At 37.3% G+C, this 114,195-nt stretch overlaps 8 protein-coding genes, 2 long non-coding RNA genes and 1 pseudogene across 17 annotated transcripts; 3 read left to right on the forward strand and 8 right to left on the reverse strand.

Moving 5' to 3' along the window:
- Window positions 1-9,604: 9,604 nt before the first annotated feature.
- On the reverse strand, window positions 9,605-10,573 carry LOC123875571 (annotated as a pseudogene).
- Window positions 10,574-15,594: 5,021 nt separating this feature from the next.
- Window positions 15,595-16,820, reverse strand: LOC123875868. The gene is made up of 2 exons (XM_045921925.1): window positions 15,689-16,820; window positions 15,595-15,647 (listed from the first exon to the last, which is right to left on the reverse strand). The coding sequence occupies exons 1-2, from the start codon at window positions 16,572-16,574 to the stop codon at window positions 15,595-15,597; spliced, it is 939 nt and encodes a 312-aa protein (XP_045777881.1). The 5' UTR covers window positions 16,575-16,820.
- A 2,506-nt stretch (window positions 16,821-19,326) lies between these two features.
- On the reverse strand, window positions 19,327-20,081 carry LOC123875869. The gene is made up of 2 exons (XM_045921927.1): window positions 19,479-20,081; window positions 19,327-19,389 (listed from the first exon to the last, which is right to left on the reverse strand). The coding sequence occupies exons 1-2, from the start codon at window positions 20,079-20,081 to the stop codon at window positions 19,327-19,329; spliced, it is 666 nt and encodes a 221-aa protein (XP_045777883.1).
- A 1,716-nt stretch (window positions 20,082-21,797) lies between these two features.
- On the forward strand, window positions 21,798-25,638 carry LOC123875568. Its single transcript, XM_045921470.1, has 2 exons — window positions 21,798-22,109; window positions 24,001-25,638. The coding sequence occupies exon 2, from the start codon at window positions 24,023-24,025 to the stop codon at window positions 25,388-25,390; it is 1,368 nt and encodes a 455-aa protein (XP_045777426.1). The 5' UTR covers window positions 21,798-22,109; window positions 24,001-24,022; the 3' UTR covers window positions 25,391-25,638.
- A 568-nt stretch (window positions 25,639-26,206) lies between these two features.
- On the reverse strand, window positions 26,207-41,412 carry LOC123875579. Its single transcript, XR_006798172.1, has 3 exons — window positions 41,306-41,412; window positions 31,355-31,360; window positions 26,207-26,224 (listed from the first exon to the last, which is right to left on the reverse strand). It is a non-coding gene; the product is annotated as an uncharacterized LOC123875579 (long non-coding RNA).
- A 6,570-nt stretch (window positions 41,413-47,982) lies between these two features.
- LOC123875561 (protein artichoke-like) lies at window positions 47,983-70,485 on the reverse strand. 4 transcript variants are annotated; one of them, XM_045921449.1, is made up of 5 exons: window positions 70,296-70,367; window positions 66,702-66,708; window positions 60,056-63,318; window positions 49,928-49,934; window positions 47,983-47,994 (listed from the first exon to the last, which is right to left on the reverse strand). In XM_045921449.1, the coding sequence occupies exon 3, from the start codon at window positions 63,311-63,313 to the stop codon at window positions 60,065-60,067; it is 3,249 nt and encodes a 1,082-aa protein (XP_045777405.1). In that variant the 5' UTR covers window positions 63,314-63,318; window positions 66,702-66,708; window positions 70,296-70,367; the 3' UTR covers window positions 47,983-47,994; window positions 49,928-49,934; window positions 60,056-60,064. The 4 variants fall into 4 exon arrangements, with proteins under 4 accessions (XP_045777405.1, XP_045777404.1, XP_045777407.1 ...); XM_045921448.1 differs by lacking the exons at window positions 47,983-47,994; window positions 49,928-49,934 and having other exon boundaries at window positions 59,647-63,318; XM_045921451.1 differs by lacking the exons at window positions 47,983-47,994; window positions 49,928-49,934; window positions 66,702-66,708 and having other exon boundaries at window positions 59,647-63,318; window positions 70,322-70,485.
- Window positions 65,688-70,432, reverse strand: LOC123875560 (probable leucine-rich repeat receptor-like protein kinase At1g35710). Of its 2 annotated transcripts, none has more exons than XM_045921447.1 (2): window positions 70,294-70,432; window positions 65,688-69,032 (listed from the first exon to the last, which is right to left on the reverse strand). In XM_045921447.1, exon 2 carries the CDS (start codon window positions 68,926-68,928, stop codon window positions 65,806-65,808), a length of 3,123 nt encoding a protein of 1,040 aa, XP_045777403.1. In that variant the 5' UTR covers window positions 68,929-69,032; window positions 70,294-70,432; the 3' UTR covers window positions 65,688-65,805. The 2 variants fall into 2 exon arrangements, with proteins under 2 accessions (XP_045777403.1, XP_045777402.1); XM_045921446.1 differs by having other exon boundaries at window positions 65,688-69,059; window positions 70,294-70,406.
- Window positions 70,486-72,647: 2,162 nt separating the features above from the next.
- On the forward strand, window positions 72,648-77,217 carry LOC123875563 (insulin-like growth factor-binding protein complex acid labile subunit). Its single transcript, XM_045921453.1, has 4 exons — window positions 72,648-72,850; window positions 73,686-73,719; window positions 74,457-74,626; window positions 75,100-77,217. The coding sequence occupies exons 2-4, from the start codon at window positions 73,710-73,712 to the stop codon at window positions 77,071-77,073; spliced, it is 2,154 nt and encodes a 717-aa protein (XP_045777409.1). The 5' UTR covers window positions 72,648-72,850; window positions 73,686-73,709; the 3' UTR covers window positions 77,074-77,217.
- Window positions 77,218-77,637: 420 nt separating this feature from the next.
- LOC123875566 lies at window positions 77,638-89,457 on the reverse strand. 4 transcript variants are annotated; one of them, XM_045921464.1, is made up of 13 exons: window positions 89,301-89,457; window positions 88,752-88,855; window positions 88,513-88,584; window positions 87,723-87,875; window positions 86,896-87,094; window positions 86,247-86,414; window positions 84,978-85,141; window positions 84,208-84,339; window positions 83,425-83,493; window positions 82,419-82,565; window positions 79,321-79,446; window positions 78,561-78,658; window positions 77,639-77,916 (listed from the first exon to the last, which is right to left on the reverse strand). In XM_045921464.1, the coding sequence occupies exons 1-13, from the start codon at window positions 89,398-89,400 to the stop codon at window positions 77,736-77,738; spliced, it is 1,713 nt and encodes a 570-aa protein (XP_045777420.1). In that variant the 5' UTR covers window positions 89,401-89,457; the 3' UTR covers window positions 77,639-77,735. The 4 variants fall into 4 exon arrangements, with proteins under 4 accessions (XP_045777422.1, XP_045777421.1, XP_045777420.1 ...); XM_045921466.1 differs by lacking the exon at window positions 82,419-82,565 and having other exon boundaries at window positions 77,638-77,916; XM_045921465.1 differs by lacking the exon at window positions 79,321-79,446 and having other exon boundaries at window positions 77,638-77,916.
- An 854-nt stretch (window positions 89,458-90,311) lies between these two features.
- Window positions 90,312-98,880, forward strand: LOC123875573 (eukaryotic translation initiation factor 3 subunit J). The gene is made up of 8 exons (XM_045921477.1): window positions 90,312-90,649; window positions 90,724-90,809; window positions 90,943-91,059; window positions 91,915-92,050; window positions 92,467-92,634; window positions 93,376-93,515; window positions 94,535-97,052; window positions 97,799-98,880. The coding sequence occupies exons 1-7, from the start codon at window positions 90,634-90,636 to the stop codon at window positions 94,595-94,597; spliced, it is 726 nt and encodes a 241-aa protein (XP_045777433.1). The 5' UTR covers window positions 90,312-90,633; the 3' UTR covers window positions 94,598-97,052; window positions 97,799-98,880.
- Window positions 94,334-110,335, reverse strand: LOC123875580. The gene is made up of 3 exons (XR_006798173.1): window positions 110,324-110,335; window positions 102,516-102,520; window positions 94,334-94,418 (listed from the first exon to the last, which is right to left on the reverse strand). It is a non-coding gene; the product is annotated as an uncharacterized LOC123875580 (long non-coding RNA).
- Between the last annotated feature and the right edge of the window lie 3,860 nt (window positions 110,336-114,195).

Consider the following 114,195-nt stretch of genomic DNA (forward strand, 5'->3'; position numbering starts at 1 on the left):
TTGATACGGAGGCTATAAAATTCCTACTTGCAAATAAGGTTTGGGCTGCTTACATTCTTGTACGTTGAATTCTTTTAGGTTTCTCAGGTAAAAGTGAGGTTTAGGGTACCGTACCTCAAAAGGAAAAACGGAACCCTTATAGGATCACTTTCTTGTCTGTCTGTCAAGAAACCTATAGGGTACTTCCCGTTGACCTAGAAATTTGGCAAGTACGTAGGACTTATAGCACTTTGTGGCTAATCACAGAAAAAAAACATGAAAATGTGTTCATGAACAAATAATTAGTATTTTCAATTTTCAAAGTAATATAACTATACCAAGAGGGTAAAGAAAGGGCTTGACCTGTTCATTCTGAAACAGATTTTTTAAAATTCAATTACTAGTTTTTGATTAATTGTGTGAAATGTCGGAAAAAATACCCGAGTACGGAACCCTCGGTGCGCGAGTCTGACCCGCGCTTGGCTGGCTTTTGTAAATAAAGAAAAAATAATAATCTATTTTTAATAACATAATAATGTGAATTTTCAACGGAAACTTTCGGTCGCTCTTCGTTCTATGTAGTTGACATCCGATCAACTTGTATGAAACGTTTTGGTTGTACGTTTCTGATACGAGCCGCCGAGGTAGACCCCCTTCCGGCGGCGGCGTCTGTTTCCTGCCACGTATAACTTAAGTACCATCAAAGCCAGGGTCGGCTCGTTCATAGGCGACTAGGCAAAGAGCGGCATGGCGAGGTTAAGGATAGAATTACATCCATGAATAGACCGCATTATCGCAGGAGTAGACTGTCCCAATAAAATGCTTAATTTTTTTTTAAATATAAAATTTAGTGTACACTGCACAGATATCGTCCAGTTACAGTTTTATATCTAACTAGTTGATGCCCGCAGCTTCACCCCCGTGAATTTAGATTATAACATAGATCCCGTGGGAACGGTTTTATTTTCCGGGATAAAAAGTAGCCTATGTCCGTCCCTGGGATATAAGCTGAACCAACTTTCGTCAGAATCGGTTATACTGTTGGGCCGTGAAAAGGTAGCAGATAGACAGACAGGCAGATAGACAGACACACTTTCGCATTTATAATATTAGTATGGATTCTGTTCGATTTCAATAAAACTTGACTTATTATTTAAATACCTGTTATAGGTAAGTGTTTTTTTTGTTGCGAAATTTTTGTTTTGAGACTATCGTCCAGTGACAAAACGCGACGCAAGTATTTTCAAATATGCTGTTATATAGTTTTTTAAAGCTTTAGACAATTTTGGTTATGAAAATTGGATTACATTTACAGGGAGAAAAACGTTATCGCTTTTCGTATGAAAATTTACACTAGACGATCCTCTTAAGGGGCGTGACCCATTAAAGCCAGCCTATGGTGCCGAGTATATTTGGGTTGGTAGTGATCAAAGTAGAGTGTACCTAGGCTATGTAAATTTAGTAAAAACTTAGTTCACTATTTATATTAATAAAACAAGAATCATTTGTCTACTCAAAGACAGTTATTATTTCAGCAGACTAAAAGCTCGCCAAGGTCTGTTGTTAAAAATTATTATAATATAAAATTATCCACGGTTTCGTCGTTTATTTTAAGCCTGCTATAATTTCCAGCCACCGCATGGATATTATCATTGCAGCTCCATTCTACGTAGTTTTGTTACGCTTTATGATAATTAACTTTAGTGTGTGGAATTTCGGTGCGTTTATTTTTGCTGTGGACCGTTTTGAATGCCATTTTCGACCAATTTTAGAGACAAACGTTTCATAAAAGGTTAAGTAGTATTTTAAATTACCTACTTTCTTGTTATATATTTTTTGAATAGCAGACTTTCACTAAACACTAAATATAATTCGTAATCCCTGATGAGTAAGACGGAAGAAACGAAACGAACGCGAGTAAAATAAATGGCGCTTTACAATGTACAAAATGGGAACCAAGTGTTTTCGTTTAAGTCTTCACTTTACTGGCAGTTCTTGGCAGAAAATATCATCGAACTTTAGAAAGAGATAACGGTATCGTAGAGTGTTGTCTCTGTCGTTGAGACCGACGAAATATGACATAGGTATGTATGACTGGTGGAGAGCTCTACGAAGCAGAAATCTCTTTCTAAAGTTTGATGTGTCATATCTCCTACCGGTTAACTGTAGGTACTTACCTACTTACCTTTGCAACGTATCTACTTCTTTTAGAGCTCGGTCACACAGGCTGCGTAAGCGTAGACATAGCGCATACCATTCCGTTGTAATGTATGGAACTGTATGAAACATGGCATACCGCTTGCGTGGCAGTTACGTCTACGGGTTCTCGCGCGTCACTACGCACGTGTCATGTGTACGTGCTGCATACGCAATTGGTGTGAATCGGCCATAATATCAATAAGGTTAGCCCGTTTCGATCTTACTGCAACATCCCTCAACAAGTGAAATCACTGACAAGGACTTGATACCTACGTGACCTTTAAAAAAAATTATCTGCAAAGTTTGATAAAGCTGATGAAACATCGGTCAAACTTTTAACATTCAAAGTATGAATTTTTGAAGAGCGATTAGTGTACAAAATGGATTCATAAAATTTTAAAGGTTTTAAAAACAGAAGGGGATTGTAAGGGATGAATAATTTTATATATTATCATAAATGAATGATAAAACTCGGGAATCTGAATATATAAATCTTACGATCCATCATTTTGAGAAAGTATAAATTTTAATAACTAAGAACGAGTAACTTGATTATAGGTAAAATAAAATGTTAAGTATTGTTATGATTGGGTTTCTAAAGGCTGCTTTTAAGAATTTTAGCGCAATGGAATATGATTTTGCTCCCATGAGGGTGACATGAACAAACCCTCTATACAATTTTACTTGTACGCGACTTCGTCCGCGTGGATTTAGGTTTTTGAAATCCCGTGGGAACTCTTTGGTTTTCCGGGATAAAAAGTAGGCTATGTGCTAATCCAGGATATTATCTATCTCCATTCCGAATTTCAGCCAAATCCATCCAGTAGTTTTTGCGTGAAGGAGTAACAAACATACACGCGCACACACACACACACACACACACACACACACACACACACACACACACACACACACACACAAATTTTCACCTTTATAATATTAGTGATTATATTGATATAGAGTATACGTAGGTATGTCATTTTTAACTAAAATTGTATAGAGGGTCTATACAATTTTAGTTAACAAAAGACAATTTAGACAGACGGACAATTTACAAAGCCAAAAGTAAGGGTTATGATTTTAGTCTATGTATGTATATATGTGTGTATGTGTGTTTGTTCGCATCCAGATTCTGTGTGTTCCACCGTAGCGCCTAAACTACTGTGCCAATTTTGATGAATGAGGTATCAATCGATTCGTCGTAAAGGTCCGGGTGACATAGGTTACATTTTATTCCAAAAAAATGACCTAACGGATGTTACATGACAAAAAGTTGACTCCAAAATGTTTTTTTGCAATTGTATCGAGTGGATGTCAAATGGAAGTGGAGAAAATTCTGAGTTCATAAATATAAATGTACTACAACATTAAAATATACCAAGCGACAGAAAAACAATTTTACTATAATATTTAGCGTCTATTAAGACGATCGCAGTCGGGTTTTAGTTTTCAACTTTATCTTGTACTAGCCGATGCCCGCGACTTCGCCCGCGTGGATTTAGGGTTTTTGAAATCCCGTGGGAACTCTTTGATTTTCCGGGATAAAAAGTAGCCTATGTGCTAATCCAGGATATTATCTATCTACCTTGATACCTTGGAACGCGTTTACCTTCTAGGTAAACGCGTCCTATCTTAGACCACATCATCGCTTTCCATCAGGTGTGATTGTGGTCAAGCGCTTACCTATAGTGAATAAAAAAAAAACTCTATTCGAATTTCAGCCAAATCCAGTTTTTGCGTGAAGGAGTAACAAACATACACACACACACATACAAATTTTCGCCTTTATAATATTAGTGTGATTATATTGATATAGAGTATACGTAGGTATGTCCGTGGTTCCAGCGTCCCACACCTGCGCCTAGAAATTCCTCGGTAACTCCACCGCAACCTCAAATTACTCCATGTAGCCGGTAAATAATGCCTAGTGCGGGCGACATGACATATTCGGCGATGGCGATTGCCCCTACCAATAGTAAAACAATTCTCACATTGAAAACAAAATGGCACTATTCAAAAATTGGCAGGGGGTTATAGGCATTACGAACATTATAGAAATTCTAACATAATTATCATCTATACTATTGTTGTGTCACTTATTACTGATTCAATTAAACTCAGACTTCACCGTAGATCATGTATTTAATTTACATAGCAACAACAGAGCTTATCTACTTATAAACTATGTACATGACCAACCGAGTTGGTAGGCGCCAACCAACTGCCCGACTCTGCCGCGCGCCGGCGGCTCATTCCATTTTACTTACATCAGCCCTTTTAGTCCCCCACAATATTCCCCCCTTTTAAAAAAAAAAAAAAAAAATTTTTGTTTCTACAACACACAAAAAATTTTTATATAGTGATTTCAAACATTACTACTGAGCTCACAGGTCGCTTTGTTGCTGACTACGCGCCACTTGGAATGTAGATCGCTATAATTGTAAACAAAGCTGCCCTCCTCAAGCTAAAACGTCGTTAACCAACATTTGGTCAAATTTGACTTTTTAACACTATCTTACTCAGAATTTTTTTTTCTATCGACCAATCTAACCGGTATTTTCCTAGCTGCAGTAGTTTTTGATATAGCAATATGAAGAACGTCGTTAAGTAACTACCTGTTTATATAATAACAATACTTAAACGTATTTAACTGACATTGCCAGTCTAAAATGTCTCTAAGCGGCGTTAATTTTTATTGCTACAAGGTTTTTTTTCTTAAATTCCATAGCTTAAATGTCTTTAAACGAAAATGCTAGACTAAAATGTCTTTAATCACACATAAACGCGTTACAGTTTAGTTATATTTTGCAAAAAAATATTGTTTCCTAGACTGAAATGACTCTATCCCGCAATACATAACTTAAATGTCTCTAACTATTCCCGCATCTCACCAGGTTGTAACTTTATTGTGAATTAATTTAGTCATTAGTGCACCTGAGTGCGCCTGCAAGAGCTTTCTGGAGTAGATGTGGCGCACGGGCTCAGTGTTTTCCCGCCAATTTCGTAACGATGGCGGACAAAATATTTGTTTGTAAGCAAATATTTGTTTTTATAAGAGCGCGAAACATGCATTTGAAATTATTTATAGTTGCAGCCATTTAGTGTTCCGTTTTGCGACAGTCATTATTTATATTTATATTAATAGTTATTATTAAAATAAATGAATAATGAACTAGCTACTAGTGGCAGGAACAACAAAAAGACTCGCCGGCCGTAAGAGGCGTGTCTTTTTGTTGTTTCAAATATTTATTGTAATACTGCAAAAACATTTCATGTTTTAAAATTGTTTTTTCTATGTGTATAAAATGAAGTAGCTTTTCAGCAAGCAAACAAACTACGATTTCATAATGCTAAACTACACTCGGCGTCACAAAAATCGCACCTATCTGAAAATGAGGCTTTAACCTGTAATATTACCAAGTCCGTACATCTAACCCAAATAGTATTGATATCAATGCAAAGAACGTTCAACGACCTTTTATCAAACAATAGTTACATTTCATAAACGATATAAACCTTCTGAATACGGTACGTCAAAGAAAATGTTGCAAAAATCCTCATTATAGGGACCACGACTTGTTTGAACTTCATGGGCTATAAAATGGCCAGTAAGTATAAAATAAGGTCATTCACCATCCAAACGTTGAAGAGGACACACGTTAACTCTAACTGCAAGAAAACTAACCCTCAAGGTGGACACTACTGCTGAAGAAGCCGCTCAAGTGGTTGTACTACTGCGATCAGGGATGCGACAATGTGATGTGGCACGGCAACTTAATTTGAGTCGTTTTTCCGTGCAGCGGGTATTCCAACGGTTTCAAGAGACTGGGGGCTACATCCGGAGGCATGGATCAGGTCAACGATGCTGCACATCCGAAAGAGACAACCGCTTTATTGTGATATCTTCTTCGCGCAATCGATTCCTTAATGTCGTTAAGCTGCAACGGCAGCTCCGAGAAGTTCGCAGAGCTACAGTGAGCACGTCTACGATTAGAAGAAGGTTGCGAGAGAAGAAAATTGCGGCCCGCGTACCTGCTAGGGGTCGGAAATTAACTGCACAGCATCGCAGGGAAAGGTTGCAATTTGCCCGTGAACATGTCAACTGAACCCTCGACCAATGGAGGGCTGGACTCTTCTCGGATGTGACAAGAGTATCTTTATTTTGTTATGACGGGCGAAAGAGAGTGTACAGAAGACAAGGCGAACGATTTGCTCAGGCTTGCATAGAAGAAAGAGTAGAATATGGCGGAAGATCAAGCATGTTCTGGGGTGGCATGTCAATCGACGGAAATACGAACTTGTGTGTGTTTCCCGGACTGGAGGAGCTCGTGAACAGGGATCACTGACTGCTCATCGGTACATAACGGAGATTCTAGACGAGCATGGGCACTTTCGGACTGACGCTCTTTCAATTGTTGTAGTTACCGTTATTTTCATTGGAAAACCTCAAATATTTATAAACAATGCTAACCTAAAACGTCGCTACGGTGCGATCTTTTGTAGTAAGCCACATTTTAGTTTAGCAAGTCTCCCCAAAAAACGCTACTGTAAACAAATCATTTCTATTCTTCTAAACTAAAATGTGTTTAAATTACAAGAGCCGCATTTAAGTGTTTTGTTATTGATAGTTTTTAGGATCATAACCTAACATATAATGTCGCTAAAGTCTTTTAGAGTCATTTTACTTTAGGAATTATATAATTTTTTTAAGTTCCGTAAAAAGATAAAAAAAGTAAATGCAATCCAAGCCATAAACGTCTTAAAGGGTAATCTAACGACATTTAAGTTATGTAAACATAAGCCGTTGTTAGAAAAAATGCTAGACTAAAAAGCCAAAACTCTCCTGCTATAATTATTATTTACTCTAGAAACTTAAAAATACAGCTATTCGAAAGTGCTCTGTTTGCTCTACATTTCTATAGTTTCAAGTTTTGTATACGTTTATTAGTTAGCAAATGGCATCATTTCTTTATAAATTTGCGCTTTTTTGATCATATCTCGAAACTTGGTTTTGGTAGTTAACGACACTTTAGCTTTAGGACGGCAGAAAGGCTTCACATTACGGTCACTTGATGTGGGACTAAAAGTTACACGCGCCTAACCGACTTGGCACAATAAGTGGTACTCAACACTATTAACACATAACCATAAATTTTCTTCAAAACTTGTAACGTTCTTTTATTTCCTAGATACCTGTAAGGGCCATGCTAGGGTTTTATATTTTACGACACATTCCTACATCTACAACACATTACGAAATACGAGCTCCGCTTATTACACATATTCCACTAATACGTTTGGTTCTGCGTGACACCCGGTAGGGTGGATTGGATCCTTACTGTCGGGACCTCCAATCCGACACTAGCAGCCTCTTTACGTAGCCACTTCCCAATCTTTTTCCTGATTTGGTTCCTTACACCATAGCAGTAGATTATACATAAAAATATCGTTACAGTGCCCAGCAATGCAAACAGCAAGTTAATTTTTGATTCTAAGTTTCCGTTATTCGACACGGTCTGTTCAATAGCCACATTATTCTGGTTCCTTTCCTCTTTACTCTGACCGTAACCCATTGTTGCTCTCGCTAATAGATACGTATATGTACTGTTACTACTTAACAAATGATTTCTATATTATTTAATTAATTAATATATACTACTTGTTACATATTCTGCTCACGTTCGACCTAATTACTGTGTTGCATCTGCTTTACGTTACTGCGTAATATAAAAATATACAATAAAAATACACCATTATTTTTCTGTATTGCCTAACTCATTACTCAGCAAACCGCACTGGTCTAATTATTCTACGGCCGCTACGTGAGGTCTTTGGCGGCATGCAGTTTTCTACCTTATCACTTGGCGTTATAATCGGTTCCTTATACTCACAACGCTCGTCAACCTCGTCGTTTAATATGAATGCAGGCTTCAGTCTGTCTATTGATATATATAACTCCCTATTAGGTAGCTGAATTAAAAAACATTTTTTGTTCCTCTTGATTACCTGGTACGGACCTTGGTACGTGGGTGTTAATGGCTTCCGTACCGCATCATTCCTTACAAACACATGCGTACACTTGTGTAACTCGGGGTGGCAAAACGTCTCTTTAGGATCGGTGCCTTTCCGAGTTACGGGGTTAAAACTATGCAACGTCTTGCGTAATCTGTCCACGAATGTGTACGGGTCATTACCTTTGTACGACGAACTTTCCGCGAAAAAATCGCCAGGTAACCTGATATCATGCCCGTACACCATTTGCGCCGCACTTACCCCTGAATCACTCCTGCATGCTGCTCGGAGACCTAGTAAAACTGTTGGCAACTCCTGTACCCAACACTCGCTACGAATCATTCTTGCTGTAATTGCTGTTTTGAGAGACCTATGCCACCTCTCAACCAACCCATTACTTTGTGGGTGATACGGGGTTGTCCTGATACGTTGCACCCCCATTAATTTCATGAGATTCTGGAACACTTCCGCTTCAAACTGCCTGCCCTGGTCCGAAGTCAGCCATTTTGTTCCCCCGAACCTGCTGCACCACCCTGTATATATTACCTCGGCTACCGTCTCCGCTGTAATGTCCTTGATGGGCAACGCTTCCGGCCATCGTGTGTACCTGTCGACGATGGTAAGTAGGTATCTGTATCCATCTTGTGATGTCGGTAGGGGCCCAACTATATCGACATGTATATGATCGAACCTCTGGCATGGTGGAAAAGACTCTAATTTTGAAAGTGTGTGCCGACTCACCTTGACCTTCTGGCATTCAATGCACGCTTTTGCCCAAGACCTGACATCCCTATTCATATCTTTCCACACGAACCGTTGTGCTACCATCTTGAGGGTTGCCTTAACTCCGGGGTGACTTATATTATGAACCGCTTCAAAAACATGCCTCCTGAACTTCCCTGTTATGTATGGCCTAATACGGTTCCCTGTTACATCACAATAAATGCCTTTACTAACGTTAGGTATGCTTGTTACGTAACGCGGCAATTAATAAGCTTTTTAAAAATTAATAGATTTAATTCACACTTAATAAAATTATATTAAAAATAATAGAACAATAATAACGTTAAGAAACTAATACTAAAGAAACAGAGTAACGATGTAGAATAGAAATGGAAATAGAATGTAAGGATTTTGGGATATCTGGGGTATTTATGCTATTTGGAACTGGAGGGGATAACGAGTGTTCTAAAGGGCGAGGGTGAGATTTGGTTTGTTTGTATAAGCATTTGTTTACAGTATAATTGATTACAAAAATAGACTTATTTACTAATGTGAGTATATGATTAAGGGCTAAAGGTTAGTAACAGTTTAGTACTTATCTCTAATACTAGGTAGTAACAAAAATAGGTAGAATATAGTAGGTATGGTATCTAACAATAGTAGGTATGGAGGTTATCTAACACCTCCCCTCTTAGAATAAAGATCGGGCCTTTGGTGTGCGCGATCTTGGGTTTGTTGTTGGTAGGTCTTCTTCTTCTTCTTCTTCTTCGTCTTCTGAAATTGCATTCGTGTTGATCGTAGCCATTGGAATGGTTTGATGCCGACGAGAGTTGTCGAAACAATTGTTGAAAATTTGAATGCATCCGCTGGGTTGAAGATTTCGATTTGGTTGGTTTCGGTTTTGTAAGCAGAAGCGACGCCAGGGACAGCATTTATATATTAGGAAAATGAGCATTGATGTGCCCAGTGCCATAGCGGCAAAAGAGTATTTGGGATTGGAATAATTGTGATTGAAAGAGTTTTGATGCTCTTTCAGAAGTTGTTTTTGTATTTTGATCTGATCCTTGATGACGTGCAGCGAGTCTAGTGGTATGTTTTTTACTGAGATTGGTTGTAATTCTGGAGGAATTGATTGTTCTAGTATTTCAGGAGTGCAGGCATCTTCAATGTTCACCATTACGATTGGATGAGTGAAGTTGGTGATGGTGTCTTCTTCTGCATTTAATGTTACAAAGGCTGTGTAGAATCTGCATCCTGGGTTTAACGAGATGATCCCAGAGCCAAAGATCTCATGATGTTCGATTTCCTCTCCACATTCAACTACATAAGGGGTTTTAAACCTTAATAGAAATATCCATTGGTTATTCCCATGTGATTAAAAGGTGTCGATATGCGCTGAAAATGTAGTGAGTTCGCAATTCTCTGGAAGTTCTTTGCTTGATGATTGTAAGATCGTTATTTCGCATATAGGTTTGGAGTTGTAGTTATAAACTGGAAGATCTTTGCAGACTCTTGTTTTAGTTGCGAATGTCTTGCATTTCTCCAAGAAGCTCGTAGTGATGTAGCGTTGCCGCGTAGTGGAAGTGGCAAGGTATGTATGCTCAGGGAATAGGGTAGAGTAATATGAGGAATTGGGATGTTTGATGGGAATAGAATACATATGATATAAATTGAATTTTTTTTGTTTTTTACTAAAGGGAATTCTAATACATATACAAGTTTGTTGAGGTAAATGTAAGAGGTAAGTGTCGTGGATTCTAGAATGTTGTGAATGTTTTGTAGTGTTATAGGGAGGACTAAATTATTATTAATTCTTAGGTGGTTTGTTGCTGAAAGTTCTTTATAGATTCGCAAAGTTGAGATGATAGAAGGGTGGATTGCTGCCGATTTTATAAACAATATACTCATGATAATTTCATCTAATTCTTTCTCCAAAGAAAAGACGGATTCGAGAATTTGAATGGAGACAGTTGAAATTTGTTCGGAAACCTTTAAATCAAAAATGAGTTTATTATAAAGATGTAAAGTTTGTATAAGAATATGTAAAATATAAATTTAAGTAAAGATAGAATTGTAAAACTAAAGTATGGGTTATTCATGATTTCAGCGAGTTTGGTATTGAATTGTTGTGTTTCATTATTTGGTTGATTTTGTTGGATAGGATTGGCCACACCAAATGATGCGACCTGAAAAATATTATTTTAATTGTATAACTATTTTATGTAAAAATCTATCTAAAACTATCTAATATATAAATTAAAATTAGGCATCAAGTTGATTATTACAATCTTGTAACGGTCTTAAGCGATTGCCGTGAACTAATTGGTTTTTACCAGATTTCCTTATAATGTAATTTTCGTTAAATCCTTTTCTTGCAATTTCGTATGGTCCTTCCCATTTGCTATCTAGGTTATTAGGATTTGGGACGCGGAGCATTACTTTATCGCCTAATTGAAAATCGGCTATGTTTTTGATGTTGTTGTCGTAACGTGTTTTAGCTCTATCTTTCATGCTGTTAAGGTTTCTTTGAGCAATGTCACGAGAGATTTTAAGACGTTCGTTAAGGTCGTTGAGGTAGTCACTTGTTGTGTACTCACGTGAGTCTTTAAGGGTATAAAGCAAACGAGGTTTATATCCAAATAGGAGTTCATGAGGTGTGAAGCCTGTGGACTGATTCAGTGAGGTATTATGGCACATTATTGCAAGTGGTACTATTTGATCCCAATTGTGGGACTTCTTCGTTGAGTACATACGTATGTGATCTCTAAGTACTGCATGGAATCGTTCTAATGCGCCGTTGGTCTGTGGATGATACGCTGTGCTGAACGTGTGTTGTGAGCCTAGAAGTTTCATTAGCTGTTTCAGGATATTATTGACAAATTCACCACCCTGGTCTGAATGAAAACGTTTTGGGATGCCATAATGTTGGCAGAAGGTTAGAAGGGATTTAGCGATAGTGATTGCTTGTTTATCGGGAATGGGATAAGCTTGAACGAATCTAGTTAGGTCGTCTTGTAAAGTCAGTATGTATTTGTTAGAGTCACCTGTAATGTCAGAGTAAGAAACTAAATCAATTGTAACTCGTTCGAATGGTTCTGTAGAAGAGGTTGTTATAACCATGGGAGCTTTGTATGTTTTTCTTTGTATTTTACCACGTTGACATGTCATACAGTTATTAACATAGTCTTTTATAGTGTCAGTCATACCATTCCAAAAATATTCGGATCTGATTTTACGTGTCGTTTCTACTATTCCTCTGTGTCCTGATAAAGGGTCATCGTGAAATGATTTTAAAATTTCAGGGATTTCTTCTGGGGTTGGATGTTTGACTTTATTTTCACAAATCGTTATTTCACAGTCATAGGAGTCAGCTAAGTATGCGGTGATGTGTAGTTGTTCGTTACCTTGTAATTTACATGTCGGGTCATTTTTGAGATCTGGGACGAAAAGTGATTTGGAATTATGGTGATGTAAACAACTTAGAAGAGTTTTGAAGTAACTTTCAGAATCCCAAGAGTCGAAATGTGTTGGCCTTGTACAACCGAAAAACATATTTTGTTTGTTATTTGAAACTACTAAATCGACGTCGTAAAGTGTTTTGGGTTTTTCTAAATATGGGTCTACTTGAGAACATGTTGAGATTGCAGTGTTAAAAAGGTCGTTCTTATCTGAGAGTTCACATGAAATGGGAATAAATATGTCTTTATGTCTGTCATCTAAGAGATTGTCTGGAGAGATATGGAGGTTTGGAGTGTCGAAGCTATAAGTGGAGTTTTCAAAAAAATGTGAGTAATTGATTTGGAGATAATCTTCTGAGAATACTTCAGTAGGTTTTGGATTTTGAGTAGAATTTGAAATATCGTCATCGTCGAGTGTTAGGTCTACAACATTAGTGTTCATGACAGGGGGTCGTGAAAGTGCATCGGCGTTTGTGTTACTTTTACCTGCTTTATAAATGACTTCGTAGTCAAATTCTTCTAGTTTTAGTCTCCATCTAACGAGACGACTACCTGGGTCTTTTATAGAAAATAACCATGTAAGTGGTTTATGGTCAGTCACAATTTTGAATTTTCTACCGAATAGATAAGGGCGGAAATGTTTGACGGCCCAAACGATTGCCAATAATTCGCGCTCTATAGTGGAATAATTTGATTCAGCTTTATTAAGTGTACGAGATGCATAGGCTATAGGTAGATCTTTGCCTATTGGCCCTTGAGAGAGAACTGCGCCGATGGCGTGTATTGAAGCATCAGTGGTTAAAACAAATTCTTTTGTAAAGTCAGGATATTGCAGTATAGGTGGGTTAATTAGCAGGTTTTTACATTCTTCAAATGCTTTTTGTTGCGTTTCGCCCCAAATGAAAGGTGTGTCTTTTTTGAGAAGACTAGTAAGTGGTTTAGTTATTTTGCTAAAGTTTGAGATGAATCGTCGGTAATAGCCTGTAAGACCTAGAAATGCTTTTATATCTTTGCAACATTTTGGAACTGGAAAATCTTTGACTGCTTGGATTTTGTCTGGATTGGGTTTTACGCCTTCGCTAGAAATAATGTGACCTAGGTACGCTACTTCACGTCTTAAGAATTCGCATTTGTCAGGTTGGACTTTGAGTTCGTATTTTTGGAGCCTAGAAAATACTTCACGAAGTTTTTGTTCGTGTTCTTGTAGGCTTGATGCGAAAACAACAATATCATCTAGGTATACGAAGCATCTTTCACCTTGTAATCCGCAGAGTACGGAATCCATTACACGTTGAAAGGTGGCAGGAGCATTTTTAAGACCAAAAGGCATTCTTTTGTATTCATAATGACCATAGGGTGTGTTAAATGCTGTTTTAGGAATGTCTTCGGGTTCGACTTCGAGTTGATGGAATCCTGAGGCAAGATCTAAGGTAGTAAAGTATTGAGAGTGTCCTAGTTTATCTAGAATGTCAGTGATGTTAGGAAGTGGATAGCTGTCACCTACAGTTATGTCGTTTAGTTTGCGGTAATCTATGACTAAACGCCATTTTTGTTTCCCAGAGGCGTCAAGTTTTTTAGGAACAACCCAGATTGGGCTACTCCAAGGGGATGAACTAGGTTGAATTATATCTTGGTCTAACATTTTCTGGACTTGAGTCTTAACTTCATTTTCGTGAACTTGTGGGAATCTATAAGTCTTAGTATGAACGGGTTTGTCAGAGGTTGTAGGTATTCGATGTTTCGTGTGGTTGCTGAATGTGAGAGAATCGCCTTCAATAAAGAATATGTCTGAAAATTCGGAAACTATTTTGTCTAAAGATTCTGATTCTTCGGGATTTAGATGTTCTTTTCTTATTAACTGCATAACTTTTCTTTGACGGTCTAAAGAGTTCATGTTGTTAATCGTTATAGGTTCTTGGGATGTGTTGTTGTTTGTAACACTATAATCATTAGCATTAAATGGAACCGCATTAATAATAGGCGTAGTGATTATCTCGTCGTTTTTGTTAGCATTTACACAAGTGATATAGAATGAGTTGTTTGTGACATTTACTAATGCGTTAGGAATAACGATGCCATTAGCTAATATTTGTTTATCAATAATAGCTGTGCCCGAGTCAATGTTATTTGTTTTGCATCTAATTATGGTTTCCGTTCGGCTTGCAAGAAATTGTTTATTTGGACCGTAATTAGCGGCGGGTTCGTTTAAATAATGAAGCTTATAGGTTTTATCACGTATGCGCATTGTTTTCGATTTTATGTAAAGATTGGCGTTAAACTGAGTCATGAAGTCGTTACCTAAAATGCCATCTGCTTTTAGGTTCAAATTGGCTATATGAAACTTAAACTTTGGGAAGTTGTCTAGAGAAACTTCCGCTGAGCCGAAACTGGTGGTTGATGCGTTCGAGCTAGAAATGCCTATTATTGAGACTTTGTCTAGGTTATTCAGTTGAGCTGTGCCTATTTTGTCTCGTCTCAATATAGATATTCCTGCGCCAGTGTCAATTAATAGAGTTACGGGTCGATTTTCTATTTGGAATGTGCAATGTAATAAGTTCTCGGGAGGTACGTCATTTAGAGGTGATACGGAGTAGGATTGAATAGGGTTTGGATTAGTAGAAATAGTATTTTGATGTTTTCGATTAGGTTTAGGTTTAGGTTTTGAATGGTATCGTGATTTGGTAGACTTTCGAGGAGATTTCGTAGGAATAGTTGGATCGACATGTTTTTTTGAGAGATTGGTGGAATCAGTGGAAATGGTAGGCTTGGTTAAGTTGGTGGAAATAGTAGATTTGTTAGAGGTAGTAGGTTTTGCAGAAATGGTAGATTTAGTATTGTTGAAAGATTCGGAGTTTGTAATTTCATCAGTACTGCGGGTTTGGGGCTGGTTACCCTGTTCGTGAGTTACCGATTTTGATTGAAATTCAGATACAGTGTTCGAGGATATTGAATTTTGATTGGTTTGCGTAGATGCATCTTTGTATTGTCTCCGATAGACTGGCGATGCGTCGTTGATTTCTTTAGAGGCAGTTATATTGTGTCCCCGATGGACTGGATTTTGGGAACTGCGACTAAGGCTTTGTTTGTGCAGAGTAGGTCTGCTTACCATTCGAGTTGGAGATTTTCTAGGTTCAAACTCGATGTCGGGGTTTGGATCATTGAGCAGGAGGCTGAAGCGATTTCCGACGAGCTGCTCATCTCGTTGGTCGCTTCCTCGTTTAAATTATTTGCATAAGCTGGAGGAGCTGGTAGAGCACGTTGCATTAGTGGACGTGTCTGTGCCGAAGGGGCTGGTAAGGCTCGTTGTGTTGACGGGCGTGTTTGTGCCAGGGAGGCTGGTAGCGAGTTTTGTATGAGGGGGTTCGGCTGAATATTGTTGCGCAAGTTATTGTTATATGCTCTTTTACGACATTCAGATATTAGATGACCTGGATTTTTGCAATAGTTACAGATTTTCGGACTTGATGGGTATGAATTATAAGTTGCACGGGGATTAGGAACGATTTGAGTTCGTTGTGAGCTGGGTTTATGTTGATTTGTGTTATTTTTAAATAAAGATTGCCTAGCTGTGTTCATAGCTCGTATTTTTTCTTCTTCTATGGCAAAACGCCCAGCTAAAGTTAGGTTTTGGAAACCTCGCGTTCTTAACATTGTACCTATTTCGGAGCTAAGGCCGTTCACGAAGACGCTTAAGGCTGTCTCTTCGGTTGTTGCCATCCGACCTAATAACGTACTGTCTTTGATTTCGGTGTTCAATTTTTCAATTATTTTGCTTCGGCATAAGTCGACTCTGTGGAAGAAGTCGGTTATGCTTTCAGCTGGTTTTTGGAACATTGACTGCAGTTCTAAATTGAGATGTGAAATCGTCTTGACGTTGGAGAATTTCTCAATAAGATAGGACTTAAGGTCTTCCCATGAAGTATATTGTCTAGAGTGGACATCGGAAGCACATGTACCCGTTATATTATTGAGTGCATAGACGAGTAGGATTTGTTCCTTCTCGGCGTCAGCTAGAAGGAATGCAGAATCACAAGACCGGACAAATCTGTAAACTTGTTGTGTTTCTGCGGTGTCGAATGTTGGGATGAGTTTTAATAACGTGTTAATTTCTAGTGACATTGTGTTTGTGTCGTGTATTGGTGATTGAGATAAGCTGGGATATAGAGACTTGGTGTATGGTTCGTTTTTGATGGATTTAGGCATATAGAAATAGAATAAAATAGATATAAAATAGTACACAAGGAAAAATAGGAATTGAGCAGACAAATTAAGCCACTTACCACAGTAACATCAAAATGAGGAGCATTGCGTTCGGCGACTCTTGTCAAAAGCTTGCGGCTACCGTACGTTTTGAGCTATTTTCTCTCGACGCACGTTCTGGTCGTCTTATAATTTGCACAATTAATGTAATTATTACGCAATTATCCTACCGACTGCGCCAAAATTGTTACGTAACGCGGCAATTAATAAGCTTTTTAAAAATTAATAGATTTAATTCACACTTAATAAAATTATATTAAAAATAATAGAACAATAATAACGTTAAGAAACTAATACTAAAGAAACAGAGTAACGATGTAGAATAGAAATGGAAATAGAATGTAAGGATTTTGGGATATCTGGGGTATTTATGCTATTTGGAACTGGAGGGGATAACGAGTGTTCTAAAGGGCGAGGGTGAGATTTGGTTTGTTTGTATAAGCATTTGTTTACAGTATAATTGATTACAAAAATAGACTTATTTACTAATGTGAGTATATGATTAAGGGCTAAAGGTTAGTAACAGTTTAGTACTTATCTCTAATACTAGGTAGTAACAAAAATAGGTAGAATATAGTAGGTATGGTATCTAACAATAGTAGGTATGGAGGTTATCTAACATGCTAACACGTTCCAACTTAAGACTGCTTACATTGCAATCGTTTCGTAACCGCATGACCTCATCGCTTACCTCCTGGTCCCTAGCTAATTCCTCGTAATCGATTACCGTTGGGAAAACAATGGTCTCTATTCTCGATAATGCGTCCGCGACCGGGTTCTGATTTCCGGTGATATGTTGTATATCGCTGGTAAATTCGCTAATATACAACAATTGCCTGACTCTCCTTGGGGTCTCTTTTTCTGAACTTACTTTAGTTAGTGCAAAAGTTAACGGTTTATGATCCGTAAATACTGTCAGTTGCCGTCCCTCGATCATATTCTTAAAATGTGTGATAGCCATGTAGATCGCTAGTAACTCTCGATCGTACGTGCTATACTTGCGTTGCGCATCGGATAGTCGCTTGGAAAAATAGCCTAAGGGCTTCCACACACTGTTGACTTTCTGTTGCAACACCGCGCCTACACACGTATCTGACGCGTCTGTCATGAGCGCTAAAGGAACGTTAGAAATTGGGTGCGACAATGTAACGGCGCTTTTGAGGCTTACCTTACATTGTTCGAATGCTTTCTCTGCCTCGCTGTTCCAATTGATTTTTGTCTTATCGTGCTTTTTCGCGTTATGCAGAAAACTATTAAGATGCGCATGGTGTTGAGCTGCATTTGGTAAATGAGACCTGTAGAAATTTACCATTCCTAAAAATCGTCGGAGCTGTTCAATATTTTCGGGCTTAGGGTAGTCTGCGATCGCCTTAATTTTATCGGGCAACGGACTGATGCCCTCTCGGGTTACCGCGTATCCTAAGAATTCTATTTCGTTGCGACCAAACGAACACTTGCTCGCGTTTATTGTAATGCCTACTCTATCGAAACGCTCACAAATTAACCTAACATGCTCTCTATGAATTTCTTCCGTTTCACTCGCTATAATGACGTCATCGATGTAACAAAACAACGCCGATTTTTCGCCGGCTGTTCCCTTGATGTATTCGATCCCTTGCAAAACTGTATGGTCCATGAATCTCTGAAACGTCTGTGCCGCATTTCTTAAGCCAAAGGTCATGCGAGGGAATTCGAATAAACCAAATGGGGTAATGATCGCCGTTTTCTCTATATCTTCCGGGTTAACTAAAATATTGTGGAAGGCTCTATTAACATCAATTTTAGAAAAAAAATTCTTACCTGTTAAACAGTACGTGAAGTCCTGTAGTCTCGGTACTGGGTAGCGGTCTGGTTTCGTTATCGCGTTGAGGCGTCTGTAGTCACCGCAAGGACGGATTTGCCCGTCTTTCTTCGGGACCACGTGTAGCGGACTGGCCCACTCGCTCTTTGATGGGCGGCATATACCTATTTCCTGCATTTTTCTAAACTCTTCTTTAACTAACCTATATCTATCTGGGGGCAACGGTCTCGCTTTAGCATAAACAGGCGGGCCGGAGGTCTCTATATAATGGTACACATTATGCTCAGCCTGGTCTAAGTTCTCCTTAAAATTAAGTGGTTTAGTAATGTTGGGGAAAGTGGACAGAATATCATGATATTGCATTTTACTATCGAATGTACTAATCGACGCATCGTTACACTTAACTAGCGGTCCTGCTACCGTTAACCCTGTGACTTTGTCAATTATTTTCTTTGAGCTAAGGTCTACTATAAGCTGGAAATGGCTCAAGAAATCTGCACCCAATATTGGTTGACTTACGTTCGCAATTACAAAACTCCACTTAAATGCTCTTCTTAAACACAAATTTAACTCTAAAGTTATTGTCCCAAATGTTTTTATCTCTGAGCCGTTCGCAGCGAACAACTTATATGACTCACTGTTTTTAATATATTGTTTACTCACTTTTGAGGCTGGAATCACACTAATATTAGCCCCTGTGTCCACCAAAAAACGTAAAGCATTTTTCACATCAAATACACTGAGACGGTGATTGTCCAAAACAGCGACAGAACTCTGCGTCTCACCTGAGCCTGCCGCGCCTAGTTTTCCGACCTGCCCTTCCAACTGCACGGCTGCTCGCACCTTTTCGCTCTGGATCCGAACTTGTAGTGGAAGTGACATAACCAATCCGGACTAGCTGGGCTCCGCCTTGGCGAGCCTGCCCTGGTCGGTCTGCCTCTTGAGCTGGATCGACCTCTGGGAAATCCTCGATTACCCCTGCTCCTACCGACTTCCTCACGTAGCGCCGCTATCTCTGTCATCATTTTGTTTATCTGTTGCATCACCTCACTGCCCGTCCTTTCCGGTGTCTCGCTGCTTACCGCTGCCGTCTCTCCCGTGATTGGCTGCATATTCTCCATCACTTTGTCTGCGATGGCGGCTAGGTTGTCTACTTGTTGGTCTTGACTAGCTGCGAGCACTGTCTTCACGGGTACCGGCAGTCTTGTTATCCATAGATTCTTCACCGTCTCATCGCTAGCCTTGCTGTTTCTTGCCAGCTCCTTCATCCTGCGCAGGAGCTGTGATGGTTTTTGAGTGCCCAAATCTAACTCTCCAACCAGCCTCTGGAATTGTCGCTCCGGTGACTCCTCATAAACTTGTAACAGCCGTTCTTTTAACACTTGGTATTTATTTGTTTCAGGTGGGCTGTAAATGATATCAGCTACCTGCTGAAGCGCCTCGCGATTTAATTTCGATACAACCAACTGGAAACGGCACTCGTCTCCCTGCTTCTGAGGGGCTATGGTCGCCTCAAATTGGGCGAACCAAAGTCTAGGCATCTCTCTCCAAAACTCGGGTATTCTTGCCGACACAGAGATACTTGCCATACCTTCTTCCACTTTCATAACCTGCGGCGCACCCTTCTGAGGCGAGCCTATCGGGTTCATTGTGCTTGAATTACCGTACGACGACCAGGTTGCGCTTTGTTCAGCTGCGGGGTCACCACTGTTGTGTCACTTATTACTGATTCAATTAAACTCAGACTTCACCGTAGATCATGTATTTAATTTACATAGCAACAACAGAGCTTATCTACTTGTTCGCGCCGCTAGGATGTGTGCGTACCTATATATATGTGTCGAGTGACGTGCCGCGTATAAAGTGCTCAAATGAGAACCCCGACATTCGAAATGCGGTCAGATAGACAGCTACGCGCGGCCTGTGTGTCCACCATGTTACCTATTCTCAATTCTGTACAGTAGTAATATAATGCTTTAAACATCATTAGTTGTTATTCGAGCTTGTTCGACACCTATCCTGAACAAGAAATGGCGACCGTGACAGGACCTGCAATTTCGGACAACGAAGTTTTGGCGAAGAAATCCACTTGCATCTAAAGTGCCACGCCACGCTTCATAACGAGACAACGATCCGCAAGCCGACTTCGATCGAAGACTTGGATCTTGTGTTGTGTCTACCTATTCAGCCGACGAGGTCTACAGCAGTTTGGAAGATCGAGAACCGGCAAGGAGCATCAAGCAATGGACGTGGCCTGTTAAATCGAGTGAGCCAGTTCCTTTTCTTTGTCCCTAATTTGTCCCCTTCAGTCTGTGCAGGCAATGAATTTAGACTCTAAAGGCATAAAATATTTTCTATTATGTGCATAAATCAATGTAATAGTGAATATTAAGCCTACATCTAGTCTAATTGCATATAGAATCTTTAAAATCATTAAGATTACCTACCCATCTATTTTATGGCTGTGCATAACAACCTAGTGCTTTCGTAAGTGCCTTTACCTAAATAAACATTTATTTTAGGACTTCTTTGCTTACGAAGCTAATAAGCACTGTCTTTCAAGCTTAATTGCCTTAAAATAACAATTAAGTTAATCCAAACTGTGGGTGATCTATACTTACCAACCTAGTGCTTTCGTAAGTGCCTTTACCTAAATAAACATTTATTTTAGGACTTCTTTGCTTACGAAGCTAATAAGCACTGCCTTTAAAACTTATTTACCTAATGTAAATAATCTATAGGTACCTAATTACCTACCTAGTGCTTTTCGTGAGTGCCTATACCTAAATAAACATTTATTTTAGGACTTCTTTGCTTACGAAGCTAATAAGCACTGCCTTTGAAATTTATTTTCCTAATAATAACAATTAAGTTCCAACTGTGAACACTGAACATCTATAATTACCTACCTAGTGCCTTTCGTAAGCGCCTTCATACCTAAATAAGAATTTATTTGTGGACTTCTTTGCTTACGAACCCAATAAGCACCTATCTTTAAATTTTATTTGGTTTAAAACAACAGTTAAATGCCAAACTTGTTAAAATATACCTAAGTAACTACTTACTTATTTTGTTTTACGCCTCATTTGCAAGGCTTAGATCCATTTTACTCATTCTTTATTTAAATTGCTATTTACATGCAAACATTAACGCAATTATAAGTAAATTAAACCTAAAACTCAATTCTATCTACCTACTTATTTTTATTGTTTACGAGTTACGACTACAGTGTTGCGTAATATCAATTTCAGCGACTCAGCGCTTCCTTTCGAACAACGTCTACGCGTACGGTGCATCTACAAGCGCGCTTGCAGCGGCTGAATTTGCATCGTGCGACCTTGATCGTAGTCGCGAGCCTGCCTCTCACCGGCCGGCTCGAGTCAACACATCGAAGTATAGGAGCGTATCGTACCTACCATTTTATATTTTATTAATAACACAGTAACACTACTTAATTAAAATGTCGCTAAGCGAACAGAGTCTTGATACTAACCTTAGAGAATTAACAGCAAAACGTAGCTCATTTAAAGGCCGACTCACTAAGTTTAAAAATAACTTAGACATTTTGTCTAGTGGCAAGTCGATTTCGCCAGTCGAAGTCAGCAAATTATCAATTAAATTAAGCCGATTTGAAACATTGTTTACGGATTTCGATGAGCTACAAACGCAAATAGAGGTTCTTAATGTAGAAAACTTAGACGCGGAATTAAATATTCGCGAAACTATTGAGCAAGACTTTTGCTATTGCATCGCGACTGCCCAGCAATTAATTGATACGAATTCTACTCCAAAGAAACAAAATAATTCATCGCATTCTTGTCATGATCACGACGAATGCGACGGGTTGTTGGGTTTTAAGTTACCAACTATTAAAATTTCAAACTTTGATGGTTCTTATTACAAATGGCTGGAATTTAAGGACACCTTTGTGTCTCTAGTCCATGATAATACTAGAATAAAAGATATACACAAGTTTTATTATTTGAATTCATACCTAGAAGGAGAGGCCGCCCGCGTGATAAGTAATTTGGAAGTAAGTGATAAAAATTATAGTAAGGCATGGCAGCTTCTCTGCGAGCGTTATGATAATAAGCGCCAATTGATAAATAATCACTTAAAGGCTTTGCTCAGTGTAGATACGGTTCGCGAAACCGAGAAATCTTTTCGTTTTATTATAGACCATGTCACTAAAAACTTACGTGCCCTTCACACATTAGGGTTGCCTACTGAAAGTTGGGACATGCTTATAATTTTTCTTATTTCCCAAAAGCTAGACCCCACCACAAGTTTGAAGTGGGAAGAAAGCAGAAGCTCATTGAAGGACATCCCTACACTAGATGATTTCTTCCAATTTATAAAAAATAGGGCAGATGTATTTGAAACAATTAAAAGTAAACGTCGCAGTTCCATAGAACCCTCACCAAAGGGTAAAAGGGAGTTTACTAAATCATTCTCAGCGACCAGTTCACCTTCTAAATCTAAAGTTAATTTTGTCTGTCCAGTTTGTAAAGGTAAACATCGTATTTACGAGTGCTTGACCTTCAAGAATAAATCTCCAGAAGATAGATCTGCACTCGTATCTTCTCTAAATCTTTGCCGGAATTGCCTCCGCAAGGACCACAGCGTGGACCAGTGCCGCCTGCCTGGTGGTGGCTGTAAGACTTGTAACCAACGGCACAATTCCCTGATCCACGTCAACGTCTCCGAAAGTGAAGAAGAACCAGCACTAGAGACTGTTACCATGTCATCCACGTCGGTGACTGAAGTTCTACTATGCACCGCACTAGTTGATTTGTTTAATCCGACCACTAATGAAAGGGTCACAGTGCGTGCTCTTCTTGACAGCGGAAGCCAGTCCTCATTCTTGACCACAGCTGTCAAACAAAGTCTTGGCTTACCTTCTCAAAAAATCGATACCAAGATCATTGGTATCGGTGACACCAAACTAAATGTTTTATCAGAACGATGTTTAGTCCACATTAAATCAAAACATTCCTCTTTCAATACGACTATATCTTGTCTAGTTTTGCCTAAGCTCACCGGTCAGCTGCCTAAGATTTCCTTTGATATTACAAGATTGAACATTTCAAATTTTCAGCTGGCGGATCCAACATTTAACATTCCCTCTGATATTGATGTTATTCTGGGCGCAGAGCTGTTCTGGTGTATCATTGGCACTGAACAGCATTCTCTTGGTGAGCATTACCCTATTTTGCGTAGCTCCAAGTTAGGATGGCTAATAGCCGGTCCTATAGGCCCTAGTAAAAAGGCACATAAATCGAAGCCTGCTCAAGAAACTTTTTGCAACTTAGTTAGTTGCGACTCAGATTTATCTAACGAAATTACCAAATTTTGGGAACTTGAGAAAGTGCCTATAAAGACCATCTATACAGAAGAGGAACGTCTTTGCGAACAGCATTTTCTCCAAAACACTTTCCTCTGTGATGATGGCTATTTTTGCGTAAAAATCCCGCTTCGTTGTGACAAGGATTGTTTAGGGAATTCTTATGCATTGGCAGGAAGAAGTATTTTTAACCTTGAAGGGCGCGTCAATAAACAGCCTTTACTCAAGCAATCATATGTAGAATTCATGAGGGAGTATGCAGACCTTAAGCATTTATCTGTATACGACAAACCCCTATCAGAATCTTCATTTTATCTGCCTCATCATCCAGTTCTTCTAAAACTAACCAGTAAATCGACTATCACTGAAATTTCTGAACTCAATTCCCATGCCCCTACATCGCAGAACCCAGCTTATTTAGTTACACGTGGTGTGCAGCCCTCTTGCGTGAATCGATGTAGGTTATGGTGGCATGGACCAACTTACCTTTTAGAGCCAGAAGCGTCTTGGCCCTCACAAGAACATAGAATTAAAAACCTACCTGAAATCAAAGCACTCGCAGTGGAGGCCCAGGAACCTTCCTTTGATTTAACAAGAATTTCAAGATTGCCTATTTTACAACGCATTTATGCCTGGGTGCTTCGATGTATCAATAACGTAAGAAAGTCCAAAAATAAGTTGGCTGGTCTATTGCAAGCTTCCGAACTTGATAATTCCATGTGTGCTCCAGTGAAGGTTTCACAAGGTCAGTCTTTTGCAAACGAATTGACACTTTTGTCTAGCAATAAGCAGTTTAAAGCAAATTCACTTCTATCTTCATTGGACACCGTTATTGATGCAAAGGGTATACTCCGCGTAGGTGGCCGTCTTTCTATGTTCGATTTTAATTACGACAAAAAATGTCCAATTTTATTATATGCTGACAGTCATCTAACTAGGATTTTATTTCATAACGAGCGTGATCGTCTAAAATCTGGGGAGTTTCAAGACTCTGTACAAGACTTTGTATTCAAACAGAATATTGAGTTTGAGTTCTCCCTCGTATACGCTCTTAACTTCAGTGTTTTGTGGGAGGCCGGCATAAAGGCAACCAAATTTCATCCAAAAGGAGTAATGGGCACAACCAACTTAACTTTCGAGGAATTATCTTCATTGTTTGCACAGGTTGAGGCGATCCTCAACAGCCGGCCCCTCTGTCCTCTCAGTCCTTCCCCCAATGATCTCCAGTGTCTCACACCCGGGCACTTTCTGATTGGCAGGCCACTCATGTCCTTGCCGAGTCCACCTCTACAAGAAATCAACACCAACCGACTCGACCGATTTCAACGGCTGGAGCAGGCGCACCAGCACTTTTGGAAACGATGGACTAACGTTTATGTGGCCGAACTACAAAAGCGCACGAAGTGGCGCACAAGGTGTACAACATTGAAGGTACACGACCTAGTTTTGCTGAAGGAACCAAGCGCGCCACCACTCTGCTGGCGCCTTAGCAGAGTGACACAACTGCATCCCAGCGCTGATGACGTGCCCCGCGTTGCAGACATCTCCACCGCTCAGGGCATTGTGCGACGGGCCCTTAATCGGATCTGCCTGTTGCCAACTTCTTGCTCTTGAAAGAATCTTTCAAGGGCCGGGAGGATGTTCGCGCCGCTAGGATGTGTGCGTACCTATATATATGTGTCGAGTGACGTGCCGCGTATAAAGTGCTCAAATGAGAACCCCGACATTCGAAATGCGGTCAGACAGACAGCTACGCGCCGCCTGTGCGTCCACCATGTTACTTATTCTCAATTCTGTACAGTAGTAATAAAATGCTTTTTAAACAACATTAGTTGTTATTCGAGCTTGTTCGACACCTATCCTGAACACTACTTATAAACTATGTACATGACCAACCGAGTTGGTAGGCGCCAACCAACTGCCCGACTCTGCCGCGCGCCGGCGGCTCATTCCATTTTACTTACATCAGCCCTTTTAGTCCCCCACACTATTATCTATCTATATCTATACTGATAAATAAAATTGTAGTGTCTGTCTGTTATTTCGAAATAACTACCTCATAAATATGGTTATTTGAACGGTACCATAACTGAATCACACGTTTTCAAATTTTTTGTCTGTTTGAATGTCTGTCTGTTTGAACGGGCTAATCTTCGGAACAACTAAACCAATTTTGACGGGATTTTCACAGACAGACATTTTGGAAGATTGACCAGGGAGTAATATAGGCTAATTTTTCACCGACTTTCAAAAAGGGAGTTGTGTTTTTCTATATAATATGTACACCGAAATCTCCGAGATTTCTGAACCGATTTGCGTTTTTTTTAATCGATAGAGGAACTTTACGAGATCGTTCCATAAAAAATTTGGATTCCAACTCCTTAATCCTGATGCTGCAGGGGATCTGATCAATTTACGCGGGTGAAGCTGCGGGCATCATCTAGTACTCTATATAATTTAACATTAGAAAAAAAACTCAATTTCGAAAAAACTAGTAGTAGTGGTTATCCCACGTCACTAACAATGAGAAGGGTGCCCGACACACGTCTGTTCCACGTCTATGGGCGAGCAATAAAACATAACCTTAATTAAAGGTCGCTCCAGCCAGCATTCCGCCTAGATTGATGGCAGGTCAAATTAACATGAATATGTACCGATTCCAAAGGATTTCAACGATATTCAATATTATATAGATGTCAAAGACTACCCAAGATATGTAACTTTCAGGATACATGACGTTTGAATTACAAGCGTAAATTAAAAATTTAGAACACCCCCGACAAGTGAAGGTTACAGTAACTAGAAAAGAGCTGATAACTTTCAAAAGGCTGAACCAATTTTCTTGGATTATAGCTATGAACACTCTCGATCAAGCCACCTTTCAAACAAATAAAACTAAATTAAAATCGGTTCATTAGTTTAGGAGCTACGATGCCACAGACAGATACACAGATACACACGTCAAACTTATAACACCCCTCTTTTTGGGTTGGGGGTTAAAATTTAAAATAATTAGAAATTAAATTTAATAATAGTAGGTATACCATAAAAGCTGTGATAACCTAGTGGCTAAAACGGTAAAATCACTTAACATCAGGTGACCCGCTTACTCATTTTCTTGCTATTTTTATTTTTTTTAAATTAATTGAGTAGGTAGCGCACTAAGTAATAAGAACAACAATTCCCAAAACATACTTATATCCTGTCTTTACTCTTAGCGGTACTTATCTACCACAGTCGGGTAGTAAATTATATAAAGTGCTTCAACAGCTGAGTCGAAAGAATCCCGGACTAAGCACCCCCACGAGACTGACTCCTTGCTCAACCAATACTGATCTCCGCTGAGTTCGAAGTTGATTTTACTTCTTTTCTGAAGCTTTCAATTAAAGTTACACTGCACACGCGCCTCCCTATACAAACGTATTACACATATTATACTTAACGGGGCTCTCTCCGTCACTTACTCCATACAATCGTAGTACCGATTTCATTTGAATATTAAGCAACCAAAGTCCATGAAATTTTGCAGACATATTCTAGAAACTAATATCTGTGCCTGTGGTGTTTTAGATTTTACTAAAAATATGTAGTTTTAAAATTACAGGGGCTCAAAGATTTGTATGTGAATATTTAAGACCGCGTAACTTTGAAACCGAATATTTTAACGGAAATCTGGAAAACCACAGGCATAGATATTAGTTCCCGGAACGTTTCTACAAAATTCCATTGAGTATGATTGGTTAGTATTCCAATGAGAGACGAACTACGTTTGTATGGAGCGAGTGACAGAGAGACCCTCAATTGTGTACCTATTTATTATTTCCAAAACTAAGCCAGGTATCGATTTATCTTTTTTTTTATTCCGGAAAATCAATGAGTTCCCGCGGAATTTTGAAAACGAAGTCACTGGCAAATTTTTGTTTAATCATAAATTGAAACAACTCTCTTTAGGGATAACTAGGATTCAAGTTAACTAATTACTATGGAGCATGAGTTAAAGTTAACTTAAATTACAGTTAAGTACCTAACTGCGATTTACAAACTACGATTTGTAACTAGGTTTAAGTGTAAAGTTATATTCTTACGACTAAACTTTTTATCTGTCCTCCAAAGTATCAAACCATACAAATATTTATTAAAATTTCATACACCTCCGTGCAGAATGTCAAATCTAAAACCAGATGTCAAAGTTTGCGGCGGAAACTTTATACCGGAGTCAGGAACACGTAAGTCAAGTCTCTAGAATGAAAACATCTTCCAACTTTGCCATGGCGCTCCATCTGTCGGTTGAAAGTTTTATTACCTATATCTTCTGCGATTATTAATCCCTGATGTTTGAATAGAACTGTATTTTATAGGTAGGATCCTATGATAATGCACCTTCACTATTAAAAGCAAGATTTTATATAACAGCGACCTTGTGCACTCTGTTCTCACTCTCATCTTATTCTCATCGTCCAAAGGACTGAAATCCGACACGATGGCAGATATATCAATTACTAGCCGATGCCCGCGACTTCGCCTGTAGAGGCATGCAGCCTCTTTTAAGACCGGCAGCTGCGAAGAAAGCAACACACTTTGCAGCTGTCACTTAGAGAACACAATTTGAATTCGGAACGATTCAAAATATCTTGCTGGCCTGGACGAACCCCGGGCAGCGCATTCAACCAATTCACTTCAGATCATCAAGACTGAAACGCCTCGGTCTAGCATCAAGCTCCGGCCCTCGTTTTTCTACCACAGTTTTTATTATAACTACAGCCATATTGTAAATATTTGTTCATATAATACAAAGTGTAAATATGTAAGCAGCATTTCATTACGCGTGGATTTAGGTTTTACGAAATCCCGTGGGAACTCTTTGATTTTCCGGGATAAAAAGTAGCCTATGTGCTAATCCAGGATATTATCTATCTCCATTCTAAATTTCAGCCAAATCCGTCCCGTTGAATTTTTGCGTGAAGGAGTAACAAACATACACACACACACACACACACACACACACACACACACACACACACACACACACACACACACACACACACACACACACACACACACACACACACACACACACACACACACACACATACACATACAAACTTTCGCCTTTATAATATTAGTGTGATCAATCGCACGAACGACGACTTTACGTGCTCTAAATTAAGTGGATAGCTAGGACTTCGTCCGCGTAACTTTACATACCTATTCAAAAATTTCGTGGGAACTGTTTGATTTTCCGGGATAAAAAGTAGTCTATATCTGATTACAGGACCTGTCCCATCCATGGAACTCAGTCCATGTAGATTTAGATTTTTAAATATTCCGAGGTAATTCTTTCATTTTCCTTGACCAAACGTAGCCCATGTCCTTCCCCGGCATGCAAACTATCTATTATCTATCTATATCATATTAAACAGATGGGGCGCGAGAATCTAGTAGACAGACAGACAGTCACACTTTCGCATTTATAATGTAAAGTAGGTATCTAGATTACTAGTGCCTCTAACCTCTTAATTCTAAAGCAAATAACAATTATTGTGCCACCGAAGCTTTCAGGTGGCTAGAGATGGAGCATTTCACAGTTAGCGTAATGAAAAGTCACGTAAAAAGCCTTCCCATACATATTATATAACACAAGGTAGCATACTGTACTTAACAGGGCTCTCTCCGTCACTCGCTTCATACAATCGTAGTTCCAATTTCATTTGAATATTAAGCAACCAAAGTCCATGAAATTTTGCAGACATATTCTAGAAACTAATATCTGTGTCTGTAGTGGTTTAGATTTTTCTAAAAATATGTAGTTTTAAAATTACAGGGGCTCAAAGATTTGTATGTAAATTTTTAAGACCGCGTAACTTTGAAACCGAATATTTTAACAGAAATCTGGAAAACCACAGACATAGATATTAGTTTCTAGAATATGTCTGCAAAATTTCATGGACTTTAGTTGCTTAATATTCAAATGAAATTGGAACTACGTTTGTATGAAGCGAGTGACGGAGAGACCCCTCTTAACATACATATTATGTAACACAAAGTAGCATACTATACTTAAGCAGCCAGTGAAAAAATCCAAAAATCACGAAGCACACTCTCGCATAATCCCGCTTTATTAAATCTACATCTATTACATAAAGAGGTAAAGTTTGTAAGTTTGTTTGTAGGGGTAATCTCTGGAACTACTGAACCGATTATGAAAATTCTTTCACCTGTGCATAATATATTTTATTTTGAAAAAATAGATATCCTTACGATAATGTAATAAGCTACCCGAGCGACGCCGGGGCGGATCGCTAGTAGTGTAAAAGTGCGAAATTCATTTTCTGTGAAAATCACCTTTGAAATCACCTTTTTTCGTATCAGTGCTATTGACATTGATAATGAACTAGCTGATACCCGCGACTTCGTTCGCGTGGATGTAGGTTTTTTAAATTCCCGTGGGAACTCTTTAATTTTCCGGGATAAAACGTAGCCTATGTGCTAATCCAGGGTATAATCTATCTCCATTCTAAATTTCAGCCCAATCCGTCCAGTAGTTTTTGCGTGAAGGAGTAACAAACACACACACATACAAACTTTCTCCTTTATAATATTAGTGTGATTAGTGTGAATAAAATAATGTTACAAACGACTGTGAGAGAGAAAATTGAAAAATCACTTTTATTTCCGTAAAAGTTGCTTGGGATGAAAAATAGTAATTCACCAGATGAAAATGATTTCAAAGTAGCAATAATGCCCATCTTTGGTAGGCAGCTGTCTCGTTACATTTGAATAAGCTGCTCTCGACACCAGCTGCGCAAACCTGAGCTTCTAAATAATTTCTACTGGAACCGCTAGGATATGTAGATACCTACTTCCACCTTTCATCTACCCTACACACAATCAGGAGATATTCTTGCTAACAGACAGACTTTTGATGAAACTTCTAAATCTCTCAACGGTTGAGGAGCGAACTGAATTCCGAAAGGTCGGCAGTTCAAACCCCGTCCCGTTTCACTATTGTCGTACCCCCTCCTGACACAAGCTTTACGCTTAATTGGAGGGGAAAGGGGAGTATTAATCATGATTAGCATGGCTAATATTCTGTTGTAAAACTTAGCCAAAGTATGTTTCCACTAAGACAGAGAACTCATGTCCACTATTATGCGAATGAAGCTCGATTTCTTTGGACATTTACAAAGAGGAGCCCATAATTCGCTTGCTCAGTGTCTAACACTGAATGATAGGTAGATAGATTTTTTAATCCATCGAAGGTTTTCGACAAAAATATATTTTATCATAGCCCAGTGAAGTAGCAATATAGAACTAACCAACCTCGAAAGAACCAAAGACGCAAATGGTTGGACGATATAAGGTGGTAGATAGAGCTTAGTTACCCAAACTTAAAAGAGTATAGAGAAGCTTTTCGTATGATTACCGCCAAACTTACGTTTCGAAAGAGACACGCGATGATGATAAAATTATGTTTAAGAGGGCTCTCTCCGTCACTCGTTTCATACAATCGTAGTTCCAATTTCATTTGAATATTAAGCAACCAAAGTCCATGAAATTTTGCAGACATATTCTAGAAACTAATATCTATGTCTGTGGTGTTTTAGATTTTTCTAAAAATATGTAGTTACGGGTACGTTGTGAAGCTGTAATAAAAATACAACGCGCTTTGCTAGACGAGCCATTTATGGCACTGGGAAGGTTCACGTTGAACTTTGAACAGCGATTTGATTCGTTTCAATACTTTCGTTTCCGATAACGTCTTATACTTTAAAATCATTATATATACATCATACACTATGTGTACTTACTTTATTAATTTAGTACACCCCTTCCCCTTTTCTTTAATTTTTATTATATCCTCTACCCTAAGGTTGCCTGGAAGAGATCGCTATTTTAGCGATAAGGCCGCCTATTGCACAAACACACATCTATTTTGCTTTAATTATATTTCTTTATGTAAATTTGGTGTACAATAAAAAATATTTTACTTTCTTTTTAGTTTTCCTTAGTATATATTAAAAGGTGAACCAGTGAGGCGCACTATACATGGCTCATACGACTTTGTTACCCACAGACTGACAATGAATTAATCATGATACGGGTTAAAAGGTCTAAAGCGCTGGGCAAATCAGACGTGTCAGACGACAAGAGATAAATCAATCATCATTATCATCAGTCTATCACTGGCACTACTGAGCACTGGTCTGCTCAGAATTAGAAGGGTGTAAACTAGGCCAAAACAAGGCAACTGTCAATCAGTGCAGTCTCAACGGCGACGCGCAGCGAGCTGAGTCTCTATTAAAAAAGACCCCGGGTGGGTTCGATTCGAAACTAATCAGGCTTACATCGACTAAATACGTGAGTATAGCCGTAACAATCTATACTTATAATGGAAATCACTCACGTGTAGTTACTCACTCACGATAGTTTAAACGTTTTCGTAATAGTTAAATCAAAATATTTTATTCGGATTTTCAAACCGCTCTGCTTATGTCTATAGCCACAATTTTCAACTAAAGCAGTTGCAAGTTGTAAGAGTATGTGCAACGCAGTCTGAACTATTTTATACTCTGCATTGCTCCGAACTAAGTATTGTGTAGATGATTGTACATACGAGAGCTCTTAGGAAATGTACAACGGAATCCGTTTTGCTTGAATTTGTAAACGGCGAAAATCGTACGTTATACAAGTAGGTAACGTCACACATAGGTATAGTGACAATAATGGGAAAAAATAAATGTTGAAATGCAAAAAAAAAACACTAAACACATTAGTTTAGTGTTTTTTTTTAAACACATTAGTTTAGTGTTTTTTTAGATCATTTTCTTTTATTGGTACCGAACCAGTGGTAAATTATTTTGACGATTCAAAAGCACTTGTAAAAGTTTACTTGAATAAAAACATATTCATTTCTATTCTATTCAAAGCTAGGCTTGGCACTGGTGCAATGTGTCTGTCTATCTGTCTATCGGTCTGTCTGTCTGTCTGTCCGTCTGTCCGTCCGTCCATCCGTCGGAAAGACTACCCGAGTACGGAACCCTCAGTGCGCGAGTCTGACTCGCACTTGGCCAATTTTTTTTTTAATTTCAAAAGAATAAGACAGCATTTTCGCTAAAACTGCCGGTCGGCTTAATCCATGCTTAATCTCTTCAGACATCTTGAACAATTGAACAAGTAACTTCAAAATTAACACAAAACAACGGAGGAGTCCGGAGTTCGATCCAGGGCACCTCTCTTTTCATAGTTAAGTGTATACCTCGTAAGAAAACCTGCATGCCTGAGAGTGCTCGACAATTTCCTAAAAGGTGTGTGAAGTCTGCCAACCTGCACTTGGCCAGTGTGGTAGTTTATGGCCTAAGCCTTTCTCATTCTGACGGAAGACCCGTTCTCAGTAGTGGGCTGGTGATGCTGATCACGATGACTTCATATTAACTTTCAGCTTGTTATGTACGTGCAGTACATGTCGCGGGTAAGATATTGGCACAGTTGTGTGGTTTTTCCTCAGATCCATGCGTGACTGCAATATATACGCATCCGTATTCATAACTTCCACACTCAAAATTTTCTATTGAACAAAGTTCAAAAACTATCCATCATTGTTCTAGAATTCTGTAATCCAAATGCTTTTAGGTTCCTAATCTAAGGACAGCGCATTATCAATTGACTAACTGACCTGTCCCGCTTTGTTCGAATGGAGTTTTTGAAAATCGGTGAAGGGGAAGAGATTACTTTTTCATTTTTAACAGAAAGCCCAAATACTAAGTCTCATACTAACGATAATTATTAGGGTTCCGTACCTCAAAAGGAAAATAGGAACCCTTGTACCCTAGTACGGAACCCTCGGTGCGCGAGTCTGACTCGTACTTGGCCGCTTTTTTTTCAGTAGTATAGTGAGTTCCTCTGTCGTGAACATTGACGCCGCGCTGAGCCGCTGAGTTGTAGAATCTTAATATATATACCTAAAACACAAGAAAATGTCCTATGTCCGAAAACTTAGAAACTATCCTACCAATGTGCCCCAAACCGGTTTCATTAGAAAGGCAATAATGCGAAGATGTTTTAGTGTAGTAGCGTACGCCGGAAATCCGCTAGTAGGTATATAATATAGGTACTTATAAATAAATCCCCTTAAAAGTCTAGGTCTCTTGCACTTAATGAACGTAAATTTCCATGCTAGAATAATGCTCGTTTCGTGCAACAAAGGGTAAAACAATGGCGCCTCCTAATTAAAAGCTCTAAATTGTTACGAGAAATATTACCACCGGTCCACTAATCATGATAATTACTGCCAACTCCGGTTTTATTTGAGAGCGTATGAGAAAAACACTTTTAGTTTATAGGTATAGATTGTTTCGGCTATACTCACCCTATGAAAGCAGAGACCCTATGAAAAACGATCCCGGATGTGTTTGAAACTAGACGAGCTTACATCGACTAAAAACGTCGTAACAATCTTCTATACATATAATGGAAATCACTCACGGTAGTATAAACACTTTTAGTTTTTACGGTAAACTTACACTATTTATTTATATTTTACTAGATGGTACCCGGGGCTTCGTCCACGTGGAAATAGGTACTTATTTCAATCCCGCGGCAACTTTTTCATTTTCCGGGATAAAATATAGCTTAAGTTATCTCTATTCTAAATTTCAGGGAAATCCGGTCGGAAACCTTTCCGTAAAAGGGTAACAGACATACGCACTCACATACAAACTTTCTTATTCAAAAATACAATGATAGCCTAGTGGTTAGACGTCAGCCTCCTAATCGGAGGTCGGGGGTTAGAACCCGGGCATACACCAACCACAAATATATTTTCAAAAAAACATTCGAAATTCAATCAGAAAACATAGTTTCGTTTGTCATTCAAACTCAACTCTATCTAACAGAGAGAGCGATATATAAACTTTTTTCCACGGATAGGGTATAAGGCCCTACGTTGTGTCACTAGGTAATAGCAGATAATAGTACCTAATTATTACATTGTTGACTGCAATGGTAGTTACAAATTAAATTTATATTAAAAGCTTAAACTATTTAAGCCTAACCTGAGCCTTTATAGCAACAAAGAGCTTTAATTTAACCCTTTTAGCGTCCCGGCAAGCTGGTAGCTACACAATAAATTTATACTAACATTCCACCTTTGCCGCGTGCCGGTCTAAAGAAAACAGATTATTGTTGGGGTTCAAGAGAAGCCAGCTCTCCATACAAACGTAGTTCGGTTTTCATTTGTATACTACACTCAACAAAATTTAGTAGATACATTCTAAGAACTGAAAATTGGGCGATTCTTAGGTGATCCAGTACAACCGACATAGCTCAGTATAGCAAGAAACAGTTAAAAATTATTTTGCTATAATCCGCCAACAGGATAAATCTGTATGGTCAAACATGCAGTTACAAGCTAAGCACCGCTTACCTCCCCAACCAAGCAATAAAGCCAAGTTCCCAAGCAAGCACTGCCACCACCATTCACATGCAACACCACACAAGACTTTTCCACTACTCTCGACGCACGTTTCGCCCCGACACCGACTGGGAGCCATAGGAGCCATAGGATTCTGGCGGCGCAGGACCGTGGCGTATGGAAGTCCCTACGACTCGACCCTATGGGTCTGAATAATCAAAATCTGGAAAATATTTAGTGGCAAAATACTTTCACGGTTGTCATAATATAAAACAGGTAACTGATTGCACTGCTGAGTGACCTCGCAAGTCTCTGCGCAAATTACAGGTGACGTCATCATTACCCCCTGCCGCTTTCATTTACCCCTCTGAACTCCTCGCGAGCTTTTGAAGGGAAAATGTAATTTATCACTGAAATTAAAAGCCGACTTGTTCGAGTCGAAACGTTATGAATGTAAAAAAATATATCAATTTTTGTGATGTCTTTTGACCAACTTTAAAATTCTCCTGGACTGGTGCCTAGCATATTTATCAAAATTCATCAAATCAAAAAAATATCCGCCGTAATTGTCGTGCTATCAGTTTCTTGGACGCAAAACTGAGGTATATCAGATCAACAATGATGATAAGTCAAAGTTAAACGGGGCCCATCATAGTCTATCATTTTAAACCTTTTTCCATCAAACATTAAATACGTTTAAAAATATTATACTTACCATTTACCTACTAACAAAATAATAGCCAAAAAAATGTTCATACCCCAATGAAAAAGTTACCCAACCAGTCTTTTATCACTTACAAACAACTGATTGCAAGACACGGTGACTCTGCACTACACCCGGTGCAAGTCACCGCGTAAATTACATCGGATGACGTCATTATTACCCCGCCTCGTCCCTTTACCCCGCTAGATAGGGAAACTGTAATTTATCACTGAAATTAAAGGCATTTTCTGAGGCGGAAACGTGGTAAAAAATAAAAGAATTTTATCTCAGACATTATGATTGGGTACAGTACCTACAATTTTTCATCTTCACGTCACGTTCACTAATAAGTATCACAAAATAATAATTAGGTATCCTAAATCGTACTAGTTTTTCAATTAAATTAATAAAATGGAAGATTAGCAAGGTTCATGAATTGGGAAATAAAGTCCTAAAATTCTAAGAGATTATTAGAGTGACCATTAATTGTAGAGTTCTGCACCCGAAGGATGCCAACGCACCCCTATTACTAAGCCTCCGCTGTCCGTTCGTCCATCTTTCTGTCTGTCTGTCAGTAAGCTGTATCTCATGAATCGTAACAAAATGACCGCCTTAAAAATTAAAAAAAAGTGTTATTTTTGTACGATCGTACAGAACCTTTCGTGTGCGAGTACGACTCGCACTTGGCCGATTTTTAGGGTCTGTTGTCTGTTTTTTGCATCTAATTATGTAGGTATATTATAATATGTCACGGACCTCTAGCTCGTAGAAAGAATGATCTAAAAACCTGAAAGAGCTCCAATTTATGTGAGAATTGATTGGTAGAATGCAAATGTTCATGTGCTTTCGATTTAGATGCGATCGAAAATCGGTCTTCAGTAAATAACTGCATAATATTAAGCTGCATGCGATTAAAATAAAATCATTTCAGTATAAAAATGGCTATTCAACCCTTTTCTGCACCCTTAAGTAACAAAATTACAGTTACAAGAGCTTACAGTCGTTCGCAGTAGCTACAGTGAAATAGGTCAATATTTAGGTCACAAGGAATTGCACTGAAAAATCTGAGCGCTATTTTAACGAGCGATTTCAAAAATTGAGACTGTTCATTGTTATTTCAAGTCATTGGTTAAGTCGCTTTCCTATCGCAGCTATTGTATACGTATCTATATACATTATACATACATACTTATGTGTATATATTTTTATTGAGTACCTATTTTAAGTCTGCGATATATTACGTACGTTCATCCATCACTGTCCATATTACAACGCGAAAGTGTGTCTGTTTGCTAGTTTGTCCTTCAATCCCATCGCAACGGGGCGTGGTTTTGTGTGGTTATAGTTAAAGGACTGGAGAGTGACATAGACTACTTTTTATCCCAGAAAATCAAAGATTTCCATGTGAAATTCACGAGGTATCCATGTAAAATAAATCCACATGAACAAAGTCGTGGGCATCAGGTAGTTTTAAATAAGTCTCTTGCAATGTAGTTGATTAGGTCGCTTATTTTTATATTATTCTTTGTTTATATTTTTATTTTGGTATAGGAACAAGCATTTTTCACTTATGAATTTTATTGTGGTTTGAATGTATCATACCACAATAATTCAATAACGCTTATTATGTATTAAAATATGCGGAAAATTTCAAACTCGGGAACAATATTTTGTTTGTTGTGATCAATTTTAATTACAATCACTGATAAAGTATGCCTGCAATTTTGAAATAATATTAGGTAGGTATATCACAACGGTATGGTTAAAATTATACATAAGTAATGACTGTAAAAACGAATTTTTATTTTTATTACAATAAAATAGTAACAAATAAAACGGAACAATTTGTAGTTACTTCGGTTAGGTAAATTATGCCTAAGGGAACAATTACAACTATGCGTACTAAAACTCTATGTTCCGTGAAATAGTTATTGTACCAAAATATATCCCTGAGTATTTTACTGACACAAATTCAAATACTTAATAATAATATATCCAAAATAATTAAATGACGAATGGACCAAAGAGAGGGGTCTCTCCGTCACTCGCTCCATACAAACGTAGTTCCAATTTAATTTGAATATTAAGCAACCAAAGTGCATGAAATTTTGCAAACATATTTTAGAAACTACTATGCCTGTGGTTTTCCAGATTTCTGTTAAAATAATCGGTTTCAAAGTTACGCGGTCTTAAAAATTCACATACAAATCCTGTGAATCGCCGTGAATCGTCTATACATCGCCTGTTCCATAGTTCTTTAGACCTTTCTAAACAACTATGGAACAGGCGATGTACAGCTCTCTGTTTCAAAAGTAGCTAAGTAGCTCTGATTACAAGTTACGACCCTCAGCAATGACGAGTACAGCGCGGAGAGAGAAAGGTTAATTAATGTCCTGTTTATCTAGTGAAATACGTTCGTTAAACTTCCATTGTTAATTTAGAGGTTTTGTTTTGTACGGATTTATAACCCGGCTTTTGTGCAAGTTCATCCGTTGATCGGGGCCTTTGTTTTCATGTAATAGCCTGTGTTGATAGCGAAATCATTTCGTTAACGAGAATTAATACTGGCCCACTTTATGGGGATCAAATTGGAGTGTTTGACCCGTTTTCAGTGAGAGATAACCTTTAGTCGTCGTAGCTTGTCCTCAGGTTACCGGTATTTAAACTTTCAGTTCAATTCGACTTAATATTGATAATTTGGGTTAGTCTTTGGTCTGCTTAATTTACAACTGTATATTAAAAATTTATAACACCCCAGACAAGTGAAGGTTACAGTAACTAAAAAACAGCTGATAACTTTCAAACGGCTGAACCGATTTTCTTGGATTATAGCTAAGAACACTCTCGATCAAGCCACCTTTTAAACCAAAAAATTAGATCAAAATCGGTTCATTAGTTTAGGAGCTACGATGACACAGACAGATACACAAATACAAAGATACACACATCAAACTTATAACACCCCTCTTTTTGGGTCGGGGGTTAAAAATCAATGGTTTTAACCTATGTTTATTTGATTCCGGAGCCGGAAGGTCCTTGAGTGAAAACCGCGTATAAGTAAGCGTAGTGTGGGACGCCCTCCAGCACGATGGATCGACGATCTAAAGAGGCAGGCGAGAAGTGACTGGATAAGGAAGGCAGTGTGCTGGCGTTCTTTAGGGAAGGCAAATGTACAACAGTGGATCTCCACAGGCTGATGATGATGATGAAAAACTTTACACTCTTACTAAGGCGAGGTCAATTAATATGGCCAACGTGCTTAGTGCTCACCGAGGCACAGAGGCATCAACTTAAAGACCCCAAATCCGGACCTCCAATGCAAAGTCGGTGTCCAATCCAGCTATTAAATGAATGCAATCAATACAATTAACAAACAACTGGACGACACGTCTCTCGTCTTAAATATTCCAGCATCATCAATATGAAAAAAGTGGAGATAAATATGTAAGTGATTCTATCCGCTTAGCCTATTACGGAATGCTACCTTAAATCGTACGTCTTTTCAATTCAAATACCCTACATCTGAGCTGTAGGATCATGTCCTTAAGCCATCAGAATTTAAATATGAACGTTATATCTAAGAACTTATGACTGATTTTAGAATGCACGTAGTATTTTGTTGAAATAACATACAAGAACAGTTCTATAAAGAAAATCAGCTTTAAGCATGAGTAAATAGAGTCTCAAATTGAATGCTGGTTGATTACTAAAAGGGTAGAAGACCCAGCTCTTCAAATAAGCACTGCATCCATAGGAGTACAATGCATGAATATTTTCAAGTTTTCTCGACAAATATGAATACAATAGGATGAATAAACACGCCGTCGAGTCTTTGGATAGCGATAATAGGGGCATACGTAAGATTTACTTTATAAAGATGGGCTTATTTATTCAATCATCATCATCATCAACCGATAAAGGTTTGACATAGGTCTCTTGTAGGGATTTCCAAACGCCACAGTCTTGCGCCGCCTGAATCCAGCGGCGCCTTGCGACTCGCCAGGTGTCGTCCGTCCGCCTAGTGGGGGTCTTACAACGCTACGATTTCCGGTACGAGGTTGCTAATCCAGCACTTTAGGACCCCAACATCTAGCAGTACACCAACTCCAACACTAGCTTCTCCTTTCAGCAAAGGTTACCTGGTCGAGATTGCTATACGCAATTAGGCCGCCTTTGCACACAATTGTTTTTTTCTGTTTCTTCCTTTTGTGTTGTGTCCCTTTTCATGTTTTTGTGTGTATTAAAGATTTCATCTATCTATCATCTATCTATCGCTTTTTCAAAATACGTGTCCTGCCCATTGCCACTTCAGCTTCGCTATCCACTGAGCTATGTCGATTACTCTGGTTCTCCCCCTCATTTTATCCCCCCCCTACTGATCCCCTCATTTTTGATATGATCACGTAGAAGCGTAGCTCTCCATCGCTCGCTGTGACTCTGAGCTTTCTTATAAGGCCCATAGTAAGCGACCATGTCTCTGATCCATATACCTATCATTACTGACAACATGCACTGTCTCAAGACTTTTGTCTTCAAGCACTGAGGAATTTCGGACGAGAAGACATCATTAATTTTAAAGGACGCTACTAGCCATTTAATATCCGTGGTCAGTTCATGTTTTGCTCACTCAGAATACGTTTTTTTTTCACATTTTTACCATTTTCTAACAACTTTTCAGATTTTCCCAAAACTATCACAAACAAAAAATTGGGGCAAGACAACGTCTGTAGAGTCAGCTAGTTCACTGAAATTACATACCTGAGTATAATTTAGTTTTGTTGTTAGTGGATGCGGCATGTTATATCAAAAATAATAATCACGAAGCATTAACATACCAACGTATCCGTAGTGTTTGTTATTTGCCGGAAAATTTCGTTTAATTACGCGAAACGCGAAAATGTTCCGCTAATGAGCGAAATGTTCGTACTTTACTCTGTATAATATGGTACACCATGAGCCTTAAAGTTCAAAACAACCCTTGAAAACTGGCTCACGTGTGTGCCAAGAGCGGAAATTTTATGAAAAGTGGCTTGTTTTAGACATGTATTTCGAAGGTGAAAACTTCTTTAGGCGCGTTGGGTGAAATTTCAAGGTCGCGTCACCGACATGCTAATGTGAATAGTGCTCAGAGTTGCGCTAGATGTGAAAAATAAACTTATGTTAATGGTTTTAATTTACAAACTATGAAAGGTCAAAGGTGCGTACCTACCTGGGATTAAAACCCAATCCACCCGAATCAAATGCCGACGTTTCATCCTTCTTGTTGGCACCATTCAAAAACCTTATTATATTTAAGGTATTATAACAAAAAAAAAAAAAGAAAGAAAATTAGCTTATTCATCTTGTGTGTGCATCAACAAGTATAGACAAACTTAGGTTAGTAATGGGTTAGTAGTAGATTTTAATAAGTAGATACTTAATAATAACTAATTCTTGCACCCACATGGCACAAGATGAAAAGGCCCCGGCTCAGCATAAATGCTGCAGGTTTTAAAACAAAACCTGAGCGCCGGTATTCTGCCGGGACCAGGAGGAGTGACGCGCAGGAGTTCAAAAATTAAGAGTTAAAATAAGATAAATAGTTTATGTACATAGTGTGTAAATAGAAATCTTGAAAACTTGTCGTTGATCATGGTTAGAAAGACAGTGAAATAAATAAAAATAAAAGCATAATTAACATGTAGGTATGATAAGGTATAATTACTAAGATACGAGACACCGATGAGATACGAGCGAAATCTAAATGAAAATATGTAAGTAAATATAGCAAATAGCAGCTTCAAACCACCTAACTAAATAACCTAGAACTAATTAGAGTTTTTTGATCGTTTAGGAGTTTCTTTTTTAGGTTGTTCTTAAACGCAGAAACTGAAGTTAGATTTCTCAGAGGAGGTGGAATATTATTCCAGCATTTCGTAGCCAGATATCGAAAACTTCCACGAAAAGCTTGCTGATCTATGACGTGTCCAGGTTAGCCTGTTTAGTGGTCCTCGAGTGTTGAAAGCTGGGGAATGCCAAGATAACTTAATAAAAAGATAGTCTGGCGTTTTGTTCTTGATAACACCAAACAGTAGAGTGCTGTAATGCAGTTCAATGCGCGACCTCATATTAAGTATATTAGGATCGTTTAAATAGGGAGTCACATGGGTCCGAGGAGGTATATATAGAGTAACAAAAAGTAGTTATAAATTCAGAGATACGAGAATGATTTACAGCAGAACCCTAAACAGTACGATTTCGTGAAAAAAACGGTCAAGTGCGAGTCGGACTCACGAAGGGTTCCACATCATCGTACAAGAAGTAAACTTCTTTTTTCATGGCAGCCATTTTGAAATTTTTATTATTTGTTGTTAAAGCCGCAATAGTAGTAACATTCTGTGTTCTAACATAGGTAGATTAGGGTCTCGTGGATGGGTACGGAACACTAAAAAAGACATTAGGTACGAAATGTACAGAAAATTTACTCAAATATATTCTCGCTTGTATTCAGGAATGGTTAGGCGAGTGGAGAGCAAACTGAAAACTCCGACAAACTTCCAACTCCCGGGAGCTCGAGTCACGTATGGACAGACGTCAGTGCCGAATTTAGAATTTATAGCTGGAACACTCCAGGAGCCAGCATAGCTTTCTTTGCAATAATCATCTCTTCTTCCTCTATAATATCTATCTATCATAATCATCATGATCAACTCACCACCAGCCCACTAAGTCCTGAGGACGGGTCTCCTCTCAGAGTGAGAAGGGCTTTGGCCATAGTTCACCAGGCAAGCCAAGTGCAGATTGGAAGACTTCATACTGCAACTTTGAGAATATTATGGAGCATTCTCAGGTATGTAGGTTTCCTGACCATGTTTCTTTTCACCGTTTAATCTTAAAACATACAATACCTGACCCGGCCTGCTTTCGCTCCAGAAGAATTTTTGAAAATCGGTGAAGAGGTAGAGTTTCCAAAAATTCTGAAACACTTACCTACCTTCTCATTTTTGACCGAAAGCCAAGCAAAGAAAATAACTTGAAAAATTACGGGCATTCATAATGTAAACTTTCATCCCCTCTTTTGATTCCCATAAATCGTGAAACCCGTATTTCTTCATTTAAATTGACAGCCCAAATAACAATTAATTTGGACTTTCATACAAACTGCCCGGACTATTTAATCCCCGTAGGAGTGGAATTTTAAAAAATCTTTTATTTGTGAATGTCTTTCTTCTGGCAATATTTCGTTTTGCTTTGATAAATAAGTCAGTCAGTAATGACCGTCAAAGTTTTTAGCAAATAACATGACTATGTAACTCTATCTTATACGTATTCTAGACACGCATTTAACCAGTTTTTTTTTTAATTATTTAAAAGTTTCATGTTTATCAAAGACATCAAGTAAATAATTTTAATGTATGCGCTCCACTGAATTATATTATGGTCTACTCTTAGACTGTAAGATCTTAACTGTACTCTTATGTAAAGTTTTCTTTTGTAACGCTCTATCCTTCAAGCTTCTTTGATATATTATAACGCAGTGGAGAGAAGTTTTTGAAGTACTTTATACTCTTTAAATGCTGTAAAAATGTGGATAAATTCTATGTTAAAAAGTTACATGTTTCAGAAAACTTACCTGGTGCAGTGGCGAATGCTGTGGTCTTATAAGTGGGAAATTCCGGGTTCCATTCCTGAGACAGGCAGTTTATAGTTTGTTCGCGTTAAGAATGCAGTGAGTCATCACTGTCCGCCGGCCTAGCCCCGCCCCCTAACCAATCAAATCTTTTCAAATTACAAGGTCAAGTTCACAGTGACCAGTTGAAGGCATAGCTTCGAACATGTCGGTTGCGTCCTGTAATTGTGTTTACTGGTTTATATTTAAAAAAATGAATACCTCACCAATTCATTTAACTTTTAAGTGTATTTTTTAAATTCACTAAACTGAATCTTTAAAAATATAATATGTTTGAATTTTAACACCACTGTGAATACATCTTTACCCTGCAGTTGTGCTGATGATTCACTGCATTCTTAACGCGAACGAACTATAGACCTCTCACTTCAGTCAGTTATTATCATAAAACCACTAAAGTCAAAGTCAAAGTCATTTTCTTCAAATTGGGTACTATTGTACACTTTCTGCTTGTCAAACAATGATGTAGTGGTGATAATTAATTAAGTTAACTTAAAACTAAAGCTACGTACTAAACTACTAAGTTCCAAATCTGAGAAGAGCCCATAACAAACTCAGCCGGGTATTTTTTTTTATCATCACCAATCAAAATCACTTATACTTACTAGAATAATTATCAAAGCTGTTGGGCAACTCATTCCCAAGCTTTCTTATCATTTAAATAATAGGCCAGTCATAATATAATCCTTTACATTGTAAAAGGATCTTTCAATCAGTTTGCGTTTTACTTTAAGATCTGGTAACATAATATGTTATCTTAAAAATCTTATGTAATCTTACGCAAATCGTAATACTATAACCCAGAGAGAGACTTTTCTATGTTAGCACGATGACACGGTCACCGGAATTTCCGGTCAGAATATTTCCGGACGGCGCTAATTTTGTATGAAGTTTGACACACTCAAAATGAAACACTTGTGGTGTCACATAAACGTATTTTTAGCGCCATCCGGAATATTCCTTCTAGAAATTAAAAAAATACGGACTCTGTTCTACTTTTAGCAGTGTTCATTATCAACAACTCATCGCTGGCTCACTACTGAGCACAGGTCCCCCTTCGTCTCGAGTCTAAGCCATAGACCACATTGCTGGCCAAGTGCGGATTGACAGATTTTACACACCTTTGAGAACATTATGGAGAACTCTCAAGCATGCAGGTTTCCTCAGGAGGTTTTACTCCACAGATATAGCAAGTGATATAATTGGTTAAAACACAGATACTTGGAAACCCGGACCCACCGAATAAGAGGTGATGTTTTAACCACTAAGCTATCGTCGCTTATTTTTGTATACTACATACGAAATGTCAATTACTTCGCACCCGTGTTAATGACAAAATTTCCACTAACTTCACTTTCCACTATTACAGAGACGGTAAACCCAAATCAAGTAAAACCATTTAATTAAATACTTGAAATGGCTTACAGATCCGCCGTAGCCGTTAGTTGCAGAATATTATTGCAGAACACCGTTTACACAGCGTAGAATCGGTATTCAAAGATCAGAATGATATATGTAAATAAGTTAAAAGTGAAAAAAAGCGCGCATGTCTGCAAAATTTCAATTTAATCTACCCTGTAATTAAATTAATTAAAGGATAATTGGATGTAGTCGAAAAATCAGTTACCAATTGGAATGTCAACTCTTATCACCAGTTGACTTAAAGGACGGGATTACGACCCACAGCAATAAAAAATACGACACGTCGTCGTCAACCTACAGATGTTCACCGTTGGAACAGGTCTCTTGTAGAGATTTTCAGGTACCGCCGGTCTTCCAACGCGTCAGTGCTTCTCGATACAAGTCGTATCATACATTAGGATCCCCACATAAACCATCCGTTAAAATGACATAGAGAGAGATATTTTCATTTTTTGCACGGCTGTCTAAAAAAAAGAAGTATAATGTGTTTTAAGGCCCATGATGTCTGTAAGTTTGTTTACTCCACCATAACCTCTAAACGCCTGTACAAAGTATGTATAATATAAGGTTCGTTATAATCCTTACATCATCCATAGTAAGACTGGTTATAATTTTATGAAAAAAAAAATCGATTACCTAATTATTATACCTTGTTCTTTATAATTATAATTTACACAAGAGACGGAAACGTTTAAGTCCGGAAATCAGCCCAAGGAGATGTAGATATAATATGCGATATCGTTACCGTTGGTAGAAGATCGCATATAGGTCGTACAAACGCGGTCCCAGCTTCATAATCTCGTTAGAGCCTTCATCAGTAGTTTGAGCTCCGTGCGGGATAATTGCCTTTGTTACAGGCCGGGTGCTTGTTTTTTCTCTTTCCTCATTAAAATGTCCTTTATGTTATAAGCATAACCTACTCCTAACAAGGGTATACATTTATATTGAACTATACATAATATTATCTTATTCCTCTTGATGCAGTTCCCTGGCGCATTGCTGGTCTTATTAGGTCCCAGGTTCGATTCCCGGTAGGGGATTGGAATTTTATAATTTCTGAATCTCTGGTCTGGTCTAGTGGGTGGCATCGGCCGGGGCTAGTTACCATCCTATCGGCAAAGCCGTGCCGTAATTAAAACTGTCATATGCCTTCCCAGCTAGCCAGCTTCCATCTTAGACAGCATCGTCATTTACCACCAGGTGAGATTGCAGTCAAGAGCTGTAATCGAACAAAAAAGCTTATACATACACATTTTATCTGTTGTGGTGCAAAGAAAAGTCGAAGTTAGCTATATTAGGTACTCGTACCTACAGCTTTGAGGTAAAATTTCACTAAACAAACTCAAAGTCCTGAACATTTTTAAATCAAGGGTCCACCCACACTGAAGTGGATTTGCAAAGTTCAGAAGTCTCATGAGAGCTTGAAGTTCGAACAGGAAACTACGTTATTAATAATATCAAGGAGGTCACAAATTGGCGAGCTTTGAGGCCAACCCCGAAGCTTGATTTTGAAATCCATACTAATATTATCAATTAAGGGGACGGTATATTCCAGGTATAATTTCAAATCTAGAGATGGCGATACACATTGTATCGGCATCTCTCTTAGACGCCCCTGAACCGGTTGCGCATCGCCACAGTGTAGATTATTATTTTCACATCGCTCCTGCATTTAATCATTACGTCACCCCACTTCAGTGTTTACGATGGAGTAAAAAGTCAAGTTATGTATAAGTTTAAAATTCAAAGTTATAGTGATAAAAAATATTTATTATGAAATAATTAAAAATTTATTTAAAAAAATTAATCTGTAGGTATCATAAGAATCGATTACATTCGACTTCGCTGGGTTACTTTATTGTAATATATAACATTGCGTATCTATAAAAAATATGTGTACAAGTTAAATATTGTTTTATATACTACTAGAGGATCCCTGCGGCTTCGCCTGCGTTGATTTCGGTTTTTTTGAATCCCGTAGGAACTCTTCATTTTTCCGGGATAAAAAGTAGCCTATGTCCTTCTCCGGGATGTATCCCAAGTCTGTACCAAATTTCATTAAAATCGGTTCAGTGGTTGGGCCGTGAAAACGTAGCAGACAGACAGACACACTTTCGCATTTATAATAATATTAGTATGGATTTTAATGCACACTGTTGCCAAGTTACTATCATTAGTTAGTAAACAGTCACTGATAAAAAAAAACAACAATATTATAATGTACTTTTATTGTTTTGTCAACAACGAGAAATAATGAATGAGATCTAATTACAATCATGCTAATAGGTGTCTTTTTCAACCTGTATGCTTATTATAGTAGGAGATTTAACATTTCACCAACTTTCATAGAATGAGATCACACACACACAGTAACATTAAATTAAAATGGGCCTAAATAACCTTGACTTAAGGTCCTAAATTCAATTACACCGATTTTAATTTCTGGTTCTGTCTGACTGGCTATACATGAATGGATTAATTTGAGCTATAAAACAAGGCGGTTAAGGTCTATTTTACGTTAACGTTCTCATTATAAACCCCTATCTGCCAGTTTTGGTCATTACTGTGGTGACCATTACATTTGGCCTTGAAAGAAGATACTTCACATGGATAAAAGATTATAGCATGGACAAGTCCAAGTTTCTGAAATTTTCACTTATTGATAATGATAATACTGTCATTCCTAATTACTTACATTTATAGGTAAATCTTATATTTTCTATATCTTATTGCTATTATAGATGCTGAGATTATAGAAATTACACTCAACTGAAATTCAATGAAAATATAGTTAGCACGGACATTACACAAGTAACTATTTATTGCATTTCACTAATTACCGAGATCGTAAAATCCTATTTTTTCATATTATCAAAACGTTTACAGTAAAAAAATATCACACGCGCTAGGCGTGCAAAAACACCTGAAAGAGATTATATGCACCTGCAGCCATAACAGGATAACATTATAATATATTTCGTGTTGTATAAAAAGCTGTTTTGTTTATAATCCTTGTTTTTGTTTATTCAATATGGTTACAGTCAAACCGGCTCGCTCGGAGCTAATAGCCATAAAAGTTAACTAATTAGGTGAAATATTCCAAAAGAGCATAAGTAGGTATGTACACATTCAATACGCTAACTTAACTGTTTACGTTAAGGTTCAAAGTCAAAGCGCTGGAGAAATGTTTTTATATGATACTGAACAAAGTCAAGACAGAGATTAAAATATTTTATAGCTTTTTTGTTATATTCAGATTCGGGCCATTGATTCAAATTTTAAATTTGTAGTAATTATTTTCTCTAATTCAGAAGCTGAGCTCTTTTTCTGACCTTTTCGCTAAAAGACAATTTTACGTTGACTGACATGAAAGCAAAGTGCCTAGTAAGCCAATAGACAATTCAGCTAGATGACATCAAAGCAGATTACCCAGTCAGCAGAGAGTCAACTTAGCTGTACGCCATAAAAACAGAATGCACAAGTAGCAAAACGTCTGGAATTGTGAATAGTCTGTATGATTAGAACACCTCATTAGCCAGACGTCAAATTACATAGTTGGATGACATAAACGCTGAATGAGATAGTATCTAAAACGTCTGGAAAAGTAAATAGTCTAAATGGTCTGTTGCTTGCTCCTTTTTTAAATTTTAACCAACTTCCAAAAAGAAGGTGGTTCTCAATTCAGCCTGTTTTTTTACCCCATTGCGGCAAAGCCTAAAGGAAGAGTTATGATTTTAGCAGTCTGTATATGTATGTGTGTGTGTTTGTATCCAGATTCTGTGTGTTCCACCGTAGCGCCGAAACTACTGGGCTGATTTTGATGAATGAGGTGTAAATCCGGGTAACATAGGCTACATTTTATACGAAAAAATTGACCTAACGGATGTAATATGAAAAAAAGTGGGGGTGAAAAGGTACTACCACTAACTAACAATTGTGCCAGGACTGGTCCTGATGGGATTTTGAAGTTTGAAAAGGTGCAGTTGGTTCTCTATATAACGTAGACCCGCACTAAGACAGGATTTTGAGAAATTTGATCTGTAAATTGACCAAATTATCATACAACAATACTACTTCTCACGAACCTATAAAAGCTACGAACAAACGATTTCAGTAGTTACATTTTATTACTGTTCTTACCTTTCGATTCAAAACAAGAAAAATTGATACACTGATTTGGCATTCCAAAACGAAGCAACTCTCGTCCTAATAACAATTTAATGTATACTTTAAGAATAACTGCATAAGGTAAGTTTTACAACGAATATTTTAACATCAATATTTTAATGTTAGTATACGTGAGTGAGAACACAAAAGCCACAAAGATCCTTTGTATTGACAAAGGCAAACACAATAGGATCTTTCATTTCTTGTAAATTGAACTAGTTTTATGAGAAAAAGTATTAAGTACGTATGAAATTTTGTTTTGCACATTTTCAACTTTTAAGCTGTGACAATAAGGTCTAAGTTGAAGGAATATATAATAGTATGATTATTTTTTTGATCTATAAAACATTTATGACACTGCAATTTTTAGTCAAACTTATTATTGACTACTTAGTGACGTATATACATAAAAAAACCAGCCAAGTGCGAGTCAGACTCGCGCACCAAGTTTCCGTATCCGTACTCAGGTATTTTTCCGACATTTTGCAAGATAAATCAAAAACTATTATGCTTAAAAATAAATTAAAATCAGTTTTAGAATGTTCAGGTAAAACCCTTTTATATGATACCCCACTTGGTATAGTTATCTTACTTTGAAAATTGAAACACATTGTTTTTTAATGAACCCATAAATTCATGGTTTTTGCCAAATTTCATGATTCTAGGTCAACGGGAAGTACCCTATAGGTTTTCCTGACAGACACAACACACACGGACAAAACAGATTAACAGGCGGACAGATAGACAGACATACAGTTAGATAGACAGACAAACAGACAGCAAATTGATCCTATAAGCGTTCCGCTTTTCTTTTTGAGGTACGGAACCCTAATAAATGATATCATTGCATAGCAAGTGAAGAAACTAAAAATTATAACACCTTGGATAAACATCTCGGACTTGAAAGTGGATGTCATTTTCATAATAATCATGATCATCATCATCATCATTATGAGCCCGTGGATGTCCACTGTTGGACATGGGCCTTCCCTAAAGATTCCGCCGCTTTATATCATCAGTCCATCGTGCTGGAGGACGTCCTACACTACGCTTGCTTATACGCGGTCTCCTCTCATCCTATTTTCATAATAATTAGTACTTTCCCCTAAAAACCTTTAAATTGATATCAATAAAGTTTTTTTTCCATCTTATCTTCTAATACTTATGCATTTTACAAGTTTGGTTTTTGATCTTTGAACTACCGGGATAGAGCACTCAGATTAATTAATTTTTATTTTCAAATTATAAGTCCTGGTCTATAATGACCTAATATTAGCTTCACTACACTGCAATGTACTGTTTACTGCATTCTTTTTAAAATAATTACTTTTTTAATGTAATAAATGCACAATATAAACTTATCTTAAAATCTAGAAAAATCCTAAATAAAAATACTTTATAACATAGTACTGAATTTACTACTCTATGGCATTCTGTACAATTACAGTATGACAAAATGCTTATGAAACCCGAAACAGGTCCTGCCGCGCTGAGGCGACGGGTATGACTGACAAGATAACGTAATTACGGCCCATAAGACTCAACAATAGGGTCGAAAATTCTTTGTACTCGCTCTGTACGCGATTTGAAGAGAATAAGCGAGGAAGCGTGAAATCAAGTAATTTAGAATATAATTTGAAATATAGCACTTACTGTGAAATGATCGGACCGAATTATTTATTTGATTGTTTTACACCTATGGTGAAAGTTACGTCTTTAAGAGCTTTGTCATTAAAGAGAAAAACCCAAAAGTCTAAGGTTTTAGACCAAACTTCTGATTTTTTTTCTATCGAGGAAAGTTTGTCCAATCATGTTTTAATCGGACCAAATCCAAGGGGATATAATGAAAAATATTATATATTAATTTCAAATTTTTCGATCCATGCGTTCCTAACTTAATTCCATTTTAGTAAACTTTAGTATCGACGAAAACGGAGACCGCCGCGTTAATCACGAATAGTAAACTCCATGCTATCTCTCCCCATCGCCCGCTGAGTGAAATTCGGAATGGAGATAGATAATATCCTGGATTAGCACATAGGCTACTTTTTATTCCGGAAAATCAAAGAGTTCCCACGGGATGTCGAAAAACCTAAATCAACGCGGGCGAAGTCGCGGGTATCTTCTAGTCGGTTAATAATGGTGATGATGATAGGTATTAGTGAAAAAAGAGTTAACTTCCGCCATTTTGTTTTTCCTTAGCAATTCGATATTCCCTAACTGGACGGGTTACAAACAAGTAAATAAGGAATTCTACATTTAAAAGACATTTAAAACTGGACGTCCGCCAAATATTTGCTTTGGTGTTAGCGAAGTGTCGCTTATCCTAATAGCTCGTTCACACAGGCTGCGTAAGCGTAGACGTAGCGCATACCATTGCGTTGTAATGTATGAAACATGGCACACCGCTTGCATAAAACGTGGACGTATGCGTAACCCGGTGTGCTTACACGTGTCACTACACACGTGTCACGTGTACGCAATTGGTGTGAAACGGCCTTAAATTAAAAATTCCTATCTATACGAAAAACTTCGTTAGGTAAGAAAACGGTAGTAATGATTGATGCAGGTTTTACGAAATCGAGCTACTGGTGTCATCTGGTGCAGAAGAACTGGCTCAGTTTTTACGCAAAGATCGGCTGTCCAACACGGAGATACAGTATTTTTGTTACTATTCTACGCGGGCATGATTTGTTGCACTTACAGTAATTAGATAAAGGCTAGCTTTAACAGGGCTCTCTCCGTCACTTACTCCATACAATCGTAGTTCCAATTTCATTTGAATATTAAGCAACTGAAGTCAATGAAATTTTGCAGACATATTCTAAAAACTAATGCTTAAACTTAGGCTGCATCATTACTTGCTAGAAGGTCTGATTTCAGCCAAGCGCTAGTCTGTAAAAAATGTATACACGAATATAGTGAATAAATGAAGGTAGTTAAATAAATAAAAATATTTTGCACTTCGATATACCTATCTATTTTTAACCCCCGACCCAAAAAGAGGAGTGTTATAAGTTTGACGTGTGTATCTGTGTATCTGTGTGTCTGTGTATCTGTGTATCTGTGTATCTGTGTATCTGTCTGTGGCATCGTAGCGCCTAAACGAATGAACCGATTTTAATTTACTTTTTTTTGTTTGAAAGGTGGCTTGATCGAGAGTGTTCTTAGCTATAATCCAAAAAAATTGGTTCAGCCGTTTAAGAGTTATCAGCTCTTTTCTAGTTTTCTTGTAGAAAAGAAGGTTAGATAACCGTTAGGTTCATAATATTATGTCAACTGACAAATGTCAAGCTGTCAAGATGGATGTTGCCTAAATACATAATTATTTATTTGAAAATGATGTTTTGGAAAACTCAGATACACTTACTTATAGTAGGCACGGAATAGTCCAAGAAAATCAGTTCAGCCGTTTGAAAGTTATCAGGTCTTTTCGGTCTTTTCTAGGTAACCTTCACTTGTCGGGGGTGTTATAAATTTTTAATTTACACTTGTCTCTCTTGCAATGACTTTTAAAAACATTACCTTTTCACGTAAATTGAAATTAAAAGCGTCCAAAGCTTTCTCTAAATTAACACCGAGTGAAAATTAACGTTTTTTTAACGCCTAGAGTTTCCCTAAACAACATTTAATTGGGCAGTTTTTTCTTAGCGTAGAAAATTGAACGTTAATGTACCCCTTGAGATTTCTGAGCGCAACAGTTAATTTGAGTGAAAAAATGTTTATTTATTTACTCTGTGGCCTTTACACCTAGAAAATAACATTTTCATGCGTAAAATTTACCGCAATCGAAGCTACGAAGAAATATATTCTTAAAATATGTAGGTAGTTGCTTAAAAAATATGAAAATTATCATTTTAAACAATCTAAAGCATCCGGATTTCTTGCTTTGTTAATCATTTTGAATACTGAAAAGTAGTGGCCATCTGCAAATTTGTAATTGACATTCACAACGTTCATAATTCCTGTAAAGTTTCATAATTAATGTAGAGTTGCCTACCAATAGTCCAATATCAATAGTCTATCGATAGTCTAAAGATAGAAAAGGCAAAACCGATAGTAACTCAAACTTGGGCGCGTTTGGAACCCTCGTAGCTTTAGTTTTAAGTAACGTAATTAATTATCACCACTATATCGTACAAGTTTAACAATTTCGACCATCAAAAGGAGTACAATTGTACCTACTTTGAATAAATGATTTTGACTTTTGACTTTTTTTAACTGCAATCTATCGAAAGTATCGAAGCTATTATATTGATGAAAGTAAATTTTGTCGATAGTTCTACCTGTATTGCCTTCATCAATAGTATTGCTTGTTTTGCCCTATTCATACTATCGATTTCCTTGAAGGAAGGAAGAAGGAGTTTCCTTGAGGGATAAGATCCGAAATGAGGAGATCCGCAGGAGAACCAAGGTCACTGACATAGCCCAAACTATTAGCAAGCTGAAGTGGCAGTGGGCAGGCCATGCGTGTCGTAGAGGCGATGGCCGTTGGAGCCGGAAAGTCCTTGAGTGGAGACCGTGTTTAAGCAAACGTAGTGTGGGACGCCCTCCAGCACGATGGACCGATGATATCAAGCGGCTGGCGGGAAGTGGCTGGATGAGGAAGGCTGAGGAGGTGGCGCTCTTTAGGGAAGGCCTATGTCCAGCAGTGGACGTCCACAGGCTGATGATGATGATTATGATACTATCGATAGGTAACATTAGATTAACACATTTCAGTATCAACATAAATTATTATCTGCCTGATACACATACCCACACAAATACCTAAGTATAGTTATAATACACAAAAGACACATAAAACGCCTGCTTGCAAATAGCTTGGTAATCCTCTCGTCCCCAGTACAGATACATATAGCTCGTAGCATAAAGCAGACGCAGCTTATCCCTCAAACAACCTCAGTGAATGTCACCAATTAGCGACCACTCTATGCAACGTTTTACCTTTACGACAGTATTTATATTATAAACGCTCTTTGAACTGTATATACGAGTATTAGTATTATATAGGATAGATCGCTCTTTAGTTTGCTATATAAACTATTAATTTAATAAGATAAAAGGTGGCAATTGAACAATCACACTAAAATTATAAAGGAGAAAGTTTGTATGTGTGTGTGTGTGTGTGTGTGTATGTTTGTTACTCCTTCACGCAAAAACTACTTGACGGATTGGGCTGAAATTTAGAATGGAGATAGATTATACCCTGGATTAGCACATAGGCTATTTTTTATCCCGGAAAATTAAAGAGTTCCCACGGGAATTTTAAAAAACCTACATTCACGCGAACGAAGTCGCGGATATCAGCTAGTTATTTAATAATGCGAAAGTGTGTCTGTCTGCCTTTCTGTCTATCTGCTAGCTTTCATGGCCCATTCATTCAACCGATTCTGACGAAATTCGGTATAGTGATAGCTTGCCCGTTTAACAATGTCGGTTACTCTGGTTCTCCTACGGAACTCCTCATTTCTGATTTGTTCACGTAGAGAAACTCCAAGCATAGCGCTCTACATCACCCACTAAATGACTCTGAACTGTCTTATTAGGTCCATAGTTGGTGACCAATTTTTTTTTTATTTAAACATCTTTAATGCTTAATAATATGACAAAGAATAAAATACAGGATAGACTTAAAAACAAAGGGCGACCTTATCACTATACCATGTCTTGGATCCACCAGTGTAAATTAAAAATTTATAACACCCACGACAAGTGAAGGTTACAGTAACTAGAAAAGAGCTGATAACTTTCAAACGGCTGAACCGATTTTCTTGGATCATAGCTAAGAACACTCTCAATCAAGCCACCTTTGAAACAAAAAAACTATATTAAAATCGGTTCATTAGTTTAGGAGCTACGATGCCACAGACAGATACACAGATACACACGTCAAACTTATAACACCTCTCTTTTTGGGTCGGGGGTTAAAAATACAGGATAGACTTAAAAACAAAGGGTGACCTTATCACTATACCATGTTTCAGATCCATAAATGTCATAACTGGCAACACAATCTTTTGGAAGACTTTGTTTTTCAAGCACTGAAGAATTTTGGGAAGTTAAATATACTGGGTAATAAAACAAAATTATGAGAAAAGCAAAAATATAAGAGCCACTTTAAAATTTAAAGGATCGCTCTCTCCATTCTTATAATGAAATAGCGAGATAACGTGTAGAATATAAATTAATTTCTCATGTAATAGCCGGGTCCGGCGAGATTAATATTGTATCAGAGAAGCCTTTTACATTGCTGCTCGGACCGTGCTTCGTTTGGACGCTGCTGTTAAAACTGGCTAGGAATAGAATAGAGTAGAATCGATTTTTATTCAAATAAACTTTTGACAAGTGTTTCTGAATCGACAAAATAATCTACCACTGGTTCGGAATGCCGTTCCGACCGAGAAGAACTAGCAAGAAACTCGGCGGTTGTTCTTTTCAACTGTTCAATTTACAATAATATGGCATATTAACTGTTCAATTTACAATAATATGGCATATTAACTGTTCAATTTACAATAATATGGCATATTATTGTAAATTGAACTATACAAGCAATTGCAGCCCCGCACATTGCTGGAGCGAGTCAATGCTTTTTTGACATTTACATAATCTTCGATTGTGTAATATGCTTTTTTCAGGAGCATACTTTTAATAGATTTTTTTTTCTAAGATACTGGAAACAACAATATTTGCGTCGATTCTTTTCTTTTTCTCTTAACTAAATTTAGAGTATCTCCATCTCTTTCTCTTTAACATTGCTGACAAAGGACGGAACATGAATTCGAATTTTAAATATACTAAATTTTAGTGCACGCTACTTTAAAAAATTCGGTCGTGCCGAAAGTCACGTGGTTTGACAGTTCTGAATTAAATTAAAAACTGTCAATTTGCGTCTGTTCTTGTCGAAGATGTGACTAATCTACGAATCTACCGCAAACGAAGACAAACTTTAAACTGTACAGAAAAATCAAGTTTAAAATTTATTACAGGACGCTGTTCAAGGCGGCAAGGTATGTCAGCTAAAACTCCTAATCTAGAGATGGTTGATTGATGACTGGTCGTATTTTGATATATCACTTGTTCCAGCTATTGCTGCTTTTATTTGCTATTATTATTTCTACTTAAAAAAACAATTTCATTTAGGTACGCCAATAAACTTGTTGACATTTTATGTTTTCATCCCTACTTTGAAATAAATCTTGAGTAAAATATACACTTTCGCTTCAAGTACCTAAGCACGTTTTTTGCTAAGAGAAATGCTAACAAATTCAAGACAATAGTGAATACGCATTTTCTAGGCAAGTGCAGTTCAACCTAGCCCTCATAAATAGTAGCGATGTAAACGAGGCATAGCCGTTGTGCAAAGCAATCTTTCTCACTTAGCTCGGAGTCTAACCCCATAGGGAGTTTAAGAAGCACTGGTAAAGAGCGAAATACTTTATTACATTACTATGTATCATGTTGAGAAACGGAATTTTTCGTATATTTATTTATCTCTTTGCCATGACCCTCCCAAAGAAAATTTATTTTCAGGAGCGTCCATCTTGGTAAGCAAGCTCTTCTTTCCGCACCCAAAGGTTACCAACGGGACCCTATCACTAATCCTGGGATGTCCATCCGTCTGTCTGTCAGCGGGCTATACCTCGTGAACAGTAATAGGTGGAGAGCCATCACAGAATGTGTATTCATTGCTGCGCGGAGGCAGAGTAACTGTGTAAATCCATATAATTTCGATCGATGAACGATGCACGGCCGCAGCGTGGGTGTAGTTCTGCAGTAGGTATGGATTTAAAAAACCTACATCCACGCGAACGAAGTCGTGGACATCAAGCTAGTAGTTTATTTATTATGATTTGTATGGAGCAAAGCACTGCCGCGTCCCCAAATGCGTTTGGACCTTTATCCAGCAAAAAACCTGTCGTATTAATGCCATGTTAACGGGGTCTTAGGATGACGTTGATTAACCAACAAAATTGATGATACGTGCAGTCTTAACCACATAGTAAACTTTCTTTTAAGCTTTCTTTGTTTTAACTAAACGGTGGGAACTTGGCTTATGTAATAGCTTATTTGTATTAGCTTTTTTGAATATAACTGAGCTTTTTTTTTTATTCACTATAGGTACGCGCATGACCACAATCACACCTGATGGAAAGTGATAATGTGGTCTAAGGATGGGAAGCTGTACATTTTCCTAATAAATAAAAACACTGTCTGCTTGTATCCAACAGATATACCATTTATTTGACGGTCACCATAAAAATGAATTTAACGACACCGTTGCTTTTCGATATCCCTTTCTTCTTGTGTTTTTATTATGTCTCAGGACGACCATCTAACAGCCCATCAGCTTTGAGGGAATAAAAATTTATTGGAAATATGTTTATATCTAGATTTTGCCCGCGAAATGTTCTTGTCATCGATTGGTTCTTTAAGATCGTATCCAGCATGCGTGCTCTCTGAATATATTTTTTTGTGTGTGTTTTTTAACCCCCGACCCAAAAAGAGGGGTATTATAAGTTTGACGTGTGTATCTGTCTGTGGCATCGTAGCTCCTAAACGAATGAACCGATTTTTTAGTTTGTTTTTGTTTGAAAGGTGGCTTGATCGATAGTGTTCTTAGCTATAATCCAAGAAAATCGGGTCAGCCGTTTGAAAGTTATCAGCTCTTTTCTAGCCACTGTAACCTTCACTTGTCGGGGGGTGTTATAAATTTTTAATTTACACTTGTTAAGATAATACAAGACACCCTTAAACTTTTAAACTGCAAATGTGTCTGGTAGGGTGTTCCCACGACTCTAAGTGACTGGCAATGCAGGACGTGATTTCTAATATTATATTATAAAGTAAGTATATAGATGTACTCACACGAATAGTAGGTAGGTAAGTACTCCTTCTTTGTTCTTTATATTCCCTATATTTGACCAGGGTCCAGGTTTAAACAAGTTTACTTATCTGTTTACACTAATTAGGACCGTCCGATTATTGTTTTAATAGCGATAAGTACTAATCGTGCTCAATCCACGCTCATACCAAAAATATTTGGAAAGCACTTTTCTCTGATGCAAATACCACCAACATGTGATTCCATCAAACAACACGGGTTAAGAAGGTATTTCCAAATCGAGCAGTGGCCTGAAAATCTTTTAAGAGGGCTCTCTCCGTCACTCGTTTCATACAATTGTAATTCCAATTTCATTTGATTACTAAGCAACCAAAGTCCATGAAATGCAGACATATTATAGAAACTAATATCTATGTCCGTGATTTTCCAGATTTCTGTTAAAATATTCGGTTTCAAAGTTACACGGTCTTAAAAATTTTCATACAAATCTTTGAGCCCCTGTAATTTTAAAACTACATATTTTTAGAAAAATCTAAAACACCACAGATACAGATATTAATATTGTACAGTTGCTTAGTATTCAAATGAAATTGGAACTACGATTGTATGAAACGAGTGACGGAGGGAGCCCTGTTAAATCCTTTTCCTATCCTTATCCTAATTTCTGTACAACACTGCAAAGTAATGACAGACAGCGTCATCTATGATGTGATTTAATAAGCATATTAGTTGGTCGTAAACAATTTTTTTTTGTGATGTACCTAACCACAAACTCACGTTTTTCGGATTTTTCGTTTATTTCTGCCAGACATTGCTAGAAAGAAAGAAAGAAAACTTTTTTTATTTGATCACATTACAATACAATATATCTTAAAACTAATTGAATGAATATCTACATAATAATATTATACTTATAAGTTAACATATACTAAAATTAAAATGTCCCATGTGACCAAATATAGGTCTCCCACTCAGCATAATGCTGCAGCAAGCTGCAGCGCTGGTTTTCAGTGGGAGCCTTAAAGAGTGAGGTCACGGACTACAAGTTACCTAATTTAAATATAAAATAATTATAATATAATAAAAAAAAAAAAAAAAACAAAGCAAAAAGACTAACGATATAAAAATTAAGGTACAAAGACAAGCAAGAAAAATAATGAATGCAATCTAAGATTATAATCTAATAAATTATAAAGTGCGGCTTAAGTGCTGTAACGATACTGTGCTGATTGATCCAAATAGTAAATATTTAATATAATAATTAATTTTAATTTGTAATTTTTTGTTGCAAAAGAAGATATGTTTTCAGTTTAGTTTTAAAAATTCCAAGGGACATAGGCAATTTTAACGGTGGTGCTAGTTGCTATCTACCAAATTTCATGATTCTAGGTCAACGGGAAATGGGTGGTACCTTATAGGTTTTAATTCAACGAAATCGACAGACACGAGAGACAGACAACGAAATGATAATATAATAAAATCGGTTCATATGTGGCGAAGTGATCGCGTAAAAAAAACATACAGTCGAATAGAGAACCTCCTCCTTTTTTTGAAGTCGTTTAAAAAATACTATTTGTATTGTGCTGGCTGGAATCACCTACTTACCACAATTTTTTTACAGAAAACACACGCCGTCGATGGAATAATTAAAATCAGACAGATAGTAAAATTTCTTTAATACCTATATAATATTATATTATAATAATACTTTACAATAATACAAATTTTGTAATGTCTTACTTTATTTACAAGTACAACATAAACTGTAATACTTATTATAATTATTACTATCCTTATCATACTAAGTTGTTGATTATCACACTTATCACATTAATATTATAAAAGCGAAAGTTTGTATGTGTGTGTGTGTGTGTGTGTGTGTATGTTTGTTACTCCTTCACACAAAAACCACTGGACGATTTTGGCTGAAATTCGGAATGGAGATAGATAGTATCATGGATTAGCACATAGGCTACTTTTTATCCCGGAAAATCAAAGAGTTCCCACGGGATTTTGAAAAACCTAAATCCACGCGGATGAAGTCGCGGGCGTCAGCTAGTTATTATTATTTACTCCATTTCTAAATCATTCCTCACTGATTGTCCACTATCGCACAAATTGTTTTTACGTATCCTGTGAGAGGGATGTCTATACAAGTATTTGTAGGTTATTGCTACTGCACGAAATAAAACTAAAATCGCTAAACATACAGCTATAAAATATAACACCACTTTTATATCTGCTTCTGGACTTTTATCTAATTTTACTTCAAGTGGTTTGGCGTCATGTAATTTCGGCACAATATTTATCAAATTTTCTTCATCTTGAATAGTCCGATTAAGAACCAATGTGTGTAATAATTCCTTGTCAGTGTTACTTAATTTTGTTAAGTTATTGTTTATTTCCATTAATGATAACATCAATTTAATTTCATTTGCTAAATTATCACTTTTACTTACTAACTGCGGCAACAGATTTTTACTCTGGTTCAACCAGTCTTTTAATTGATCTGTAAGAACCAGTTGGGAATGGCTCAAGTTTGCCGAAACCTTATCTGAATTTTCAAGATTTTTTTCCAAAAAAGCAGCAACTTTTGAAAACGTTTCATTAAAAGTTATTGTTTTTAAATAACTGTACAGCAGCCCGACCTTTTCTTTAATTTCAGTTACTTCGCTTATTGTATGTATGTTAGTGCTTTCATTTAGAGATTTCTCCCGTGAAGAACTTGTTTTACAACGTATGCCATAAATATTTTCTGAATTAAAATCAAAATTCTCCGCAGTAACGTTTAAATTACTATCAGCGTTCAACTTCTTCCAATCTACTAATGTATCACATGATATACGGTTACCACCAATAGTTAACAATCTAACTTTTGTTCTAGAAAGTTCTTTAAAGTTGATACTTGCTAAATTATTATTTTCGAGAAACAGATCAGTCAAATGCGGTGTAGTATGCAACAAATTTACACCAAATGCATATATTTCATTATTGGATAAATTAAGAACACGAAGGTTTTTAAGCCCATCTAGTACTCCAAATTGTAGAGATTGTAAATGATTACCGTAAAGATTCAAAGTGTTTATCATTTTATTGGATAAAAAGGTTCCGGGCTGTATACTGGAAATTATATTAAAACTTATATCGAGCCAATTAAGATCAGCCATATTTGGGAATGAGCCTTTGTCCAACGCTTTGATTTTATTTGAACTAATATCTAACTTAAGAATATTGTTAATGTTATAAACAAAAACAGAATTTATATCTTCAACTTCACAATGTGACAATATCAATGTTGTAATTGAAGTATTCAAAGCATTTTTAAAACTTATTGGTTGCTTTATATTTCTTAAAGAAACTTCTGATAAAATCAAATTGCTAAAAATATCGCTCTTAATACGTAAATTCAAATTAGTAAATAAATTCAAATACCGTAAATGAGATAAAGTTTGAAAGCCACTAGAATCAATATAAAGGATGTTATTAGAAGCTAAATTTAGTTTTTCTAAAAGAAGTAAATTTTGAAAAGTTTTACTTGTAACGTTGTTTAATTTGTTATAGTTTAGATATAATTCTGATAATTGTAAGATGCTTGAAGTATTAACATGAAAAATTTCTAAATTATTGTATGATAAATCAATAATTTTGATAGCCCCAGTTGCTTTAAACGTGTCATACTCAATCGTTTCTAAGTGGCCATGGGATATGTTTAGATATTTGAGAGAAATCATTCCAGAAAATGATTGATTGAGACAAGAAATCAATCTTGTATTGGATAAATCTAAAGACTTTACCTTGTATAGCCCTCGAAATAGATTTGCTGTTATAGAATTAACAAAATTGTTGCTACTAATATCAAGTGCATTAAGGTTTATAAGCTCAGTAAATGAATTTAAATCAACATCTACAATTTTATTTTGCGACATGTCCAATTTGACCAAGCTTGTCATATTTCTGAACATATTAGGAGTTATTTTTTTTATATTATTGCTCTGAAGATAATATTCAGTTAACTCTATAAGATCACTTGTATTAAAATCAATATCAATTAGGTTATTGAAAGACAAATCCAATTTTGAAAGTTTTTGTAATGATTGGAAAGCAGATTCTGTAATATTTTCAATTGAATTGTTACTTATATTCAAATACTTTAAATGGGAACTTAGAGAGCTAAAAGCTTTATCGCCTAATACTGTTAACTGCCCGTTACTCAAATCCAAGCTTTCACCAGAAATTCCAAGGAATGTATCATAATCAATAGATCCGCTAATATGATTATTTTGAACATCAAAATAAGATATGTTCGTTGTTCTGAATGCACCTCCTTCTATATGTTCTATGTCATTACATGAAAGTGATAATTTGTACAAGTTTGTGTTATTTCCAAATAACGTCCGACGAATTACATTGATTTTATTGTGACTTAAATCTAACTGTTTAAGATTCGTACTTGAAGACAGAGATCGATCTTCAATATGTTTTATCAAGTTTGAACTTAGGTTTAGTTTTTCCAAACTGACCAGGGTCCTAAAGTTTAATTCAGTAAGAGATGATAGTTGATTGTGATCTAGACTTAATTCTTTTAAGTTTCTGAATCTTGCAAAGGCTTGGCCGATTTCTGATAATTTATTATTCGAGAATCGCAGAGTCTCTAATTGCGTTATTCCCTCAAATGTAAGAATATCTATTTGCTTAAGTAAATTAAATGAAAGGTCCAAATATTGAAGTTCTGTAAATCTCGCGAAGCAGTTATCTGATAGAGATTCGAGTTCATTATAACTAAGATCAATAGTAGTAATCAAAATAGGCACAGTACTCTTTACTAGGTCTTCTTCAATAGTCGATATACAGTTATGAGATACATTTAAGTACTTCATTGAACCACCAGCTGTTATTGTTCTAAAGTTTATAACTTCAACTTTGTTGTATGTCATTGAAAATTCAGTCAATTTGACTAAGCTACCTACTATAATTGGTACTGAGAATCGATTGCCATTTTCAATGTTTAAATTAATTACGTTATTGCTAACATCAGTCATTCCAATAAAAGGATCCTCCGAAGTGAAGGTATCTATATCTCTGAGATTTACGTATAAGTTATAATTATTATGTAAGTCATTATCGTATCGGTTATAATAGCTGTTATACCGCCTGCCAGTTTTTCTACATTTCAAATCCTTCACGATATTCATCATGTTGCCTGTTGTCCCATTGCAAGAAATTTTGGCACTACAAACATGTTCTGGTAGTTGTTCTAATGAGCATTGTCCATCTACTCCAAGAATCGTTACCAAAATCAAAAAACTAAGCAGCAACATGGTATCTGAAAAAACACAAAATCAAAGATCAAGCCTTTGTGAGAATGATACTACAGTAGTCAGTCATTCTATTTCTTCATATACTTCAATGGGGGTTTTAAAAAATCCACCTCAAAAACCTACACAACTTTCTTTCTATGGCAAATTCCCAATTTGATTCTGCAGTTTATACGTGTGTAAAGCGTTCAATAGACATACAATCAGAGACGCATTAAAAGCACTATTGTATATTATATATACGATCTACTTAGGTTAGTAGGTAATAAGATAGGTACCTAAATAATAATAGATAATATGGACTATTAATCAACTTTAAATAGGTGTTAGAGAGTTGCAATAATGTCCTCCCAACCGAATTTTGGCCTCGGCAGCCAATAGAGATTAGACAACTGCGCGGGAGATTGTTTGCACAGATCCAGGTGCAATCTGTTTCTTCACTTCCATAGCCCGAGCGGACGGAAATCCGACACAGCCGGAGAGAAATCAGACGCAGAACCGACGGCTTTACATGCTCTCCAAAGTACGGGGGTGACACACTGCCAACTTCCTAACTCCAGCCTAGTATACCTACTGAGAATTTCTTAACAGAAAAATCCAGTAACTAAATATTTTTGGCCCGACCCGGGCATCGAAGCCAGACCTCACCATCTGCAGCTTAACATTCTAACCACTAGACCAATGTAGACTAGAGAATTGCAATAAACAACAATATCTATAACCTATATAAATATTCAAAGCAGTAATCTAATTTCTTACCAGATGATTCGACACTCGCCCGGTGTTTCAAAAACTCACGAATTTACCTATTCATTCACGCATATTTTCTAATCTTCGTTTTTAATATAATATCGCTCGATGTCTTCTGAATTGTATGCAGGACAGTAACGCAACGCAGTACTAAACGTAATGGTGTATTCATGATATTGTATTCAATGAAAGAGTAAGTAGGTACCTATTTTTTAATTTTATCAAAACAGTGTTATCAAGGATGACGTGTTGCGGTCCAAGCTAAAAGTACACTTCCATACTAATATTATAAACAAGCTAATGCTCGCGACTTCGTCCACGTGGACTACATTCAAACTTCCATTTAACCCACTTAGGGGTGGAATTTCGAAAAATCCTGTCATATTGGATATGTACCTCCTCTTCAAAGAATTCACCCTCCAAATTTCATGTCTCTAGGACCAGCGGTTTAGGATGTGCGTTGATATTATATAAGTCCGTCAGTCAGGACTTTTAATTTTATATACCTAAACAGATACGAAAGTGACTCTGTCTGTATGTTTATTACCTTTTCACGGCTTACTAAATACTCAACCGATCTTTACATAGCATAGAAATAACTTAGGTTCTTCGTGGAGATGGAAATACCCTGAAAAATCAAAAAGTTCTTCGGGGGTTTTTAAAAACCAAAATCCAGGCGGACAACCTTGCGGAGATTAGCTAGACTAGGTATACTAATATTGTACCTAAAGAGCAAAGTTTTTAGAATGAAGTTGTTTGTTTTTATAATCTATATGAACTCTAAATGAACCGATTGTAATAAAATTATTTCATTCATCACTAGAAACATACTTTATCCAGTAGAAAGATATTATTCTATAAATTACATATATACCGCGGCTGAAATTGCAGGCAAACCTCGTACTTAATAATATAATAATTCCATTATTGTGTCTGTTTGTGATGTGTTTTTTTCTACTATTCGATAACAAGTCAGCCCTCGACTGCGATCTAACTATTCCTACTAATGGTAAATAGCGATGATGCAGTCTAAGGGACAGCGCATACAAGGCGACCGGAGTAGGGGGATTTTTTTTAATGTAAGCCTGAGAATACATAATAGTACAGGTACAGAAGGTTCACTCCACAAAATCATTTAAATAAATAGCAACTCTTGCGACGACAATGAAGACTTTCCATTATTTAAAAACCTTCCACGTGCGAGTCGGACCCACACATCAAGGGTTCTGTATATCTGTACCATCGTACAAGAAATAACACATTTTGTGATGTAACCACAAATTCACGGATATCAGTGCTATAAGAAATTGCTACGAGTACCTGTCAAAAATTATTCTAGGTCAACGAGAAGTATAGATTTTTATGATCTTGACGGTTCTTGGCGGACACGACAGACATATAGACAGACAACGAAGGGATCCTATAAAGGTTCCTTTTTTCTCTAGAGAAACGAAACGTTATAATTTGACAGATGACATCAAACGAGTTGCAGGGAGCCGCTGGATTCAGGCGGCGCAAAACTGCGTGAGAATTACGTAACGTGTGGAAGTCCATACAAGAGACCTATAGGTATCCAGCTATTAGTTGAAGAAAAAGGTAAAGAAGAAATAAATAATTAATCAAACAGTTTTACCCAAATTTCTTTATTAACAATCTTAATTTAAAGATTTACAATGAATATCTTACATTGTTACAATTTATTTCAACCCATGCTTTATAGTCTTTTAGATATTTAGTATTATTGTTTACTCCATTTCTATGCCATTCCTTACTGATTGCCCACTGTCAAACAAATGGTTTACACGTATCCTTTGTCTGTACAAATATTTAAACGATAACGCTACAACACAAAATAAAATTATACTCGCTAAACATACAGCAATAAAATATAACAATACTTTTATACCTGCTAATGAACTTTCATCTAATTTAACTTCAAATGGTCGGGCCCCATATAATTTTGGCTCAGTAGCCGTTGAATTTAATTTTTCCTGTGTTTGGATAGTTTTACTAGAAATCGGCGTCTGGAACAATTCTTTTTGAATGTTACTTAGTTTTGTTAAATTATTGTTTATTTCTAACAATGATATCATCAATTTAATGTCATTTGCTACATTATCACTTGTATTTACTAACTGCGGCAATAAAGTTTTATTCTGGTTTAACAAGTCTTTTAATTGCTTAGTAAAAACCAATTGGGAGTGGTTCAAGTTTGCTGAAACCTTATCTAAATTTACAGGAATATTTTCCAAAACAGTAATAATTTTTGAAAATGTTTCATTAAGAGATATTTTTAAGTAACTGTATAGCTGCCCGACTGTCTCTTTAATTTTAATCACTTCGCTAGTCACATTTACATTAGTGCTTTCATTTTGAGTTGTTTCTCGTAAAGAACTTGTTTTACAACGTATCCCATATATATTTTCTGAATGAAAATCTAACGTCTCTGCAGTAACATTTAAACTAGTATCACTGCTTAATTTCCTCCAATTTGCTAAAGCATCACATGATATACTGTTACCACCAATAGTTAACAATGCAACATTCATTTCAGAAAGTTCTTTGAAGTCAAAACTTTCTAAATTATTATTTTCAAGAAACAATTCAGCCAAATATGGTGAAGTATGTAGCAGATTTACACCAAATGTATGTATTTCATTGTTGGATAAATTAAGAACACGAAGGTTTCTAAGTCCATCAAGTGCTCCAAATTGTAGAGATTGCAAATTATTATCATAAAGATTCAAAGTGTTTACCATATTATTGGATAGAAATGTCCCTGGCTGTATTCTAGAAATCATATTAAAACTTACGTCGAGCCAATTAAGAGCAGTCATATTTGGAAATGAACCTTTATCCAGAGCTTTGATTTTATTTGAACTAATGTCTAACTTAAGAATATTATTAATGTTATAAACAAAAACAGAATTTATATCTTCAATTTCACAATGTGATAATATTAATGTTGTAATTGAAGTATTCACAGCATTTTTGAAATTAAATGGTTGCTTTACATTTCTTAAAGAAACTTCTGATAAAACAAAATTGTTAAAAATATCGCTTTTAATACGCAAATTCAAATTGAAAAATAAATTCAAATCACGTAAATGAGATAATGTTTGTAAACCATCAATATAAAATATATTATTAGAAGCTAGATTTAGTTTTTCTAAAAGAAGTAGATTTTTAAAAGTTTTACTTGTTACATTGTTTAATTTGTTATGGTTTAAATATAATTCTGACAAATGTGAAATGCTTGAAGTATTAACGTTAAAATTTTGTAACATATTATATGATAAGTCAATTACTTTGATAGCCCCAGTCGCTTTAAATGCGTCATACTCTATCGTTTCTAACTGACCATGGGATACGTTTAGAAAATTCAGAGAAACCATACCAGAAAAAGATTCATTGAGACAAGAAAACAATCTCGTATTGGTTAAGTCTAAGTATTTTACCCTAAATAACCCTCGAAATGTATTTGCTGTTAAAGAATCAACGAAATTGTTACTGCCAACATGAAGTTCCTTGAGGTTTATAAGTTCAATAAATGAATTGAATTCAATATCTACAATTTTATTTTGCGATAAATCCAACTTGACCAATTTTGTCATATTTCTGAACATATTAGGAGTAATCTTTTTTATTTTGTTGTTGTGTAGATAATATTCAGTCAATTGTATAAGATCATTTGTTTTAAACTCAATATCAATTAAATTATTAAAAGACAAATCCAGTTGCGCAAGGTTTTGCAGTGATTGGAAAGCTGTTTCTGTAATATTTTCAATTAAATTGTTACTCATATTCAAATATCTTAAATTGGAACTCAAAGAGCTAAATGCTTTATCTCCTAATTCTGTTAATTTCCCGTTACTCAAATCCAAGGTTTCAACAGTCATGCCTAGAAATGTATCATAATTAATAGATCCACTAATACGGTTACTTTGAACATCAAAATTAGATATTTTAGTTGTTCTAAATGCACCTCCTTCTATATGTTCTATGTCATTGTACGAAATTGACAATGTGTTCATGTTTATGTTGTTATAAAATAGTGTCTGACGAATAACATTGATTTTATTATGACGTAAATCTAATTGTTTAAGATTTTCATTTGTAGCTAGAGACCGATCTTCAATGTTCTTTATCCAATTTGAACTTAGGTTTAGTTTTTCCAAACTGATCAGATTCCTAAAATTTAACTCACTAAGAGATGTCAGTTGATTATAATCTAAAGTCAAATCTTTTAACTTCCTGAATCTTGCAAAGGGTTGACCAATTTCTGGTAACTTATTGTTTGATAGTTTCAGTGTCTCCAACTGTGTTATTCCCTCAAATGTCAGTATATCTAATTGTTTAAGTAAATTAGATGAAAGGTCCAAATATTTAAGTCGTGTAAACCTCGCGAAGCAGTTATCTGATAGTGATTCAAGTTCATTATAGCTAAGGTCAATAGTAGTAATCAAACTAGGCTCAGGAATTTCGATAAAGTCCTCTTCAATAGTTGATATACAATTATGAGATACATTGAGGTACTCCAATGAAACCAAGGCGGACACTTTTCTTAAGTTTATAGTTTCAAGTTTGTTGTATGTCAATGAAAGATCAGTCATTTTGATTAAGCTATCTACTACAATTGGTAGTGATACTAGATTGCCCCTTTCTATGTTTAAATTTATAACGTTAGTGCTTACATCTATTAGATTAATTAATGGATCCTCGGAAATATCGATATTTACATTTCTAAGATTTACGTTTAAGTAATAAGCTGTCCCTATTTCATCTTCATAATAATCAACACCATATTCATTATAATGCCGCAACCGCCCGCCAGTTTTTATACAATCCCATTGCTTCACGGTATTCATCAAGCTGCGTGTTGTTCCATGGCAAGAAATTTTGGCACTACAAATATCATTAAGTCTTGGTAGTTGTTCGAATGAGCATTGTCCATCTACGCCAAGAATCGTTGCTAAAATCAAAAACAGCAGCATGGTATCTGAAAAAAACCGGCCAAATGCGAGTCAGACTCGCGCACTGAGGGTTCCGTGCTCGGGTATTTTTTTCCGACATTTTGCACGATGAATCAAAAACTATTAAAAATAAAAATAAATGAAAATCTGTTTTAAGATGAACAGGTAAAGCCCTTTCATAATATGATACCCCACTTGGTATAATAGTTATCTTATTTTGAAAATTGAAACACATTTTAATTTTTTTTAAATGATGTAACCACAAATTTGCGTTTTTCAGATTTATTCCTTTACTTGTGCTATAAGACCTACCCACCTACCTTTCATGATTCTAGGTCAACGGGAAGTACCCTATAGGTTTTTTGACAGACAGACAGACAACAAAGTGATCCTATAAGGGTTCCGTTTTTGATTTTGAGGTATGGAACCCTAAAATCGGCCAAATGCGAGTCAGACACGCGCACTGAGGGTTCCGTACTACAGTCGTCTTTTTTTCGACATTTCGCACGACAAATCAAAAACTTTTATGCGTAAAAATAAATAAAAATTTGTTTTAGAATGTAGTAAGTGACAGACAGACAAAGTGATCCTATAAGGGTTCCTTTTTCCGTTTGAGGTACGGAACCCTAAAACAAAAATTATAATAATTATTACTATAACGATCAAGCCTTTGCTGATATTGATACTATACCTACTGATATTGCGTTGTTCAATTTTTTCTATTTTCAAGTGAATTATAAAAAAAAATCCGCTAAAAAAAGTTTGGAAAATTCAGTAATTCAATTTTTATCCCGGGAAATTTAAGAGTTCCCACTGGATTAAAAAAATCCTAAATCCACGCGGACGAAGTCGCGGGTACAATCTAGTATTTGATAAAAGTTAGTAATACATATTATATTGTTAACTATTTACTTTTGCCTACATAATCGCTAGCGTGGATTTCGATTTTTTGACGTGACAACGTCTTATATAATTCGATAGAGCCGGCTGCACGCACGAAAAAACATGACTCATGCGGCGTTACCTCGCTCTGAGGCGTTCCATGTAAGGCTTGAAGTGCAAGCGAGAGCGCGAAACGAGCGAGAAAGAAGCACAATCGACCTTTGTTGTCACGTTCAACTATCGTCAGTAAACCGACTTTACATACAACCAATTTTTTAGTGATTATGACTAAAATCTATGTGAGCTAACTTTTAATATTAGAATAACAACAAATTCTTTACAAAGGTATAATTAAAAAGCCGTTATTTGATTTCTTACCTGTCGTTATAAGGTTTCACTAATTTACCTGTTGACTTATTTTTTCTTATCTTTTTTATTATTAAAATATTATTTCACATGAAGACATCTGAACTGCATGTGGAACCATAACGCACTACTGACATAAATTTGCATACCTATTATTTTAATTTTATCAAAGCAACATTATCAGGGACATGGAACTAGGAATCAGCTTAATGTATATTGTGTCTATTATCGCATGCATATTATACTAATGTTAAAATTACGAAAGTGTGTCAATCTGCCTTCTGCCAGTCTGCCTGTGTGTCTGTCTATCTATCTATCACAAACTAAGGATAGTCTTTATACAGTGCCATCTACCTACTTACTTCTGTTTTGCCTACTTCTACATTCCATTTAGTCCCTAGAATAGGTACCTATGTTATAACCCACAAAAACATAAGCTAAGCTGATTCATAGCTTCATGTTGCAACCCGTGTGAAACCGGGGTGCGCAGTTCGTAAATATTATTATTAATATTGTATTTGTAGATTAATAAGCGATTTCCTTTTCCCTTACGTGACAAAGATAAGGTAATACTTTGTAATAAATGCACCTACTTATACATTATAGACCAGCCAGAAAGTTTTGCTACTACACTCTAGCCAAGAGAAGTTTATATAGGGATCTCTCTCTCTCTCTCTCTCTCTGTTACGTAATCCTATACTAATGACAAAGACAAAAAGTCAGTGGGCGTTAACCAATTTGAATGACTGACCGATCACAAACGATCCTATGTTTTTCGTACTATCTTGTTTCCGTGGAGAGGTAGTTCGATAAACATAGGCTCGTTTATGATTTGATGGAAAAAAATTAAGCTTTCATCGCAATTTGGCACCAAGATTGAAAAACACTAACTAGACAGTGGGGTAAAATTTTGTCCCAGGATAATAAAGAACTTCTACTTGATAAAGGACAATAATTTTAATTTTTGCGGGTAAAAAAAAGTAATATTTAGAACTGATCAACAATCACATTGTATCTAATTTAATATTACCTAATAATTGTTATTTGTCTCAAAACTTTCCGAGTTCCCTCACATGTAGCATGCTTGTATATTTGATGATAAGACATAAATGTATATTATTGTTTATGCTTTCGGGGAATCACCATTTTATCATCGGACATAGTGTTGCCATTTAAATAATAGATGTATATTTAGATATATTATGTATACATATATACACACACAGGAACCTACAAAAGCGGTTTTATCGCAAAAGCCAGTGGTACATATCTATGAAGTGGCAAGACATTAGACTTGTTAACTCTGTGAGTATTTAATGAACTTATGATTGGTTACTTTATTTTTTGTCTTTATTTATAAAAGACTAGCAACCCATCCGGTTACGCACGGTAGCTTGAGGGGTTCTATTATAATATTGTTTACATTAACCCCCGACCCAAAAAGAGGGGTGTTATAAGTTTGACATGTATATCTGTGTATCTGTCTGTGGCATCGTAGCTCCTAAACGAATGAACCGATTTTAGTTTAGTTTTTTTTGTTTGAAAGGTAGCTTGATCAAGAGTGTTCTTAGCTATAATCGATGAAAATCGGTTCAGCCGTTTGAAAGTTATCAGCTTTTTTCTAGTTTTGTTATAGAAGTTTTTGTGTCGGGGTTTTTTAAATTTTGAGTCATCCACAATGTTTTCAAAGGTGTGTGAAGTCTGCCAATCCGCACTGGGCAAGTACAGCGTGGCAGACTATGGCCTAAACCATTCTCAATCTAAGATGAGACCTGTGCTCAATAGTGGGCCGGCGATGAGTTGATGATACAATCACATAGCGATTCCACGAAACAATTCACTATAGGAGCTTGTATAAAATGCATACATCAAAGAAAGGTATCAAGACTTTGCTATACAATAAACATTTGATATGAAACACGTCACAGAATATTTTTAAAATGAAGACATTCCACATCAATCTTCATTACTTACCAACATGTGACAAGTACATACATGATTTTCAACACATCGCCAGTCCACTACTGAGCACAAGTCTTTTCTCTGAATGAAAATGGTTTGACTATCCACCACGCTGGTCAAGTGCGGATTGACTGGCTTCATACACCTTTGAGAATACTCTCAGCTATACAGGTTTCCTCACGATGCTTTCATTCACCATTAAAGCATAGTAGGTATATCACGATATAATATTTAATTTCTTAAAACGCACATATCTCCGAAAAGTAAGATGTGCATGCCCGGGATCGAATGCCAGACCACCCACATAACCACTAGGCTATTACCACTTTAGAGTTACAGTAGCAACATAATTTGTTTTTTCCAGATAATAACCTCAGGTTGGACAACAACTTATCACTTCGAAGCATATGGAACTTTCGAGACTGGGTTCTTTCTGCAGAACAACATTTAGCTTCTATTCGATAGCTATTCTATGACGACATACCGGTGTTCCCATTTCGCGGAGTCAGCAAAATTATGCGAGCGTCAAATTTAAATAAGACTCTGGACTTTGTCACCAGGCTTCATTGCAATAACTACTCAGTTGTGCTGTCCGCAGGAAGAAAAGGTAAGTTTTTTTTTCTGTTTTTTTTTCTTTTATTCTTTTCACTACGATCTCACCTGGCCGCAAGCTATAATTCGCAGATTATCTCACGATGTTTTCCTTCACCGTTAAAGCAAAATGATTTTAACTTTCTCACAACGCACATTACTTTGAAAAGTTAGGTGGTGTTTAAAAGAGACTCATATCCGGAATCGAGTCCCACACCCTCATATTAAGAGGCTTCTTAATCACTAGGTCGGAGTGAAAAAAAGTGAAGCAACAAAGCCTGCATGCCTGAAAGTTCTCCACAATATTCTCGTATTAGATGTGTGAAGTCTGCCAATCCGCATTTGGCCAGCGTGGTAGACTATGGCCCAACTGTTTTCATTCTGAGAGGAGACCTGTGCTCAGTAGTGAGTCAGCGATGGGTTGCTTATGATGGTAATGATGATGGTATTGATTGGTTAAACCACTTGATGGTGCATCTTGGCCAGTGAAAAGCCAATGTTTGTTACGGATATTTTTGCTTCTCTAACAGCTTTAAGCTGGGCCTGAGAGTTTTTTTAGTTCGAATATAAATCTAGATATATCTTCTAACTGTATAAAAGGAAAAAGTGCCTAACTAACTGACTGACCTATCAACGCACAGCTCCAACTACTGCGTTGTTTGGCATGCAGATAGCTATTATGACGTAGACATTCATTAAGAAACGTAAAAATTCATACTTAGAAAGGATTTTTGAAAATTCAACCCCTAAGGGGTAAATAGGGGTTTGAAATGTGTAGAGTCGTTGTGGACGAAGTTGCGGACATTAGTTATTCTATGCAGTGAAAAATTAAGTACATTTTTGTTTTTCAGGATCTACTCTTATATGCTGAGAAAATGAAGGAAGGTGAGTTATCAATTATTTATTAAATTATATTTTATCAACAAGCGTAGAGTTTTAGCCTCTACTAACCTAAATCCAGACAAAGTAGCAAGAATCATATTCTAGTAATAGAATATTATTTTCACAGTAAGGACGCAGTTATCAAAATTAAATATTTTTTGTTTTATTCCCATTTTTCTTTTTAAATGCTGGTTTTATAGGGTGCCAACGGTACTAAGCCACTGCTGTCCGTTCGTCCGTCCGTCTGTCTGTCAGCGGGAGCTGTATCTCATGAACCGTAATAGGCAGAGAGTTCAAATTTTCACAGTGTATACTTCTGTTGCTGTTATAACAACAAATAATAGAAAACCTAGACGGCGAATTTCAAAATGGCCGCTATCCAAATTAAAACAAAATAAAAAGTTAGTGCATAAAGTGTTATATCAGTTATAAGTATGTGTTGTACGTATACATTGAAGCTATACCTAACTTACAAATCTACATAAACAAGCTAACCTAACATACAAATCGGTTAAGCGGATGGGTTTTTGGGAATGCCGTGGGAACTCTTTGATTTCCCGGGCTAAAAAGTAGCCTATATCCGTCCCCGGGACATAAGCTAACCCTGTACCAAATTTCGTTAGAATCGGTTAAACTGTTGGGTCGTGAAAAGGTAGCAGACAGACAGACACACTTTCGCATTTATAATATTAAGTATGGACTAAACTCCCTTTCAGTAATTTCTCTTTGTCCTTTTTCAGTTACAACAACACTGGTGATTCTAATCACCGCGAGTTTTGTCGCCGGCAACTGTATCCTGAATCAAATTCATGCGATTGGACCGTGTTCCTTTCGCGTCGTTTGTATAAACACAATAAAGGACATCAGACTTGACAGCGAATGCCAGGGCTCTAGCAACTATGACGTCAAGGTATTTTTTTTCTCTCGTCTGATTTTACACAGATTAGCCAATGTCAAGTTTGTAGTTATTTACAGTCAGGGAAACTATATATTAAATATGGACTTCGTCTGTACCGGCGCTCGCCGACACAGGCGCGGCGCCCCCCTAGAGCGCTTCCCAGTCTGTTCCACCACCAAAAACACCAGCAAAACACGGCCACTTCTAATAAAAAAACACTCCAAAAAGGCACAGCACGCGCGCCAGCAAACGCCAACACCTGTACCTGTACAAATAAGATTTACAGCTGTTGTTAAAATTTAAATCATTAAAGCCCCACCACCTTAGCCCCAGCGTCGATTCTCATTGCACCAAAGTTATATTGCGATAAGCCAGCGATATAAATGTAAATCCATGTCTTTGCGCTAAGCCTATATAATACAAAGTACCTACAAGTTTTTTTTTTTTTTTTCAATGTATTTTAGTGGTTTGTTATATGCTTGTAGGTCGACGTCACTCTTCAGAATGCATCCGAAACTTTCCATATCGGAGCGGATGCAGAGCTTCTCGCTATGATCACCACGCTCTCTGTCCACGGGAATTGGCCGAGAACCGATTTATCATTTCTGGAGGGCATGTACAGACTCAGAAACCTTTACATCATCAATAACAACATACAACAGATCGTCACTAACAACATAGAACAGATCAGCCCATTTTGGAATCTCGTCAGTATCGAAATTATCGATTTATCTCACAACCGGATATCGAACATTGGAGAACTTTTCCAATTTGAAATTCGACCGTCCAAAATGCGATCGATATCATTGGCATACAATTCTATCGTAGAAGTTCCCGGTGATACATTCGGCGAGTTGTCTAGCCTCATTGAACTGGATCTTTCCCATAACTCTATAATGGAACTGAGGGAAGAACCATTCTGTAACTTGACCCATTTAAAAGTCCTTAGATTAAACAACAACAAAATCAAATATCTTAACGGCGCATTGAAGAATTTGTATAACTTAAGACACCTCTACTTGAAATCAAATCAAATTCAGAAAATCGACATGGAATCGATAAATACCATAAATCATTTGGAAACGTTCGACATATCTAAAAACCTAATTGAAAAAATAGATCCCACATTGTTTCCGAGACACTGGGAGCACTTTAGTAATGGCACGATTTTTAAGATCCTGCTTTCAGACAATTACATCACGCACGTACCGAATGTATCGGTTGACATTTTTGAGAGATTCAGAAGAGATTCCAAGCAAATGTTTGCTTACACCAAACTTGACTTGTCTAACAATTCAATAACTCATATCGAATACAACGCATTCAGTCTGTTGGAGCTGATATCAGTCGATTTGTCTAATAACAAATTGACCGACTTTATTGTCAATCCTAAAGATCTAATCTACGTGAGGTATTTGAATTTAAGCGGCAATTTCTTGAACAGGTTGTATTATGAAAGTTTTTCATCAATGCACAGTTTACATAACTTTGATTTGTCACATAACTACATGGAGTATTTCCCCGACCAATCATTGTCGAATATTCATAATTTGAAGTACTTGAACTTAACATTCAACGATATCCTCGAACTGCACAGCTTACGAATTACCTTTCATCCTGAAGGTGGCTACTTGGATCTTTCGAATAATGGTCTATCGGCTCTGATCATACCTGAAAATGAAGCCATAGGCTTAAGGGAGCTTGTGCTCAGTCATAACAATATCTCGGATGCATATCTCATACGGTTAACTGATCAACATGATTTAAAAATATTGGATATGAGCCACAATTATATCATGGAATTAGATGAATCATCCTTACAGTTACCTGAAAAATTAGGCGTCTTAGATTTGAGTTCCAACGACATTTACAGAATTGCACCTTCAACTTTCAGTCGCATGACCAACTTACAAACTTTGAGATTGTCCCATAATCACCTTAAAACCATTGACCATGGTGTATTTCGTGGCCCAACGAGTCTTCTGAACTTAGACCTTTCATTCAATCAGATCGGCCAGTTGGATTCGAAAGTGTTTATGGACTTACAGTACTTGAGCTTTTTGTCTCTTCGCCACAATGGTTTGAATGTACTGGATACCGACGCTTGGCTTTCTTCTAAGCAAGATTTGACAGTGTATCTGGACGGCAATCATTTGTCATGCCAGTGGCTAGCGAAGGCTTTGACTGATTTCAACAGAGGTTATTCAAAGATGAATCCTACGGTATTGGAGACCGTAATCGTTGGGACGTCAATACAGGGAATCCCGTGTGAACAGGAAGTGCAGAATTATGAAAAGCCGAAATACTTGGCCGATGAGCGGTTACTGATAACAAGTCAGAAGATTCTGGAAGCAGTACAGGAACAGACTTCATTGATGAAACGATTCATGTGGCATGCGATCCTTCACGAAGCAGAACAGAGAAACGCCAGGAACGTTTCACGTTTCAGTTTCCGCTGAAAAAGTTAGTTATTATCATTTTTGTAGCTTTTAAGTTAATTTCCTTTGTCATTTCATATTGTGTAACTTTTTATTCATGTAGCTGTATCCTACATGTTTTTTTAAACCAGTGACTAATTAATTATTAAACAAATATTATTCAGGTTCTATTATTTTTATTATCCCATCCCATTAATAGATTTTTTTTTGAAAATCGCAATTCCCAGATTGAATTCCCCGTTGTAAGTCCCTAGTAGGAAACATGAGATACATATACCTACCTTTATACTTAGACTAAGAATTGGTCTCCGCTGCACTCAACAGCGGATCGGAGACCAATCCTTAATCTAAGCCTGCATAGTAATTTATAGCTTGTAGCACTCGAAGATACATACATTCTATAAGTGAAAGAATTTTTTTAATCGATGAGTAGTTTCGGAGATTACCTCCTACATCCAAACAAACTTACAAACTTTACCTCTTTATTATGTTAGTGTAGATAGATCTAGATCTGGTTTTGTCAGTTTGTTAAAATATACAAGACAAGAATTTTTAGCATATTGTATCGGTAACAGTGAGTTCGTTAAATGAATGAAATTCTTAATTTTTTTTAATTTTAATATTTTCGATCGACTAAAAAAGAGTAGGCTCTCCATTCTGATTTCTAGGCGTAATTTTCATTTTTAACTTTCGAAGTCTTCAAACTCTGGGTAGTGATCGGCATAGTCGACGCTGAACAAGGCTGAGCACTCGTCTTCGCCCGCGATGGAGTCTCGACTGACGTACACAGGTCCAAGGTCCACCAGTTCCAATAGGGCCAGGTCACACTTTATAGATACCATGAATGCCAACCTTAATTTCTCCCTGAAAAAAAACTATCATCAATTCATCTATTCTATATCATCAATGACTGACTGACTGATCTTTCAACGCACAGCCTAATAGCCATGGGCGATTAATCGAATACTAATGGAATACGATTGTTGTTATTATTCGATAACAATCGAAACACAATTGATTGTTTTTGATTGTTCAATAATTGTTATAGCGTGTGGGTCTGGGACGAATGAATCGAAAATTTAACAATCGATTGTCGATTTTTATTCAATTGTATTTATGAAGATGAATAAATCGACAAACGATTGTTAAATTGTTTGATGGTGCGATTTATTCGATTGTTTTTAGCAACAATCGCCTAACGCTACATTCTAAATATGAAGAAACTGGAAAATTTGACCACCTTTATTATACATTCCTGGTTTCTCATCTATACTCCATATTAATTATATTATTATTATTAATGTGATAGTGTGTCTGTCTGTCTCCCGTCTGTATGCTAGCTTTTCGCGGCTCAACAGCTGAACCGATTTTGATGGGTACTCAGTACAGAGTTAGCTTACATCCCGGGGACGGACATAGGCTACTTTTTATTTGAAAACCTAAATCTACGCAAACAAAGTTGCGGAAGTCATCTAGTCTTTAATACGTATATAAAAGTTTCAACTCACAGTATATAAGTTTTGATTTTCTGCATGGCATCGAACTGTTTAACGCTATACGCGACATGAATAGCGTCGAATGGGTAGGTTGCTTTGAAAATACCCATCTGAAAAAAGATTTTATTCAGTATAATACTTACTACATCCGCCGCATCGGATATAGAGCTACAAGATCACCGAAAAAGCAAACAAGTAAGGTTGAGAAGTTTGAATATTTTTTTAATACAACGAAACTTACGGAACCGGCAGGGATTGAACCTGCAAAGGTGGAGGAGAAAACAGATTCCAGAAGAGCGTTTCATATCCTAGCGTTTTAAATAAAAACGCGGAGGCAACCCGCTTTGTGGAATTTTGACTACGTACTGGTGCAGACCTTGACTGGTGCAGGAGGGACCAGATCCCTCAACTCCTCTGATTTAAGCAGTCTTACACTACTTTCGAAATTTTTGCCAACAGAAATAACGAAACTGTTAATTAACACATGCTTGTGTAACTACTCATAGAAATATTAGATAGGTACCTTTAAATCTAGATTACATAAAAGGAAACGGTGATTGACTCATTGATCTATCAACGTAAAACTCAAACTAAGGGTTGGGCTCTGGCATCCAGGCATATTATGACGTAGACATCCGTTAAGGAATTTTGAAAATTCAACCCCTTAGGGAATAAAAATAGGGGGTGTGTAATTCACCTAGAAGTCGCGGGCATAAGCTAGTACATTAATATGTTAGTAAAATACTTTTTAATATACTTATATGTTACTAACGTGTAAAATTTCCTTCTTGTACTTAGACATAGCTGCAATGGCTTTATATCTTTTCTCCATAGCCATCATAACCAGCACGTGCGGCGGCAGAAACTCGGGTTCCGGGGTTACGTTCTCCAAAACTAACTAAAATATCAATAATTTTGATCGTAACAATTATGACTTTTATTAGGTTGGTATAGGCTTTAGGCTTAAAGAAATAAAGGTACGAAATAGGCGGGCGATATGTTAACATTTTCAAAGCAAGCATTGAAGCACAGGCTCCCGGAAATTATTCCGAAAAATCAAAGAGCTCCCACGGGATTCTTAAAGGTCCATCCGTTTAACCGATATTTATGAAATATGGTACAAAGGTAGCTTGCATCCAACCGGTGACCCCGCCGTACAAACGAAGGAAGCACAACTATCGACCAAATCTCTGTAATTACACGTCACGCACACAAACTCAACATAAATTCTACGAAACTGGCCACTTAACACCTTCCGATACGCATTTGACACAACGTAGTGATTATATTTTTTTGTTTGACACTTCAATGAAATAATTTAATTTTAAATCGTATCGTAATCGTGCTGTGCAAATTACAAAACTTCAAATTGAAGTCTAGGGTTGTCAGAAAATAAATGGGGTAATTTTGCCTAAAAATGAGCAATTTTTTTTCATTATATTTAGTCAAATTTATATTTTATTTTTGACTAGCTGTGCCCGCGACTTCGTTCGCGTGGAATTGTGACTTTTTGGGCAGCGTGATTATTTAAATTGACATAACTTTTTTATTTATGAACCGATTGACATGAAATAAACACTAAATGTTAAGTGAAGCTTACTACAATATATTAGTGAAAACCGTATCTAAATCGAATAAGCCGTTTCTGATATTAGCGTGCACAAACACACAGACAAACAGACAAAAAAAATTAATTACAATTTCGGGTTCGGCATCGATATAATAACAACCCCTACTACTTTTTTTATATATTTCTATTGTACAGACATCACTTTTCTACAATTTTATTATATGTATAGATGACAATCATAATATAATTAAGCGAAAAGGCTGTTTTGTTAATTAAAAGATTTTAAATTTATATTGAAATTTAATTAAAACAAAACTTATTACTAAATTGTAGTACATTTAATATCTCCGTCTCCGTCATAATAGCTGCATGCCAAATTTATCATGAAGTACCTAGGTACCTACGTAATTGGACAGATAAAAACGTATGTACCTACACGTACCTACCATGTTGTCTTCTATGTTTTTGACGTGACAACGTCTTATAATTCGATAGAGCCGGCTGCACGCACGAAAAAACATGACTCATGTGGCGTTACCTCGCTCTGAGGCGTTCCATATAAGGCTTGAAGTGCAAGCGAGAGCGCGGAACGAGCGACAAAGAAGCACAATCGGCCTTTGTTGTCACGTTCAACTATCGTCAGTAAACCGACTTTACAGACAACCAATTTTTTTGTAAATGTATATGTTTGTGTGTGCAATAAAGAAATAAATAAATAGGTAATCAAAATCTTACTACATTAATAATATTATTTAGTTATAGTGAGTCCATGATAGGTAGTAGGCGCCCACCAAAACAACCTTAGCGACGAACGGAGGACTCGTCACGCGTGATGTGGTCAAAGATGGGACGCTATACGGATAGCTAGAATATTTATCTTTATTTAGATATTTTTTTAAGGTCATAAATGTCAGAAAACACAAGACAAATAAAATATGAACCCATTTTGAATAAATAACTTTGAATTTGGCTTAGAGAAAAAAAAACCGCTACCCAAGAGCCGCTTTGTGTAATTTGGTAAGAGATCTACGATATAAGGATGTAAACTTGCTCGGTGTATAACACCAAAAGTAGTGAATAGTCTACTAACCCTGCGAGCTACGCTAAACAAAATCGCCAACTGGTACATACTTGGATTATTATTAAATATTTTTAGGGAATATATTGTTTTTATATTTGACTTTTTAACTTTTTTATTGTTAACTGTCAGGATACGATTATATAGTATATATGGTGATGGGCACCCTGTTAAGCAGAGATTTTCAATAGGGCCAGAGGCCCTATACTGTAAAATTCAAAGTTATGTAAAAACAGAGTAGGTAAATTTTAATACGTTGCAATCTATTATTATTATTTTTAGCATCGAACATCCATTGATTTGTAACTATCATAATAAAGACTAATCTAATGAGATCTCATTTATTAATAATAATCATCGTGAAAGGGAAAAATAGGGAAAAATAGGAAAATAGGCAAATTTTCATATGTGAATGGTATCATTCCATAACGCACACATACTCATCAACTGACAGTTAGCCCTGCTTCATTTGACTTTTCGGAGCATACCATCCTGAGTATTTATTCATCCAAGCTTGCATCCCGGAAATTTACATAGGTCACTTTGTATCCCGGAAAAGCAAAGAATTTCCACAAGATTTTTAAAAAGCCACATCCACGCGGATGAAGTCGCGGGCATCAGCCAGTAAAATATAAACCAATAGAACTACACTAAACGTCTCCGCTCCACTCTGCATCGGTAGACACGTCTTCAGCGTAAGTCTAAAGAGTGGTTTGAGCACCGCCTTTGAGGTTCCAGCGAGGTTGATAAACGAGGAGACGAGAAGGTGATGGTATGATGCCACTGGGTTCGATTAAAGGAGGTTCCATAACGTATCGCTTGCAGTTGAACGTTACCACTGCCATTCCACTCTCTTTCTCCATCTTCGCACCGCTTCAGTGGACAGACTCCCTTAGTAAAACATGCTAACTACAAGGTATTCATAGACTTCGTCTGTGTTGGCGTTTGCTGGCGCGCGTGCTGTGCCTTTTTGGAGCACTTTTTGGAGTATTTTTTTTTTGTTAAAAGTGGTCGATTTTTGTGTTAGTTGGTGTTTTTTGGTTTTAGAACTGACTGGGAAGCGCTTTTAAAGGGGCGCCGCGCGTGTGTCGACGAGCGCCGGCACAGACGAAGTCCATACTTAGGTATATAGTTTCCCTAACTTGTAAATAACTACAAACTTAGACTAATCTATGTAAAGTCAGACGAGAGAGAAAAAAAAAGGTATTCATATTAATAGTACTTTAGGAAATAAAATAGCCAGGCCGTTGGTTTTCGCTACATCGTTCGGTGGAGCATAGAACCCTGGTATCAGAAGACCTGGGGGCGGGAAGTACTCGTTTTCATCATCTACGTCGCTATCTTCTTCGTATTCGACATCAGACAACGCCTAAGGAACACAAAAACCTATTTACCTACTTGCAATATCTTTGAAGAAAAAGGTGTTAGCTTTAGTTATAGGTAATTAGACTAAATAATGCCCGCGTCTTTGTCCACGTAGATTTGCTTTTACAAAAATTCCCGTGGAAACTCTATGAATATCCGGGATAAAGAGATGAATATGTCTATTTCCGGGATGCAACCTCTGTACCAAACTTCATACAAAGTTAAATATTCATTTAAATCCTCCTAAAGGCCTCTAAGAATTCTGTAGGAAATCTTTGATTTTCCGAGATACAAAGTAGCATACAACCGTCCTAGGGAAGTACACTAACTCTGTACCTTTCATCAAAATCGGTTAAACTGTTGGGCCGTGAAAAGCTAGCAGACAGACAGATACACAAACAAACAGACAGACAAACAGATACTTTCGCATTAATAATATTAGTATGGATGATGTCTGTGACTTCTGCCACATGGATATAACTAAGTACCTACCTATTAGGATTTTAAAACCCCAGTGGGAAGGTGTCTACTCTTTTAGATTTTCCAGGCTAAAAATCAACCTATGTCACGGTGTGGGATGCAAGCTATTTCTGTACCATTTAGTGCCCATCGTTCACGTGTATCTAGACTTTTAATGATCTCGTGGGAACTCTTTAGTTTTCCGGGATAAAAGTAGCTTAAATATCCGTCTCCGGAATGCAAGCTGTTACCAAACCGTATGTATCTGTACCTACCAAAGATCAAAATTGGTTTAAAAGATGGGTCGCGAAAAGGTAACAAACAGACAGACACACTTTCGCATTTATATAATAATATAGATAAGGAATTGTATGAATTTTACACAGTAAGTATTAGGTACTGACTTTTGGTATAAGAATGTCCACTTCATCGTCATCGTATTCCAGTTTTAAATTTTCCAGAGCCAATAAATTCTGCAAAGAAAAATCGAAAATTTCACTTAATGTTACTTAATAAAACTTATAGCTAGCCTTATCTAATTACGGAACAAATCATGCCCGCACGCAAATGTGCAGAGAAAACTGGCTGCATTTTCGCGCTGGACAGCCAGGCTGATTCTGACTGACTGGACGCTTTTGCGCGAAAAATGATGATGCCAAGGAAAGTTACTATTATAAATGTTTTGATTTTGTAAACGGTCATGACATAGTGGTTAAAAGACGTTGGCCGCCTACTCGAGGAGTTCGGAGTTCGGGGTTCATTTTTTAATCCACTGAAGGTTTTCTACGAAACAATATTTTAATATCGTCCACTGAAGCAGCAATGTAGAACCAACCAACCTCGGTGGCTATCATTTAGTGTTAGACACTGAGTTAGCGAATCACCTAGCTACGCACGCAACTCTTTTTAGGAGCTATGTGCATTTTAATATTAACGTATAGTCAAACCACTTGGTCTAGAAACTTGAAATTTTATGTGTAGTATTCTTTGGTACTATCCAACCCTAGCACTTCTCTTTTCAGCAAAGGTTGCCTGGTAGAGATTGCTCCAAGCAATAAGGCCGCCTTTACACACAATTGTTTTTTCTGTTTTCTTCTTTCTGTGTTGTGATCCTTTATATGTTTTTTTGGGTGCAATAAAGTGTTTCTATCTATCTATCTATCTATCTCTCTAAGTGGGTAACATACTCCAGTTTTAAGCAGCTCAAGCTTGCGTTGTTCTTTTGCAGCTCTTTTAGCTTGAATAGCATCTTCAATAGCTTGTCTCGCTAATCGTTGCATTTCGGACAGTCTTCTCGCTCGCTTTTCCACTACTTCTTTCTGAAATATTTAATTATTTCAATAAAAAAATAAAATTTAGGATCGAAGGAAGGAAGTAAACCTTACCTGTGCGATTATGTTTGGAGTAATAATAATTTATCTATTGTTTCTCCGGTCGTGATCCATATTTAGTGGATCCAAGACATGGTTCTTAACTATTGAGAGTCATGAGAAAGCTCAAAGTCACTCAACAGACGATGGAAGTAACCAACATAGCTCAACGGTTTGCGGAGCTGAAGTGACAGTGGGTAGGACACATGTACAGTTCGATCAACCGATGGGTATTGCAGTCCCAACCCCAAGTGCTGGGATGGCCAAATAGCACTGCTGAAAAGCGCATCTAAAAAGGCAGGGAGCCCGGAGCAGGGAGGATTATTTTATGCTTTCAAAGTTTGTTTTAATTAACATGGCTGTGTGACAGACTGACGGACGGACGGACATCGAGGTGATTCCATAAAATTGTTCTTTTTTAGGGTTTCATAACTCAAAAGGAAAAACGGAACCCTTATAGGGTCAATTTGTTGTCTGTCTGTCTGTCTTTTACTTTTGGAAACGGAACGACAACAAACTGATGGAAAGAAATGATAAATACTATAAGGTAAGATTTTAAAAAGGAGAATGTGGAAAAATAAGTTAACCTTCTTTCTTAATCGATCTTCTCTACGTTTCTGCAGAATTTCGTCTCTAGAAGGGCTGTATGTTTTGTATGCGTCAAAAGCAGTTTTCAACGCATGCTGGTCTTCTAACGGTTCAGATTCATCTATTGGTGCCACTTCTTCATATAAGATTCTTCGTACTAGAGCTGAAATGGGTACAAATTCTTTAACAACACTCCCACTGCCAAGAGAGTAGAAGTAGAGATGTTTTATCTATCCATACTAATATTATAAATGCGAAAGTGTGTCTGTCTGTCTGTCGGTCTGTCTGTCTGTCTGTCTGCTACCTTTTCACGGCTCAAAAGTTTAACCGATTCTGACGAAATTTAGAACAGGGTTAGCTTATATCCCGGGGACGGACATAGGCTACATTTTTATCCCGGAAAATTAAAGAGTTCCCACGGGATTCCTAAAAACTCATCCACTTAACCGATTTAAATGAAAGGTACCGAGGTAGTTGCGTCCCTGTAATTGACATAGGCATTTTATCCCGGAAAATCAAGCAGTTCCTACGGGATCTTTAAAAAACCAAATCCACGCGGACGAAGTCGCGGGCATCCTCTAGTAGAGATATAAGTGCTTGCCTGTCCACTTCTTATCTTTTTTTTTACTATTACAAATTTTGGGTAGGTATACCGATATTATAAATACTTATGCAAAAATTATAAATATGTATTTGTTTGTGAGTTTGTCCATCAATCATATTACAACAGAGCAACGCGACGGGTCTACGTAATTTTTTGCACTATATAGTTAGAGACCTGGAGAGTGACATAGACTATTAAATTTTAATGACGGAAAATCAAAGAGCTCCTACGGGATTTAAAAAAAAATCTAAATCCTCGCAGACGTACCGAACTCGCGGGCATTTGCGGGTAAAAATAGTTTTTTTTAAGAAAAATAATATTAGCCGTGTCTAATCACTTGCTTAAAAGCTTGTGTTAACAAATCTTAGTATTTAATCTTTGACCTGCGTAAATCTCGTAGCAACTTCGGATCGGTACTCGTTTTGCGATCACTATTAATCAAGGTAAGAGTACCTAGATTTATACTTAACACCATGGATTAGCCTTTCCCATACAATTCCGTCCGCAAAAATACACTTGAATCCTTACGTCATCGTCATTGACAAAGTCAAGAGACTTTTGCAAATTCTCTTGACTTTTTGAGCGCGTTTTTTATCTTCGAAGGGCCCATCCATACATCGATGCTTAACACCAAAAATGCGTGAAACCTCTTATGAAGTCTTACAAACAAAGTGCTTCTCTGTATCGAGCAATCGGAAGCATATAGCTAATGCAGGTGCAGACAGCAGCATATGGAGGGAAGCCTCGTTTAGTTCAGCGTCACCGGCGTACAATACATCGTACGCCATTTCCTTTGTCAGCTGGATCTCTTCGCGACCCACCATGATGATATCTACAATATCCATTGACTTAAGTAGGTATATTTATATTAAATGCATGTTTATGGCAAAATCAATATGTTTTACAAAGAACATAGAATAATATGAAGTGTTTATTTATTGGTTTGTTGATTTGTCCAAGTTTTGATGCTACAAATCATGACTAGTTCTAAACTCTATGCCGCTTCCGCGCCGCTTGACGTTCCATATTACGCACCTTTGCTCTAGCTTCTTTTTCTAATCACATCACACTATCACATTAAAATTATAAAGGCGAAAGTTTGGGTGTATGTGTGTGTCTTCGTCACTCTTTCACTTAAAAGCTACCGGACGGATTTGGCTGTTTAGAATGGAGATAGATTATACCCTGGATTAACACATAAGCTACTTTTTATACCGGAAAATTAAAGAGTTCCTACGGGATTTTTTAAAAACCTTTATCCACGCGAAGAAGTCGCGGGCATCAGCAAGTCTATACCAATCTAAATACTTAACTGTTCACGTTCCATCTCTCATACAGTTCAGGGTGGGCATGCATCGCGTGAGGCCAATACAACACGAAGTTGAGATGTTGCAAGTGCGGTATCATGACTTCTGCTCTATGTCGCTTTCGCGCCGCTTGACGTTCCATTCTACGCGCCTCTGCTTTTGCTTCTTCTTGCTGTTTCTCGAATAATCGTTCTCTGTGCCATTCCTTTGAAATTAGTTACAAAATTGAATTTCGAATTTCATAGTTTCTATAATTTTATTTTTATTGTATAGCTATATAATTAGTATACTCAGTGCCCGGTAAAACCAACTGTGGTTTTTGTGGCGCTGATTGTAACAAAAACTCTCTGTATTTTTTAATGTCAATAATAATAAATAAATAAATAAATAAATAAATAAATAAATACCCAATCTCTAAACTTACGAAGTTAGTACCTAGATCTACTCTACCTATCTGTTTTAATGATGATATCTTAAAATTATAGATTTTAATGAGAGTCAGCGCCTCGTAAAAAGATTATTTCCTTACTTATCAGGTCCTACTTAACTAATAAAAAGTAGACTTTTCCATCATTAATAAGAAGCTATAAGTACATAATGATTATATTATACTTACCTATCTATGATTATACTTAACGTAGGTCAGCAGCAAAGCTAAGTTCTCACCTGATCATAGCCGTATACTGGCGGTTGCAAACCTACTTCTGTTGCTGACTGTACCTACACATTTTCATTTCGTATCGGGTGGCAAAAACTTCACCAAAACGCCCGTGCGAAGCCGGGACGGGTCAACTAACTAAACCTATCCACGTAATAAATATTTTTTAACATACAAGTTCTTCAGGGGATGCCTCATCCAAATCGTAGGTTATTCTGTCAACTGGAGAACCTTTTTGGAATTGTTTATAACAATCAATTTCGTGTTTCGCGGCCTGCACGAATCTCATATTGTCGACTCCGCGGAAGATCCGAGTTATTTTGCGATTCTGGAACCAAAACCTCTAAGTATAATAATTTGATCGATATTAGTTATAGTTGGTACCACAAAAGTGGATGAAAATAGTACAAAAAACATTTTACAATAAGCTATCTAATTCTATAGTGCTCGACAGGTTGAGATGGTAAGCGGGGTAACACAAAACGTGGAAGAGTATTCCTAACCTTAGCCACACCAAGCCTATGGAGAGCGATGAGTGATGACCAATACCTCTCGTTCTTGTAGATGGAATGTCGACGACATAAGGATGGAAACTTGCAATAATGTCGTACCTACTCCTAGCACAAGCCTGACGCTTATTTGGAGAGGAAAGGGGAATATTAATCATTTTCATTTAACATGGCTAATATTCTTTAAAAAAAAAACTCGCCCGAGTGACGTCATGACTCTTGCGGTTCGGTGGTAAAATGGTAAAGGGTGAAGATACTTGAAAAGAGCAACCGCCGAGTTTGTTGCTGGTTCCTCTCGGTAGGAACAGCATTCCGAACCAGTGGTAGATTATTTTGACGATTCGAAAGCACTTGTAAAAGTTTACTTGAATAAAAATGATTTGAATTTTGAATTTTTTTGATTTGATACGTAAGTAAATATTATAACTAAGTAAGTTATTCAGTGCATATTCTCACCATAATAAAAAGAAATACGGGTTCACTTTGGTTGTGGAAACGGCTTAGTGGGTGAATTTTATCAATTAACACCTAGGACAAAAAAAATCTTCGTTGAATTCAAAATATTATGTACCCACCTTATTTCATGTAGGCCAACTTGTGGCTCTTATGATTAATCTAAGTAGTTATTTTTATATTTATTTACAATAGTAAATAGGTGAAGGAGGAACTAGGTTAAAATAAAAAAGTGTCTTTACCCTTAACAGCACAATGTCCCCGTCGCTCCAATCAAGCTTTATCCTCACAAAAAGATGGTCAAGAGCTGTACACGGTCCGGCAAAGGAGTTGTAAAGATTTGCGCCTGAAGAAACAGTAGAGTGTTAGTTTACCTACGTACATATAGTTAGCGACAGGTCAAGTTGGCAATCGGGGTATGAGGCGGGGGGACGCCCCGCACACCCGCACCGGGTTAGCGCGGGGACTGTGCGCGTATGCGGGACGTCCCCAACCCGATTACCACTCGATCTTGATACTACATATATTAATTTCCTACTAATATTATACACGCGAAAGTTTGTATGTGTGGATGGATGTATGGATGTTTGTTACTCTTTCACTCCAAAACTACTGGACGGATTTGGTTGAAAGGACTGGAGATACCCTGGATTAATAATATACAGAGGCTACTTTTTCTTCCGGAAAATCAATGAGTTCCCACGGGATTTTAAAAGTCACGGGAACGAAGTCGCGGGCATCAGCTAGTAATTAATATTACCTAGTAGAAGGGATCGTAACAAGTTGCTTACAAATCAGTTTATCTTGGTTGTGATTGAGCACATACTCAAATTGCTGTCCATTTTCAATATTTACGAATACTTCTATTTTCTTTTTGGCCATTAGGTACATCGGTTAGGTAACGTAAGTATGAAATTGTTTTGAGGTAAAATCACTATGGCCAAGCCAAGAAAATTTTTGTTCATCATTGACCGTGAAGTCCAACATTTTGTATCAAGATAGATGCCTACCTAAATGAAAATTCAATTGATTTCTTCTAATAATAATTAAAAATCTTGTTTTAATTATCTCAACTAGGTAAAATTAAAATCGGTCACGGAACCAATGGAACGGAACCCTTTGTGCGAGTTCGACTCGCACTTGTCCGAATTATTTTAATTATAAAATAACTAATATTTTAAAAATAAAATATATAATAAAAATGGAAGTAATTTTAAGTTATAGGTAAAGAGAAAATAATATTATTCCATTCACAAAGTTATCCACAACCGGTGGGGTAACTTTGCCATAGCACAATTTATTGTAAATTCCTAAATTGTTCAGTTACCTCTAAGAACGCCTGATTTCTATAGCTAATTCCACGAAACATACGATATTTATCATGGTTTCTACAGACTGTAACTTTTTAAGAAATGAAATGTACTTTTTATGCATGGAATTAGAAAGTACCTAACTACTTCGTATGAATTATTATTTCGTACATCCATGATTTTATTGAGTGTCAAACTATGGTCAAACTCAAAAAGGGAACTTCGTCTGTGTTGGTGTTAGCTGGCGCGCGTGCTGTGTCTTTTTGAAGTGTTTTTTTTGTTAAAACTGACTGGGAAGCGCTCTAAGGGGGTACTACGCGTGTGTCGGCGGGCGCCGGCACAGACGAAGTCCATACTTGTATAGTTTCCCTAACTTGTTACAAATAACTACAAACTTGACATTGGCTAATCTTTGTAAAGCCAGACGATCGAGAGAAAAAAAAAATGATTTTATTTTAAGAGCCCTGGCAACATTGCAACAAACTGTCTAGCGGCCATATTGAAATTATTAGTGATTCGGATTTTATCGTTTGCGATGGAGTCATATTTTTGCGTAACAAATTCCGATTGTAACTCCGTTGAAAATTTATTGAAATTATGTCACTTGTTTACCTTTTTCCAACTCGGTCGTGTTCAATGCAGAAAAGTCTCGATCGTTTGACAAAATTCGCCTGAGAATTGTTATTGTTAGGAAAAATTGTCGATTCGGGAGACATCTTGTGTTGAAAAACCTGCAAGTTGCCCGTCTTGTCTGATTTTGTCTTTCGCGTGAAAAGTAAGCGAAATTAGATCGGTGCTATAGACGTCCGCAATCATGGACGTGTCGTGGGGTGCGTATCGGTTTCGTGTGATTTAATGTTCTAGTGAGTTCCAGATGTGACGCATTACGTATGTATTTTCGCAGATGCAGAGAACTTCGAACCAAAACTCCCGACCACGTTGACGTCGGCCCACAGATGGGAGGGTGAGGACGAGGAAGAGACCGTCAAGGTAAGTAACCGAAGCAGCTGCCAAATACTTGAAATTGCTCTAGAAGTGATAGGTGCAACGACATATTGATTAGAGTGTGATTGAAGGACATAACCTCAATCGAACTACGTGTTGACGTCAGCTTATCTTACAGGACAGTTGGGAGGACGAGGAGGAAGAAAAAAAAGATGAGGAGAAAAAGGAGGCCACCCCAGCCCCTCCCCCGGCCAAGCCAAAAAAGAAAATACAAGAAAAAATCGCTGAAAAAGAGGTTGGTAAAGTTCATTTACTTGTCAATGTCACAATTCCCACTGCCTATCATACAGCATTTCAATTCAATATTCTAAGTATGTGTTGCAATTTATGTAGAGCAATAATATACAGTTGCTTGTGAAATATTTCTTATCATTTTATAATTGTTTCTACAGAGAATCATACCAATGTTGTGTTGTAATTAATCTACAAAATATTTCACATGTATTTTATTTAATTATTATTTAAATTAATTACATACTTAATTAAAAAAATTAATGAATTTGAACTTGTAGCTCATATGAATGATATTGAGGCTGAATATAGAGTGTACTTTGTAGCTCAGGCTTAAGTTTCAGTTAAAACAAAAAAGATTTATGCCAGCCAGGGATATAATGCTGTCTCACTTTAACAGTGTCTTAAGTCTGAGCAAAGTCAAAGCTATAGACCTGAGATTACTGTTGGTTCAGAAAGTAAATTCTCCTCCAAGAAGCCAACAAAACTTAGCGTTTTCTCAATTTGCAAGAGGCAATATCAATTTAATTAATACATTATACTTAATAGATGATTTCCAAGACTGTTTGTGGCTTTAGGTTTTTATAAATTCAAACTTTGCAAGATAAAAAGTGGCCTATGTCCATCTCCAGAATGCAAGCTATCTTTTGTCAAAAAAAAACCTGGTGGACTTCTTCAAATCCACTTTCATCATCAACGACCTCACCTATCCTCAAGAACTCTTTCCAGATTTGCCAGGATAAAAAATAGCCTATGTCTATTAGCCGTCTCAGGGATGTAGGCTATCTCTTACAATGCTGCTTATTGCAGCTGCTAGGGTGTCCAAGTATGATTATTGAATGTTTTTATTTAATTATAGCGTCTAGAGCGTGAGAAATCAGAGCAGTTGGCAGATAAGGAAGAGGAGCTGACGCCAGAACAGAAGTTGGCAGAGAAGCTGCGTCGCCAGAAACTTCAGGAGGAGTCTGACCTGCGACTTGCATTGGAAACTTTTGGTAAGTTACCTTCTTCAAACAAAAGCAGTTGGCAGATAAGGAAGAGAAGCTGACACCAAAACAGAAGCTGTGCCAGAAATATTTTGCATGATAAATCAAATACTATTATGCATAAAAATAAGTAAAAGTTTGTTTTAGAAATAGTTCAGGTACAGCTCTTTCATATTTATGATACCCCACTTGGTATTGGTATCTTAATTAATTTTTTTGTGATGTAACCACTAATTTACGGTTTTTGGATTTTTTTCCTTTACTTGTGCTATAATTTCATGATTACCAACTGGAAGTACCCTATAGGTTTTCTTGACAAACAAGACAGACAGACAACAAAGTGAGAGTTCCTTTTTTCCTTTTGAGATAACGAACCCTAAAAATATTAGTATGCATTTTCTAAAGAGTCTGGTTTTTATTTGCAGGTATAACGGAAGTGGGTGGCTCAGGCAAACTGGACAGTTTCAACCCAACAACCAAGGAGGAGTTCACAGAGTTTGCAGACCTCCTGACTAAGAAAATCACCTTCTACAAAAGCAGGGAGGAGTTCCCTGCTTTTATTGATGATCTCGTCAAAAATATTGTTTTACAAAGTGAGTATAAGTATGATAACTTAGTGGTTAAAACATCCAGCCTCCTATCAGAGGTTCTATTCTAGGCACGTGACGTTTTTGATGGCCTCTCTGGCGAAGTGGTAAGTGCTGTGGTCTTATTAGTGGGAGGTCCCGGGTTCGATTGCCGACAGGCGTTTGGAATTTTATAATTTCTAAAATTTCTGATCTAGTCTGGTGGAGGCTTCAGCCGTGGCTACTTATTACCCTACTGGCAAAGCTGTGCCACCAAGCGATCTTGCAGAATTTTTGAGAACATGTCCAAGCAGATGAAGTTGCGGGTATCATCCATAGTAAAGCTTTTTTGTTTTCATCATAACATTTTCCTTAGGTACCTATATTATATTTACAAAGTTCATGTGGTTAGTGTTTGTTAGTCGTTTTAGTATATCACACTAATATTATAAAGGCGAAAGTTTGTGTGTGGCGTGCGTGCGTGAGTTTGTGCATGCGTGTGTCTGTGTATGTGTATTTGTTACTCTTTCACGCAAAATCTACTGGACATTTGGTTGAAATTTGGAATGGAGATAGCTTTATATACTGATTTCACACAGGCTGCTTTTTAACCCGGAAAAACAAGGAGTTCCCGCGGGGTTAAAAAACCGATATCCACGCGGACCAAGTTGTGGGTATCAGTAGATTAAAAAAATGTTAGTGTGTTAATCTGTGATGGATCCCAATGGAATCTAATAAATATTATAACTTCACAATTTTTGTTAACAGTGCCATCGGCTGACATCAAGAGGATAAAGTTGACAGTGGACAACCTGTACATAGAGAAACAGAAGGCAGAGAAGAATGATAAGGGCAAGAAGCCCACCAAGGGCAAGGGCAAAGCCAAATTAAAAGTGGAAGGGGATAATGTAAGTATTTTATCAATCTAATTAGTAATCATGCATAATATTTATTAAGACCGTAACCATGCATAATATTTATTAAGAACGTAAGCTTTATTAAGACTCACTACCCAGTATAAATATATGGTATTGTAGTGTTAGCATAGACATTAGAATTAAAAAATTGACGAAGTGCGAGTCAGACTCGCGTATCGAGGGTTCCGTACAGTCCCTCACTCCCTCACTCTGCTAGTCATGCTACCAAGTGTATTTAGGAGAGTGTCAACTATAAGTTTAGATGTCATTCTAATACACCTCTCCTAAAACACAGTGCTGTGAACATTCTTGTCTTTACTAGTGCCATGATGACGTCATTTTGCGGGACAAGTCTTAAAATGTCAAGTTTCTAGATCTAGGCCCAATGCTTTGAGCTTACAGTCAGTCAGATTTTCCTTTTTAGTGTTCCTTACCTGATGGGTGCCATGTTATAACACTGGAATTCATAGTTAAGATAGGGGCATCTTTAGAGGATGATTCAGAGGACATGTGTCATATATAACCTTAATACATTGCATAAAGGTTGAATATGACATAACACGTCATTTTGTTTGAATCTTTCTCTAAAGAAGCCCCTAGTGTAAGTCTCCGCTTTTTGTATGTCCGTCCATCCGTCTATCCGATTTGTATGATTCTCTGTACCATGATGATGAAACTCTGTATCAAATGTAAAGAGTTTCATATAAATTGTCACGGAAATTGACATAGGCAACTTTTTATCCCGGAAAAGTAAAGAATTCCCACAGGTTTTTTAAAAAACCTAAATTCACGCGTACAAAGTCGTGGGCATCATCAAGTATGTAATAATTTTCAAACTTTGAGAGATTTTGCTTTGTGATTTTTCACAGGCTATTTTAAGTAAGGTAGCAAGTGCTTAACTATTACAAGGCTTTTCACATGATTTTTTTCACATGCTACCTGTGAAATGTGCCATCTATAGATAACAGTAAGGATGGGTTGAATGCTAAAATGATTTATTGTTGTTCCAGGCTCACCTCAACCAATACGACGCGTACGGTAACTACGACGACGACTTCGACGACTTCATATAAACGTTCAATACAACGATATCTGGCCTCTGATTCATAAATCCATACTAGCTTATTCCCGCGGCTTGCTCCGCGTGGATTTAGGTTTTTTAAGATTCCTGGGTGTGTATACGTTATAGGGGGAAACTGTGCTAAATACTTGAGTCTAGACTCAGCTGTGAATCTTCTATTTTGTTCTGTTTGTTAGTTCGAATGATCAAACAATCCGGAAAAACAGTCTGGTCTCTTCAATGAATATGTTTAGAACATATTCAATACAACGATATCTGGCCTCTTATTCTGTCTATACTAGCTTATTCCTGGGGCTTCGTTCGCGTGGATTTAGGTTTTTAAGATTCCCCAAATCTTTTCTATATCATTTCAAATTGGATTCCATTGTAGACTTTTTGACTGTCAATTGCGGAATTAACTAATAACAATAAAGCTATGAGGGTTCTAAACGCGTCCTAATCTGAAAAGAAACCCACAACCAACTCAGCCAGGTATTCTTTTTACTATCACCATTTCACAATATCACTTAAACTTACCAGAACTATCAAAGCTGTTAAGAGAACTTATTCCCAAGCTTTCTCAAGTTTTAAGACTCAGCTATAAACCGTCTATTCCATTCTGTTAGATTGTTAGTTAGATCAAACTCCTTAAAAAAGTCTGGTCTCTTGTAATCTACTCATTCTTCATGATCAATTAAATCATTCTCATGCACACCTTTTCTTCACATGCTACTGTCCCGGGTATTATCACTAACATCTTTATGAAAATAACTTAAACCTATGAGTTGGAAAGATCTGGGAACTCACCACATTAGTATCTCAAGAAACGCCTTATAGGTATGCGATTAATAGAAAGGGGTCATAACCACCAGGAATGAGGAATACAACTATAAAGAAAAAAGTTCAAATTACAGCTCTCGAAGTCTCATCTCCTGTGAATATTATCATTAAAGGCGACATACCAGAAATATTATATATTTTTTATAATCGCATAATTGTATGACAACCTCGAATTATACTCATAATATGTGTATTTCAAAAATGTATTATTTGTTGGAAAGATGTCCATCTGGTATGGCATTCTATTTATTTTCGATTAATTTGAGAATGGTGTGTAGCGAAATTTGCATGGTGTAACGAAGAGTTAAAAAATGAAATCTGTATAATTATGAGTTAACAGTATTACCACTTTTATAAGCCGCATGGGCAAAATTCGTTTGGGCAGAAAAGCGCAACCCAACGTCGACTAAAACCGAATGTACACCAATGAAATATAGACCTTATTGCTTGATGTTAAGGTTTTAAATACAAGAATAACAAACTCGTACTATCTCGCTCATAATACGCGCGTAAAAAACATGGCGCTTAGCAACAACCAATAGCGGACATATTTTCGCGCCATTCAAAAATAAAATTTCTGCGCAGGTATATCGGCGTAGCTTATTAAAGTGGCAGTACTATACATTGCCGATACGTGTGACTTAGTTTGTTCATTATTGCACGGTGTGCACTATACGCCGTGCAATAATAAACATAGACTTGCTAAAGTCACGAGTATCTTAAACTATAGCTTGTGTGACTTATACCCGCGTAAGGCACTTGTCCCACCGCCAACAAGGAAGCGACTAGCTATATACTATTTTCTCGCTCAAAAACTTACAATCAATGTGTGATTTCGTCTCAGTAAAAGAGATACACAATATATAAATAGATGATCATGTACCATGCATGCCGGCGACAACTCTTTCCACTAATTTGTCGCAGCGACTAGAGCTATCAAAGAAAAACTCGTTCAACGACAAAACTATTACACCTACTCGCTTCTCGTTGCTCGCCTACTCGTTTCAGGCTAAAAAGCTCAAGTACTTTCTCGCTCATTACTTGCGGTCTGACAATTGCCTAACAGGTTTATGTTTAGGTCACGCAATGCTTTAAAAGTTATATTATAATGTTGAATTTTCAAGTAAGTACTAAGTAAACTTAGCTCTTTATCTAAGTACATTACTCGTATACCGCGTCTTTGCTCTATATGTATAAAAATACCTATATCATAAAAGGACATATTTTCAGAAAAAAATCACAATCAAGTCAGAATTAATTGAACTAACTGATACCATCTGGGCGATTACAGTATAATAACAGGTCAGAATCAGTTCTCCATTTTGACTTGATTGTGGAATGGAATGTTTTTCAGAGAATACGTCCAATATTATTATTTAATGTCACCACACTGTTTTAAATATTAATTTTATTTATTCCCGAAATCATCGATTTTAGAGGTCAGGTATCATAGTGGTCCCTACACAATTTGAAAATTAAAAATTAAAAAGTTTATTGCCTAAGGGCCAGCGCAAACAGCCGGAGTGGACACATCCACATCCTTTTGATAACAACTGAGTGAAGCCACACGATGCGTTGCATCGGCGGCGCGGAGCCACTGCTTCATCCTATACATATGGATGTATCATGTACATTAGTCCTGTGTCAATCGTTCATTCTCTGCGATTCGGTCGTTCAAGTACTGATTACAGCAACGACTGAGATCTTTTCGGTCGTTCATCAGTCATCAGTCGTTCGGTTTTCGGTACTTCGGTACTTCGATCCAATCAGTCATGATTGCTCTTCGTTCCTCACGAATGTATCGGTATTCGGTATTCAGTCTCAGTCGTCAGTCGTGAATCGGACGATGAGACTCCAAGTCTCGATTGCGCACGCTCGTTTCGTATAGTTTCGCGTTTCGTTATAGGTCGTCCGACGACGCGGGTTCAAAATCGCTGCATTATTGTAATATTTTTCCCGATTGTATGCACTGTTATGATGTAACTAATTACCTATCTTTTTAATTGAGCTTTTATTTTTAAACGTGTTTAATCATTATATTAAGATTTATACATACTAAAAACCTTATGCATCTCATATACACGTGTTGCCTAAATGAAGTAAGTAGATACCTACGATTTTACAATGAGCATAACAACAAGGGTAAATATTGGGAAAATATACCTACCTAGTCCATATCTATATATTATTACTTACTATTACTATTTTACTATGATCTGTAGATCAATCATTTCTTTCAATATTTTTTAGTTTCATTCTTCGTTCTCGGTTCGTGGCGACTGGTTGAACCGGATCGGTCAAAAACGACTGATTCGTTCATCAGTACTTTTGCGCGACCTCAGTCAAATGACCGAATCGGTCGTGACTGACACAGGACTAATGTACATGATGCGTTACGAAGTCTCATATGTGGCGCCGCACTGCACGCGCAAAGGAATTGGGACCAGAGAGACGAGACGGAAAGAGATGGTGCGATGTAATGCTCAAATTCATTGCAACGCACCGGAAACGCATAGTGTGGCCTCGGTCTTAAACTCAGCTTTATGTAATGTAACATAACGAGAGTGAACTAAAGTGAAAAACTCTCGGTTTTCATCCTCAATCGACGTCAAATATTAGGCTGAAGCTGACGTGGAATCGAAGAAAAATAGAAGCATCGACGTTTTGTTACAAGTTCCTTTACTATAACATTACGTTAAAATTGGTATACTGGAAACAAAACACGGAGAACGCGCCCCCGCCCATTATGTCAAAGTAAATAAAGCTTAGTTTGAGTTGTTACCAAGAAAAACACCGCGCTTCATCTCTGGTGGTGTGCGTTGCGCCTAAGGCTACGTCATTGTCACAACTTGAAGTGTAAATCTAGTCGTATGATTGGTTACTTATAGATCTATATTGGCATTTATTAAGCTACTTGCTATGTATAAAAATTTAAGTAGTTTAACGTCTAGCAATGTTCTCAAAGCTGTAAAGTCAGTCAATCTGGACTTGGCCTGTATGGTGGACTACGGGTTAAACCCCCTATTCTGAGATTGGAATCTATAGAGTGCACTTTGACTTTGCTTAGACGTAAGTTTTAGTTAAAACGAGACAGATTTATGCCAGCGGTATAATGCTGTCTCGTTTTTAACAGTGTTAAATCTGAGCCAAGTCAAAGTGCCCTCCATAGGTCTCAGCCTTAGAGAGTTATGATGATTTTGGAAATGGAATTGTACGTAATTCAAAGTTTGACTTTGATTTTACCTATGTGCAAGTACAGTGTTAAATTAGTTTTATTTTTTGAACATTTTTAACATTAAAGTTATCAAATGAAAGCGTGTATGGACCACTAATCCATACAAACAAGCAGCCATGTATCGTATAATAACAAACCTATTTTGTAATATACTGTCGTTTCATCCACGGTTACGGTCCGATGTTATGTTATATAGAATAATAAATTTTTTATTGTGATAACCTTGTGTATTTTATTTATTTTTCCCCAGAAGATAATTAAAATTAAAAGTCGATTGGTTTTTGATACCTGTAGCTGGCGCAAAACAGTAGGCCAATCTAGGCGTACCGCGTATGACTGCCTATTGTACAAAAAATCAGTCAAGCACGAGTCGGACTCACATACGAAAGGTTCCGTACCATTGTACAAGAAATAACACATATTATTATTTTAAATTTCATGGCGGCCTTTTTGGGATTTTTATTCTTATAGTGGCAATAGAAAACATTCTGAGAAAATTTCAACTCTACCTATATTTACGGTTCACTAGATAAATAAATAGCCCTCTGACAGATAGACGGACGGATAGAGGAGGTTTAGTAGGGTCATGTAATCCGTTGGCACCCTTGGGTACGGAACCCGAAAAAACAGATCTCTGCCAAGCTTGGCAAACTGCCTTGATGCAATTTTAGATTGGACTACTTGTTTTGCGATTGACTAGGTAAGTAGATAAAAATGGAGCGTTCGATCATACATCGATCAGCTCTTGTCAAACCATTGAGTAACAGTAGAATTCGTCTTACATAATATTATTATCGGTAAGTAGGTGTGTCATAAATCTTAGAGGTGAAAGGCCCAGCACCTCTGACCATAATAAAAGGGTTTGCCTTCGACAGCCACACGGTGTGACGATTGCAATCACCTCTGATTGGCTGGCACACAATCCGTCGGGCATTTCTCTTTAGAACCAACAGGGATATTTTCAGTGACGGAATAACCCTTAATCAAAGTAAGCAATTGCCTAGCGCATCACGTCTGAGGGGGCACCAGAGGAAGCACAAAAAAAAATCCGTCCTCACGTCTCACTCTCACGTCACCAAAAACCATACCAAAAAAAGTTTTTAGGACTAATTTGAAAATTCGCGCGTTTTAAGTTGACATAGAGATTAGAGTCCGACCAAGAGTCATAACCCCACTCCCGCTTGCCCACTCGCTGCCCGCTTGTGCATTCGACAATCCGAATGCCCCCGAAAGCCGCAAGGCGCATTTCAATAAATTTTATCCTTTGGTTTTTATTGTTGTCGCACCTACTCCACTTCTAAAGTACGTTACATCTCATCATCTTATTATACAAAAAACTAACGTTTTTAGGCGGTAAAGGTTTAAAGACCGATTCTAGTTGACATACCTATTATGGATAGGGAGGCCCACAGGCATGGATTGCTTAGGGCATCAAGTAGTCTTAATCCGTCACTGGATATTTTATAGGCTATAAGTATAAAATACAGTCTTAAATAAGATACCTGCAATACGCCTCCTTTTCAGACGACTAGGTAGCTAAATCTAGGGGTAGGTACTAGCCAGGTAATCTCCCCGTGTGCCTAAGTGTTGCGGGTTGCAGCAGATGGGATGAAACTTAGTGAGGTTTTAGTCGGTAGGAGTCCGACTAACCACTGCTCCCCCGGTGGTATCCATGACGCATTTTCCTCACGAAAAAAAAAAGGTAGCTATATCTACCTACCTACTTGTTCAGAGCGCACTAGTTACACTCACAGATAATTTCGTAGATAAACCTTTTTTTATCGCTGGAGACTGCGTTTACTCATCCCCCTCACCCCCCGGAAGCTAGCCAGCCAGCCAAGCCAACCAACCAGCTAGCCGTACATGGAGGGTATGTGGGACTATGCCTATAATATTATTATTTTTAAAAGAATATCCATGTTAAATGACTAATATTCCCTTTTCCTCTCCTACTAAGCGTCAGGCTTGTGCTAGTCGTAGGTACGACAATAGTGCAACGGGCGGGGTTTGAACCGTCGACCTTTCGGTTTTCAGTCCACTCCTTTACCGGTTGAGCTATTGAGGCTTTAACAGCATCCAATCTTTCAGAAGGTCTGGCCCTGAACCTACTTAATATTATTACTATGTGTTGCTATGAAATAATGTATAGAGTAGGACATTTCTAAACGGCCCGAGGTCACGTAAGATTTTAATAGAGGATCATAGGAACTGCGAAGACTGCAGGTAGGTATTATCATTATTTCGCACGGCCGTTAACACTTACCCAAGTCGCTTGCCTAATAACGAGAGATGACGGTATGATAAATGGACTGTTCACAGGAAATATTATGTGAACTGTACTGGAAATAACAATGGATTACGGAGACGAAAATGAGTGCTTGCGAAATCCAATTATGAGTAAATCCCACCGGATATTGTACCGAATCTTACCTGGTCGTTATAATGAGGCTTGGTGTTTGAACATTTGTAGATCTACGTGATCAGAAATGAGGACATCTGTAGGAGAACCAGATTAACGACATAGCTCAACGGGTTGCGAAGCTGTGACAATGGGCAGGGTAGGTACTTACATAATTCGAAAAATCGTTATAGATAGATTGATAGACGTTAGCAGTAGCACCCTAAGATACTAGGTAATTAGTATGGCGACCAAGTGCCTGAATGCGCAGCGTTGGAAGACTAGATGGACGAATATGACATCAGACGAGTCGTAGAGAGCCGCTGGATTCAGGCGGCGCAAGACCGTGGCGTGTAGAAGTCCCTACAAGTGGTCTATATCTAGCAGTTGGACCTTCGCGAGCTGTCCGGCCACAGTATCCCGTAAAGTAACTATACCTACTCACGATATTAACTTTGGATTTCATACGATGCTATCCTGGTTTGCATAATTCCTGCACGACCACCATAATTCGTATTAGATATAGCCGGTCGACGTACCCATCAGGCATCATCCCCACCAGACGGCTTTGCGGAAAACTGATTATTTTGTGGAAAAATTTTTAGGTACCTAGGTAAGTGACTTAACTTGTCCGCACTTTATCTTTTGGCGGCCTACCTTTGTAGTAATAGAAAGGAAATTCGACATAAATCACGACCTTTCGCTTGGTTATTTGCATACACTACATAGGTGAAAAGCGTTGTAGGCGACAAACGCGTTATTTACCTACACTACAAGCTGGGAGCCGTTCCGTGCTCAGCTTACCTATGTTCTTGTTGGCGTCGAATTCGTTAGATAAGGCTAGGGTTCGACTAAATACTTACAGCTACTGTCGATAATTCGTTGACTGATAAAGTAGATACAGTCAAAGGCCGAAGTAGTTTAGCAGCTTGATCGTATTCGCGTGGCACGGTTATGCACATGCGTTAGATGTATGTGGGACGTGTTTATAGAAAAAGGACATAAGTGCGAGAGGTTTTTGATGCAATAGTTTCGTAGAATCGCTACTCGAATTCTGACGCCGACCGTACCTTATAACGACAAAGCCAGATGCATATCAAGCGGTTAAGTTACGTTATGGTTGCCGTTAAACTTGAACCACACAATATTTAATAGTAGCTTACAGACAGGTAGATAAGGCTCACTCCGCAAAGACTTAAATGAATATCGATTGTTGTTAGGCAATAAATTACAATTCAGCTCGCACAGTGTTGTGCCGAAAAATTAATAAATACCTTTCTTTCTAAAGCGTAAAATCTCTAACTTTTTCTCTCTGTCATTCTCATATGAGATTCATGAACGGATATATGCTTTTGTAGTTATATTTCTTGGGCCCAAGTTAGTTGACATAAGAGATAATTATCATGAAGGGATAATTACCGCCGCCGTAGCTATATTTCTTGGGTCGACTATTCTGACTAATTCTGACACATTAGTCGATACTACAGCTAATTTCTTAACCTGGACCCTTTCAAGTAAAGGTTTTTATATAAACCTGTGAGGATGATACTGCCATTGTCGCAATTGAAAATGCCATAAGCCTACGTTGTCGTATTAGTTTAAAAAATGCGAAGAGCCAAATTAAATTTGAATTTCGCGGGCAGGCCCGTCGCTTCCACCTTAATTTTCTTTTGCTAGCCCTCAGAAAAATCTATCAAAGATTAAAACGACAGCTATATCTTCTCAATAGTTCAAAATCGCATTCTGACCGTAGCCTATCTCAATAACCGGTAGGTTAGTCGTGCCTCGTGACTGAAGGATCTGTCGTGAAAGGGTTTATGTAAGTTGACCGGCTGACCGGCTTTGTTCTAATCTTTACCCTAATAATATTAGAGTGTTAGATGTTGCCTCATGATGTTACACATGTCCTAAATCCCAACCATATAAAGATAAAAATCTTTCGCATGACTAAACAAATATGGTGCCGGTTACGTACTAAGACCATAGAGTCTATGGCATACTCATATTAACAAAAAAAATTGGTTGTCTGTAAAGTCGGTTTACTGACGATAGTTGAACGTGACAACAAAGGCCGATTGTGCTTCTTTGTCGCTCGTTCCGCGCTCTCGCTTGCACTTCAAGCCTTACATGGAACGCCTCAGAGCGAGGTAACGCCGCATGAGTCATGTTTTTTCGTGCGTGCAGCCGGCTCTATCGAATTATAAGACGTTGTCACGTCAAAAATCGTTTTACTGGCGTAGTGATCATCGGTCCATAGGTACGGGTCACCAATTTGAAGGGTTTAGGCCATACTCCACCACGCTTGCCAAATGCGGATCGGCAGACTATGAAATACACACCTATGAAATATTCTGGAGAACTCTATGCAGGTATCCTCAGGATGTTTTCCTTCGACGTTAAAGCATGTGATATTTTAATTGCTTACACATATCTCACACACACACACACACACACACAGAAATGTGTGCCCCGGATCGAACCTCGTACCCTTCGAATATGAGATAAACGTCTTAACCGTCGTAACGGCGCGTCTGTAGTAGGTAGTCAAGTAGGTTATAGGTAAGTGCTAAGTTTTTTTTAAATTCAGATAGGTACAGGTTAGCCCTTGACTACGATTTTACCTGTTGGCAAGGGATGGTGCAGTCTAGATGGAAGCCATAGATGGAAGCGGGCTAACCTGGAAGGAGTAGGTATGGCAATTTTTATTAAACCCATTCATACCCCAGCTTTGCTTTCTACACGGCATCGTACCAGGAAATTAAATCGCCAGAGCAAATTTAGAAATTACTAGAGGATGCCCGCGACTTCGTCCACGTGGATTTAGTTTTTTAAAGATCCAGTGGGACTTGTTTGATTTTCTGGGATAAAAAGTTGCCGTCAATAACATCGACGCATTCTACCTCGGTACCAAACATACAAATCGGCTAAACGGATGGGTCTTTAGAAATCCCGTGGGAACTCTGATTTTCCGGGATAAAAAGTAGCTTATGTCCATCCCCGGGATATAAGCTTACTCTATACCGAATTCCGTCAGAATCAGTTAAACTGTTGGGCCGTGAAAAGGTAGCAGACAGACCGACAGACACACTTTCGCATTTATAATTAGTATGATTAAATTCCAAATTCCCCCTGCCGGGAATTGAACCCGGGGTCTCCCACTAATAAGACCACAGCGTTCACCACTGTGCAAGGGGGGAAAACCTTTCATTTACTCTAGGTACTCTAGGTTCAATGACAAATGCAAAGTGCACGAGGCCAGGGGAGTGCATCTTTCAGTATGAGCCCACTGGGCGTCGCGCAGGGGAGGCACCGGCGCACGTTCGTAAGAGTTCCCGGAGCCTCTTAATATGCGCTGAGGATGGTCATCGAGGGGGTTTTAGTGGGTACAAATGCCACATAACCCGATCTCTCCTCAAAGAGGTCGGGTATCTTGTGAAGATTTCCCCCCCGTCAACAAAAAAAAAAAAAAAGGTTCAATGACAATGTGCAGCAGGAACCGTGTTGATTTATTGTAAGGACAGCCTGGACTTTCACTACCTCTCTATTCTGAGCACATCGTATCTGCAGTAGGCCAGCGATGTTATGCTATACCTTTTAACTACCTACTTAACCAACTAAAATGCAATGATAATATTTTGCTATAATTATATCATTTACTATTGTTACAAAATAATGGCATAGTTATTTTTTAGGGTTCCGTACCTCAAAAGGAAAAAAGGAGCCCTTATAGGATCACTTTGTTGTCTGTCTGTCTGTCTGTCCGTCTGTCGTGTCTGTCAAGAAAACCTAAAGAGTATTTCCCGTTGACCTAGAATCATGAAAGGCAGATGGGTAGGTCTTATATAGCACAAGTAAAGGCATAAAATTCGAAAACCGTGAATTTGTGGCACTTGACCGGTTTTTATTGATCTAGGTATAATTGGTATCATCAGCCAAGTCTACTAGGTAGTTACGCCAAAAAGTCTACAATTTTCTTTCTAATTAAGTCCTGAGACTTAAGTTCCTTAGTTATCTAATTATAAGTCTCAAGACTTAAGTTTTGACGTGACAACGTCTTATAATTCGATAGAGCCCGCTGCACGCACGAAAAACATGACTCATGCGGCGTTACCTCGCTCTGAGGCGTTCCATGTAAGGCTTGCGAGAGCGCGGAACGAACGACAAAGAAGCACAATCGGCCTTTGTTGTCACGTTCAACTATCGTCAGTAAACCGACTTTACAGACAACCAATTTTTTTTTATCTAATTAAGATCTTCTTCTTCTTCTAATATACTTAGTTAAAATCAATACCAATTTCATTATCATCGATAATTTTTGAATCGGATGAAGTCGCGGACAATTTTAGAAAGCTATGATGATATTTATTTGATCTGGAATACCTTAAACATGATTTCTTGTGTTTTTCCAGCACACCCACATATCTATCGAGGTCTATTGATGTTGAAATGGTTTCAAACCGTGAATAATTATGATTCAAGCATCTTTACCTCGTAAAAAGAAGAAACGGAGTGTCACTTGAGTTATTAAAGTTTAGGTGTGTTGTAAACATAATACGGCGGTTACCTAAGCGGGCCGAACATCCTTTCACCGCATAGCAACTTTTAGGTGCCTCACCCGTTGGTAAAGCGAAGCAACCGCCTTTCTGCAATGCTAAAGCTATGTTTGCTGCTGCGATGGTCCCTGACTTCTCCACCACACTCAGAGCAAGGACGGCTTCCTTCTAGGAAAGACTGAAACAGAGTACTAACTCTATCTTGTGTGTTTTTTATGCTTCCGTACTTCAAAAGGAAAAAAAGAACCCATTTTTTCCTCTCTCGTCTGGCTTTACAAAGATTAGCCAATGTCAAGTTTGTAGTCAGTTACAAGTTAGGGACACTATACAAGTATGGACCTCGTCTGTGCCAGCGCTCGCAGACACACGCGCGGCACCCCTTTAGAGCGCTTCCCAGTCAGTTATACCACCAAAAACACCAGTAAAACACAAAACCCGGACACTTTTAACAAAAAAAAAAAAAACTCCAAAAAGGCAGAGCACGCGCGCCAGCAAACGCCAACACAGACGAAGTCCCAAAAGAACCCTTAGAGGATCACTTCGTTGTCTGTCTATCTGTCTATCATGTCTGGCAAGAAACCTATAGGGAACTTCCCATTGACGTAAAATGATGAAATTTGACAGGTAGGTAAGTAGGTCTTATAGCACAAGTACCTAAAGGGATAAATCCGAAATTCCTGAATTTGTGCTTAGGGTAGGTACATCACAAAATAAAATTAAAAGTTGTTATTTTCGAAGAAGGTACGGAACCCTTCGTATGTGAGCCCAACTCACACTTGACCGGTTTTTTTATCATACAACTTAAATCGATCATTACTGCAGGCTAACCTAATTCGTGTTGCTGTCGAGGGTCTATAATTATAGTTATGCTTAGAATTATTGAAGGTAGAAGCATCTTTAGGTAAACGGCTTTCTTACTAAAAAAAAAAATTGCAGCCACATCCCTTATTATTTATTAACCCCCGACCAAAAAGAGGGGTGTTATAAGTTTGACGTGTGTATCTGTGTATCTGTGTATCCGTGTATCTGCGTATCTGTCTGTGGCATCGTAGCTCCTAAACTAATGAACCGATTTTAATTTAATTTTTTTTTTGTTTGAAAGGTGGCTTGATCGAGAGTGTTCCTAGCTATAATCCAAGAAAATCGGTTCAGTCGTTTGAAAATTATTAGCTCTTTTCTAATTACTGTAACCTTCACTTGTCGGGGCTGTTATAAATTTTTAATTTACACTTGTTGCTCAAAAATCATACACTAAATAAAACATTCCAAAAAAAAAATTTTCATTTTAACACAATATAGCACTACAGTGGAACACCAGCCTCAAAGTGACATTAGTAGGCGACAGGCAGATATTATTACTACCGTAATACCTGTCATTACCAACCTGATGCCGGCGTCTTCAAACGAAAAGGGAATCTACATCACTATTTTAATAACCATAAAAAAATCTGCTTAGTCATAATTCGATGTTGCACGCCACAACGCCCGAACAGATATGGCGCAATGAAAGTCCTATGATGATGGCCTAGCTGTCTGTCTGTCCGTCCGTCCGCCTGTCCGTCTGTCTGTCTGTCTGTCTGTCTGTCGACAATCATAATTATCTGCGTGGCAGATCGCAGAGCAATGATGAGCGCAGTTGTCTAGAAGATGCCTATTCACTCTTGCCTAGAAGGTATTCAAGTTATACTAAGTATATAGATACATCTAAGTACTTCTTATTCCGGAAAATCAAAGAGTTCCCACGATATTTGCGATGATACGCCGCTATAGGCAGTTTCAAAGTAATAGAAGTGTTAATAGTTTTATTTTGTCTAGCTGTGTGATTTAACATAATCAATTAATAAGTATATAAACAGAACGTAAATTCTTGCATAAGTGATAAATGATAATATTAAGTTAAAGTGACCGCATATAGGCGCAGTGAGCTGCAAGAGGCGCAGTTTTAACACGTTTTATTATCTTATACTAAAGGCTGTTTTACGCCGGAACAACAAATCCAACGTTGGCAAAATTCGAACGTCGAATTGCAATAATCTCAACGTAAACGGACCCAAAAATCCTTGATTTAAAGTCAAAAATTCAGTACCACTGATTTTAATTTTATTTTTAAAAAACTGTCTGATATTTCAAAATACCTACCTAATTTCAACCTCACAATTGGTATAATTTATTTTTAATATTACAGTGACAGTTGGACAGACGAATAAAGTACCTACACTTCTGTATAAAAAATTCGTCTAGATCGTCTCATGGTTTGCGATCACCTTAACGCACACACGCTGTCAAAATATTAAAAGACAGATAATTTGCAAAGATTGATGACTTTTCTTTTAAAAGCAACCCAGATAGTCTCAATAACATTCATTTCTCATAAACTGTGACCTCGGGCTGAGGCTTTGAATAGTATTCTAATGACCTGTTAATAGTCTGTCTTATGTTACGTGTTAAAAATATTAATTAATATTACACCATTAAGTAACTAAGTAGGTATTAAATTAATTTTGTTCTAGAAACCTTCTTTATATAAAAAATAATTAGTGCATGGAATATTTTACGAGCGCGTTGTAGGCGCGCTGGATTACTAACGTACACTTTTTGAAAACAAGTCGACAAAAGATTTCTTTTATTCAGATACTTAAGCATCGATGTATACAAGTTAGCCCTTGACTACAAATTCACCTGGTGGTAAGTGATGATGCAGTCTAAGATGGAAGCGCAGGCTAACCTGGAAGCGGTATGGCAGATTGTTTTATCAAAACCATACCCCTTTAGTTTCTCACGGTTTATATTATTATAATATTATAATATTTTAAACACAAACCTACTTTAGAAGCTTAGGCTACGGATGGGTACAAAACTCTGCTATCAGAACGCTGGACTGTTAATTCAACTCAATTCAATTCAATTCTAAATATTTTTATTCAATTAGACTTTTACAAGTTATTTTGAATCGTACAAGTTCTGTTGACAGTGTGATCGACACCTAAGTACGAAAAGCGTAGTTAGTGTCATAATATTGTTTCAGTGTCTAAACTAAGACCTGTAGCTCGTGATGAAACAGCGAAAGTGAATTCGTGAGTAACGGTCCGAATTGCATTACTCAATGTTGCCCATCTCATAGGGAGATGCGAATCTTTCGATAGAATCTAGAGACAAGCGACCTATCTACGCTTAATTAGGCATCAGAGTTAAATACTCGTAATAGGTACAGTGGTGCTAGTTAGGTTGAACACAATTTTTAAAATGAATTAGTAGCTTTAAAACTAGTGCTATCCCTTCTACTTAAAACTCTAAACAAGAAAGAGAAACAAGAGAGGAGAAAGAAAGCAATACTTTTAGACCTTTCAATAAATGGCAAGACCAATTAAGCATTACTGAACAAGTGGCCGAGTTAAAAATTTTGATGGGATCCTTATCATGATCGATAACTATGACCGTGTTTTATGATTCTAGGTCAATGGGAAAGTAGGTATCCTATAGGTTTTCTTGACAGACAGGACAAACAGACAGACAACAAAGTGATCCCATAAGGGTTCCGATTTCCCTTTTGAGGTACGGAACTCTAACAACGTCATGATGACCACTTCCACTCTTACAAAATGATTCAAAGAAAAATCAATATTCCATCTTGACATGACACCAAAATTACACCAACACAAATATTACATTTTTTGTCCATACAAATAAAAGCAGGAGCGGCAGGTGTCTGGGAATTCTTGGCGCGCTTTCTTTACTTTCGTTCCGGTCGTATTCCATTATATTCCTCGACAAAAAACCGGTCAAACCGCATTTCTTTAAACGGATCAATATCGGACTTTAAATAGATTGAGATTTAAACGACAATATTTTTATACATTTGTAACCGACTTCAAGCTTATTAGGAGTAGCAAGCTGAAGTGGCAATGGGCAGGTCATGTCTGTCGCAGAACCGACGGCCGATGGGGCAGACGTGTTCTGGAGTGGAGACCGCGTACCGGTAAGCGCAGTGTGGGACGACCTCCTGCCCGCTGGACCGATGACCTGAAGAAGGTGGCGGGGAGCGGGTGGATGAGGAAGGCAGAGGACCGTGTTTGGTGGCGCGCTCTTGGAAAGGCCTATGTCCAGCAGTGGACGCATACGGGCTGATGGAGAACCGACTTCAAAAAAAGTAGGAGGCTCTATTCGACTGTATACTTTTTTTTGGTAGACGGTTCGTGCTGCTATTTAGCACCGCCTCCAAAAATGTTATTATAGAAGTACATTAACTCTTGTATACACAATAATAATATATTCGATAATAAATTAAATCATTTTTTCCTTTTTAGTGTTTGTGGTTACTGTCAAAGTCGTTTTTTTTTTGTTTTTTTTTGTTGTTTTTTTTAAATTCCATTATAAGTTAGCCCTTGACTGCGATGTCACTTGGTGATAATTAAAAATGCAGTCTAAGATGGAAGTGGGCTAACTTAGAAAGGGTATGGCGGTTTTATTAAACCCATTATACCTACCGCTTATCGGTTCTACGTGGCATCGTATTGGAATGCTAAATCGCTTGGTGACAGCGCTTTACCGGTAGGGCGGTAACTAGCCACGGCCGAAGCCTCTCGCCAGATCAGACCAGGGTCAATGCCTTCCTGCCTAATCTAAATCTAACCTAACCTTCGTTGTTTGCTAGTTTATTAGTTTTTTGACAGATAGCTGGTAGGAACCTATAAAATCTGATGAACTAAGTAAAACTAAAATGAAAAGTTGAAATATCACTTTACCCGTATAAGCTCGTCAAGGCTCAAGTCTCCTCTCGGATTGCACAACATCTCGTTACCTCTGCATCAAACGGTGAATGTGTGGACCGAATAGTCCAAGAGGTGACAACTGTTTCATTCATACTCTTTGTTCCATAAAAAGACTGGCTTGGAAGTACATAGGTATCTACTATCTATGCTTGGAAGTGACTGATTTCAGGTTATTTTAACATGTTTTATGTGAAACTAGGTGATGCCCGCGACTTCGTCCGCGTTGATTTAGGTTTTTAAAATCCTGTGGGAAATCTTTGATTTTCCAGGATAAAAAGTTGCCTATGTCCTTTCCCAGGATGTAAGCTAACGCTGTACCTTTCAACGAAATCACTTAGACTGTTGGGCCGTGAAAAGCTAGCAGACAGACAGACAGACAGACACACTTTTGCATTTATAATATTAAACATAATAAATATTAAATTATGGACGACTTTGATACTCCTTGATAACTTATATAAACATATTATATACGATTTAAGTTCTAGTATTATAAATGCCTGCCAATCCGCACTTAGCCAGAGAGTAGACTTTGGCCAAGCTCTGTTCATTTCGAGAGAACTGTTGCTCAGAACTGGTAGACTGATGGGTTGATGTTGATGATTTTATGATGACGCAATTATGATATACCTAGTAATCACGCTGATCGTCGCTCCATTGTGGCGTGATTGAAGGACAAATCAACAAACAAAAACACTGTCACATAATTTATAAAATTAAGAGTTAATGTTAAAGGTATTTCTAGACTTTTGGTGAAGTTGCCAGCTCTTGCACTATTGTAAAATGAATCTAAAATAATTGCTTTATTCCCATTTGGCCGCGATGTTCGACCGCTAACGTTTCATTAGGATAATGATAGTGTTCTTTGGTTGTTTGTGGTTGAATTGTTTTTGTTACACATAAATAAAGCATATTGTTGCAGTGTTAACCTTAAATATAATGAAAGAGAAGGGATGTAATCACGTACCCAAATCTTTGCTTTTATATATACCTAGGTCACAGCCTAGATATACAATTGTATTGAAATTTGTATACCTATGGTTTATACTGCGATAGGTATACTGACCATGGGCCGCATCTCAGAATTAGAAAGATTTAGGCCGCAGTCTGCCACGCTAGTCCAGTGTGGATTGGCAGAATTCACATACCTATCTTTGAGAACATTATGGAGAATTCTCAAGTATGCAGGTTTCCTAACTAATTGCTTAAAACACACACACATACATAACTCCAAAAAGTCAGAAATGTGTGCTCGGGATCGAACCCCCGTCCCTTGAATATCAAATCGACGTCTTAAACACTAAGCTATCACCACTTGGCCGAATCATTTAGCACCTCCTTAATCGTACTTATCTAAAAATGCAAGGTTTCCATATACATCAGCTTGGCGAACATCTCACATGATTGCCTTGATTTTTTTTTATCGTAAATTAGTAAATGTGTAGGCGATTGGTAAACCTAACTAAGTATAAACTTAAACCACTCCTACGTTCTTTCATTGCCTAATTTTGATTCAATTTTAAATTATTTCTGTGTAGACTCAATACAGACAGATAAGTCAATCTTAATTTGATTCCTAATTTTTGATTTTCCGGAACCAAAAATGACCTATGTCCTTCCCCGGGACGCAAACTATCTCTACAAAGATACTTAGCTTGCGTCCTGGGTTTCGTCAAAATTGATTATATAAAAAGCTAGCAAACAGACAGATATACTTTCGTGTTTATAATATTAGTATGGATTGAGATACCCGGGCGTTTAAACTAGATAAAAATAAAATAAATAGAAAAATTTGATATATTTTTGATCTCTGATCGTAATCTGAAATGCAAAAGACGTTAGATCCTTATTTGATCTGGTTTACATACTTGGAGTTCAATAACTTCGATAGTATTCGGGCTAAGGACGTGACTGAATGAATAATTACTTATTTAGCACATACTACGGCGACTGCCAATTTTCTAAACGGGAACTCAATTTATCCCTATGAAGTTGATGATTTACATTCTTTTCTCCTTTTTTTTTTAAACATGCATTTCTGGTTTCAGCACTTTTTTATTCCATTACTAGCAGATGCCCGCGACTTCGTCTGCGTGGATTTAGGTTTTCCGAAATCCCGTGCGAACTGTTTAATTTTCCAGGATAAAACGTAGCCTATGTGCTAATCCAGGATAATATCTAGTATCTACCTCCCTTCCAAATTTTAACCAAATCCGTCCAGTAGTTTTTGCGTGAAGGAGTAACAAACATACACACAAACTTTCGCCTTTATAATATTAGTGTGATAAGTTAGTCCTTGACTGCAATTTTAGTTACGATAGTGTAATGAATGATGCAGCAGGCTAACTTGGAAGAGGTGTGGCGGTTTTATTACACCCATATCGGTTTCTACGGCTAGTCATAAAACATTTTATTTTTTAGTTCAGTACCTACTTGAATTGGCTTACTTAAGGTACTTGACACGGGCAGACCTTAGGGCTTTTTCTTTTTTTATTGGTGCAATAGGGTAAAAATAGAGTGGAAACTTTACTGTGCAAATAAACTATTACAAGGAGCTTTTGGGAAGTTGAATGCTTTTATAAGTCCCAATAGCGACTCAAACTTCTCCATAGGTACATCTTTTCATGGACTCACTAGCAGCAGACTAACTCATCAACGTCCAGCTCAAATCCTTGGACCTTTAAAGCTGAAGTTTTGCCAAAGATTCCATACCTACACCCACACACACACACCCACACACACACACACACATGCACGCACACACACATGCACGCACACACACACACACACACACACACACACACACACACACACACAAACACACACAGAGAGAGAGAGAGAGAGAGAGAGAGAGATAATGTAGACAAGGAATAAGGCCAGATTTTTCGAAATTACCACGAGAGCGACGCGCCGCAGGTCATGCATGATCGCTATCGGTCCACTAAAGGAAATCTACCATACCCCTTCCAAGTTAAACCTTATCTTCTATGACCTATCTTGAACTGTATCTTCTCCAGGTAAGATCGCAGTCAAGGGCTAACTTGTAATGGAATAAAAACATTTATTTCAACACCGAGCTATTTCCCAAAACTTTAACACGTTGAAAACATTGTAACCAGATGAAATAGCCACAGTAACATAGACCTGTATATTTTGAAATAATCACGGCATCTAACTTCGCCTAGATACCTACGTCTTTTGTTCAACAAATTCCCAGGACAACGGGTTTTCTCATGACAAGACGGATTTGTTAATTTCTATTAATTGTTTTTGAATGTGACGACTCTAATTGGGCTATTCAATTTATGTTCATGAGAGTTTGTATCTCATGTTTATTACAGCGGTCTCTCCGTCACTCACTCCATACAAACGTAGTTCCAATTTCATTTGAATATTAAGCAACCAAATTCCATGAAATTTTGCAGACATATTCTAGAAACTAATATCTATGTCTGTGGTTTTCCAGATTTCTGTTAAAATATTCGGTTTCAAAGTTACGCGGTCTTAAAAATTCACATACAAATCTTTAAGCCCCTGTAATTAACTAAATATTTTTAGAAAATTCTAAAACACCTCAGGCACATATTATATTAGTTTCTAGAATATGTCTGCAAAATTTCATGGGCTTTGGTTGCTTTATATTCAAATGAAATTGGAACTACGATTGTATGGAGTAAGTGACGGAGAGAGCCCTGTTAAGTATTATGCACATAAAAGAAAGAGTGGGTAGGTATTACGACCTATGACATCGTCTATTAATTAGTTGGTTGTTGGTTGGTAATTAGAAACTGACTATTCAGCCTACAGACTGGAGTC

The sequence above is a fragment of the Maniola jurtina genome, chromosome 20, assembly GCF_905333055.1.
Source record: "Maniola jurtina chromosome 20, ilManJurt1.1, whole genome shotgun sequence".
Classification (NCBI taxonomy): Eukaryota; Metazoa; Arthropoda; class Insecta; order Lepidoptera; family Nymphalidae; genus Maniola; species Maniola jurtina.

Excerpts from the sequence above, each read along its gene's own strand:
- LOC123875868 (XM_045921925.1), bottom strand. The coding sequence starts at position 16,574 with ATGCCTAAATCCATCAAAAACGAACCATACACCAAGTCTCTATATCCC. Across the intron at positions 15,648-15,688 it reads AGCCTCCCTGGCACAAACAC|ACACGTCCACTAATGCAACG; the intron begins GCCCGTCAACAC and ends CCTTCGGCACAG.
- LOC123875869 (XM_045921927.1), bottom strand. The coding sequence starts at position 20,081 with ATGAACCCGATAGGCTCGCCTCAGAAGGGTGCGCCGCAGGTTATGAAA. Across the intron at positions 19,390-19,478 it reads CGGAAAGGACGGGCAGTGAG|AGGTCGATCCAGCTCAAGAG; the intron begins GTGATGCAACAG and ends AGGATTTCCCAG.
- LOC123875568 (XM_045921470.1), top strand. The coding sequence starts at position 24,023 with ATGAGGGAGTATGCAGACCTTAAGCATTTATCTGTATACGACAAACCC.
- LOC123875561 (XM_045921449.1), bottom strand. The coding sequence starts at position 63,313 with ATGTTGCTGCTTAGTTTTTTGATTTTGGTAACGATTCTTGGAGTAGAT.
- LOC123875560 (XM_045921446.1), bottom strand. The coding sequence starts at position 69,054 with ATGCTGCTGTTTTTGATTTTAGCAACGATTCTTGGCGTAGATGGACAA.
- LOC123875563 (XM_045921453.1), top strand. Across the intron at positions 74,627-75,099 it reads CTAGCAACTATGACGTCAAG|GTCGACGTCACTCTTCAGAA; the intron begins GTATTTTTTTTC and ends ATATGCTTGTAG.
- LOC123875566 (XM_045921464.1), bottom strand. The coding sequence starts at position 89,400 with ATGTACCTAATGGCCAAAAAGAAAATAGAAGTATTCGTAAATATTGAA. Across the intron at positions 87,095-87,722 it reads AGGCATCCCCTGAAGAACTT|GAATGGCACAGAGAACGATT; the intron begins GTATGTTAAAAA and ends CTAATTTCAAAG. Across the intron at positions 86,415-86,895 it reads TGAGAGATGGAACGTGAACA|ATATCATCATGGTGGGTCGC; the intron begins GTTAAGTATTTA and ends TGGATATTGTAG.
- LOC123875573 (XM_045921477.1), top strand. Across the intron at positions 90,810-90,942 it reads ACGAGGAAGAGACCGTCAAG|GACAGTTGGGAGGACGAGGA; the intron begins GTAAGTAACCGA and ends CTTATCTTACAG. Across the intron at positions 92,051-92,466 it reads ACTTGCATTGGAAACTTTTG|GTATAACGGAAGTGGGTGGC; the intron begins GTAAGTTACCTT and ends TTTTATTTGCAG.